The sequence below is a fragment of the Plasmodium falciparum genome, assembly GCF_000002765.6.
Source record: "Plasmodium falciparum 3D7 genome assembly, chromosome: 2".
Classification (NCBI taxonomy): Eukaryota; Apicomplexa; class Aconoidasida; order Haemosporida; family Plasmodiidae; genus Plasmodium; species Plasmodium falciparum.
In genome coordinates this window covers 1,488-145,666 of record NC_037280.1, presented here as the reverse complement: position 1 = coordinate 145,666, position 144,179 = coordinate 1,488, and the positions used below count along the sequence as shown (strand labels likewise).

General features: G+C 21.3%; 28 protein-coding genes and 2 pseudogenes across 29 annotated transcripts in view, besides 2 other annotated features; 21 read left to right on the top strand and 9 right to left on the bottom strand.

The window, feature by feature from the left end:
* The window catches only part of PF3D7_0203000 (repetitive organellar protein, putative), a gene marked incomplete at both ends in the record, with an annotated part of 5,940 nt that extends 1,898 nt beyond the window's left edge, over positions 1 to 4,042 (top strand). Inside the window, one exon of the mRNA XM_001349507.1 lies at positions 1 to 4,042. This exon is cut by the window's left edge and continues 1,898 nt beyond it. Coding sequence (XP_001349543.1) covers positions 1 to 4,042 — 4,042 coding nt within the window.
* Positions 4,043 to 4,474: 432 nt separating this feature from the next.
* PF3D7_0202900 (palmitoyltransferase DHHC12, putative) lies at positions 4,475 to 6,740 on the bottom strand (the record flags this gene model as incomplete). Its single annotated transcript, XM_024473259.1, has 10 exons — positions 4,475 to 4,548; positions 4,756 to 4,948; positions 5,072 to 5,133; positions 5,323 to 5,370; positions 5,514 to 5,674; positions 5,891 to 5,993; positions 6,085 to 6,152; positions 6,252 to 6,294; positions 6,495 to 6,546; positions 6,681 to 6,740. The coding sequence occupies 10 exons, from the start codon at positions 6,738 to 6,740 to the stop codon at positions 4,475 to 4,477; spliced, it is 864 nt and encodes a 287-aa protein (XP_024329071.1).
* A 537-nt stretch (positions 6,741 to 7,277) lies between these two features.
* PF3D7_0202800 (conserved Plasmodium protein, unknown function) lies at positions 7,278 to 8,110 on the top strand (the record flags this gene model as incomplete). The annotated part of the gene is made up of 4 exons (XM_002585338.1): positions 7,278 to 7,314; positions 7,537 to 7,617; positions 7,758 to 7,983; positions 8,092 to 8,110. The coding sequence occupies 4 exons, from the start codon at positions 7,278 to 7,280 to the stop codon at positions 8,108 to 8,110; spliced, it is 363 nt and encodes a 120-aa protein (XP_002585384.1).
* Positions 8,111 to 8,527: 417 nt separating this feature from the next.
* Positions 8,528 to 10,144, bottom strand: PF3D7_0202700 (octaprenyl pyrophosphate synthase; the record flags this gene model as incomplete). The annotated part of the gene is made up of 1 exon (XM_001349505.1): positions 8,528 to 10,144. The coding sequence occupies one exon, from the start codon at positions 10,142 to 10,144 to the stop codon at positions 8,528 to 8,530; it is 1,617 nt and encodes a 538-aa protein (XP_001349541.1).
* A 1,959-nt stretch (positions 10,145 to 12,103) lies between these two features.
* Positions 12,104 to 16,325, top strand: PF3D7_0202600.1 (nucleic acid binding protein, putative; the record flags this gene model as incomplete). 2 transcript variants are annotated; one of them, XM_024473258.1, is made up of 3 exons in its annotated part: positions 12,104 to 15,863; positions 15,980 to 16,062; positions 16,146 to 16,325. In XM_024473258.1, the coding sequence occupies 3 exons, from the start codon at positions 12,104 to 12,106 to the stop codon at positions 16,323 to 16,325; spliced, it is 4,023 nt and encodes a 1,340-aa protein (XP_024329070.1). The 2 variants fall into 2 exon arrangements, with proteins under 2 accessions (XP_024329070.1, XP_001349540.2); XM_001349504.2 differs by having other exon boundaries at positions 15,977 to 16,062.
* Positions 16,326 to 17,352: 1,027 nt separating this feature from the next.
* On the bottom strand, positions 17,353 to 17,673 carry PF3D7_0202500 (early transcribed membrane protein 2; the record flags this gene model as incomplete). Its single annotated transcript, XM_001349503.1, has 1 exon — positions 17,353 to 17,673. The coding sequence occupies one exon, from the start codon at positions 17,671 to 17,673 to the stop codon at positions 17,353 to 17,355; it is 321 nt and encodes a 106-aa protein (XP_001349539.1).
* A 3,891-nt stretch (positions 17,674 to 21,564) lies between these two features.
* On the bottom strand, positions 21,565 to 25,143 carry PF3D7_0202400 (translation-enhancing factor; the record flags this gene model as incomplete). The annotated part of the gene is made up of 1 exon (XM_001349502.1): positions 21,565 to 25,143. One exon carries the CDS (start codon positions 25,141 to 25,143, stop codon positions 21,565 to 21,567), a length of 3,579 nt encoding a protein of 1,192 aa, XP_001349538.1.
* A 2,288-nt stretch (positions 25,144 to 27,431) lies between these two features.
* PF3D7_0202300 (Plasmodium exported protein (hyp11), unknown function) lies at positions 27,432 to 28,442 on the bottom strand (the record flags this gene model as incomplete). The annotated part of the gene is made up of 2 exons (XM_001349501.1): positions 27,432 to 28,014; positions 28,222 to 28,442. The coding sequence occupies 2 exons, from the start codon at positions 28,440 to 28,442 to the stop codon at positions 27,432 to 27,434; spliced, it is 804 nt and encodes a 267-aa protein (XP_001349537.1).
* Positions 28,443 to 31,984: 3,542 nt separating this feature from the next.
* On the top strand, positions 31,985 to 33,120 carry PF3D7_0202200 (EMP1-trafficking protein; the record flags this gene model as incomplete). Its single annotated transcript, XM_001349500.1, has 2 exons — positions 31,985 to 32,215; positions 32,479 to 33,120. 2 exons carry the CDS (start codon positions 31,985 to 31,987, stop codon positions 33,118 to 33,120), a joined length of 873 nt encoding a protein of 290 aa, XP_001349536.1.
* Positions 33,121 to 35,086: 1,966 nt separating this feature from the next.
* On the top strand, positions 35,087 to 36,103 carry PF3D7_0202100 (liver stage associated protein 2; the record flags this gene model as incomplete). Its single annotated transcript, XM_001349499.1, has 2 exons — positions 35,087 to 35,275; positions 35,384 to 36,103. 2 exons carry the CDS (start codon positions 35,087 to 35,089, stop codon positions 36,101 to 36,103), a joined length of 909 nt encoding a protein of 302 aa, XP_001349535.1.
* A 3,767-nt stretch (positions 36,104 to 39,870) lies between these two features.
* Positions 39,871 to 42,282, top strand: PF3D7_0202000 (knob-associated histidine-rich protein; the record flags this gene model as incomplete). Its single annotated transcript, XM_001349498.3, has 2 exons — positions 39,871 to 39,981; positions 40,429 to 42,282. 2 exons carry the CDS (start codon positions 39,871 to 39,873, stop codon positions 42,280 to 42,282), a joined length of 1,965 nt encoding a protein of 654 aa, XP_001349534.1.
* A 4,546-nt stretch (positions 42,283 to 46,828) lies between these two features.
* On the top strand, positions 46,829 to 54,349 carry PF3D7_0201900 (erythrocyte membrane protein 3; the record flags this gene model as incomplete). Its single annotated transcript, XM_001349497.1, has 2 exons — positions 46,829 to 46,939; positions 47,135 to 54,349. The coding sequence occupies 2 exons, from the start codon at positions 46,829 to 46,831 to the stop codon at positions 54,347 to 54,349; spliced, it is 7,326 nt and encodes a 2,441-aa protein (XP_001349533.1).
* Positions 54,350 to 56,875: 2,526 nt separating this feature from the next.
* On the top strand, positions 56,876 to 58,835 carry PF3D7_0201800 (knob associated heat shock protein 40; the record flags this gene model as incomplete). The annotated part of the gene is made up of 4 exons (XM_001349496.2): positions 56,876 to 56,986; positions 57,133 to 57,282; positions 57,557 to 57,992; positions 58,267 to 58,835. The coding sequence occupies 4 exons, from the start codon at positions 56,876 to 56,878 to the stop codon at positions 58,833 to 58,835; spliced, it is 1,266 nt and encodes a 421-aa protein (XP_001349532.2).
* A 2,666-nt stretch (positions 58,836 to 61,501) lies between these two features.
* PF3D7_0201700 (DnaJ protein, putative) lies at positions 61,502 to 64,376 on the top strand (the record flags this gene model as incomplete). The annotated part of the gene is made up of 2 exons (XM_001349495.1): positions 61,502 to 61,594; positions 61,767 to 64,376. 2 exons carry the CDS (start codon positions 61,502 to 61,504, stop codon positions 64,374 to 64,376), a joined length of 2,703 nt encoding a protein of 900 aa, XP_001349531.1.
* A 2,482-nt stretch (positions 64,377 to 66,858) lies between these two features.
* On the top strand, positions 66,859 to 68,416 carry PF3D7_0201600 (PHISTb domain-containing RESA-like protein 1; the record flags this gene model as incomplete). The annotated part of the gene is made up of 2 exons (XM_001349494.1): positions 66,859 to 67,062; positions 67,163 to 68,416. 2 exons carry the CDS (start codon positions 66,859 to 66,861, stop codon positions 68,414 to 68,416), a joined length of 1,458 nt encoding a protein of 485 aa, XP_001349530.1.
* Positions 68,417 to 71,270: 2,854 nt separating this feature from the next.
* PF3D7_0201500 (Plasmodium exported protein (hyp9), unknown function) lies at positions 71,271 to 72,226 on the top strand (the record flags this gene model as incomplete). Its single annotated transcript, XM_001349493.1, has 2 exons — positions 71,271 to 71,381; positions 71,573 to 72,226. 2 exons carry the CDS (start codon positions 71,271 to 71,273, stop codon positions 72,224 to 72,226), a joined length of 765 nt encoding a protein of 254 aa, XP_001349529.1.
* Positions 72,227 to 75,895: 3,669 nt separating this feature from the next.
* On the bottom strand, positions 75,896 to 76,579 carry PF3D7_0201400 (Plasmodium exported protein (hyp10), unknown function; the record flags this gene model as incomplete). The annotated part of the gene is made up of 2 exons (XM_001349492.1): positions 75,896 to 76,297; positions 76,511 to 76,579. The coding sequence occupies 2 exons, from the start codon at positions 76,577 to 76,579 to the stop codon at positions 75,896 to 75,898; spliced, it is 471 nt and encodes a 156-aa protein (XP_001349528.1).
* A 1,542-nt stretch (positions 76,580 to 78,121) lies between these two features.
* On the bottom strand, positions 78,122 to 79,138 carry PF3D7_0201300 (stevor; the record flags this gene model as incomplete). Its single annotated transcript, XM_001349491.2, has 2 exons — positions 78,122 to 78,970; positions 79,070 to 79,138. The coding sequence occupies 2 exons, from the start codon at positions 79,136 to 79,138 to the stop codon at positions 78,122 to 78,124; spliced, it is 918 nt and encodes a 305-aa protein (XP_001349527.2).
* A 2,152-nt stretch (positions 79,139 to 81,290) lies between these two features.
* On the bottom strand, positions 81,291 to 82,510 carry PF3D7_0201200 (rifin; the record flags this gene model as incomplete). Its single annotated transcript, XM_001349490.2, has 2 exons — positions 81,291 to 82,307; positions 82,457 to 82,510. The coding sequence occupies 2 exons, from the start codon at positions 82,508 to 82,510 to the stop codon at positions 81,291 to 81,293; spliced, it is 1,071 nt and encodes a 356-aa protein (XP_001349526.2).
* A 2,837-nt stretch (positions 82,511 to 85,347) lies between these two features.
* On the top strand, positions 85,348 to 85,560 carry PF3D7_0201100 (Plasmodium exported protein, unknown function, fragment; the record flags this gene model as incomplete). The annotated part of the gene is made up of 1 exon (XM_001349489.1): positions 85,348 to 85,560. The coding sequence occupies one exon, from the start codon at positions 85,348 to 85,350 to the stop codon at positions 85,558 to 85,560; it is 213 nt and encodes a 70-aa protein (XP_001349525.1).
* Positions 85,561 to 87,245: 1,685 nt separating this feature from the next.
* PF3D7_0201000 (rifin) lies at positions 87,246 to 88,323 on the top strand (the record flags this gene model as incomplete). Its single annotated transcript, XM_001349488.1, has 2 exons — positions 87,246 to 87,299; positions 87,439 to 88,323. The coding sequence occupies 2 exons, from the start codon at positions 87,246 to 87,248 to the stop codon at positions 88,321 to 88,323; spliced, it is 939 nt and encodes a 312-aa protein (XP_001349524.1).
* Positions 88,324 to 90,411: 2,088 nt separating this feature from the next.
* Positions 90,412 to 91,413, top strand: PF3D7_0200900 (annotated as a pseudogene).
* Positions 90,412 to 91,413: a sequence feature (stevor, pseudogene).
* Positions 91,414 to 92,611: 1,198 nt separating this feature from the next.
* On the top strand, positions 92,612 to 93,825 carry PF3D7_0200800 (annotated as a pseudogene).
* Positions 92,612 to 93,825: a sequence feature (erythrocyte membrane protein 1 (PfEMP1), exon 2, pseudogene).
* A 1,694-nt stretch (positions 93,826 to 95,519) lies between these two features.
* On the top strand, positions 95,520 to 96,744 carry PF3D7_0200700 (rifin; the record flags this gene model as incomplete). The annotated part of the gene is made up of 2 exons (XM_001349485.1): positions 95,520 to 95,573; positions 95,806 to 96,744. The coding sequence occupies 2 exons, from the start codon at positions 95,520 to 95,522 to the stop codon at positions 96,742 to 96,744; spliced, it is 993 nt and encodes a 330-aa protein (XP_001349521.1).
* Positions 96,745 to 99,108: 2,364 nt separating this feature from the next.
* PF3D7_0200600 (rifin) lies at positions 99,109 to 100,381 on the top strand (the record flags this gene model as incomplete). Its single annotated transcript, XM_001349484.2, has 2 exons — positions 99,109 to 99,177; positions 99,323 to 100,381. The coding sequence occupies 2 exons, from the start codon at positions 99,109 to 99,111 to the stop codon at positions 100,379 to 100,381; spliced, it is 1,128 nt and encodes a 375-aa protein (XP_001349520.2).
* Positions 100,382 to 102,808: 2,427 nt separating this feature from the next.
* On the top strand, positions 102,809 to 104,152 carry PF3D7_0200500 (rifin; the record flags this gene model as incomplete). The annotated part of the gene is made up of 2 exons (XM_001349483.1): positions 102,809 to 102,862; positions 103,094 to 104,152. 2 exons carry the CDS (start codon positions 102,809 to 102,811, stop codon positions 104,150 to 104,152), a joined length of 1,113 nt encoding a protein of 370 aa, XP_001349519.1.
* Positions 104,153 to 106,363: 2,211 nt separating this feature from the next.
* PF3D7_0200400 (stevor) lies at positions 106,364 to 107,380 on the top strand (the record flags this gene model as incomplete). Its single annotated transcript, XM_001349482.1, has 2 exons — positions 106,364 to 106,432; positions 106,535 to 107,380. The coding sequence occupies 2 exons, from the start codon at positions 106,364 to 106,366 to the stop codon at positions 107,378 to 107,380; spliced, it is 915 nt and encodes a 304-aa protein (XP_001349518.1).
* A 1,037-nt stretch (positions 107,381 to 108,417) lies between these two features.
* Positions 108,418 to 109,740, top strand: PF3D7_0200300 (erythrocyte membrane protein 1 (PfEMP1), exon 2; the record flags this gene model as incomplete). Its single annotated transcript, XM_001349481.1, has 1 exon — positions 108,418 to 109,740. The coding sequence occupies one exon, from the start codon at positions 108,418 to 108,420 to the stop codon at positions 109,738 to 109,740; it is 1,323 nt and encodes a 440-aa protein (XP_001349517.1).
* A 1,667-nt stretch (positions 109,741 to 111,407) lies between these two features.
* Positions 111,408 to 112,637, top strand: PF3D7_0200200 (rifin; the record flags this gene model as incomplete). Its single annotated transcript, XM_001349480.1, has 2 exons — positions 111,408 to 111,476; positions 111,702 to 112,637. The coding sequence occupies 2 exons, from the start codon at positions 111,408 to 111,410 to the stop codon at positions 112,635 to 112,637; spliced, it is 1,005 nt and encodes a 334-aa protein (XP_001349516.1).
* A 1,861-nt stretch (positions 112,638 to 114,498) lies between these two features.
* Positions 114,499 to 120,435, bottom strand: PF3D7_0200100 (erythrocyte membrane protein 1, PfEMP1; the record flags this gene model as incomplete). Its single annotated transcript, XM_001349479.1, has 2 exons — positions 114,499 to 115,830; positions 116,632 to 120,435. 2 exons carry the CDS (start codon positions 120,433 to 120,435, stop codon positions 114,499 to 114,501), a joined length of 5,136 nt encoding a protein of 1,711 aa, XP_001349515.1.
* Positions 120,436 to 144,179: the final 23,744 nt, after the last annotated feature.

Here is a 144,179-nt window from a genome sequence, read left to right as displayed (position 1 = left end):
AGATTTAAGTAATCAAATTGATTTGTTAACAAGAAAAATGGAAGAGAAGGAAAATAAAATGTTGGAACAGGAGAATAAGTATAAACAAGAGATGGAACTCTTAAGGGGGAATATAAAAAGTTCTGAGAATATTTTAAACAATGACGAAGAGGTGTGTGATTTAAAAAGGAAATTAAGTTTGAAGGAAAGTGAAATGAAAATGATGAAGGAGGAACATGATAAGAAGTTGGCTGAGTTGAAAGATGATTGTGATGTGAGGATACGGGAGATGAATGAAAAGAATGAAGATAAAATTAATATGTTAAAGGAAGAATATGAAGATAAAATTAATACGTTGAAGGAACAAAATGAAGATAAAATTAATACGTTAAAGGAACAAAATGAAGATAAAATTAATACATTGAAAGAAGAGTATGAACATAAAATTAATACGATGAAGGAAGAATATGAACATAAAATTAATACGTTGAATGAACAAAATGAACATAAAATTAATACGTTGAATGAACAAAATGAACATAAAATTAATACGATGAAGGAAGAATATGAAGATAAAATGAACACGTTGAATGAACAAAATGAAGATAAAATGAATTCGTTGAAGGAAGAGTATGAAAATAAGATAAATCAAATTAATAGTAATAATGAAATAAAAATAAAAGATGTAGTGAATGAATATATTGAAGAAGTGGACAAATTAAAAGTTACTTTGGATGAAAAAAAAAAACAATTTGATAAAGAAATAAATTACGCACATATCAAAGCTCATGAAAAGGAGCAAATATTATTAACAGAAATGGAAGAATTAAAATGTCAGAGGGATAATAAATATTCAGATTTATATGAGAAATATATTAAACTAATAAAAAGTATTTGTATGATAATTAACATTGAATGTTGTGATGATATAGAAAATGAAGATATTATAAGAAGAATTGAAGAATATATAAATAATAACAAAGGCTTGAAAAAAGAAGTAGAAGAAAAAGAACATAAAAGACATTCCTCCTTTAATATTTTAAAAAGTAAAGAAAAGTTTTTTAAAAATAGCATAGAAGATAAAAGTCATGAATTAAAAAAAAAACATGAAAAAGATTTATTATCAAAAGATAAAGAAATTGAAGAAAAGAATAAAAAAATAAAAGAACTGAATAATGATATAAAAAAGTTACAAGATGAAATATTAGTATATAAAAAACAAAGTAATGCACAACAAGTAGATCATAAAAAGAAAAGTTGGATTCTTCTTAAAGATAAATCTAAAGAGAAAATAAAAGATAAAGAAAATCAAATAAATGTAGAAAAAAATGAAGAAAAGGATTTAAAAAAAAAAGATGATGAAATAAGAATTTTAAATGAAGAACTTGTAAAATATAAAACAATTTTATATAATTTAAAAAAAGATCCATTATTACAAAATCAAGATTTATTATCAAAAATTGACATAAATTCTTTAACAATAAATGAAGGAATGTGTGTAGATAAAATAGAAGAGCACATTTTGGATTATGATGAAGAAATAAATAAAAGCAGATCTAATTTGTTTCAACTAAAAAATGAAATATGTTCTTTAACAACTGAGGTTATGGAACTTAATAATAAGAAAAATGAATTAATTGAAGAAAATAATAAATTAAATTTAGTAGATCAAGGAAAGAAGAAATTAAAAAAGGATGTGGAAAAACAAAAAAAAGAAATAGAGAAATTAAATAAACAATTAACAAAATGTAATAAACAAATAGATGAATTAAATGAAGAAGTGGAAAAATTAAATAATGAAAATATTGAATTAATTACATATTCAAATGATTTAAATAACAAATTTGATATGAAAGAAAATAATCTTATGATGAAATTAGATGAAAATGAAGATAATATAAAGAAAATGAAAAGTAAAATTGATGATATGGAAAAAGAAATAAAATATAGAGAAGATGAAAAAAAAAGAAATTTAAATGAAATTAATAATTTAAAGAAAAAGAATGAAGATATGTGTATTAAATATAATGAAATGAATATTAAGTATGGAGATATTTGTGTAAAATATGAAGAAATGTCTCTTACGTATAAAGAAACATCTCTTAAATATGAGCAAATTAAAGTGAAATATGATGAAAAGTGTTCTCAATATGACGAAATACGTTTTCAATATGATGAGAAATGTTTTCAATATGATGAGATAAATAAGAAATATGGTGCTTTATTAAATATAAATATTACTAATAAAATGGTTGATTCAAAAGTGGATAGAAATAATAATGAAATAATTTCAGTAGATAATAAAGTAGAAGGAATTGCGAATTATTTAAAACAAATATTTGAATTAAATGAAGAGATCATACGATTAAAAGGAGAAATAAATAAAATTAGCTTATTATATAGTAATGAATTAAATGAGAAAAATAGTTATGATATAAACATGAAACATATACAAGAACAATTACTTTTTTTGGAAAAGACAAATAAAGAAAATGAAGAAAAAATAATTAATTTGACTAGCCAATATTCTGATGCATACAAGAAGAAGAGTGATGAATCTAAATTATGTGGTGCACAGTTTGTTGATGATGTTAATATATATGGAAATATATCAAATAATAATATAAGAACAAATGAATATAAATATGAAGAGATGTTTGATACGAATATAGAAGAGAAGAATGGTATGCATTTATCTAAGTATATTCATCTATTAGAAGAAAATAAATTTCGATGTATGAAAATAATTTATGAAAATGAAAATATAAAAAGTAGTAATAAAATAATTGGATTGTATAATTATTCAAGGTATTATGGGTTAAGAGAAGATTTGTGTAAAGAAGAAATCGTTCCTTCAAAAATAGGAAATATATCTAATAAAAATGAAAATAATAATAAGAAGAACAACACTTGTGATGGTTATGATGAGAAGGTTACAATAGTTTTATGCATTATATTAAATGAAATAATAAAATTTTTATTTTTAAATGACGAATATGTATTATTATTTGAAAAGATTCATAAAAATGTTTGGAAACGAATGTATATCCCAGAAGAAATAAAATTTTTTATCCTAAAATATATTACGCTGTTAAATAACTTGAGAGATTATATAATAAGTGTACATAATAATATGAAAAATGAGAAATATGATGAATGTTGGTTTTTATTTCAACATTATTTTGAAAGATCGAGTGATGTAAGAAAAGAGATGGTTCATTTCTTATTAGAAAGAAAGAGTCAAGAAAATTTAATATCTTTTAAAAGTAAATTAAAAAGTAAAAAAGAAAAAATATTAACAATGGACATATTGAATTTTAGTAAAGAACATATGCAATTAAAAACCATAGCTCATCTAAGAAAAGAAATAAATTATGAAAAACTTTCTAAGGATACCTTAAATAGAGATTATAATTTATTATTATATAAATATCAAGAATGTGTAAGTAAATTAAAAAGGGTAAAAAATTTAATGAAAGAAATAAATCAAAATGTATTTATAGAAAAATATGATGATATAAGTAAAGAATTAGATAATTTTTCAGATGGATATAATGAACAAAATGAACAACATGTAATGGATCCTATTTTATTAAATAATAATAAAAACAAAAATAACAAATTGATAACTGAACATAATAATCCTATAATTAATAGGCTAACTAATTTTACACAAAACAGAGATTCAAAATATAAAAATAAAATAATGGATGATGTAAAACAAAGAAAAATAAATAGTACAATGAATAATACAAATAAAAATGGTATTAATATTATATATAATCATTATGAAAATTTAAATAAACCAAACTATAATGATAATATAAATAGATTAAATTCATATCATCAAAATATACATATTGCTAATTCAATTCATCCTAATAGAAATCAAAATAAAAGTTTTCTTACGAATCAAGCAAATAGTACATATAGTGTTATGAAAAATTATATAAATTCAGATAAACCAAATTTAAATGGAAAAAAGAGTGTAAGAAATATTTTTAATGAAATTGTCGATGAAAATGTAAATAAAACGTTTGTTCATAAAAGTGTATTTTTTTAATTATAGCATCAAATTAAAAATGTGAAATAAATTATGAAGCCTGGAAAAGGTAAAATAAGGGAAATTATATGTAACTATTTGGAAATACATAAATATAAATAAATAAATAAATAAATAAATAAATAAATATATATATATATATATATATATATATATATATATATATATAACGTTTTGTCGAATTTTTTAATTTTTTTAATTTTTTTTATATTTTTTATTTTTTTTAATTATTTTTATTTTTTTGATTCTTTTGATTTTTTTTATTTTTTTGATTCTTTTGATTTCTTTTATTTTTTTTATTTTTTTGATTTTTTGATTTTTCTCATTTTTTTCATTTGTTTCTTTTTTTTTTTTTTTTTTTTTTTTGAATTGGAAAAACTATAAATTTCTTATTTTTCATTAAATAGGGATTTTTTGATATTCATACATATGTTATAATTTCTTTTTAATAAAGTTTTTAATATTTTTTTTGTAAAAAAGTAAGTCCTTCACATTTTTTATAAAACCTATATAATGGAACATAATAAGAATAAAAAAAAAAAAAAAAAAAATTAACACATTAGAATTGTGTGACATATGTATGTATATAATAAATATTGCATATATGTATGTGTGTATGTATGTATGTGTGTATGTATGTATGTGTGTATGTATGTATGTATGTATGTATTTATGTATATATGTGTATATTCATATAAATTTACGATGGTCACCTTTATTGTAAAACTCGGTGTTTATTTGACCAGAATTATTTTCCAGTTTTCTATATTTGGTTAATTCATTTTGTGTGATATTATTGAAAAGACTGAAATATATAATATGCAAAAAATAGAAAAATAAACAGAAAAATGAAAAAATGGATATGACGAATAGGGAGAAGGTACCACTACATTTGTAAAAGAGATACTATACAAAGAAGGAAAGAAAAACAGAAATAAATATACAATATATTAATATGTAGTATTTATTATAAATATAAATATATATATATATATATTGATTGATTTATTTATTCTTTCATATTTTTACATTAACAATGGTAAGGTATGAGAAAGGTATAATCTCGTTGTTTTCTTTGTTTATAAAAGTTGCTGAATTGGAAAAAATAATATATATATATATATATATATATATATATATATATATATATATATGCATATATGTTTACATATATTTATGTGTGCATATAATTTGTTCATATATAATTAAAAGAAAATAATAATGGTATTTCCAATTTTCTTTCTTTCATTTTATTAATATAGTTCTCTTTCCATTTTTACCTTCTAAAAGATGTTCATATATTATTATACTATATAATGTAAGGAAAGCTATAAAAAAAAAAAAAAAAAAAAAAAATAAAATCAGTCTATTGGACATTATAATTTTAATATAAAGTTCTGCTTTCTTATGTTCTTTTATGTTATGTTGTTTTTTTATTTTATTTTAATTTTTTGTGTGTGTGTATATTTACTTATATATGTTGAATAAAAGGTTATAATAATATGTATATGAAGAAAAACTAAATAATACATATTATTGTAACCTCCTATACAATTATTCAATAAGAAACAATGATGATCATATCTGGATATACAAGAAGAACAGTATGAACAGTGCTTACTTCTAGCAGGTCTTATAGGGTTAAAAGAAAAATATAAAAAAGGGAACATAAATGAATTATATAATATTATATTATTATAAATATATATATATATATATATATATGTTTGAGAGTAAGGTTGATATATCGAAATTAAGTAGTATAAATAATAATATTTATGTAAGATTTTATTTATTAACTTATTTATTTTATTTTATTTAATTATTTATTTTTTTTTTCTCTCTTACTTTATAATATTACACGTTTTACATTTAGTGTTGGTGTAAAATATTATTTCGTCGTATGAATAATATTCCAAGTGTTTATCTAGACCATTCAAAGAGATTTTTCCTGTAATTAATTATTTTTTTTTTTGAATATTATAACAATTAATTATTAAAAATAAAAAGAATAAATAAAATATGTGAGTAAAAGGATTTACCTGGGTCACTTAATGAACATAAAAAGAAAGATGTTATTCCAAAAATAAAAAGGAATATACAAAAAAATCTAAAATTTAAATGATAGACATATATGTATGTTAATATAATATATCATACGAGAAAATGATACTAGTTTATAAATGTATTTAAAAAAAGAGAGTCATACCTTATATATGGGATTCTATAATATTGATCTAATATGAAATGGGCTACGAAGGAAAAAAGAGTAAAATAAGAAGTAAACAAATATGTATGCATAAATATAAGTGAATAAATAAATAAATAAATATATATATATATATATATATATATATATATTTATATAGTAAATATTTTTTTTGTTATTTATTTTTTAAAATTGTAAATGCCAAAATATCTTTGCTTTGGACAATGGCTTCTTTTTATTTACTTTCAAAATATATTATAAGACAACCACTAAATAGATAGAAGAAATAAAAAATCTACATTTAAAAATGAAATAATAATGATTATTATAATTGTATGCGTGAATTTATAAATATATTATACATATTTATCTTTATTTTTATCTCTATCTCTATCTTCATTTTTATTTTTTTATTTTTTTCTTGTTTACTTGAATGAAATGAGAAAATTTGTAAAAAATCCAATGTTTACCTTCTTTTAGCATGTTCATATTTATATCATGATAAATTAAATAAATAAATAAATAAATAAATATATATATATATATATATTAATATATACATATTTTTATTTTTCTTAATTTAATTTTTTCATTGTTTTGATTTTATATAATTATCTCTAAAACGATGATAATTAATTTATTTTTTTTGCTTTCTTATGGTAAGATATATATATATATATATATATATATATGTAATTCAAAATTTTGGATGTATATTTTTTTTTTCAAAAAAAGAAAGAAAAAAAAAATTACAAGTAATCCATTATTTCTCTTTTAATATTTAACCAAATTAAAGTGTTTATAATTATGTTAAATCTTGTATAGCAAGAAAAATAATTTTTTTTTTTTTTTTCATTTTCTTGTTATATATGTAATTCTGTTGTGTGTATATAATTTTTATACTACAGTTACTTATTATTGGAAATTCAAAGAGAGTAACATATTTTCTCTTATATATATATATATATATATATATATATATATATATATGTATGATTGTAAAATATAATAGTTGATATTTCTTAAATGGGAGGTGATATATTTCGTTTATTGCCAACCGAAGGTATGTGTAAATAGGAATAATTCATTTATGCTATAAAATTAAAGTTAAACCGGAAGAAAATTTAGGAGAGTAAATTTTTTTTCTGAAGAGTATATATTTGTCTTATAAAATTAAATATCTGTATTATATAAAAATGAACAGGGAATTTTTAAAAAATGTATAATATGTAAAATTTATTTTTATTATAATATTTAAATTTTTTTTTTTTTTATATTTTTTTAGCTACAGGTTGTTTAATAAGAATAAAAAATATATCCTGTTTTGACAAAAAAAGTGAAGTAATAAATTTCGTGGGTCATTTAGGTATGAATATTATAATATATATATGTTCATTAATTATATTATTATTATTTTTTAAAATATATTAACATGTATACATATACATATATATATATATATATATATATATATATATATATATATTTATTTATATTAATGTACAGTTGAGATATGTTTGATACATGTAGATTTCTTAAAGAATGAAGCTTATGTTTTATTACATTCAAGGGAAGAGGTTTTACATTTTATGAAACTATATTATGTAATTTGTAACAATATGCATTTTATTGATAAAACCAAGAGAAATATAGAAATAGAAATATATAATGAAGAGGAGGAAAATGTATTTTGGAAAGAGAGTAAAAGGAATTGTACTAAATTTAATATTTGGTAAAAAAAAAAAAAAAAATATATTTTTATTTAAAAAAAAAAGAATTTTTTTTTTTTTTTTTTTTTTCTTTAGTATTTATTTATTTGTTTATATTTATTTTATTATAGTTGTAAGGGGCACAAATAATACATGAGATAAATAAAATTTAAAAAAGATAAAAGGAATGTGGGGTGTATATGAAATAATGGAAATTTTTTTTATACAAATAATATGAAAAGTGTTAAAAAGACAAAAAAATAATATATATAACAAATATGTAGTAACAATAAATTAATGAAACATATAAATAAATGGATTAAATATTATAAATTGTTTTTTATTTTTTTCAAACTAATTAACAAAAATATATATATATATAAAATATATGTATATATTATTAAGTTTTTTAAATAATACAATATTGAAGATGTTTAATAATATTATAATATATATGTTTGATATTGTATATGTTATTGAATAAAAATTAAAATAATCTTTTATATTAATTATTAATATATATATATATATATATATATATATATATGTGTTTTATTTATTCTTTTATCATTTGACGTTTCTTGATAACACGTTTAAGATTAAATTAATTAATGCCTCGCTACTTTGTTTTATATCATCATGTTTGGTATTGTTTTTATTTGTACTAGGTTTATTACAATGAGATATTAAGGAGTATAGAATATCAGATGCCTTTTTTATATGTAATAATGAACACAATTCATTTTTTTTCATACTATTAGAATGTTGGATATAATATAAAATATTTTCAATATCATTATTTGTATATGAATTTTTATTAATTAATTGTAAGATAACTTGAGGGTTATAATTATAGGAAAATAATAAGGGAGCTGTTTTAATATTATTTTTTAAATCATTTAATATAGGTTTGTTTGTATTGTCATCGATTTTATAATCTAGATAATCATCATATAATTGAAAAGCCATACCTATGTGTAATCCTAAATTAAAACATAATTGTATAATAGTATCATTTTTAAATGATAGAATGGCTATACATGCAAATAAATGAGAAAAAAGAGAAGCTGTTTTATGATATGATTTAATTAAATACATTTTGAGTGCTTCTTCAACATTATTAAATTTTAAATTTCTTTGTAAGAATTCTCCTTTTATTAAACTTTCGACAACATAAGAGAAACTTCTACAAATTTTTGGTGAACCCGTACCAGCAAAAATAGAACTAGCACGTGCTAAGAGATAATCCCCTGATAATATTGAAATTTTATTTCCAAATTTTTTATGTAATGCTATGACACCTCTTCTTTTATTTGAATCATCTATGACATCATCATGTAAAAGAGAACCCATATGTATAATTTCTGAAGCAGCTATAATTTTACATTGATTATCTAAGACTGTTTTTTCACATATGTTTTTTTTTTGTGTTATTTTCAAGTTGTATAGTTTTAATTTATTTGATAAATAATTTGACGTGAGTTTATTTGATTTGAAAAATTTTCTTTGGATATTTCTATTTTTAAAATTTGTTTTAATTTTTGAAACATTATCTATATGATGTAATATATTTTTTAATAGGATACTTAAGATAACTCTAAATCTTTTTCCTTTATATAAATAAATATATGTAATAAATTCATCAATGTTTTTATAATTGGTTTTAATAATATTATATATATATTCATCAATATTTTTTATTTTACTTTCACATAAGGTATAAGGATCAATATTTGTTCTTTCTTTATTAAAATAAGAATGTAATAAATGTAATTCACGATTTACTTTATCTTCTTCATATTGTAAAACATCCATACATAGTAAAACTTCTTTATGCATATTTTCTGTATGAAATACATTATGTTTTTCTTCATATTGTTGTTTTTTTTTTTTGTTTGTATCATGATAAATATTATGATTATTATTGTGACTACTATTATTAATAATATTATTATGGTTATTTATTTCTTCGTTTATTTTTTGTCCTCTAAATTTTATAAAGGATGATTTTAATATTTCTATAAAAACATTCGACTCCTTTCTACTATACAAGTTGTTATTTTTTAAAATACTGGTTTCTTTTATTATGTCTTCATTTTTATTAATTAGTAAAGGGTTCAAATATTTCGCTTTGCAATAATTTAAAAAGCTTTTAATATTATTTCTTTTACTTAGGTGAACCATTTTGTAGAATCCGAAAGACGATTAATATGGAATAATACGCGTACACACATATATATATTAATATATATATATATATATATATATATATTGTGTATATTTAAATGAATTAATTAAAAAAAAATATACACCTTTTTATTTTTCAAAAGATAAATAGCATATATACATATATATGTGTACACTATTACATATTTTCAAAATATTGTTACCAACATATATAAATATATATATATATATGTATACTATTTATTTATTTTTTCCCTATATAAATATGTTAGTACATTTGTTTTACATGTTTTTAATTTACATTATATACTAAAATATATTTTTTATAATATATAAAGGCAAATGAAATATTAAAGAAATAAAATAAAAGAGGTACATTAAAAATTTCAAAAAAAATTTAAGGTAATATTAAAGATTATAGTCTCTTACATATTTATTCATTTAAATATATAACTTGAGTTTAATATAATAAGAATGTATTTACATAAATTAAATAATATTGTATACATATTCATATGTTTCCATTATATTATATAAGATTGCCATTTTTTATTTTATATTTTTTGGAATTAATAAGTTTTTGATTTATATATATATATATATATATATTTTTCTTAGTCTTCTTTATTTGTTATATATGTTTTTTTCTTCATAAAAGTTTGTGTTGTATGGCTTAGTACAATATGTGTATGCATTAATAATATATATCAATCCATATCATTTTGTTAAAAAAAAAAAAAAAGAAAAGGAAAATGTATGAATTGGTGTGAAATTGTATACATAAAAAAAAATAAATAAATGTATATATATATATATATATATATATATATCTTTTCATTATATTTTAATTAAAATCACAAATAAGCTTTTAAGCTTTACAGCTTACATTTTTTTTTATTTTTTTTAAAAAATTTCCACGCATAAATATATATATATATATATACATATATATATATTTAGGAATAATTGGAAAAATATTCTTCACATAATATGTGATATGAATAAAATATTACATAAGTAGGAAATTTTGTTTTGGGTTCTCTTAAGTATATATTATATATACGTATATAAAATATATATATTATAATATAACCTTTTAGGGTTAATATAATTATACATATATATATATATATATATATATATATATATATATATATATAATTTTATTACGATCTACCAAAAAAAAAAATGAAAAAAGGAAATGTAATATAATTTTCTGAACACTTATTAAATGAACAAAATTTTTTAAATGTAAATAAAATGATTTTTCAAAATTGGACGTTTTTTTTGTTTATTTATTTCAGAACATTTATATTATAAAATATGTGATAATTACGTGTTTTAAAAAGTTGTCAATTTTTATACATAATATATTATATATATATATATATATATATGAATTATTTGTTTAAGATGAGGATTATAATATAAAAATATTCTCTTTATTATTATATTTTTATTTTATTTTTTCTTATTTATTTGTTTATTTATAAAATTCTAAAAAGTTGATATCCTTTACAGATTATTATTGTTAAATTGCATATTGAAAGTGAATGAAAAAAATATCTGTGTATTATTATTGTAATAAAATATAAATATAAATATATATATATATATATATATATAAATATATATATATATATTTATTTATTTATATTTATGTTTATTTTTTTTTTGTTTTTTTTTTATAATGATGTAATGACGTGAAAAGAAAGGAAAGAAATGTAATGTAATGCTTTAATAATATCTTCCATATCTACATATACACATGTTCTTATAACAATATTAATTGTATTATTTTAATTTGTTTTTAAGAAATCGAACAAGTAATTAATATGTTAAGAGAATAATGTTTGGTGAGAGCAATTTTATGTAGAAATATTTGAACATATATATTTGCACATATATATATGTCAACACATATATTTATTATAATTATTTAATTGTAGAAGGAATATGTTTTTTTTGTATAATAAACTGACTGGTTCGTCAAGAAAATTTGATGATATATTAAAGGAGAAAAATGCAGATGTGGAAAAAAAGGATGTGACGTTAAATTTAGATGAAAAGAAAAACGTTGAAGAATATAAAAAGAATAAGGACGTTTTTAAAAATGAGGAGGATAATTTTTTCTTTGTATTTGATGATAAAGAGATAAATAAATTGAATAAAATAAAAGAAGAACAATGTAATATGAAAGAAAATGAATTTATAAATGAAAAAGGATATATATTGAATGATGAAAATGTTTCTACGATTAATAATATAACTTCATTAAATAATGATATCCTTCATTCTAGTGATAAAAATGTTTGTACAAGTTATAATATTTATCCATCAAATGGTAATAATAATAATAATAATAATAATAATAATGTAATACATTCTAACAATAGTAACATTTTTGTAAATGATTCACATATGGAACATTTTGATGATATTACAGATGAATTTTTTAAAATAGATCAAACTAATTTTAGCTTCTTTCAATTTAACACATCTTTTGAAAATAAGAAAAACGTAAATGAAGAAGAGTTAATGAAACATACAGATAATATTAACATATGTGATAAAATAATAGATAAAAAAAAAAATTGTAATACATTAAGTGATTTAATACATGATGATAATTTATTTAACGATAATTTGAATATTTATGAAGATAATAATAATAAAGATGATGTAATATCAACTGATTTGTTCATGTTGAAAAATAATTATAATAAAAATTTTGAGAAAAATGAAATTGATGTAGTAGTAGATACATCTACTACATTTGAAAATATAAATAATGATAACAATGAGAAGAATTTATATAATTTAAATAATCAAATGAGTGATAAGGAATTGTTAAATAATAATAAGGATGATACATTTTATATAAATAATAAGTTCCTTATAAGTGAAAATAATATATTGTTAGAAGATAAAGACATATCCTTTATAGATAGGAAAATAGAAAGTAATAAGTGTGAAGATTATTGTGTTAATAATAATAATAATAATAATGAAAGGAATAACCTTTCGGATATATTAGAAAATGCTTATTCAAAGGATTGTGAAAGTAGAACAATAAATGAGGATAGAATATATAACAATTTTGAGGATATGGATAAAATTAGTCATGATGCATTTGATTTTATTATACCTAGTTCATTTAATAAGGAAGAAGATAATGGAAATGAAAAATATCAGAATGTATTCGATAGTAATAAAGACAACCTCGAAAATATAAATGTTGAGGATCCTCCTTTCTCGAATTTTTCAGAAGAAAAACAGAATTTTTTTCAAAATTGTGATATGTCAGAAAATATTTGGTTAAATAAAAAATTTGATGAGCATAATGTTTTTGAAAAGAACGAAATATATGAACCTAAGAATGTATATGAAAATGAAAATTATGATCAGAAAGATGTGGACGAATCAAGTAAATTTTTTGAAAATAATGTTTTTTTTTGGGATGACAAAAATAAAAATGTGGATGAAATTATTGACAGTGGGGTAGAAGGAAATTGTGATGTAGAAGAAAAGCTTGATAAAGAAGAAGAAAAGACATATTTTGTGGAGACAGGGATAAACTATGGTGATGAACTACCACGAAGAAATTTTGAAGAAATAGATGAAAACTATAAAGAAGTGGTAGAAGAAAAATTTGATGAAAAAATGGGAGAAAATTTTTTTGAAGAGGTTGAAGAAAAATATGATGAAAAAGTGGGAAAAAATATTTTTGAAGAGGTTGAAGAAAAATTTGATGAAAAAATGAGAGAAAATATTTTTGCAGAGATAGAAGAAGAAAAATATGATGAAAAAATGGGAGAAAATATTTTTGAAGAGGTAGAAGAAAATTTTGGTGAAAAAGTGGGAAAAAATATTTTTGAAGAGGTAGAAGAAAAATTTGATGAAAAAATGGGAGAATTTTTTTTTGACGAGGTAGAAGAAAAATTTGATGAAAAAATGGGAGAATTTTTTTTTGACGAGGTAGAAGAAAAATTTGATGAAAAAATGGGAGAAAATATTTTTGAAGAAATACCAAAAAAAGATGACGTAGAAATAGAAGAAACATATAGTGAAAAAATGTGGGAAATACATGACGAAAAAATAAAAGATAAGTATGATGAACCATATGAAAAGATACATGATGAGAAAAAGGAAGTAGAGGAGTTCTTTTTAATTGCTGATAAAAAAAAAGAAGAGAATGAAGATTCCAATGTTGAAATACTCAACATTGATAAGAACAATTTTTATTTTGAAAATAAGGAAACTTTTGAAATTGATGAGAAAGTATCAAAAATGAATGAAGAAGATTTTGTTTATGAAAATAATGAAACCTTTGAATGTGAAGACATATTTTTGAAGAGAGAAGATAACGATGATTCTGAAAATGAAAAAGAAATAGATGAAATAGGGGAGGTAATTAATATTGGTAAATATCATTTGAATAATAAAAATAATTCATATGATGATGTGCATATATTAACACATGATTTTAAAAATGAGTTACTTATTGAAAAATATAATGTTGATAATATATGTAGTGATGATAATATATATGATGGTGATAATATATGTGGTGATGATAATATATATGATGGTGATAATATATATAGTGGTGATAATATATATGGTGGTGATAATATATATAGTGGTGATAATATATATAGTGGTGATAATATATATAGTGGTGATAATATACATAGTGGTGATAATATATATAGTGGTGATAATATAGATGATGATAATATATATGATGGTGATAACATAAATAGTGGTGATAATGTTGAAAATTTATTGAAAGAACACAAAATAGCTGTTAATGAAAGTGAAGAAATAGCACAAGATATAAAAGAAAAATACGAAAAAAGAGATAATGAATTTACTGATTATGTTGAAGAAAATAGTGATATAAGATTTTATGATAAAGGAAAGGGGGAAATGGTGAATGAATTAATTGGAGAATATTCAGAAAAATATATGGATAATAATATTGAAGACAATGAACTGGTTATATGGAGTGCTAGTGTAAAAAATGATAAAGAAAGATTAAATGATGATAATATTGATTTAAATAATAATATTTCAAATGATTATATAAAGAATAATAATGAGGATATAAAAAATGTACATGATTCATTTTCTATAAGTAATAAAAGTGAATTACATGATATTAATGGTATATTAGAAAAGAGTATAAGTAGTAATGATATTAAATCTATTGAGGTATGTGTAAAGAAGGAAAACGAAATACATCATAAAAATATGATGAAAAAGAAGAAGGAATTAAATAATGATAATAATTTAAATGATGAAATGTATATGTGTGATATTTCGAATGATATATTTAAAAATAATGAGTATACAAAACATGTAGATGATGTATATACTTTTGATGAAAACAATAGTAATAATTTAATTATAGGAGAAGATGAACATTGTGTAAGTTCAATGAATTTTGAATATCCTTTTAATATAAGTAAAATGAATACTGAAAGTAATAATATTTTATATGAACAAAATGATAAAAAAAAAACAAATATAAATTCCGTTAAACATCCTATGACATATATAAAAGGTTTTGAATATGCATCAGATAGTATAAATTTTTTAAAAGCTTTAAAAGGGTTACCACCTTTACCATTTTTAAAATGTAAAGATATGAAACCTTATATGAGGCTTTTTAATATTGTTCTGAAGGTAATCGAGTCAAATGATTATAATGGTAAGAGAAAAATAAAAGTAACCAAAATGTTTATATGTTTAAAACTTAAATTTTTTGATATGATATATGTATTTATTATATATTTTATATTATATATTTTTTTATTTTTTAAGTAGATAATTTTGTGTATGTTTTAATGGGTGATGAAACTGGGTGTGTGTATGTGAAATTGTGTATGAAGTATAAGGAATATTCTCAAGTAAGTTATAAAAAAGAAAAGTAAAATAAAAATAAATGTAAGTAAATATATATATATATATGTTTATTTGTTTATATATTTAGGTTGACAATACCATTATGTTAGCTAACTGTCACGTTATCTTTGAAAACGGTCATATTGTTTTATCAATGAATGAATACAGTAATATATTTTTATTAAAATATGATAGTATAAAATATGTAAAGAAAAATATAAATTATTCTGAATCAAAATTTGTTGTATTATCTGAATATGGGATTTAAAAATAATAAAATAATAACGTTGTAATAAAAATATTTTTATAAATAATTTGAATAATTAATTAAATATATATTTATTATTATTTTTTTTGTTAATCATATATATATATATATATATATATATATTTATGTACATGTTTATTTTTTCTTATATTTCTTTTGTTTTTATACGACTATATTACGTATAATCATAATATATTTTTTTTTTTTTTTTTTTTTTTTTTAATGTTCATTTGTCTTTTTAACATATATTTTTTTTTTCATAATTGAAAAAAAATTAAAACTATTCATAATAAAACGCATCATATATCTTCTAAAATGTTTTGTTCTTTCAAAAGACACCCCAGGGAGGAAAATAAATAGGTACAGGTATATGTATTATATATATATATATATATATATATATTATTTACGGTGGGATCTTTAAGTATATATATTATTTTTTTTTTCCCACATTAAATATTATGATTCCGTTTTAAAAGTAAAACATATTTTAATATACTTTTATAATTAAAGGAAAAAAAAATACTTAAGGATTACAGAAAAGGTTCAGTTTACTATTATAATTTAAAAAAAAAAGAGTTTTTTTCTATGAAATAAAATAAAATATGCAGGTAAATAAATAATGATAAAAACACATACATATATACATACATATATATATATATATATATATATATATATATATATGTATAATATTATGGTATTCATCTTCAATATATACTTTCATTCAACTTATATTTTTTTTCTTTCGTTACAAAGAAAAATGGAATTATTCCATTTTCATATCTCAAAGTTATACTACGCGTCGACAATATAAAAAATAAATGTAAAAAAAAAAAAAAAAAAGAAAAAAAGAAACTAAATACATATCTGAAAAATATAGAATAAAACGTTCTTATGCTATATATTTGATATTAAACAAATTAATTTTTTTTTTTTTTTTTTTTTTTTTTTTTTCTCTCTCTCTTTATATATATATCCATTTAATATATATATGTGTATATTTAGTTTTGTTCTGTTATATTATTTAGGCTCTGTACATGGTACTTGATATTGATGGGTTTACTGCTTTGTTATCATTTTTTTTTGCTCCTGGAGTACCTTTCTTGTTGTCTCCCTTGTTATTTTTATGTAAATGAATACCTAAACCTACTGCACCTCCAATAAGTAAAGCAACAGCAGAGGCTATAGAACTGTATATCATTATATTTTGATTTCTCTTTTTCCTTTCTGCTGGTGTTAATTTTTTGGCTGGCTTTGCTTCTACCATGCTATTGTAATCTCTTGGGGCAATGAAGTTGAGAGCTAAGAGGGCTGCGAAGAAATATAAGATTTTGGAGAGTTTCATTTTGAATAATATAGAATAAAATTAAATAAATTATTGATATATAAATCAAAGGTGGGAGATATGATAAGATTGGTATTAATAAAAATCCAATAAAAACTAAGATAGAATAATAAAGATTATTTATTTTTACAAAAACAAGTAAATATATCTTTTATTAAAAAGGTATATATAAAAAATTATATATATATTAAAAATTATTAAAGAAAAATTCTTTACTAAATTTTAAAAAAAATAAAAATTTTAAAAATTAATTTTTTTTTTTAATTTTAAAAAAATAAAAAATAAAAATAAAAATTATTTTAAAAAAAATAAAAAATAAAAATAAAAATTATTTTAAAAAAAATAAAATAAAATAAAATTTTTTAAAATTTTAAAAACTGAAAAACAAAAACAAAAACAAAAATTATTATTAAAAAAGTTTAGTAATATTATTATATATAATATATATTATATAATTTTATATTTGTTTTAGAAAAAAATAACTGTTTCTTCTTTTTTTTATTCTTTTTTATAGAGTTGTTGTATATTATATTTTAATACAAATGTAAAAACAACACAAAATAAAATAGGTGGATAAAGTAATATAAATAAAAATAATGTACTAATTATTATTTATTTATTTATTTTTTTTGTTATTTTTTTATATGATTTTATATTTATTATTTTAATATATCATAATAATTTTCTTATAGAAATATATTTTTTTTTCGGTTTATTCATAAAAAAAAAGGTATAAAAAATATATAAGAATTATATAAAAAGGTGATATAATTTAAAAATAAACATTGGTTAGTTTTTAACTATTATTCTTTTTTTAAATAATATAGATATTTATAAATAAAATACCTTTTTGTAATAACATTTTTTTGAGGTACCTCTATTTTATATTACATATATAGATATATTATATAATATATAACTAAAAAAAATAAAAAAAAGAAAGAAAAAAATGGATATATTTTTTATTCAGTAGAACAATATTTATTTTCTTCTTAAAAATGAAATATATATATATATATATATATTATTTTTTACATATTTTTTATGGTCATTGATCATTATTTTTTGCATGCTTTTTAAAAAATATAATAAAAAAATGCCTTTAAAAAGTAGCCAAAAAAATTCAATGATTTAAATTGTAAATAATAAAATGTTATATATAATATGTAATAATATAATATATATAAATAATACTTATTAAATATATTTTTATAATAATAATATTATAATATAAAATTTACTATTATCTCATGTCAAATTATATACATATATATATTATGTAATATTATATATTTAAATAATGGATGGATTATTAATACCATAAAATATTAAAAAAAAAAAAAAAAAAAAAAAAAAAAAAGGTGCCAAATGCATCTTTAAAATTAAAGAACATAATATCAAGATAATAGAAAAAATAAAATTTATCTCATTATTTCGTCATAGTATATAGAAATTATATTTATATATAATATAATATAATATAATATAATATAGCAGCGATTATTTTTTTATTAATAAAGTTTTTATATTACCTTTATATTTTTTTTTAGAACTGTTCTTTTTAAATACAAGTGACATATAAATAAGATGGAAGGTGAAAGCGTACTTATTATAGTAATATAGCATATATATATATATTATTAATATATAATATAAATATATAGTATAAATATGTTTTATACATTTTGAGGTCTTATAATTTTTTGTGTATTTATAAATAAATATAATAATAAGGAACTAACTTAAAAGAGTATCAAAAATTTATAAAAATTTTCATATAATTTCTGCATTAATTATTATATTATCTAATATATAAAAATCGCAGGTTCTTCTTCTTTTTTTTTTTTTCTTTTTTTTATTATATTTATAATTAAAATATAATTTTATATCTACTTAATATATTTAAAGAGGATTCTATGAATAAAATATATAATATTATATATAAATATAACATTTTAGATGGTTTTAATTTTATGCAAATGTATTTTTTTTGTTTTTATAAAAAAAATGTAGAGATTCAAGTATTGTGTTTTCTAAAAATAAATAGTTATATATATATATATATATATTATGTATGTTTAAATATATGGTATCTTCAGAACACATTTTTTTTTTTTTTTTTTTTTTTTTTGTGTTTTTCGTTTTTTTTATACCTTTGCTTAAATATAAAATTGGCTAATTTTATAAGTATATAAATGAAAAAAAATATTATAGAATTAACAAAAGAAAGCTATTCAAGTATATTTACGTCATACTTTGAATAATATGAACAAAATAGAATAAATTACAGTACTATAAAATAAATTAATTTAAGAGGCTCACATTTTATTGGAAAGTGTTCTTTATGTGTGCCTTATTCTAAATGAAAGATAATAAATAAATAAATAAATAAATAAATAAATAAACAAATATATATATATATATATATATATATATATACATATATATTTATAACCATATAATAGTCAACATATTTTAAGGGTTAAATATATAGAATAAATTATATTTGTTGTTTTTAAAAAAAGAAAATTTCTTTTTTTTCTAAATAAAATCATTTTAGTTTATATGAACCTTTTTTTTATTATCAAATGAAGCAATAAGTAATTTAATAAATTCATAAGAAAAAGGTTTAACGCTTTAAATTATGATGATGAAAATATAATAAAAAAAAAAAAAAAAAAAAAGAAAGAAGAATACAAGTTTATATATATATTTTTTTTTTTTAATGTATGCTCTATATTAAAAGTATTTTAGTCTATTAAAAATAACCTTTGAAAATATTAAATATTTAATATATATAGTTATCCTTAAATAATGATTATATATATATGATTATATATATATATATATTTATTTGTTTATTTATTATTATATAAGGTAGGTTTATAGACTTAATTATAATAAGAAATATATTTTCTTTTGATATTGGTTATTCATTAATTTTAGATTATTTGTGTGTATTATCAAATTATGTATTGTGATTTTGACTATGTAAATATTGAATTTAATATATTTAAAATCTATAATTTAACTAGATGTTAAAATTAAATTATATTATAGATGAAATATATATAATATATATATATATATATATAATATATTTTATTATTTGATTATATAAATTATAATAATAATGTTTACATAAAAAAGTTACATGTAAAAAAATGTTAACAATAATAATATTATGGAATTATAAAAGTTCCAAAAAAGAAAAACATATGTAGGCACAAAATAAAAATTATACATAGAATTAAATAAAGAGATAAATTTTATATTTAATTACAAATCATAATTATATAAATTAAAGAAAAAAAAAAATATATGTGTGTAACAACAAATATACAAAATATGAATATATATATATATATATATATATATATATATATATATATATATACAATATATTACATAAATTAAAAGAAAAGAAAAAAAAGGAGTCAAACACAATTATATTCATATATATATATATATATATATATATATATATATATGTAAAATACGATATTACACTATTGAACTATAAAATTTCCAAAAATATAAAAAATAAAAATGAGGGATGTAATGTAAAAATATATATATAAGCTATAACTCACATGCTTATTATTACATATAATAAATATAATAAATTATATATATTAAAGGGAATTAAAAAAGAAAAGACATAAATTTATATACATACATATATATATATATATATAATATAGACTTAATATAGTTATACTTTTTTTTTTTTCTTTTTTTTTGTACATATAATATTTATGTTAATGTACAAAAAAACAAAACAAAATTTTGATTAGGATTAAAAAATGAAAATAATAATATTGTTTCACAAAATTTTGTTCATTAGAATATTTTGCATACTTTTGATAATTTTGTATAATTTTGTATTCATTATAATGCTTTGTTTGCATTTGATTGTGGAAGTAAAAAAATTAAATCATTAACTAAGTTGGATATACGATATATAGCTGTAGGTATTTTATCTTTGGGTATGCTAATAAAATTTTTATTAATTTGTGATTCATAGTATAATTTTATTGAATCTAAATTATTAACCAAACGTTTTTTATCACTAAACGTTTTTTGACATTTTACATAATAATAATAATTTTTTGCTGCCTCTGTTTCTAATTTAAATATATCTTTTAATTTTTTTATATAATAAGCTGTTAAATCTTTATCAAAAACAAAGGCACGTAAACGTTCACTTATACGAAGAGCCATTGATACTTTAATTTCTAATGGTAATTTTAAAGAAAACAATTCATTTTGAGTTTTAGTTATTTCTTTTAATATGGCTTCATTATCATTTAAAGAATTATGTTTTAATTTGTCGTTATTAATTATTTTCATTAAATAGTTATTTGTAGAATTAAATTCCAGTTCACAAATGTTGTTGATAATTGTAAACAAATCTTTATCTCTTTTTAACATATCTTCATATTTATAATATACAGGATCATGTCGATCTTGTATATTAACATTATATTTATGACTATTTTGTTTTTCTAATGAAATATTATTTGTATGTCTTGCAGGTTTTTCAGGAGAATTATTATATACATGTTCAATTTGTTTTTCAGGAGAATTATTATATACATGTTCAATTTGTTTTTCAGGAGAATTATTATATACATGTTCAATTTGTTTTTCAGGAGAATTATTATATACATGTTCAATTTGTTTTTCAGGAGACTTATTATATACATGTTCAATTTGTTTTTCAGGAGACTTATTATATACATGTTCAATTTGTTTTTCTGATGAATTATTATATATATGACTTGCTGGTTGTTTTACATCGGTTGTATTTTTAAAATTCTTATGTTCTTTTGTATTGTTATGCATATCATCAACATGTGGTTCTTGTCCCTTTACAACACCCTGTTTAATATTAGGTTGATCTTCTTTTACATGGTTATGAGTTTTGGGTTCAAGCCCCTTTTTTAAGATATAAGGAACATTATTATATGGTTGTTCCTTTGGTATACCTTGTGGGTGATGTTTTTCTTGCTCTTGTAAAATATGATGTGGATTATGATTTTGCTGTTGTTTTATAATATGATGTGGGTGATAATTTTGCTGTTGTTTTATAATATGATGTAGTTGATAATTCTGTTGTTCTAATGGATTATAGTATGGGAAATATTGTTGTTGTCCAAATGTCATATTATGTGGATAATAATTTTTCGTTTTCAAACTTTCATCATAGTCATCATCTTTCATTTTCTTTTTTATTCTTCTTACATGTTTATCATGTTTTTCTTTGTCATCTTCTTTGTCTTTTTCTTTGTTATCTTCTTTGTCTTTTTCTTTGTTATCTTCTTTGTCTTTTTCTTTGTCATCTTCTTTGTCTTTTTCTTTGTCATCTTCTTTGTCTTTTTCTTTGTTATCTTCTTTGTCTTTTTCTTTGTTATCTTCTTTGTCTTTTTCTTTGTCATCTTCTTTGTCATCTTCTTTGTCATCTTCTTTGTATTTTTCTTTGTCATCTTCTTTGTCTTTTTCTTTGTCATCTTCTTTGTCATCTTCTTTGTCTTTTTCTTTGTCGTCTTCTTTATCTTCTTCTCCGTCTTCTTCTTGGTCGTCTAGGTCTGTTTCTTCTACTTTGTCTTCTTCATCATCTGTTCCCTCTTCGTTTTCTTCTTTGTCTTCTGCGTCTGTTTCTTCTACTTCTGTTTCTACATCTTTGTCTGAATCATCTGTATCTTCTTCATAATCTGTTCCCTCTTCGTCTTTTTCTGTTTTCTTTTTTTCTACTTCTGTTTCTTTTTCGTCTTCTTCAGTTTCTTCTTCGTCTCTTTCTGTTTTCTTTTCTTCTACTTTTGTTTCTTCATCTTTGTCTGAATCATCTGTATCTTCTTCATAATCTGTTCCCTCTTCGTCTTTTTCTGTTTTCTTTTCTTCTACTTTTGTTTCTTCGTCGTCTTCTTCTTTTTCTTTGTCTTCTTCATCATCTGTTCCCTCTCCATATTCTCCCTTTTCTTTTTTTTCATCTACATCTGTTTCTTTTTTGTATACTTCCGTTCCTTTTTCGTCTTCAGTTTTTTCTTCATCTTCTTCAGTTTTTTCTTTGTCTTTTTCTGATTCTTCTTTATCTTTTTCTGATTCTTCTTTATCTTTTTCTGATTCTTCTTTGTCTTTTTCTGATTCTTCTTTGTCTTCTTCTAATTCTTCTTCGGCTTTTTCTGTTTTTTTTTCGTCTACTTCTGTTTCTTCTTTGTTTTCTTGATCACCTGTAGTTTCTTCATCACTTGTATCTTCTTCATCATCTGTATCTTCTTCATCATCTGTATCTTCTTCATCATCTGTATCTTCTTCATCATCTGTTCCTTCTTTGTCTTCTTTTTCGTCGTCTTTCGTTTCTTCTCCAACTTTTATTAATTGTACATCTTTTACTAGCTGTTGAATGTTTTTTTCTTTTTCATCTTTTGTTTCTCTTTCTTCTTTTTTTATTTTTATATCTGCTATATTAGTAGTATCAGTTTTTTCTATTCCCCCCTTTTCTTCTTTAATATTTTTGTGGGATTTCAATTCTTTTCCATTATCATCTAATATTTCAATTCGTTCTTGTTTATATTTACTTTGAGGTATATGATTTTCTATATTTTGGTTTTCCTTCTTATATTTATAATTTTGTTTTGTTTTCCTTTTTTTAGAATGTTTCTTATCTCTGTTCTTTTTGTTTTTTTCCATAGTGTTTGTAGTTTTTTTTCCTTTGTTATTATCAATTTGTGTATTCTGATATTTCATTTTATTCATAAAATCACTATATCCTAATATACTTCCTATATAATAATCTGTTTCATCAATATCATGTTCTATTCCTCTATAACCATAATTTAGTTGATCTTCTAAATCATCACTACTATAATCCGTTTCATCCATAAGTTCATCTATGGGTCCAAAATTTGCTTCAAAGAATTCTGGATAACTACGAGGAAATTGATTGCTTTGTTTTTTGACACAATTCTCTGGTTTTTGTATTGATTTTGGAATAGAATTATTCTGTTGTTCATTGTTTCCCGATAATTTGTTACTTACTATATTTTTTTTATCCTTGTTTTGTTTATTTTGTTCATCTTCTTTATTTTGTTTATTTTGTTCATCTTCTTTATTTTGTTCATCTTTTTTATTTTCTTTATTTTGTTCATCTTCTTTATTTTCTTTATTGGTTAATTGAATTTTATGAGGAAATTTCTCATTTAAGGTACTTGGAAAATTATTCGTTTTTTTTATTATTGTATTTTTTGTTTCTTTATTTATATCTTTATTTTCTTGTGATTGTGTTTTAGGGGTATTTATAGTTGATGCCCCCAATTGTAAATTATCCCCATACGTATATTTTTTTTCTTCAAAAGAATCTTTGTTTTGTGATAAAAAGGGCTCAGGAACAGACACTACATTATTATTTTTAGTTATGAAATTTAGAATTACACCGATATATATTAATATAATATATTTCTTTAACATTCTCTTCTTATTATTATTATTTAAATTAATAAAAATAAAATTAATTTTATTTAACAAATTGTATATTCATGTATATATCTATCTATCTATCTATATATATATATATATATATATATATATATTTATATTAAATGTATGTGATTACTTATATAAAAATAGAACCATCTTATATAAATATAATAATTAAATTCTACCACATAAAGATTGAGAATACATATGTTTTTAAACATATATATAATATATATATTTCATTATTACATAATAAGAAAAGATAACGAGAACAGAAAAAAACATTAAAATTACACATATACATATATATACTACATATATATATATTATATATATATATACTTTTTTTTTTTTTTTTTTTCTTCTTATTTTTTTTTAGGTAGTATTAAATAATACTTTTTTATTTGCTCCATTTTGATTATTTATATTTTTTTTTTAAGTACTATATGATATTTTATATATAAATACGAAACATTTATCTTTCTTAAAACTTATATTAAAAAAAAAAAAACTCAAAAAATTTAAGGATAACACAGATATATTATGTATACATTAATTTACGCACTTTTAAAAGTTGTTATTTATAATATATAATAAAATTCATATATAAATATATTTAATATTAAAATATATATTTCTAATATAAGAATTTTATATAAATTGCATGTTTAAATAACTAAATCTATTTTATTCCTAATATATAATATATATATATATCATAACTGATACTTTTTATAAATGGAATGGTTATGCTTTTTCTCTTTAAGGTGTACAATAATACAGTAACCAAAAAAAATTATTCTTTGTGCAATATATTTTTAATCATAAGTACCATATCTACCTATATAGATAAATAAAACAAAATATAATAAAAAAAAAAATCAATTAATTTAATAAATAAATAAATAAAAAATATATATATATATATAATATATTAGGGATACATTTTTTCTTTGGATTAATATATAAAATTATCGGGAAATTAATATAAATCGGATAAACAGAAATATATATATATAATATATATAATATATATATTGTATACATATTACATTTGATCTTTTTTTTGCATACTATAAATTATATGTGTATATATATATATATTACAGAAGTGTTTTATTACATATATTAATAACTAATATATGTTTTATATTATATTATTATTTAAAGTATCATTTTTTGTATTTATATACATACCCTTTTATTAAAAATGGAAAAAAAAAATTGAGTTTTTCTATTAAGAAAAAATTTAATATTTATATTAATCAATTCTTTTATTTCATTTTATTTGTTTTTATTTTATTTTATTTTATTTTTTTTAATTTTTTTGTTAATATGCTTTTTAATGAATTTAAAATGTATATATGTTAAAATTTATTAATATAAAAATGTATTAATTTTTTGAAACAAATATATTATATATATGGTATTACATAAATGGTTTATTTATAAAATTTATTATTAAAAACAAACAAAATGGTAATAAATAAACAAACATACAAAGAAAAGGAAGAAACAAATAAATAAAAATACAAGAAAATAAAGAAATAAGAAAAAATAAAAAGGAACAAATGTGATATAATAAAACTGTATGAAATATTATATAAAAAATGGTGATTATTTATGTATTAATATAATAATTATTTTTATATTTTTGAAATAATGAAACAAGAGTAAAAAAAAAAAAAAAAAAAAAAAAAATTTATTATATATATATAAAATATTACAATTGGTATTTTTTTATTTTGTGTAAAGTTCTTTGTGATTGTAATAAAATATTTTATATTCCGGAATTATGGAGTGTAAGTATTTTGTAAAATAATATATAATATTTTGATTTTAAAATATTTATAAAATTTATGTGTACAAGAAGAATAATATGTTTATCAAATTGAGTAGATGTGTTGTTATACGTTCATAATTTTTCTAATATAATTTTTGCTTAAAAGAATATATATTTCTGTTTTTCTGTTGCATTGTAATATAAATAAATAAATAAATAAATATATATATATATATATATATATATATATATATATATATATATATTTATATTTATATATTTTTTTTTTTTTTTTGTGAATGTGTATATTTTTCTTTTTGGTCCTCATTTCATATGGTATGTATAAGAAATGGCATATTTTACCTTTCTCGAATTATGATTTATATATATTAAATATAATAATTACTTAAAAAAAAAAGAAAAGATTATTTATTAAGTTAATTATATGAATTATTATTTATATTTTTTATAAGAAACTATCCAATTTTTGATATATTTATTTCCTTTTGAAAAATTTGAGAATTCTTTTTTTGAAGAAATTATCTTCTGAAGGATATTTTTTACCTTCATATTGTTCACACACACTTTTTACTTTATGTTTCCATCTTTCAAAAACAAAATTTAAAAAATAATTATAATCATGAGAAGTATTAATAAACCATTTCTGAATAAAAGTTTCCTTTTCAACTATAGATACATGTGGTTCATTTAATTTATCATTAATAAATTTATAAACGTTTTCTAAATAAAGTGCCCATTTACTTTCCCACATAAAATCTCTCCATTTATGATTCATATTATCTGTTTTAATCAAATATTTAACTTCCATTTGTTCTAATAATAGTTTCCATATTTCTGTTACCCTTGTAGTTAAATTATGAACTTTTTCGATTTCTTCTGAACATGTAGAATATGGTATTTGCTTTTCAGTAGGTAAATTTAATCTCTCATAACTTTTTTCGTTTAAGGTTATTTTGAAATCTTGTTTCCATATAACATCTTCTCTTTCAACAATTATTCTTTGATACATATATTTTTTTTCTCTTGTAATGTTTTTTATACTTTTCTTCACATAAAAGCTGCAAAGGAATAGGTAACATAATACTATATATGTTATAATTATTATGGTATATATTTTATTTGTATGAATAAATAAAGTTACCAATATGTTCATATTAAATATATATATATATATATATATATATATTTATTTATTTATCATAGGTATAAATTTTCATGAGAATTTAATAAACATCATTTAATCATTTTTTATTTATTCAGTTTACTTATCACTGTAGGAATAATTATTTCTCCATAATAAAATTAATAAAAGTATAGAATAAATATAATCTTTAAATATATTTTTTTTCTTATCTATATCATCTACATTCAATGTTATAATATATAAAAATGGTGTAAAAAAAAAAAAGATATTACACAATTGTTTTTTACATTTTGTTTTTCTACATATATCATTATGAAAACACATATTTAATAAAATATGCATTTTTTCTTTTTTTTTCCTTAATAAATCATAAACGTTTTTTAGATATATACATATATATATATATATATATATATATATATATATAAAATATATATATATATATATGTGGTTCGAATACACAAAAAGTATATTTAATGAATCATTATAATATGACAATAAATTTATTCTTTTATTATTATTTTTTAATTCAACTATTAAAAAGAAAAGTTAACTTGTATAAAATAAATCAGCGATGTTATAGTTTAACAATACAAAAAAAAAAAAAAAAAAAAAAAAAAAAAGGGGGAGGAGGAAAATATAATAGGTATTAGATGTATAGATAGGTTTAACTATGTTAATATATGGATTCTAATTACTGCTATATATTTTTGTATATATATTAATATATAATTAAATTATTTATATTGTTTATAATAATATATATTTTTTTTTTTTTTATTAGAACTAATTTAAGTAATTATCAATTTTAGAATTATTTAATTTTAAACGTTACTATAACAACACATAATTATTTTACTTTATATATATATATATATATATATATATATATATATATGTATATGTATATATGATGAACACATTTTTATAAAATGATTACATTAATGTTTAAACATTTATGATTCATTATATTTTTTAAGTATAAATGTAAAGTACGAAGATAAAAGTTATCTATATATATATATATATATATATATATATATATACATTTATTTATTTATATACATAGAAGAATATTAAATAATATATTAAAGTTGTTATATATTTAATATTTTTATATTAAAATGTACTGATTATATTTTTTTCTCTTTATCTTTAGTGGAGAGGTAAAACATTTTATTATTTAATCCTGAAAATAGGTTGATAATAATGTTACTAATAATATTACGTATACAATAGTAATATAATAATAATAATAAATAAAATTACTGGGTATATGAATATTTATCATGGGGTACCTTAAAAAAGGGAAAAAAAGAGAAACAGACAAAATATAATTAGCAAAAATGGACTCGTAAATATAATTTAAATAGTGTTCAGTATACAAGTTACATTTTTTCAATATTTATTTCATTATTTTTACTTCATTTTTACTTTATTTTATATTTTATTAGTAAAAAAGAAAAATACAATATTTTCTCAATTAAAATTTATACATATATATATATATATATATATATATATATATATATATATATATTATTTTAATTAAATGAATATTTTTTTTTATCTCATAAAATGATAAATGTTTTTGTATTTTATTAATAAAAATGTAGTTAATACCGCACAACTAATAAATCACGATTTTATTATTTTTTTCATATATTATTATAATTTTATTTTTTATTTTTTTTTAATAATTATAATATGGTCTTTATTTACATAATATGTATTATATAAAAAAATTTATATTTACTGTTTATATTTTACTGATGGTATTATTTTTTTCTAATGTGGTAACAAATTTTTAAAAATAAAAAATAGCACAATTCTATATTAATAAAATACATATTTTTTAAATAATATTATAGGATTGGTTGTACCCCAAAAAAAGAGAAAAGAAAAAAAATAATCCATTATATATATATATATATATATTATGCCTTTTATTTCGTTTTATATTTGTTTCTTTGTACCCCTTTTTATTATTTTATATTTTTTCCTTTAATTTGGTTGGAATATGTTGATTTATTATTATATCTTTTAGAGTAATGAAAATTTTATTAATAAAGAAAAAAAATTGTATCAAGAATAACACGTTATGTTTATTTTTAATATTATTTATATTATTATATATATATATATATATAGATAATTTTATATATTTCCATATATATAAAATTATACAATTTTTATTTTATTAATTTTTTTTATTATTTTTATTTTTTTTATTTTTTTTATTTTTTTAAATTTTTATCGGACTTAAAAAATATTATATGATCGTTATTATATATATATAATATATATATATATTTATATATATAATTGATATTTTTCTAATATACAACATTTTTATTTTTAACTTTATGAAGAAAAGAAAATATGCATGTAGGGTAGGTTATTTTACTATATCTGATAATTGTATTTTTTTTTTTTTTTTTTTTTTAATTATTTCTTTATTTTTGATACATTAAAAAAAAAATATTAATAATATTATTTATATTGTTTTTTTCTATTAATTTTTTGTTTTAATCCATTTTTAACAATTTTTCTTTTATTTTTTTATCATTTATTTATTTATGGAAAAATTATATAAATAAAAGAAAAAAAAAGGGAATACAGAAAAGAAAAAAAAATTGTATATTTATATATAATTATTTTATTGATATATAATATATGGTTATATAATATAAATTTTTAAAAATATATCATTATATATATATATATATTTTATATATAATACATATGTAATATATATTAAAAGAATATTATTTTAGAAAAAATAAATAATTTCTTTTTTTGTCCTTAATTCTAAAAAAAAAAAAAAAAAAATAGGGAATACTCAAAAAAATACATATTTTTATAATAATTTATATTTATATACTACTAAATAATATAAAAAAATATATATTTATTTTGAAAAATAAAAAAATTATTATTTCCTTTATTATTATTTTTTTATATTTTATATAACAAATAAATATATAAATAAATATAATATACTACATAATATTATATGTCAATAGAAAATTAGAAAAATATTTAATTCAATTTATTTTTATTTTATATTTTTATTTTTTTAACTAAATTCCTTTGTTTTGGTTCTACTTGTTTATTAAAAAAAAATATATATATATATATTATATATTATCATATATAATTTATTTATATTAATTATTATGAAAAATACATTAATTAAAAAATGAAAAAAATGTATTATTTTATAATTTGAAAAAAAATATATATACATATATATATATTTATACTTATATATAATAGAAAATAAATAAATAATATAATAATATTTTCACAATATAATATATTTATATTATATGAAAATATTTGATTTGTTCTTTGAAAAATGTTATAAATGTAATATTTACATTTTATATTAAATTAAATATATAAGATGACATGTTTTTTTTATTATACATTCATATATTTATATATTTTGTATTTTTCCGTATTGTAGAATAACATATAAAAAATATGTATTCTGTATATTTATTATATATATAAATATATTTAAAAGTTTAATTTGAATTCATTGTAAATATAAGTATATCTTACATAAAAAGACGAAATATCTAATTTTGTTTAACCGAATAATATATATATATATATATATATATATATATATATATATATATATTTAACATTTTTGATTCAATTATTTATGTTAGTATTACTTTGTTTTGTTTTAGTTTTTAATAATATTTTTATTTTTTTATTTTATAATTTTTATTTTTTCTTTTAAGAACTTGTTATTAAATATATCATTAGATATAATATATATATATATATATATATATATATGGTTGATTTTTATGTAGTATCATTATTATTTTTATATATATTTTTTAATTAAATTATTAAACTAGAAGATGGTGAATAAAGATAATAGGAAAATTCATAAGGCACATATTAGTAGATATGTAGGATATAGGAAACGAGAAATGAATAATACTTTTTTTAGCAAATCCTATAAGTTGTTTTTTTCAAATAATAAATATGAATATTCAAAAGATGAAGAAAAAAAAAATATATATCCTTTATCATTAAAACTTTTAATATTAACAGTTTTTATATGTATATTGCAATTTTCTAATAATAATGTAAGACATTTGTACATAAAAAAATAAATAGAGGACTTTTATCATCATATTAATTATTATAAATATGTACATTTTTTTACATATATTTATGGAATTATATGTTTAAACTTTTCTTTGTGTTTATATATTTTTATAGTCTTATATATTTATATGTTTATATAATTATATGATTACATATTTATAAGTTTAGACAATTTATATGTTTATTATTTTTTATTTTTTTTTTTTTATTTTTTATATATTTTTTTATTTTAAATTTTTAGGGATATTTCGAAAAGTATGTTAATAAAAATTCAGGAAATGACAATGAGTATTATTTTAATATAAAATATAATAGATCCTTAGCAGAATTAAAAAAAAGAATTGGCGCTATAAGAGAAATGATAAATAACGATTCCTTTGGTACCGTTTTTAAAAATCATTTACCATTACCTGCAAGTATAACTAAAGGAGATTCTGAAGCAGAAGCAGGTGGTAATGATTCACGTAATACATCAGAAAAAGCTGTAAGTTCTTCAAATGATGATAATAATACAAATGATGAAGGAAAAGATAAACGTAAATTAAAAGGAATTTGTAAAGTTAAAAAATTAATGGGATTATCAAAAATATGTGGGAATAAATCAGGTAAATCGAATTTACAATTACAAAAAGCTTTGGATATATTAGAAATAATTTTTGAACAAGTTTCAAAAGCATTACCTTTTATATTACCTTTCGTTCCTCCATTTATGGTTTATAAATATGGATATGCAAAAACGTATGTAATGTTATATACATTTAATTTAATTCATGCTATGTTTAAATGGGCTATTTTATTGAGAAATATGTTAATGAAAAGTAAACAACGCAGAAATGAAGCACTTAGGGAACAAGATGACAATTTAAATATACAAAACCAATAAGTGTTTCTCATTTTTAACATATATATAAATATATATATATATATATATATATATATATATATATATTTGTACCATTTGTTTATAAATATGTAATGTTTTATGTATTTTTCCCAGCACTTTCCTTTTTTGTTGAATTCATTAAAACGTCTACACATTTAATAAAATAAAATTATTCATAATTAAATTAAATTTGTTTAAAAAGTTGTTTATATATATATATTTATATTTATTTAATTTTTTTGGATATATTTTATAATTGTTATATCTATTTTATTTTATTTTTTATTTATTCATTTAATTAATTTTTTTTATACGTTTTTAAGATGTTTCATTTTTGATATGATATATATAGTTATATATATATATATATTTATATATATATATAATATTTGTATTTATTAATTTTTTTTTTATTTGAAAAAGTAGTTTTTCTTTTTTATATTTTTCATTAATCATTTTATATTTAGGTTTACTTTTGTTTTTTTATTTTTCCTTTACATACTCTTTTAACTCATATTTTCACATGTTTTTTACTTTAGTAGATAAAACTTTATATGACCCATTTTAAATTGTTTTAAGAAAAAATAATAATATAAATAAATTCAAAGATAAATGATTATATATATATATATATATATATATATATATATATATATATATATATATTTATATATTTATATATTATGAATACATAAATTCTAAAATGGACACAATATTTATAAATTCAATATTAATAAACATATGTTGAAAAATAACAACAGTAGAAAAATAAAACCACATAAATATATATATATATATATATATATATATTTTATACGCATGTAATTATTATGTGGTCTTAAAAATATGTTTTAAAACAAAATGAGATGAAAATTTTATAAAGTATAACTTATATTAAAATATGAGTATTAATCTGAAATAAAAGAAAAAAAAAAAAAAAAGAAAAAAAAACTAAAACTTTTGCTCTTATTTATGGTTTTTCACATATCAGAAGTATAAATAAAATGGTTTCATTTTATTTTCATATGAAGCATTGAATTTTATTTTAAGTTTTTTTTTAATATAATTTTTTGTAATATTATAAAATTCTGAAAGCTTTATAATTTATAAAATAAAATTAAAAAAAAATATTTATAATTGTCAATAGGTAAATATATTTTTATAAAATTTATTTTATTTGGTTGTATAAAAATAAATAAATAAATATATATATATATATATATATATATATATATATATATATTTTATACGCATGTAATTATTATGTGGTCTTAAAAATATGTTTTAAAACAAAATGAGATGAAAATTTTATAAAGTATAGCTTATATTAAAATATGAGTATTAATCTGAAATAAAAGAAAAAAAAAAAAAAAAGAAAAAAAAACTAAAACTTTTGCTCTTATTTATGGTTTTTCACATATCAGAAGTATAAATAAAATGGTTTCATTTTATTTTCATATGAAGCATTGAATTTTATTTTAAGTTTTTTTTTAATATAATTTTTTGTAATATTATAAAATTCTGAAAGCTTTATAATTTATAAAATAAAATTAAAAAAAAATATTTATAATTGTCAATAGGTAAATATATTTTTATAAAATTTATTTTATTTGGTTGTATAAAAATAAATAAATAAATAAATAAATAAATATATATATATATATATATATATATATATATATATATTTAAAAAAAAAATTGATCTTTCATATATAGAACATTAATCATGTAAAGTAATTTTTTATTTTTTAATTATAATTTCTTATGTAAAAAAAAAAAAAAAAAAAAAGAAGAAAAAGACAGTAAAAAAACAATAAAACGGAAAAAAAAAATGCATGTTTTTAAATAAATATAAGAATACATATGGGATATATGTATATATATATATATATATATATATATTTATCTATTAATTTCATGTTCTTCTTATTAATATATATAATTTATATAGCAAGTGAATATAATTATGTGGTTATGCAAAAGGGGACTGAGTGTTAATGATACAACTAAATGTGATGTTCCATGTAAAGATTTTTACATGTTATTTTTAAGTAATAAAAAAGAGAAAATTAAATGTGGAACATTTTTTGGTTATATCTTTTTAAGTAAATTTATGAAATTGTCAATTTCTCTTCTTTTACTTGCATTAATTCAGGTATGTTAAAAAAAAAAAAAAAAAGATGATAATATATATATATATATATATATGTATATATGTGCATTGATTTATACTTATTAATTATATATTTTATGATATTTATAGAATATACTATTAAGCAATGTTTCTTTAATTTCTGGATCACACTTATATAAGAGAAATTCAAGAAAATTTGCTGAGGGATATATGAAGGGATCTGGATCAGAAAAAAATGTATATCTTTCAAATAAAAATAAAGAAATTAATATGAACCAACAATCAGATAATAAAATGTGTGATGAATGTGATGATATGAATCAACCAGGAGATGTAAATAAAAATGACAAAACATCAAATGATCAAGCAAATTCAAGTGATTCTGATTGTGAGCCCTTACCATTTGGATTAAAACCTTCAGATTTAAATAGAAAAGTTACAGAAGAAGATTTAGAAAGAATGATAATAGAATTACCAGGAAAATTAGAAAGGAAAGATATGTATTTAATATGGCATTATAGTCATTCTCTTTTGAGAGATAAATTTAATAAAATGAAAAGTTCGTTATGGAGTATTTGTGGGAAATTAGCTCATGAACATAAGTTACCATTCAAAATTAAAATGAAGAAATGGTGGAAATGTTGTGGTCATGTTACAGATGAATTATTAATAAAAGAGCATGATGATTATAATTCTATATATAATTATATTAATAATGAATCATCAAGTCGTGAACAATTTCTTATATTTCTTAATATGATAAAGCATTCATGGACAACATTTACTATGGAGACTTTTATTAAATGTAAGATTTCTTTAGAAAATAACATGAGAAATGTTACAAATTAAATATATAAATACATATATATATATATATATATATATATATATATATATATATATATATATATATAACTTAATTAAATATGTTTCATTGTTAATATTTCTAAAAAAAAAAAAAAAAAAATTTTGTAAATTCGTGATTTTTATGGTTTTCTAAAATCTTTTTTTTTTTTTTTTTTTAAATTCGTTTAAGTAGAAAAGTTATATACATAAATTTATTATTAAATATACATGTGAATATGCTAAATTCGTTGCTTTATTATTCTTCTTCATTTTGATTTTTCAAAAAATCTAGAGATTATTTTAATATATTTTCTGCACGCTTAGAAATTTGTATATTCGTTTTGTTATAATTATATATGTATGTTTAAATATAAATATTTGTAATATATATATTATATATATATAATGTTTTAATTTGTGAAATTTCATTATGTAATTTAAAATTTTTTTTTAAATGTTTATTCGAAATGGTAGGCCTCATATATATATTAGTCTTATGAGTGTAGTATAATTTTTTCCTTAATATATATTATATATAAATATATATATATATATATATATATTACATATAATCGTTTGTAAATATGAATAATAAAACTATATTTAAATAATTTTTTTTTTTTTTTTTTTGGAGAAAATATAAAAAAATCCTTTATTTTTTTAATTAAAAAAATATAAATATAAATATATATATATATATATATATTACATTTTTTCTAAAAAAAGTTGTACATCTTATTTATATTATTTTATATATCTAATATATATAGCATTGTTTAATCAAAAAAAAAAAAAAAATAGTAATGATTTAAAAAGGCATTTGATACCTAATTTTTAAAATGCTCAAGGAATAAGGTACAAGTATATTAATTATTAATTATAATTTTGAAAATATTGATGTATGTATTATTTCTGTTTTTATTAAAAAGTCCAAGAAAAAGAATTTACATAGTTATAAAAATTTATACTTTTTAATTAATGAAATTTTTTTTTTTTTTTTTTTTTTAAGAAATAGTATTATTAAACATGATATTATTATATAAAATATATTTTTTATTTTATATTTTTATTTTTTTTTTTGTGTTTTTTATATCTGTATATTTTTAATTTTTTTTATTTTTCTTATTTGTATTTATTCTTTTTTTTTATTTTTTATTAGAAATGTTTACCATATATATGACATATATTTTTGAATGTAATGTGTGTGTTTAAAAAAAATTAAAAAGTTTAAAGCGTATTAAATTAGAACACCATAATTTTATAAAAAAAACAAGGAAAACTATTTAGAATACAATCTTAGCATCTTTAATAATATTATATAAAGATAATTATAAAAATTAAATAGTAAACTTATTTTATAAATAATAAAAAACTATATATTATTTATTATTCATAATATTTAATAAATATTATGTATATATGTAAATATTATATATATATATATATATATATATATATATATATATATATATATATATATATATATATATATATATATATAATATATATATATATAATATATATATTTATTTATTTAAATTTGTATTAAATTAAGTAAAATTTCATGTTATATAAATATATAAATATATATATATATATATATATATATATATATATATATATACTATATATATATATATATTTATATATTTATATAAAATTAGTATAAATTTTTCTCTAAATATATTTTATAAATAATAACTACACAATATAATTACTTGGGTTAAACTAAAATAGTATATTAATAAGGCATTTTGTTCTTTTTTATATATATTAGTAAAATTACTAATTGTATCATTTTATTAAAAATAGGATATAGGTACATTTTCATTATAAAAAGATATTATTTTTTAATATTCTAAATTATTCTATAAATAAATTATTCTATAAAAATTATGTATTTTATTATTCCTTTAAAATTAAATGACTCCTATCTATTTTAAGTATTTATAAAAATATAAATAATACGAAATATATAATATATATGTATACATATACTATATATATATATATATTTATATATTTATATAAAATTAGTATAAATTTTTCTCTAAATATATTTTATAAATAATAACTACACAATATAATTACTTGGGTTAAACTAAAATAGTATATTAATAAGGCATTTTGTTCTTTTTTATATATATTAGTAAAATTACTAATTGTATCATTTTATTAAAAATAGGATATAGGTACATTTTCATTATAAAAAGATATTATTTTTTAATATTCTAAATTATTCTATAAATAAATTATTCTATAAAAATTATGTATTTTATTATTCCTTTAAAATTAAATGACTCCTATCTATTTTAAGTATTTATAAAAATATAAATAATACGAAATATATAATATATATGTATACATATAATATATATATATATATAACAATATTAACCATTCTAATATAAAGAGGAGAAAAAAAAAAAAGTATACTTAAAAAATTTTCTATATGTTATTTAGTTGTATTTAAATATAGTATTTTAATTTTTTGTATTTTTTTTTTTTTAAATATAATTATTTTACTATAGGAACTCATTAATATGTATGATTTTTTTTTTCTTATATTTTTTTTTTTGAAGAATACATGCATATTTTTTATATTCTTTATATATATTAATTCTCCGTTTGTATCTTTCTTGTTATTTTTTTTCTTTTATCTTTTTGCCTTAACATGTTTATGAATAATCGTTAAAGTAATATATGTTTTTTTGTTTTAGTGTACCTAAAACTGCATGTAGTGTAGTAATATTTTACATTAACTTTATTCTTCATACTAGAGTAAATATACATCATAGTATATACTATAGGTAAATTATAATAAATAAATGAGAAAAAACGACAAAACATAACTACTAAATAATTAAAAAAAAAAATAATAATATTATATTATTTCCATGAAATAATAATTATTTCTTTTTATTCTAATAATTTAAAACAAGAAATATAAAACATATCATCATATAAATATATATTTATATATATTTGTTTTATTTCACTTAATTTGTTATTAATTATGTAATTTATAAATAAATATTATTAGGATACTATGAAAAATTTTTTATTTGATTTTTTAATTATTTTATTATTGTTTTTTGTTTTTTTTATTTACCTTGATTTCCTATTTTTATATAAATAATATATATATATATTTTTTTTTAATTTTTTATAGAAATTTTCCTTTTTTTTATAATATTCTAATATATACATAATATATATTTATTATAGATATTTATACATAATGTAATTTATTGTAATTATATATATTAATCTTTTTTTTATTTTTTTATTATATATATAAAAAAAATATTTTATATGATATTTTTTGCTGAAAAAAAAGATTGAAAAATAGAAAATTTTATATAATGAGAAAAAATTAGAATTCACTTAAGAATTATTTATAAATTATTTTTTTTATATAAATTTTTTTTTTTTTTTTTTAATTTATATTATTGTTTTAAAATACATTTTTTGTATAAAAATTTTTTCATATATATATACATATTTTGTTTTATTATAATTTTTTTATAATTATACAATATATATATTTATTATTTTTATATGTTTATTAACACATTTTTTTTTATATTTCATTATTATATTATATTGGTTTTTTTTTTTTTTTTTTTTTATAAATATATAACATATATTAGTTATTTTTTACACCTAAAGAAAAATATAATTATTTTTTAAAGGAAAAGTATTATAAAAGAAACAATATATATTATATATTTTACAAAATTTATATATTCGTACATAATTATTAGAGAATGAAAAGTTTTAAGAACAAAAATACTTTGAGGAGAAAGAAGGCTTTCCCTGTTTTTACTAAAATTCTTTTAGTCTCTTTTTTAGTATGGGTTTTGAAGTGCTCTAATAACGTAAGTTCATAAATAATATATATATATATATATATATATATATATAATTATGTGTATTTTATAACTTTGACATATGTGTATATTCTTTATTTTTTTTACCTAATATTTTATATATATATTTATATATTAGTTTATTTGAACAATATTTACTCCATATATTTATTTCATATATATATATATATATATATATATATGTGATGTTTAAAAAATATGAAATATATATTTATATATTATTATTTTCTTATTTTATTTTTATTTTATTTTATTTTATTTTAATTTTATTTTATTTTATTTTAATTTTATTTTAATTTTATTTTAATTTTATTTTAATTTTATTTTAATTTTATTTTATTTTAATTTTATTTTATTTTATTTTAATTTTATTTTATTTTATTTTAATTTTATTTTATTTTATTTTAATTTAATTTTATTTTTTTTTTCATATAGTGCAATAATGGAAACGGATCCGGTGACTCCTTCGATTTCAGAAATAAGAGAACTTTAGCACAAAAGCAACATGAACACCATCACCACCATCACCATCAACATCAACACCAACACCAAGCTCCACACCAAGCACACCACCATCATCATCATGGAGAAGTAAATCACCAAGCACCACAGGTTCACCAACAAGTACATGGTCAAGACCAAGCACACCATCACCATCATCACCACCATCATCAATTACAACCTCAACAACCCCAGGGAACAGTTGCTAATCCTCCTAGTAATGAACCAGTTGTAAAAACCCAAGTATTCAGGGAAGCAAGACCAGGTGGAGGTTTCAAAGCATATGAAGAAAAATACGAATCAAAACACTATAAATTAAAGGAAAATGTTGTCGATGGTAAAAAAGATTGTGATGAAAAATACGAAGCTGCCAATTATGCTTTCTCCGAAGAGTGCCCATACACCGTAAACGATTATAGCCAAGAAAATGGTCCAAATATATTTGCCTTAAGAAAAAGATTCCCTCTTGGAATGAATGATGAAGATGAAGAAGGTAAAGAAGCATTAGCAATAAAAGATAAATTACCAGGTGGTTTAGATGAATACCAAAACCAATTATATGGAATATGTAATGAGACATGTACCACATGTGGACCTGCCGCTATAGATTATGTTCCAGCAGATGCACCAAATGGCTATGCTTATGGAGGAAGTGCACACGATGGTTCTCACGGTAATTTAAGAGGACACGATAATAAAGGTTCAGAAGGTTATGGATATGAAGCTCCATATAACCCAGGATTTAATGGTGCTCCTGGAAGTAATGGTATGCAAAATTATGTCCCACCCCATGGTGCAGGCTATTCAGCTCCATACGGAGTTCCACATGGTGCAGCCCATGGTTCAAGATATAGTTCATTCAGTTCCGTAAATAAATATGGAAAACACGGTGATGAAAAACACCATTCCTCTAAAAAGCATGAAGGAAATGACGGTGAAGGAGAAAAAAAGAAAAAATCAAAAAAACACAAAGACCACGATGGAGAAAAGAAAAAATCAAAAAAACACAAAGACAATGAAGATGCAGAAAGCGTAAAATCAAAAAAACACAAAAGCCACGATTGTGAAAAGAAAAAATCAAAAAAACACAAAGACAATGAAGATGCAGAAAGCGTAAAATCAAAAAAAAGTGTTAAAGAAAAGGGAGAAAAGCATAATGGAAAAAAACCATGCAGCAAAAAAACTAACGAAGAAAATAAAAATAAAGAAAAAACCAATAATTCAAAATCAGATGGATCAAAAGCTCATGAAAAAAAAGAAAATGAAACAAAAAACACCGCTGGAGAAAATAAAAAAGTAGATTCTACTTCAGCTGATAATAAATCAACAAATGCTGCTACACCAGGCGCAAAAGATAAAACTCAAGGAGGAAAAACTGACAAAACAGGAGCAAGTACTAATGCCGCAACAAATAAAGGACAATGTGCTGCTGAAGGAGCAACTAAGGGAGCAACTAAAGAAGCAAGTACTTCTAAAGAAGCAACAAAAGAAGCAAGTACTTCTAAAGAAGCAACAAAAGAAGCAAGTACTTCTAAAGAAGCAACAAAAGAAGCAAGTACTTCTAAAGGAGCAACTAAAGAAGCAAGTACTACTGAAGGAGCAACTAAAGGAGCAAGTACTACTGCAGGTTCAACTACAGGAGCAACTACAGGAGCTAATGCAGTACAATCTAAAGATGAAACTGCCGATAAAAATGCTGCAAATAATGGTGAACAAGTAATGTCAAGAGGACAAGCACAATTACAAGAAGCAGGAAAGAAAAAGAAGAAAAGAGGATGCTGTGGTTAAATAATCTCTGCAGTTGATTCATAAAATATAATTACTTTTTGAATTAGAAAGATATACCAATAAATATATATTTTTTTAAAATATACTTCGAAGGTATAGATAATATATTATATGAATAGAGAAAATCAAATAAAATCTTAATATAAAAAAGAAACATTAATATAAATGAAAATTATATTGAAAGAATGTAGAATAAAAATATGTTAATTAAATATAAGATTTTGATTACAATCATTTTAACATATTTTATTTTTTTTTATTAAGACGTATTTAAGCATAAATATAAGGAAAACAAGTATATGCATATATATATATATATATATATATATATATTATGTGTATAAAATTATAATTATAAATAAAATTAGGATTTTAAAGATAATTAAATTTAATTTGACGTTTATACAGAAAAGAGTTATTCTGAAATATATTAATTTTTTTTTTTAAACATGAATCATAGAGAAAAATATACTTTTCAATATTTTTAATTAAATTATCATATATTATAAAAAATAATTATTCTAATTAAAACATATAAGAAAATATAAAAAAAAAGAAAAAAAAAAAAAGGAATGAATTTTCAGTATATAATAAAAGACTATATATATATATATATATATATATATATACATACATACATATATTTATATTTGCTATATATATTTTTTTTTTTGATGTTTTTTAGAATTTTGGTAACCTTTTTATTTTTTTTTTTTCTCTTAAAATATTTTATATTTTTGTTGCATATCTTTTTAAGTTTTTTCCTAAAATAAATATGTATATATATTATATATGTGTAAATTATTTAATCTGTTATTTTTTTCTTTTATCTATATTTTTAAATTAGAACTGTTTATATATTAACTATATATATTTTTGATTTTGAGAGTTTTTGTTTGAACGTTTTGTTATAAAACCTATTTTTTTTTTTTTTTTTTCATATTTCATATGTTTATTCATTTATATATATAATCTATATATGTATTTATGTGTATTTTAATAATATTGTAAAAAGAACTTTTAATGTGTTTTATAATATATTTTTATTTTTAATTTTATAAGTATTTTTGTGATTAATATCATTAAGAATAATATACAATATATAATGAAGGATTTTTTTTTTTTTTTTTTTTCATAAATATTATGAATTAAGAAAATCCGTATATAATATTTAGAAAGGGTTTTATAAAAATGATATTTCTTTTTGGTACAAATAAAAAAAAATTAATTGTATTTATATGATATTATTTATTATGGTTAAATATTTCTATAAGAAAAAATATGTACAATGTAAAAAAATCTATAAATATAATAAATAAATAAATAAATAAATATCTATATATATGTTTAATAAGACACTGTTTATGTTTGTTTAAATGTATGTATTCGATAAAAATTATTATATTCATTATTATTTATTTCATATGTATTTACTAATAATTTTTTTTGCAAGTTATTTAATAAGATCTATTTTATTATGAACATATGGAAGTAATATCTATATATATATATATATATATATATATATATTAAAAAACTGTTGTGTATAAAAGTTTATTAAAAGATATTCCTACAAGAATACTATGGATATATATATTATATGAGTTTTATGTTAATATTAAATATTTTATTATTATAATATATATATATATATATATATATATATATACATTTCTGATTGCTCCTATTTTAAAACGTTAAGTTCAATCAAAATATATAATGTATTTAAGATTACGTTATAATATTTAAAAGTATATATATATATATATATATATATATATATATATATATATGATATTATTCTTTAACACCTAGTTTGTAGTAAAAAGTTTTTTTTTTTTTTTTTTTTTTTTCTAGAAGAAACAGAAACACATGTCACGACGATACAATAAGCATATTGTTTTTTTTATATGATTTCTCGAATATATATTCATATATATATGTTTATTATTTATCTTTCTATATAGATTAATATATATAAAAATATATTGTAATTCATATTTTTATAATAATTACTTTTAAATATACAATATAAATAAAAATTACATACGTATATATATATATATATATATATATATATATATAATAATGTGGAAAACTGTTCTTATTTATAATTAAGAATTAAATAAAAATGAAAAAGAAGGATAATAAGAAGTAATTTCATAATTAAATATATGTAAAACCTTTCAAAATATTAGTGTGTTTCATATAAATTTTCCTAAAACATAATATCATATGTTATTATATAAGAAAGTAAAAAATAATATAATTTTTTAATATTTTAATATTACGAAAATATGTGATAATATATGTTATGTTATTCATAGGGATACATTATTAATAGTAATATTTTTATAAATGATATAATACGATATTTTTGGTGACACACATATATATATATATATATATATACTATATTTATTTTATATTAAATTCATAAAATATATGAAATATTCATTTCAAATATTAATAACTTATAAAGAAAAATTTTTTTAAAATTATTATGGATTAATTAAAAAAAAAAAAAAAAAAATTGATGTAATATAATGATTTTTATTTTTTTTTTTTCTTTGAAAAAAATACTATTAATAAATATATATAATAAATATATATTAATAAACATATATTAATAAATATATATATATATAAATATATTGTTCACAATTATTTTTACTTATTTATAATAAACATATTTTTAATAAAAGAAAAATATATCTTTAAATAGAAGTATATTATTTTAAATATTAAGCTTCTTAGTATATAGTATAAATATCAAGAAAAAAAAAAAAAAAAAAATTATGTGTTCATTATTAAAATTATTTACTATATTTATAGTTATATTGCTATATTCTTAGGAAATGTGGTATATATATAAATATATTAAATAAATATACTTAATTATAATATAATACACAAAAGAAAAGAATAATAAATAATTTGAATATGTTTCATCGATAAAGGGAGAAGTTATACGACAATTAAATTTTAAATAATATTAAGAATTTCATAAAATGAAATTTTCAATATATAAATAATAGTATGTATTATTTCATTATGTTTTTATTAATATAAATATATATATATGTCATATGCATTTGGGATTTACTTTAGTATTGTAAAAATAATTCTATATTTATTATTTCTATATTAGAAAATAAAATAATTTTTAAATTAATAATTTATAATTAATTCAAAATATATATATATATATACACTTATATAATATATTTATATGTATTCATTTATATTAATTTATGTAAATTTTATTATTTATATATTTCTCCTACCCGTATATTATTTCCTTATTTTTTATGGAAATAATAACTGCATGTAAATAAAAATTTATATTATACAGTAAAAACATTTTAACTACAACTGACATGTTCATTATAATATATAATATGTATGAATAATATTGGTACATTAGGATAATAATATTATAAATAGTTTAATTATTTTCATAATTTACTTATTTGTATATAAAAAATTCATATAATAAAAAATTAAAAAACCAAGAAGAAGAAAGAAAGAAAGAAAGAAAGAAAGAAAAATATAATAAATTTAATAAAATATTAGTTTTTATTAATTATTTAATACTTATATTTAAAATGTGCATTATTTTATATATTATAGCCTTTTTAAATTTAATATATATATAAAAAGGATATATTGTAACTATATTATTTCCCCAAATATACAATTTTAAATATCTAAACAATAAAATACACAAAAGGAAAATTAAAAGGAAATTTTTTTTATTATATTTTATCCTCTATTTTTTAATAAAAAATATATATATGGTTTATATATATAAATATATATATATGTATTTTATGTATATTGGAATTTTTATATATATTATTATATTAGAAATTTTTTTTAAAGATCTAATTATATATAAATAAATATTCTATTTATTATTATTTTATTTTATTATTATATTATATTATATTGTATTTATTATTATTATTTTTTTTTATTTATTTATTTTTTGCTTATATTCTTTGAATCATAAAATTCTTTTCTTTTTCATTTTCTGTTTGTTTTAGAAGGGAAAATAAAGAAAAACCAAGGGGAAATGATAAAACATTTATTTATATATTCTATTATTAGTTTATAATAATTATTTATTTATTTATTTATTTTCATAAATGTTTGTGTGAAAAGAAAAAATTATTTATAATAAAAAGCATATATGTATATTTATTTATTTATTTATTTATTAATTTAATTTAATTTTTTTTTTTTTTTTAATTATTTTTGTAGATTAGTAATTGTTATATTAATTTCCATTTTTAAATATTCTAAGGTTTTGTATATATAGTATTAAAAAAATAATATTATAAAAATTTGTAATCTTTTTTTCATTTTTTATTTTTATTTTTTTATTTATATATATATATATATATATAAATTAAAAAGAAAATAAAAAAAATTTGTATTTAGAAAATATATCAAATATTTAAAGATATTATATCAATATATAAAATTAATTTTTATTTAATGCAAATGCCAATTTGTTAATAAATATTTTACAACAAGACATATGGCAACAATAAAAAAATACCATATAAGAGGAAGGAAAAATATTTTAATTTTTTTACTTAAAATATTTTTGTTTTCTCCTTTAATATGGATACTAATTTATTCTGAATATGTAAGTAAAGAAAAAAAAAAAAAAAAAAAAATTTTAATTTAGCATTATCTACATTTTAATACATTTTATTTATTTATTTATTTTATTATTATTTATTTTTTTTTAATAAGAAATTTTATTATATATATATATTTATATGTATAGTTATTTATGTGTTTATAATTAAATTTTTTTTTTTTTTTTTTTTCTTTTTAGTTTACGGTTGTTAAGAATTATAATAAAATTGACAATGTGTATAATATATTTGAAATAAGACTTAAAAGATCATTAGCCCAGGTTTTGGGGAATACAAGGTTAAGCAGTCGTGGAGTAAGGGATCCTAGAACTAAGGAGGCATTAAAAGAAAAGCAGTTCAGGGATCATAAAAGAAAAGAGGCTTTAAAACAGAAAACTGAAAAAAATGAAAAAGCAAGAAATGCTTTAAAGGAAAAGAAGTTAAAAGAACAAAAAAAGAATGACGCGCAGAAAGCAAAAGATTTAACAAAAAAGGAAAGCCAAGACTCTTCAAGTGAAAAATCACTAAAGGAAAAAGTAAATGGAGAAGCATTAAAGGAAAAAGAAAATAAAGAAACATTAAAAAAAAAAGAGTTAGAAAATCAGAAGGAAAAAGAAGAAAAAAATAAAATAAAAGATAATAATGATGAAGCATTAAAGAATAAAGGAAATGATAAAGATGATAAAAAAATAGTTCCCAAAAAACCAGAATCCGTAGAAAAGGATTTGAAAGAAATGGAATTGAAAGAGAAGGAATTTATAAAACAACATTTAAAGGATTATGAGGAGAGAAAGGAAAAAAGAAGAAATTGGATACTAAGAAGTTTAAGAAGAGATAAATTAAGAGAAATTGAACAATTAGAAAAGTTAAATGCTCAATTAGAAAGTGCTATAAATGAACTAAAAGAAAGGAGAGCTTCAAGAAGACCTATGATGGTTAAAATGCAACGTGGAATGAAAGATGAAGTTGATGAATGGATTAAAAAATATGATGATGAACAAGCAGAAAAGAATGGTACGAAAGATGAAGAAATTAAAGATAAAGGTGATGGTTATGAAGAAATTGTTGAAACCAAATTTTATGGTATGAGAGAAAATGCACTTGGAGAATTAGATGAATATGAAGAAAGATATGAAAAAAAACGTTATTATTTAAAAGAAGATGGAGAGGGTGATTTAAAAGATGTTGAAGAAAAATTAGAAGAAACTGGTTATGGTTTTAGGGAAAAATTTCCTACAACCAGGATATTGGTTAAAAGAAAGAGAAATAAAGAACAAAAAAAACTTAAGGAAGACAAAGAAAAAAAATTAATTGCTGCTGAAGAACCAGACGATGAGAAAAAAATTAAATTAAAAGATTCTGATGATAAAGTTGTGGTTCCCGTGAATAAAAATAAATCATCGTTTCCTGATAAATTTAGAGCTCCAGATAAAAAGAGAACGATGTTTTATAGACTAAGTGAATTGTTTCCTATTGTACCAAGAAAAGATAATGAGCTTGCTGTGTCTGGTGATTGTATGGATTCAAAGGTAAATGGAAAAAAATTGAAATCAACTTTCAATCCGTTTAAAAGAAGACGTAATAAACTAAAGGAGAGAAAAATGCAGGAATTACACAAGTTTAAAAAAAATTATAAAAAATATCAAAAGTTGTTAGAAAGGGAAAAGAGAGAAAATCCAGATGGTGAACCTTTGAATACACCAGAAATACATGTTATAAGGCCTTCAGATTTAATGGATAAAGGAGAAAATAAATCAGCAGGTCATCCATTTAAATATCAACCAACAAAAGGATTAAAGGAATACGAAGAAAGTCATGTCGCTAAAGATTATCAATTAGAACATGAACCACCAACCAAATTACCTGAATACGAAAAAGGTCATGTGTCTAGGGAATATCAACTTGATAATGAAGTACGAGATGAATTACCTGAATATGAAAAGGGTCATGTATCTAGAGAATATCAACTTGATAATGAAGTACGAGATGAATTACCTGAATATGAAAAGGGTCATGTATCTAGAGAATATCAACTTGATAATGAAGGTCCATCTACATTAAAGGAATATGATCAAACAGAATTAGCAAAAGGTAAAGATATAACTAACAAACCACATGAATCCGTTGATGAATATGATCAATCAGAATTAGCAAAAGGTAAAGATATAACTAACAAACCACATGAATCCGTTGATGAATATGATCAAACAGAATTAGCAAAAGGTAAGGAAGTAACTAATAAACCACACGAAAATCTGGAAGAATACAATGAAACTGATTTAGCAAAAGGTAAGGAGGTAACTAACAAACCACATGAATCCGTTGATGAATATGATCAATCAGAATTAGCAAAAGGTAAAGATATAACTAACAAACCACACGAATCCGTTGATGAATATGATCAAACAGAATTAGCCAAAGGTAAGGAAGTAACTAATAAACCACACGAAAATCTGGAAGAATATAATGAAACCGATTTAGCAAAAGGTAAGGAAGTAACTAATAAAGCGCATGAAAATCTGGAAGAATATAATGAAACCGATTTAGCAAAAGGTAAGGAAGTAACTAATAAAGCGCATGAAAATCTGGAAGAATATAATGAAACCGATTTAGCAAAAGGTAAGGAAGTAACTAATAAAGCGCATGAAAATCTAGAAGAATATAATGAAACTGATTTAGCAAAAGGTAAGGAAGTAACTAATAAAGCACGCGAAAATCTAGAAGAATATAATGAAACTGATTTAGCAAAAGGTAAGGAAGTAACTAATAAAGCACGCGAAAATCTAGAAGAATATAATGAAACTGATTTAGCAAAAGGTAAGGAAGTAACTAATAAAGCGCATGAAAATCTGGAAGAATATAATGAAACCGATTTAGCAAAAGGTAAGGAAGTAACTAATAAAGCGCATGAAAATCTAGAAGAATATAATGAAACTGATTTAGCAAAAGGTAAGGAAGTAACTAATAAAGCACATGAAAATCTAGAAGAATATAATGAAACTGATTTAGCAAAAGGTAAGGAAGTAACTAATAAAGCACGCGAAAATCTAGAAGAATATAATGAAACTGATTTAGCAAAAGGTAAGGAAGTAACTAATAAAGCACGCGAAAATCTAGAAGAATATAATGAAACTGATTTAGCAAAAGGTAAGGAAGTAACTAATAAAGCACGCGAAAATCTAGAAGAATATAATGAAACTGATTTAGCAAAAGGTAAGGAAGTAACTAATAAAGCACGCGAAAATCTAGAAGAATATGAAGAAAAAGATTATATGAAAAATAATGAATTACAAAATAAAGGATCTGATGGATTAAAAGAAAATGCAGAGCTAAAAAATAAAGAATTACGAAATAAAGGATCTGATGGATTAAAAGAAAATGCAGAGCTAAAAAATAAAGAATTACGAAATAAAGGATCTGATGGATTAAAAGAAAATGCAGAATTAAAAAATAAAGAGTTACAAAATAAAGGATCGGAAGGATTAAAAGAAAATGCAGAATTAAAAAATAAAGAGTTACAAAATAAAGGATCGGAAGGATTAAAAGAAAATGCAGAATTAAAAAATAAAGAATTACGAAATAAAGGATCTGAAGGATTAAAAGAAAATGCAGAGCTAAAAAATAAAGAATTACAAAATAAAGGATCTGAAGGATTAAAAGAAAATGCAGAATTAAAAAATAAAGAGTTACAAAATAAAGGATCGGAAGGATTAAAAGAAAATGCAGAATTAAAAAATAAAGAGTTACAAAATAAAGGATCGGAAGGATTAAAAGAAAATGCAGAATTAAAAAATAAAGAATTACGAAATAAAGGATCTGAAGGATTAAAAGAAAATGTATATACAAATAATGATTTAAAGAATAACGATATTCAAAATAAAGATTTATCTAATAAAGACATGAAAAATAAAGAACTATTAAACAAAGATATTTCTAATAAAGACATGAAGAATAAAGAACTATTAAATAAAGACTTGTCCAATGAAGACATGAAGAATAAAGAACTATTAAATAAAGACATAAGGAATAAGGACTTGAAAAGTATAGGAAACATGGAACAACAAAATACTGGTTTAAAGAATACACCTAGTAAAGGACAACAAAATACTGGTTTAAAGAATACACCTAATGAAAGACAACAAAATACTGGTTTAAAGAATACACCTAGTGAAGGACAACAAAATACGGGTTTAAAGAATACACCTAGTGAAGGACAACAAAATACTGGTTTAAAGAATACACCTAATGAAAGACAACAAAATACTGGTTTAAAGAATACACCTAGTGAAGGACAACAAAATACGGGTTTAAAGAATACACCTATTGAAGGACAACAAAATACTGGTTTAAAGAATACACCTAGTGAAGGACAACAAAATACTGGTTTAAAGAATACACCTAATGAAAGACAACAAAATACTGGTTTAAAGAATGCGGCTAATAAAGGACAACAAAATACTGGTTTAAAGAATACACCTAGTAAAGGACAACAAAATACAGGTTTAAAGAATACACCTAATGAAAGACAACAAAATACTGGTTTAAAGAATACACCTAATGAAAGACAACAAAATACTGGTTTAAAGAATACACCTAGTGAAGGACAACAAAATAATGATTTAAAGAATACACCTAATGAAAGACAACAAAATACTGGTTTAAAGAATACAGCTAGTAAAGGACAACAAAATACTGGTTTAAAGAATGCACCTAATGAAAGACAACAAAATACTGGTTTAAAGAATACACCTAGTGAAGGACAACAAAATACTGGTTTAAAGAATACACCTAGTGAAGGACAACAAAATACGGGTTTAAAGAATACACCTAATGAAAGACAACAAAATACTGGTTTAAAGAATACAGCTAGTAAAGGACAACAAAATACTGGTTTAAAGAATGCACCTAATGAAAGACAACAAAATACTGGTTTAAAGAATACACCTAGTGAAGGACAACAAAATACTGGTTTAAAGAATTCAGCTAGTAAAGGACAACAAAATACTGGTTTAAAGAATACACCTAGTGAAGGACAACAAAATAATGATTTAAAGAATGCACCTAATGAAAGACAACAAAATACGGGTTTAAAGAATACACCTAGTGAAGGACAACAAAATACGGGTTTAAAGAATACACCTAGTGAAGGACAACAAAATACTGGTTTAAAGAATACACCTAGTGGAGGACAACAAAATACTGGTTTAAAGAATACACCTAATGAAAGACAACAAAATACTGGTTTAAAGAATACACCTAGTGAAGGACAACAAAATACTGGTTTAAAGAATACACCTAATGAAAGACAACAAAATACTGGTTTAAAGAATGCGGCTAATAAAGGACAACAAAATACTGGTTTAAAGAATACACCTAATGAAGGACAACAAAATACTGGTTTAAAGAATACACCTAGTGAAGGACAACAAAATACGGGTTTAAAGAATACACCTAGTGAAGGACAACAAAATACTGGTTTAAAGAATACACCTAGTGAAGGACAACAAAATACTGGTTTAAAGAATACACCTAATGAAAGACAACAAAATACTGGTTTAAAGAATGCGGCTAATAAAGGACAACAAAATACTGGTTTAAAGAATACACCTAATGAAGGACAACAAAATACTGGTTTAAAGAATACACCTAGTGAAGGACAACAAAATACTGGTTTAAAGAATACACCTAGTGAAGGACAACAAAATACTGGTTTAAAGAATACACCTAGTGAAGGACAACAAAATACTGGTTTAAAGAATGCGGCTAATAAAGGACAACAAAATACTGGTTTAAAGAATACACCTAGTGGAGGACAACAAAATACTGGTTTAAAGAATACACCTAATGAAGGACAACAAAATACTGGTTTAAAGAATACACCTAGTGAAGGACAACAAAATACTGGTTTAAAGAATACACCTAGTGAAGGACAACAAAATACTGGTTTAAAGAATACACCTAATGAAAGACAACAAAATACTGGTTTAAAGAATACACCTAGTGAAGGACAACAAAATACTGGTTTAAAGAATACACCTAGTGAAGGACAACCAAATACGGGTTTAAAGAATACACCTAATGAAGGACAACAAAATACTGGTTTAAAGAATACACCTAGTGAAGGACAACAAAATACTGGTTTAAAGAATGCGGCTAATAAAGGACAACAAAATACTGGTTTAAAGAATACACCTAATGAAGGACAACAAAATACTGGTTTAAAGAATACACCTAGTGAAGGACAACAAAATACTGGTTTAAAGAATACACCTAGTGAAGGACAACAAAATACTGGTTTAAAGAATACACCTAGTGAAGGACAACAAAATACTGGTTTAAAGAATGCGGCTAATAAAGGACAACAAAATACTGGTTTAAAGAATACACCTAATGAAAGACAACAAAATACTGGTTTAAAGAATACACCTAATGAAGGACAACAAAATACTGGTTTAAAGAATACACCTAGTGAAGGACAACAAAATACTGGTTTAAAGAATACACCTAGTGAAGGACAACAAAATACTGGTTTAAAGAATACACCTAGTGAAGGACAACAAAATACTGGTTTAAAGAATACACCTAGTGAAGGACAACCAAATACGGGTTTAAAGAATACACCTAATGAAGGACAACAAAATACTGGTTTAAAGAATACACCTAGTGAAGGACAACAAAATACTGGTTTAAAGAATGCGGCTAATAAAGGACAACAAAATACTGGTTTAAAGAATACACCTAGTGAAGGACAACAAAATACTGGTTTAAAGAATACACCTAGTGAAGGACAACAAAATACTGGTTTAAAGAATGCGGCTAATAAAGGACAACAAAATACTGGTTTAAAGAATACACCTAGTGAAGGACAACAAAATACTGGTTTAAAGAATACACCTAGTGAAGGACAACAAAATACTGGTTTAAAGAATGCGGCTAATAAAGGACAACAAAATACTGGTTTAAAGAATACACCTAGTGAAGGACAACCAAATACGGGTTTAAAGAATACACCTAATGAAGGACAACAAAATACTGGTTTAAAGAATACACCTAGTGAAGGACAACAAAATACTGGTTTAAAGAATACACCTAATGAAGGACAACAAAATACTGGTTTAAAGAATACACCTAGTGAAGGACAACAAAATACTGGTTTAAAGAATACACCTAATGAAGGACAACAAAATAATGATTTAAAGAATAAAGCTAGTAAAGGACAACAAAATAATGATTTAGAAAACGATGGCTTAAAACACAAACCAAACCAGGGACAAAAACATACCGAATTGAATAATAAAAATTTAAAAAATAAGCCTACAGATGGATTAAAAAATGTTAAAGATGACGAATTATCAGATAATGAATCGTCTGATAATGAAAAATCCAAAAAAAATTTGAGAGGAAAAAAAAATTAAATAAATAAATATTATTATATGTAATACAATATATATATATATATATATATATATATATATAGTAGAATAAAAATTACAAGACTTAAATATATTAAATATAAAATATATATTTTTATGGATATTAGGGCTAATGGTAATATTTGAATACGAAAAAAGGAAAAATTGTGAATAATAATATTGTATATATATATATATATTAGAACGTTAATTTTATATTAGTACGTTAACATTATATAAAAGCTTTCTACGTTATTTGTAACATAAATATTGAATATATATTAAGCGTTGAAAAATATACATACTTATAAATTAATTTGTGTGGGAAAATAAATAAAAAGAGGACTAAAAAAAGGAAAAGAAAAGCAAAAAATTAAATTTTATATATTTCTAATACATATTATAATATATAGAAGATAGTATATTTATATTTCTTTTCATATTGTAGAATTAATCTATAAAAGGAGTTTTCTTATTAGGAAATTAAAAAGTCTTTTGTTGTTTTTCCTTTTTTTTATTTTTTATAAATTATGCCTTTAATATGAGTAATAATATCCAATATTGTATTTATGTATACCTTGCTTTTAGAAAATATTTGTTTATATTTATATTGTTGGGAAATTTTGATTTTTAGCTTCAAAAAAAATTATGTGATCTTTTTATATTTCTTAATATGTATTTTTTTTTTTTTTTTCCATTTGTAAAATAAATAAATATATATATATATATATTTATTTATTTATTCATATTTATATTTATATTTATATATTTATGTGCAATTTTGTAGTTAGAAATTAATGAATTTTTTAATTTTTAATTTTTTACTTTTTTTCTTAATTAAAATTTTTTTTTTTATGTTTTTGTTTTTGTATTTGTATTCATATCAATTTATTTATATGCCGTATTTCATAATTAACTTTTAATAAGACAAATCTTTTTATAAAAATTTTAAGAATATATAACTCTTAAAAAATATATTATTAAGATGAATGGTTCTTTAAAGGAATTCCAACTTATGTTTTATATGATATATATATATATATATATATATTAAAACGTAATTTTCTTTTTCCTTTTCGTATGTAACACATTTATAAAATATTAACATAGGATAAAATAAAATTACACTATTTAAAATATTTTTTTTTTTTTTTTTTTGTTCTTTTTTGTAGTAATATTAAAAAGGAATAAAACTATAAATTATAAATAGATAATATATATAAAAAAAATAAAATAAAATATAATAAAATGTGAAACTATAAACTTTTAATTTTTTTATTTTTTTTTTACGAAAAATGCATAATTTTATTATATAAATTTTTTTTAATATGTAAAATGATATATTTTTAATTTTTCAATTTTTAGTTTTATTATTTTTTTTTATTTATTTCAATTTTCTTTGTTAACCTAATAAACATAATAATTATCATGAATATAACATTATATATATATATATATATAATATATATTAATTATATAGATAATTAAATAATATATATATTTTTTATTATAAATTATTATTAGGCTTGAGAAATAATATAAAATATATTATGATAGTGTTAAATTAGATAGAGGAAGAATTATTACATATAATTTTAATAAGAAAAACGAATATATATAAGATGTTTAAAAAGTGAACCTATTATTTATTAAATATTATATATCTATATAATGTTGCAAAATGATAAGCCATAAAAGAATTCATATTATATAAATTAAGATGTATTTGATATATATTAAAATATATTAGAAAAATATTATATATATATTAAGAAATTTAATATAATAATTATTATATAATGTGATGTATGTATCCTTTTTTTTTTTTTTTTTTTTTTTTTTTTATAATTTTTCCTATATTTTTATTATTTAAAAAACCATAAAAAAAAGAAGGAAAAAACTGTTTAAGCATTTATTTAATTAATTGTTGTTTATTATTCTTTGTAGATTAAATTATATATATATGTATATATATTTATATTTTAAGTTTATTTTTTTGGAATATAAGAACATTATATCAATAGTTATTTTTTATATATATATAAAGAAAAAAAATTGCATTAAATATAGAAATACTATATTTTATAGGATTTAATTTTTTTTGAATTAATTATATTTTTTAAATTATAATTTTAATTTTATCTTCTTTGCTTTATATTTTTTAAGGAAATTCTTTTTTTTTTATTTTTAAATTTTGAATTATTAATAGATTCTTTTATGTTTAAGGTAAAATTTATAATTACTGGAGAATTTTAATTTTTTTTTATATAATAATAAAAATTAATAATATCGTAAACCCATATATAAATTATTTATTTAGTAATTTTTTATTTTTTTTTGAAATAAAATATAATATAGAATATTTAAAGTGTTATAAAATATACTAAATAAAATATTAATATATATATATGTTTATGTATGAATATTTTTTTTGATAATTAATATTTATAATTTATACATTTGTAGGAATATGTACCAGTAGTTTTCACGGAAATGTACTAAAGAAAAATTAAAATAATATAATAATAAATGGCAATTTTTAAAAAATATCGTTTCAGAGAAAATAAAATAATTTTTTTATTCTTTATTAAAATATTTTTATTTTCTCTTTTCATATGGGAATTATGTTGTTTTAATAAGGTAATATAGGAATAATATAAAAAAGAAGAAGAAGAATGAATATAAATATGAAAGATAAATATAGAATTGATTGTAATATATATATATATATATTAATTGTTAATATAAAATTGTATGTTAATTTGTATCGTTTATTATAATTTTAGGAAAAGTTCCAAGATCAAATTCAGACGAGTTATTATAATAAGAACAATACTTCAGGAAATGTTTCTAATTTAATAATTAAGAGAAATCTAGCACAGACTCAAAGAAATTTCAAATCAAAAAATGGAAAGGCATCTACTAAGAAAAATGAAGTAAGATATTATAAAAGAAAAGAATAAGATTATATTTTTTATATACAAAAGTTTCAATATAAAATATAGTATTAGTAGAAAAAAAAAAAAAAAAAAAAAAAAAAAGGATTATATTTCTATTGTTTTATTATTAAAAATGTTATATTTATGTAATATAAATAATATGATATAATGTTATGTATTAATTTTTTTTTATTGGTTATTATTTATTTTTATTATTGTTTGTTTTTTTTTTTTATTATTGTTTGTTTTTTTTTTTTTTTTTGCTCTTTAGGATTATTATTCCATATTAGGTGTTAGTAGAGATTGTACGAATGAAGACATAAAGAAAGCATATAAAAAATTAGCTATGAAGTGGCACCCTGATAAACACTTAAATGCAGCATCAAAAAAAGAAGCTGATAATATGTTTAAAAGTATTTCTGAAGCTTACGAAGTTTTATCAGATGAAGAAAAGAGAGATATATATGATAAGTATGGTGAAGAAGGATTAGATAAATATGGTTCTAATAATGGACATTCCAAAGGTTTTAAAAGGACTGATCCAAATGACGTTTTTAGTAAATTTTTTAAAACAGAAACAAAATTTTATTCTAATTCACCTTCATCACCAAATGGAAATGTACTCTTTGAAGGTTCATTATTTGGAGGATCATCTCCGTTTAGTGGTATAAACCCAAGAAGTGGTTCAGGATATACTACTTCAAAAAGTAAGAACATATAAAAATAAATGTAGATTTAAATAAATAGTTTATTATGTAATAAAAGAGTGTTATAATATTCCTTATTAATATTTATTTTAATGAAGAAATTAATATTTTTAGGAATTAAGGGAATACACATATATATATATATATATATATATATATATATTCCATATATATATTTTATATGTGTGTTTTATATATGTATTTTTTTATATGTGTATTTATATTGTCTTTAATCTTTCCTTTTATTTTTCTTTTTTTTTTTTTTCTGTTTTAGGTTTTAGTAGCATGGACAAAGTCGAAGAATATGTTGTACCACTTTACGTAACACTAGAAGATTTATATAATGGAACTCAGAAAAAATTAAAAGTAACAAGAAAAAGATGTCAAGGAGTAACAACATATGATGATGAATTTTTTGTAACTGTTGATATAAAATCTGGATGGTGTGATGGTACGACAATTACGTATAAAGGAGAAGGTGACCAAACAAGTCCTATGTCAAATCCAGGAGATTTAGTTTTTACGATAAAAACAGTAGATCATGATCGTTTTGTAAGAAGTTATAATGATTTGATATATAGGTGTCCTATAACTTTAGAACAAGCTTTAACAGGTCATAAATTTACAATTATAACCTTAGATAATAGAGATATTGATATTCAAGTAGATGAAATTGTTACGCCTCTTACTACAAGAGTTATTACTAGTGAAGGAATGCCATATATGGAAAATCCAAAAATGAAAGGAAATTTGATTATTGAATTTGATATAATATTTCCAAAAAAGCTAAGTGATGAACAGAAAGAACTTATAAAAGAAGCATTAGGAGGAAATGGTTTTTAAAAATAATATGTCTATGTGTATATAGATATAGACATATATATTTATTTATATATATATATATATATTTTACAATACCGATTTTTTAATATTTATCAAATTAAAAAAGAAATTATTTTAATTTATTCTTATTATTTTGTTTGTTTGTTATTTATTTTATTTTTTTTGTTATTTTTGATTATATGCTTCATAGCCTGAAAAAATTAAAAGGAAAAACCTAAATTATAGTAATATATATAGTCATAATAATTAATATATTATTTACATATTTATATAATAAATAATTTAATTTTTTCATTTTACGGTTTATACATTTAATTATATATATATATTTTTCTTACATAATAAGAGATATTTTTATTTTAATAACTCTTATTTGGTTTTTGTTTTTTTATATATCTTGTAATTCATAATTTTTACAAAATTTTTATATTTTTTTCTGTTACGTATTTTAATATTTACACACTTATTTTTTATATAATATGGATTGTCTATTTATTGATGATATAAGTATTAAGCAGAATAAACTTTAAATTAAAAAAAAAAACAAGATATCTACATGTCTATCTATATATATAATAAAAAATATTTTAAAATTAATGTTGTATGATAAAATATTATAAATGATAATACATCAAATGCTATAATAAAAATAATAATATTATTATAAAATTTAATAAAGAGACATATGTATAATATTAATATATAGTTATATATATATATATGAAACTTTCATATATATTTATTTATAAAACAAAAAGTTATTGTACTTCATATATATTATTATGGTTTGTGGTCCTTTGTGTAACTAATATTATATAAAAACGGTTAAAATGAAAAAAAAAATATATTATATAAAATATTGTTCTATTCTTCAATAACATATTTATAATAGTGGGGTGACATCTATATATATAGATATATTATTAATAATTTGGAATAGATTCATTATAAAAATTTAAATATATTGATTGTAATTCCTATTAATTTATAACACATTTAATCATATGATTAATTTCTATCATTATATAAAAAGTAATATTTTATTACAGATATATGTTAATGTTTTATGGAATAGTAATATATATATATAATAAAATTAGTTGATATGTTACTACGCCATAGACAATTTTAAATTAATTATTATATATTATATATTAAATAAAAAAAATAAATTACATATATAATCTGAATATATTTTAATTATAAATTCTTTTTTGTTCATACATAAAATAATATGCTTATATATATATAATATATATATAATATATATATATAATATATATATATATTTTTTTTTTGAACTATATTTGATATATTATTATATATATGTATACATATTATATTTTTATATATATTCCTTATAAATGAACACCAATATATATATAAATTTTTTTATAAAATATAATGGAAGGAAGGAAATGGAATAACAAATTTGATAATAATTATATAATATTTTATTATACATGCAAATTATTATATATATATATATATATATATATATATTTCATTATGCATGCATTTATATATATTTTAATGATATAGTCCTTTTCTTTCTTATGTATTCTTTACATAATATAAAGGGATATATATTTTAAAATATTTTTATTTATTTTATTTATATATATGTATAGAGAATAATGTTGTTATATTTTTATATTTTTATTTTTTTTGTTATAAATGTAAATTCAAAATAATCACATATAATTTTATATTTTTTAAAGAGAATTTTAAATTATATTTTATTTTTGTAAATAATGAATTATAATGTATTTATTGGTAATTATTTTGGTTGTACTCAAATATATAATATTACAAAAAGAACAAATTTAATAATATTATCTTTTAAAACAATGAATTTTTTTTTTTTTTTTTTTTTTTATATATATTCAAGATTATTATATTATATATTTATATATTTATATAATATTACTATTTTTATATATTATTTATATGATAGATAATATTATACATATAATTTTTTTATTTAAAAAACAATTTGTATATGAAATTTGGTTGTTTCTATTTTTTATACTAAATGTATATTTTTCTAAATGATAAAAAAGGTTTAAGGAATAAAAAAAGAAATAATATATATATGTTTCTTAATAATTAAAATAAATAAATTTTTATATCCATTACTTAAAAAATATATGTATATATATATATATATATATATTATTTTATATTATATAAAACATATAAAATTATAGTTATTGATTAAAAAAATACAATTAAAAATATAGATTAAATTACATTTATTTAAAATATTTAAAAAAGTTGTTATATGCCACTAATAAAATTTTATTTTTGTGATTTTATATATATATTCAAAATAAATATATGGTCCTTTTTATTGTAAAAGCATATTTTTTTTTTTTTTTTTTTTTTTTTCTAATATAAATTTTTTTAATTATTATTTTTGCTACCTGGGTTTTGTAATTATAAAACTAATAAATTGATATATATATATATATATATATATATATATATATATATATAATTATATTGTTACTAAAAATTAATATATCTTTAAATAGTATAAAAATTTTATCATATTTTCAATGTGTATTGATAGATAATTTTTATAGAAAAGGTTTTAATTAATAAAATAATAATTTAAAGTCTTTTGGAATATATAGATATGTATAATCATAGATTTATACAATATGAAATGTAAAAGAAATGTTTTTTTTTCTAAATCATTAAAATTTGGACACATTTCCGTATTTATATTTGGAATTCTATATGGTGTAATAAATGTAAGTTAAATATATTAATATTAAATATGTATTTATATTGCACTAAGTTACATAATTTTATTTAATATATAAATAAAAAAACATTATGTATATAATATATATATATATATATAATATATATGTTTAAATTTATATAACGTATTAATTTTTTTTTTTTTTTTTTTTTTTAAAGAAATTATTTATAAGTGATGTAAATTCCTGTTATTCAGTTAGTAATAGTATAATATATGAAAGACAATTAAGCGAAAAAGACAACTTATCAAATTCACTTGAACAAAATGGGGAACCTGTAGTTATAGGACAATTTTTTTCATTACCAAATGGAAAATCGATTTCTATTTCAGATGATATATTTATTGATGAGGAACAATCAATTGTGAATTTTATTGATAATATAATTGAAGGTTTAGAACAATATATGCTATGGAATAATTACATGGTAATTCCGCATATGAAACAGTATCCCCCTGTTTTCAATAATGATAAAGATATAGAATTAAATAATAAAGTTGATAATTTAGAAAGAAATAGAGAAGATATTATAATTGAAACGGAAAAATTGTGGTTAGAAATAATGAAAAATGAAAAAAATAAATTTGCTTCATTAAAGTGTAAACTATTTAATCAATATAATAAATTTAAAAATAAACATAATATACCAAAAGAACAATATGAAAAAGGATGTAATCTATGCAAAAAACTTATTGAAATTGGAGAAAAGTATCTTGAATTGAAATTAAATAGTGTATTTTATGAATGGTATGATAAAAAAGTTATCTGTGTTGAAGATTTTAAAAGAAAAATTGAGAGATGTCGAATAGCTTGGAAAGCTTTATCTAACAAAATTCAATATTTATGCAATAAAATTATAATTAATTGTTTAGATAAAATTAAATATATGAATGAAATGAAAATAATGAAAGCAAAAAAAAAAGCTGTAAAAGTGGTAGAAAAACCAGAACCTAAAAAGAAACAAGAAGAAAATCTTTCTATGGTGGAAGGTTTGAATTGTTTTGAAGAGAATCATAAAATAATTTGCATCAAGAATAATGATTTAATTAGTGGGTGTGAAAATGTAGATACCCAAGGATGTCCTTCAGTAAATGAAATTATTAATAGTTCGTCTATAAATTATTATGAAAAAATGAGGGATGGTCTATATCATGACGATGAAGAATATGATGCGCTTGTTACAGATGATGACTTGATATTTGAAATGTTTGATGAAAATAAAGAAGATGATATAATAGAAGAGTCTGAAAATAATGAATCAGATGAAGATGATTTGTTAGTGGAAGAATCTGAAAGTAATGAATCAGATGAAGATGATTTGTTAGTGGAAGAATATGAAAATAATGAATCAGATGAAGATGAATCTATAATAGAAGAATATGGAGAAGCACAAGAAGAAGTTGCAATAAGTTCCTCTGAGGTAGTTGATGATGAATTTACAACAAACGAAGATATAGAATCAGAAGAAAGGTATTCTTTGGATAAGGAAGCAAATAGATTATTATTTAAAAATGACATATATAACATTTGGTTTTCTGATTTATCAAATATATATGTCGATACAACATACTATGATATATTAAACGTATATCCTACTTCTGAATTGAGTGAAATTAAAAGTAATTATTATAATTTAGCTTTAAAATATAATCCAGAAAGTAATTTAGGTAATGCTGAAGCATTAACAAAATTTAGGGATATAAATGAAGCATATCAAATATTATCTTTAGACCAAAGAAGGATGAATTATAATAAATATGGATTAAATGCTACAAAAGATATGTTTTTAATAGATCCTTCTATATTTTATGTGAAAATGTTAAGTATAGAAAAGTTTTATGATTATATTGGAACTACGCAAATAGAATCATTTCTAAAAGTATTATCTGAAAAAAATATAGCTTTGCATGAATTAGAACATAGACTTGAAGACATTATGAATTTGATGTATGAGCAACAAGAAGTACGACAAGTTAAAATAGCCTTATATTTAAGAAATAAATTACAGCCATATGTAGATGGAGATGACCAATGGAAAAAACATATGGAAGAAGAAGTGAAAAAATTAAATAAATCCATATTTGGTACTTTTTTTTTAAAATCCATAGGATGGATATATACAAATCTTACTCAATGTTATCGGGAAGATAATGGACATTCGTTTGGAGTAAACTTAAAATTGGCTAACATGGAATTCGAAAACAGGAATAAAAAAAATCAACTAAAAGTATCAAAATCTATGAGGAACTTGTTGTCTATAATTAAGGAATATATACCTAGGAATGAAAACATAACTGGTCTTGTTAAAAAGATAGAATATTTGAAGAGCGAAAATGATATTGAAAATAATATAAGCAATGTTAATGAAAAATCTTCTAGTAATGATAATTCAAGTGATGATGAAAATCAAAATGAAAATGAAAATGAAAATCAAAATGAAAATGAAAATGAGAATGAAAATCGTAAAGATCTTAAGCTACTAAGCGATAACGAAAAGAGAAAAGTTTTACATTTTATGATAAAGAATATAAAAAATGTAGTTCAGGGTGATATTGAACTAACAATTAGATATGCTGCTGAAAAAGTTTTATTTGATGAAGGTGTAGATAAGGAAACACAATTAAAAAGAGTTGAGGCATTGGAAATTTTAGGAAATATAATGAAAACGTGTTCAAAAGAAAATAAAAATTGGGAAAAGGATCAGGAAGCTGATATTGAAAATATTATTGAAAAAGTAATAAATGTTTCAAAAATGGTTAATAATGAATGAATTAAAAAAAAAAAATATATAAAATAAAATATAAAAAAAAAAAAGAATAATAAAATAATATACTATATAATATTATTTTGAAAAATAAAATAGTATGTATAAAAATTAACAAAAGGAAATATAAATTATGAAATATAAAATATTTATGTAATAAATTATTAATTTACGCAATTATATTTAATTTGACTACAAAAAAAAAAAAAAAAAAAAAAAAAAAAAATATTAAAATTAGATCTTTTAATATATAAATATTATATTATATATGTTGTAATATTTTTTAATTTGTTTATAATTAAAATGACGTATTTTTTATAAAAAAAAATTCCCTTTTTTTAAGTATTTATAATTTTTATATAAATATATTTATTTCTTACCATCATAATTTTATATAAAAAAAATGAAATGACAATTTTTTTAATTAATTAATTATTTGTTTTTTTTTTTTTTTTTTTTTTTTTTATTAATTATTATTTAAAAATATTTTATTAAATTAGATATAATTGTTTAAATATTTTAAACCTATACGATAATAATGGACATGATTATATATATAAAGATTAACAGGTTATCATTATAATTTTTGTATTTCATGAATTTTTGCTTATAATATTACTAAAAAGGTTTATACTGTACTGTAAAATTTTTGTCGTTTATTATATTTTATAAAAAATTTTAATGTTTTATTTTCTTTAATAATTTTAAAGTAATATATAAATGAGAAATGTGTCTAATAATGATATATGATTATAATATATATATAATATATATATATATATATATATATATATATATTTATATGAGACATAAAAATAATTATGCCATAAGATTATGGAATATAATTTGTTTTTATAATTATATATAATATTTGAAAAAACACAATTTTAAATATTTTATAAAATTTTCATATTATTATGAGTACAAAAAATAATTATATAATAAAGATCATTATTTTAATATATTTATAAATATATGGAAATTTAATAATAATAATAATAATAATTATTATTATTAGGAAGATCCTTTATTATAGCATTTGTCATATAGAATATATTTAATAAAATGCCATATTAAATATAAAAATGATATAGAAATATATTAATATACCATTATTATAGGTAGTATTATATATAATATATATATATAATATTTTGAAAAAAATTAAATGTTCATATTTAATTATTTTAGCTTTACGGAAATTCCTTTAATAAATAAAAATCTCATATTTGACCAAATAATTAATAATAAATACTAATTTTATTTAATGTGTTTAAAAGTGTTTTTTTTTGAATAAAAATTATTATATCATGTAAGGAGAAAAAAGTAAAAAACTAAAGGATTTCATCATATTTTTAATTTTATATAAAAATTATTATATTATAAAATATTATAATATTATAATATTCTAATATTTTAAGATTAATTTCTTAATTACAATATATAAAAAAGAATATTTCCATTAATACATTTTATGGAGTAACTAATTTTAGAAAGAACAACAAATTTTAGTAACCTAATATTATAACTGTGATTGTATACATAAGTATTGTATAAATAAAAGAATATTAAATATATATATATATATAAAATAAATAATTTCATTAAATCAAATTGGAAATAATAGAATATATTAATAATAAGTGTACATATATATATATTTTTATATATATATTTTAAATAAATATATTATTGATGGAAAAATAAAAAATTATAAATAACATAAAATTATATTTTTTTACAATTTTAAATTTATAAAAATTATATTATTTATTATTTTACAAGTGTAATTACTTTTTTATAATTCTTTATTTTTTGTATCACTTGAAATTATAAAATATTCTAGGGTTTTAATACTAAAATAAGAAATTTTCTTATTATCTATATTTATATTAACATCACCGTTCAATAAATATATATAGTTGTTAGAATTAATATATAAATTATATGTTAAATGAAATAATATTGGTATAAAAAATTCTTCATATTAATCATAATAAATGTAATTAATAAGTTTTTTATCTTTTTTATATTTTTTCATATTTTTCTTATTTCCCCTTTAGAGAAAAGGAATAATATATACATTAAAAAGAAATAATAATAATCCTAAAATAGGAATAATATTTATAATTCATATAATTACTATATAATATATATATATATATATATATATATATATATATTTTATTATATGTATATTTAAAGTATAAAAGTTTTAATTAATTAATAAAATATTTTTATGTATATATTTTTAATTTGTATACCCATTAGTATTTTTATGTATTTTTTGTTATTTCTATATTAAAAGTAACTATATATTATTATTTAACAATAATATATATAATATTATATTGTGTAATGAAAAAAAAAAAAAAAATGAGATAATAATATATATTTTTTTATATATATATTTTATATTTATATATTTTTGATATAATCATAAATAAATATTTAATTATTAAAAGAAAAACTTAAGAATTAATTATATATGAAGACCTATAATAGGAATAATAATTGTTTATCTCAAAATATATTAGATAATAAAAATATAATAAATTGTGTTAATCCAATGACCATGTGTTCAGATAATAAATATGAAGAAGATGAAAAACGAAAGGGAATTTCTTTAAATATATCAAAATGTAGATATTTTCTATTGCCTATTGTTGGGATATTATATATAATCCTATTGGTAAGTTTTAAAATTATTTAATATATTTTATTTTATTTATTTTTATATTTTTTAAAATAATATATATATATATATATTTATTCTTTATGGTATATTGTAGAATATATTAGCATTTGAGGGAAACTTATCCACGAATATACAGTTCAAAAATACATTCAAAAGAAATTTAAGTTCGAAAGAACCTTCCCTTGACGATTTTTTTAAATTTTATAAAAAGAATTCATACAAATTAAGTGAGAGTTTTATGGACACAAAAAATATGTTAACAAAGAAAATGAAAATTGAAAAAAGTGCATTTAATAAGTATTCACATTTATTCACTAGTTTATTCAACTATGATTTATGGGAACGATTTGAAATAAGTTATTATATGTTATCAGGAAATAGTGAATATACAAATGATTTAGATCTTGAAATAAATAAGAAACTTGTGTTATTGAATAATGAGACTAATAGTGAGCTTAGAATACATACTATTTGGCATAATGTAATGAAGAGTGAGAAAGAAAAATTTAATTCATGGTATATGTATTTTAATAATAATTTTTATCTTTTAAGAAAAAAATATAAAACACCTTTTAATTATGCAAAACCAACGTGTAATCAATGTAATGAATTTTTTGCATTATCGAAAAAATATATTGAAAATTCATTTAATAAGGTTTTTAATAAATGGTTCAAAAATAATGTATATTTAGATGTAAACGAATTTAGGGTTATTGTAATGGCCTGTAGATTGTTATGGAGAAAAACATTGGCAACATTAAAAGAAGAGGGTATGCTTTATCTCCAGAAACCGTTTGAAGCTTTGCATCATGAAAGAAAAAAAATTCATAAAAGGGGTGGACGTGCTTTGAAATTTAAGGCTGAAGAGTTCTATGAAAAAAATCCCGATTTAGTTACTTACAAAGGATGCCATTTTTTGAATTCACTTAAAAACGTAAATTTAGAAGAAAAATATGATGATGATGATGAAGCAGAAAATGAAAAAAAAAAACAAGAGAAAATCAAAGACAATAAAAAAGAGGAGGAAGATGCATATGAAGATAATGAAGACAATGAAGATTATGACGATTATGACGATTATGATGATTATGATGAAGAACAATATGACAAAAATGGGGAAGTTATTGTTGGAGCAAATGAGGATCCATCATATGAATATAATTATCATTATGAAGAACCATTTATATTAACCCCTGAACTCATTGAAGCAATTGAAAGGGCAGTCGAAAGAGATGTTGAAAGAGAAGTTGAGAAAAGATCTGAGAAATTAATTGATGATAAATGGAAAAAAAGACTTGCAAAAGAAATAAGAGATAAACCAATAAAAAAAGTAAGATTTAATTTATAAGTATATATGTGGATTTATATATGCGAAAAAAGGAAAACAAAGAAAATACATGTACAAAAAATATTAACGAAAATGTGAAATGCTTTAATAGGTATATATTTATTTAATTTTTTTAATTAATTTTTTGTAATGGATTTTTTTTTTTTTTTTTTATTATATATATATATATATATATATACATATGTGCATATTATATCAAAAAATAAATGAATATCAGGTTTTTATATAATTGAATGAGAAAAAAAAAAAAAAAAAAGTACCATAATAACAAAAAAAGAAGGCACGATGTTTTTAAAATAATTTGTTAATATAATGTTGTATATATATATATTATATTTATGGATGACTTCAAATATTTTTAAATTAAATATTCCATGTGTATTGTTTAAAAATGAAAAAAAAAACATTTATAATTTATATAATTTTTATACTTTATTTTTATTATTTATTTTTTTTTTTTTTGTGTATAATTTGATAATTATTACTTTTTGTATTATATGATGTTTATTTATTAGATAACCAAAAAAAAAAAAAAAAAAAAAAAATATATATATATATATATATATATATAATTGAATATTATAATAAATTTATTTATTTTATTTATTCTTTTAACTTGATTTTTTTTATTTTATTATTATTATATATATATATATATATATATATATATATATTATAAAAAATATAATATAATTAAAAATTTTATTAAATTAGTATTATATATTTTTATGTATTTACAATTTATACTATGATTTGTTTTGTATAAGAATTAATTAAAAGTTGGAAATTATTTATTATATAATTTCTTTTTAAAATGAGTAAATTATATGAAAATGATATATTCTGATAAATTGTTTTTATAGTAGTGTATTAATGAATTTAAAACTATTAATATGTAAATATATTAACTAAATTGTATATATATTTATATTTACGTATAATAATAAATTTATTTAACTATTAAAAAAAACCGTAGTAAATTGTTTTACGTCAACTAATTAACATTCACATATATATATTATATATATATATATATATATATAATATTGAATGATTTTTTTGTTATAACCTAAATTATTAAAAAATATTTATTAAAATAATAGAAAATATGACAATGAATACATGTATTACGTTATTTATTTAAAAATTGTACGTAGGATTATACACTTTATATTTTATAACTTTTTGTAATTTATAAAGAATTCATTTACTAATATAAAAATACATAATAATATGTATATATATAAATATTTTTATTAAATACTTAACAACATATATATATGATTTCCAATATATATGTGTTTATTAACTACACATGTATTTAATCATTTTTATTAAGACGATTCCTATTTCTATTCAATAGTAATATGAAAAATAATATATATATATATATATATTTATATATTAATTATATATTATTTTATATGTATTAATATTTCTCATTTATATGAAATATATATTCATATTATATATAATATATATGAGAAAAAAAAAAAATTCTTTTTATAATGTAGTTATATGAAATAAAAAAAAATTTTATCTGTGTCTTCTGGTAATTATATTTAATATTTATAAAAGTAAATATTTATTTATTACAGTAAATTTCGAGCACAGTATTATAAATAAATTTAATATTTTATTATATTATATTTTAAAATTATATATATATATATATATATATATAATATATATATTTATAAAAAAATTATAAGTGATTATAATTATTTTTATGATATAAATTAATTAGAAATATTATATATATATAGTTAAATTAAAAAGTAATGTACTTTTTTTATTTATATACAATTTTTTTTACATATTTATAAATGTTTCATTTAAATAAAAAAAAAAAAAAAATGTGGTCATTCTGTAAATAATATAATAGTACGCATATTTTTATTGAATATATAATAAAAAAGCTATATGAAAGGTAATTAAAATAAATAAGTACGAAAATAATTTATTTATGTATATATAGTACAAAATAATATTAGCTATATGGATTATAATTATATTAATTCAAAATATATTTATTAGAATAATTGTATTTGGTATTATAAATATTATACTCCCGAGTAATTTATGATAGAATTATAATGTATGTTCATAATTTTTATATATAATGTTATAATATATATATTTATTTTTATAATATGAACTTTGTGAATATTTGCTTAAATAATATATTCGTTCATATATTATTTTTAATAAATAACGTTTTAATATTATAGCAGTATAAAATAGAGATAATGTAAGAAGCAATAAAATGAATATATTATTATTTGTTATTCTCTGATATATGATAAGTAATTTCCATACACAAATTAACTAATTTTGTAAAATAAATTTAAAATTATAACATGAATATGAGAAATATGTTATAATATTTATATAATTTGTGTAATATATATGATTTATATAAATTTTTCTATAACCATATATATGCTAAAATTAATATATTTAAATAAAAAAAAAAAAAAAAAAAAAAAAATACATATACATATACATATATATACATATAATATATATATATATATATACATATTATTTATTAATTTAAATATCATTTTAATATAAATATATTATTTTTAAGAATTTTGTGTTTTTTTTTTTTAATTTTCCAAAGTATTTTCCCACATGTTTTTTAATATTTACTTTAAAAATATCATAATTTTTAATATATTATAAAAAAGGAAAAAAAACATAAAAAGAAAATATGCTATGATATAAACAAAGAGCTTGAAAAATAAAATAATAAAAAAAAAAAATCAATAGATTAAAAAAATTAAAATAAGTAATTGTATAAATTTTTTTTTACTCCGAATGTACATTTAAAAGGTTTGATAATGAAAATATGAGAAGTTTAAAGTCTTGCTTTTTTAAACATAATTGGAACATATGTTTATTATGGATAAGAGTGATTTTAAGTAGTTCCCTTTTAATATCTTTAATATTTTATAACAATGTAATAACAAATAAATATTCTATAATTATAATGAATATATGTATATACATATATATTATTAAAATATATAGTATAATGTGATTTATTTATTTAAAATTATTACTTATTATTTAATTTTTTTTTTTTTTTTTTTTTTTTTTTTTTTATTTTTATTTTATTTTATTTTACTTCATTTTTTTTTTTTTTTTTAGGTTTTTAATTGTAAAATTAAATATGGAAAAAGTCATACAGAAGATTCTTTCAATTTAATAAAACTGAGAAGCTTATCTGAATATAATAAAAATTACGATGGAGAATATTATGATATATTAAAATTAAATATAGATAATGATAAGTTAAAACAATGTGCAATGAGGATTCATCCTGAAGTTGAATTGATTGGAAAGGAGTCTGAATGTTTTGGGGAAAACATGAATGAAGTATATATAAAACTTATAACTGATTTAAAACCTGATTTGATTAATGTAAATGCAACAAGTAAAAAGGAATTGCTAAATGAATGGGATTTTATTATGAATAATTTTAATGGAAAGAATGTTGAAAAAATCGTTGAAATAAAGGATGAAACAAATGATGAAACAGACAATGAAACAAATGATGAAACAGACAATGAAACAAATGATGAAAAAAGTATAAAAAAGAAGAAAAAAAAAAGAAAGGGAAAACCTAGGATAAGATATATTGCAGAGATGGTTGGATATGGTACTATATGCATAGCTGGTGCTCCTGTTATATTAACTCTCATTATTGTTGGAGGTTTCATATGGGGTGTTAAAGGTACAAAATATGCAAGAAAATATTTTAATATTATAAAAAAATTGCTTTTTACAAAAGTACCATTTTAAATATTTTAATAGATTCTAATACTATGGAAATAAAAATATATTAATGAAAGATAATTTTAAATAAAATAATAATAATTATTTGATTGTATATATATATATATATATATATATGGTTATAATTATAACACATTGTTTAAAATTATTATTTGAAAGGCAAGAAAGAAAAATAAGCAGTTAATGATTAATTAAAGAAAAAAATATAGAATGAAAAACTATAGGATTGTATATAGAAATATATATTATTTACAAAATTTTAGGAAAAATTTATAATAATATTTTAATATATATATATATATATATATATATATATATGTTTATATTAATTAATATACAATGATATACCTAATAATATAGTATGCACATATTTTTGTTTTAGTTATATATAATGAGGTTTTGATAAATACAAAAATTATATATATAAATTATATTATATTGAATTCTATTAATATAAATAGCTTATAATATTATTATTTAGTCTCGAAATATCACTAGAGAAAAAACAAAAAAGGGGAATATAATATTTTATATATAAATAATATGAAAGGCATATGAAGAATTCAAAAATATAATGTATATAATAAGTACATCCATTAGAAAAAGGAAGGAAAAAAAGAAAGAAAAAAATATGAAAAAAAGGAAAAAGTTATTTTCCGGACTTTATTTTAAAATTAAATTATTTTTATTATAACAAATAATATAAAACAAGGAAAAAACAATTTGAAATTATACTAAATATATAAATTAGACATTTTTTTGGTTTATTAAAAGTTAAAATTATATATCTTGTTGTTTAATTATTATTATTATTTTTTAATTGTTTATATATATATACATATATATTTTTTTTTTTTTTTTTTTTTGTATTGTTTTTTCTCTATTTTTACGTAGAAAGTGTTGAAAAGGTTTCTACACATATTTTTGATCTCATTTTGAAATATTATTTATATTTAGTATTTATGTTATTTATTTGTATATTTTATATTATTTATTTATTTATTTATTCATTTATTCATTCATTCATTCATTCATTCATTTATTTATTCACTTTATTATTTTGTTTTTATTTTTGAATAAAATAAATCTTTTAATATAAATTTTATGATTATAATGTTTTAATAAAAATTGTATTAATAATTATAGAATAAACGTTGGTAATTTGGAATATAAAATTAAAAATCGATAGATTATGATAATATCAAAAGTACAATGAAATTATACATAAAAAAATGAGTTTACCACGTTCATTTTCTTAATAGAATGTATGATATATTCCTTAATAGTTTTTAATCGAATAAAATACAAAAATGTACAAATATAATGTACATAATTATATATATATATATATATATATATATATATTAAGAATTACATATATAAGTTTGTTCTAATTCATTTCCTCCCTTTTTTATAGAATCTTTAATAATATCAAATATAAGGAAAATTATATAGATTGTTTCTTAGGTATGAGATTTACCATAATATTATAAGAATATAAGGATATGACTTTTTTTTTATTATTATTTTTGAATAAATTTATATTGAGCTTTAATGATGATATAAAAAAAAAAAAAAGGGAGATTTGATGATATAGGAAAATGAATGTAAAATAATTTATACAAGTTCAATTCCTACATGTGATAGGATGAATAAAGTTAACGTTTTTATGAAAACATCTGAATAACCTGATTTGTTAAAAATATATGTAACACATGAATTAGTTAGTGTAAATGAATGAAGTTATTTAATTATAGTTGAATTAACGAAGACAGTAATAAAAAAAAAAAAAGATGAAAATGAAAAAATCAATAATATATGTTATGGAGGCATTTTGATATATTATACTGAATGTTTTAGTTATATATGTATTTGTTGTGGTTCCACTTATGTAATTATTTGTGTTAATTACAATGCAACATATAAGGGTATAGAACTTCTTACGAAAAACATAAAATTTATTTTTTCATATGGATTAACCCCCTTTATTATAATGTTTAAATATTAATTTGTTAGGATTTTCACAAAAATTGAGATACAAAAAAATATCCTTTATATTTTATATTTTTTTTTTTTATTTAATATTTTAAACACTTTGTATGAATTGTTTAAAAATATGGCTACCACTTCATAATAAAAGAATTTGTAAAATTAGAATATATATGTATTATAAATTTTATTTTTCTGTTCAAATATTATACTATTTATATATAATATTTTAATATAATTAAAAGGATATATTTTAACATGAAGTATTTTTATTTCTAAACAAAAGGTTATTTTTTAAAAAAGAATATATATATATATATATATATAATTTTATGTAAAATGAGGTATCTACTCTGAAAGCTGAATGAAATATATATTACATGTCTATTTCATGAATATATATGTTTATTACGTCCTTAGGGATATGTGTTTGGTTCAGATTTTTATATGAACATATATGATATTATAAAATTTATTTAATTTAAAATTTATATAATAAAATATTATTTTAATTATTTGAAGAAAAATTTATATGTATTTAATAGTAATACATATCACAAGATTTAATCAAATGATAATATAATAAAGAAGAAGAAAATATAATATATATATATATATATATAAGATTTAAAAAATGAAATTCAATATATTTTAAATTTATACATAAATTATTGAGAGCTAGATTAATTAGGAGTTTATAATAAATTTTGAGTTAAACATAATGGATGAAAAATTATTCATTAAAATTTATGGGTCAATATTATATATATATATGTATATGTTTTATTAAAATATATATTTTATAAAACATATTCATCATAAAATGTATTAATAATTTATATAAAATTATATGAAGACAAATAAAGTATATATTAAATCAACACACTTAAATTATACATTGTCCTTAACTCTTTTGATTTGTTACATAAATATATATATATTTATATATATATCTTTAAGATATGTTATATTTATTCATAATTGATTCTTATATTTTTAAATAATTTATTTCTTGTTTACACATACATATATAAATATTTATTTGTAAGAATTATTAGAATTATAATGCAGTTACTAAAAAAAATAAAAAGAAAGAAAAATAAAATAATGAAAACGAAACAATTATTAATTTTATTTGTATATAATAAAATAAATAAAATACTTAATTATATATGAAAAACATATGGTACATTTTACAGTAATATAATTTGATTACATCACAAAAACAGAAATAGATATATTTTAATATAGGCATTAAAGTTATAAAAAATAAAAAAAATTATATATCTTAATGACAATACAATTTACTAATATACATTATAATTGTGTTTAAATGTATAGGAATTTAATAAAACTAAAACATAAATAAAAATGGAATTTAAGACGATATATAAAATGATATAAATAAATAACTACTATATATATATATAATTATTTATAATTGTCGTTAAATATACATTATAAACATTATATGGATATTTTTTTCTGAATTGTTGTATACGATACATATATGTTAAAAATATTATTTAAAACTTAGTGGAAGAGGATATATCTATTATTATTTGTATGAATATAATATAAGTTTTTCTTTTTCTTTTTTTTTTCTTTTTTTTTTTTATTTTCATTAATGCTGTCTATATTTTTATCTGATATATAGATTTGATCTCTATTCATCATTTTTTCTTTCTATTTATGTATGTAATATTTGATATAAAGCATCGGAAGAACTGGGAATTCCATCATAGATAAAGCTGTTATAAAAATTATTTTAATATTTCTGTAATGTGATTTCTTACGTAATTTCTGTAACAATAATTTATTATTTTTTTCATTTTCCCATTTTATTTGTTCTGATTCATAATTATGATTTTGTGGATATTCCTCATTTAATCTGAATGAAGATGATGTTTTATGATATTCTGTAATATTTTCATGTGATTTATTATCTATTGGTTGTGTCGATGAATTTTCTCCCGAATGTGTCTTAAATATATATTCGTCTTCTGATTCGGATAGTAATCTCTTATGTCTTGCATTTAAAATATCAACCGTATTTCTTTTATTATGAGGTATTTTTTCAAGACATAACTATAAAATAAAGAAAATAATAAATAAATATATAAATATATATATTATTGAATTTATATATATATATATATTATTAATTATATATGTACATTGATTTTATTTTATTTGAATTGATTTTATTTTATTTGAATTGATTTTATTTTATTTGAATTGATTTTATTTTATTTGAATTGATTTTATTATTATTATTATTTTTTTTTTTTTTTTTCTAACCTTATGTGTAATTATAAAAATACATAGTACAATAGAGAACAAAGATAATTTGATATAATTACAAGACATTTTATCTTTTTTATTTTAATATATTAATTTTATATTTTGTTTTTGTGTAGGAATATATATTTTACACTATAAGTTTAATATTTTTATTACAAAAATTTAATTATGACTTTTTTTTTTATATTATGAAAACAACTAAATATATTAATAAATGTTATATTAGAATAATATCAAACATAAATAAATTTATTTAATAACATTATAATTTATTATATATTATTGTAATATTAATTAAATGTTTTTTTTTTTTTTTTTTTTTTTTTTTTTTTAGAAAATAAGAAAATTAAAATATTATTAAGGATGTTATAATTTTTTTAACATTATCATGGATTTAATTTATTCATTATATATATATATATTTCCATTTTTATATAATTAATATATCCTTTTTATATCAGATGAATAATAGTAAAAAAGTTAACTTTCATTGTTTTTTTGTATAAAAATTATTTTAAGTAACTAGATATTATAAAAAACAAAAATATAATTATAATCACATTATATAGTGCACCTCTTTTAAAGAAGAAATATATATTTAGTTTGATTTTAATTTTACAAAAAAGCATTTATTATCCATTGATAGATAAAATTACTTTTTACACAAATCTAATTATCCTTATATACCTAAATTGTAAAATATTTCTTCTCTAATCTAGAATTATATGTATAAGTATATATAGAAATATGTTTATATACATTAATGTTATACATAATTATAATGAAATGTAATAAATATAAATTTAAAGTTTGTGTATAAATATAATTTCACTTAAAATGAAATTAAAAGGAATTTTATTTTATAATAATAATAATATAATTTTTCTTTCATAATGTATAACTTAATTCTTTTAAAATTATTGTTACTTTATTATTATATAATTAAAATGAACGTTTGTTTTTCACTTATAAATTAAGAAAAATATTATCATATAACAATAAATCATTTTATTACTTTAAACGTGAAAATAAATTATAAATATATTATATATTTAGTGATATATATATATATATATGAAATTATATATATGATATATAAGAAGGTAATAAAAAATATATTGTAGAATATATTTTGTTGAAATAATAAAATGAAAAAAAAAAAAACAATTATCACTTCTTATAATTTATCATTGAAAAATATTAATTTATGAATATATGAATAAAAAATTTTTTATTATTTTTTTTTTTCATAATTATATACTTGTAAAAATTTTTTTAAGCAAAAATAAATTTAATTAAGCAAGAGACGTTTATAACCAATAATTGAAAAAATAAATATTCTTATATTTCATATTTAAAAATATGAATGTTATTAATATAAAAGATAAAAAATTGAAATAAAGTCTTTTATTATATAAAATCATCATAAAAAGAACAAATATCTCTTATAAAAGTTAGGGATTAATATTATAATATATGAATGATAAAAGATATGAAATAAAATTTTTAATTTATATAATTGTATATCATGTGTAAAGAAATCAATTATTATAAAATATAATATATAAACAATGGAGATGTAAAATTCTTAATTTTTTTAAAAATATATTATCTACATAAATGTTTCTTGCATTCATGTTTCCATGAATTTTTTCTCCTTCTATACAACCATATATATAATATTATAAGTGCAACAGCTAATATAAGTAGAACCAAGGCCGCAATACCATAAGGGGGAAATGCGGCGCTAGCAAGCGTTGAAACAGTTCCTGCTATATCAGGAGCACCATTTGCACAGGTTCCACCAACTGTTTTAAGAGCTGAAAGCATAGTTGAATTCTGAAATAAATTATATATTGCAACAGAGGATATACAAGTTTTAGTGCTTTCTGAAGAAGCAAAGGCAGTAAGGGCAGCAGATTTTGCAAATGCACAACCTAAAATTGTAAGGAACGCACTACCAACGGAGCAAGAACATATTCCACCTATACATCTGTGTTTTAAGTGTTTTAAATACTTATCTTTTCCTTTTGTTTTTTCTAATTTCGTATTATTAACATCAGTACATTCACATGAAGATGAATCATCTGATTTGTCATCATCATTTGGGTACCTACCCGATTTTAACATAACATGATTTTTGTCACCAAAAACGTCTTCATATGTTTCCAATAATTCTTTTTCTATCGTTGACATAGGTTCAGAAACATGTCCACCTACATGTTTTGTTCCATTTTTTTCTACTACATCTTTCAATTGTTCATATGGATCATGAGTTTGTTGGTATTTTTTTATTGCTTCCTCGTTCAATTTGTCAATTATTTCTTTTAGTTCTGGGTCATTATGATAATGTGGATTTTTATTTTGTGTTTGTGCTAATAATCGTGAATTTATCGTTGTTCTTTGTGTGTTGTTTTGTATGAGGCTTACATTATAATGGTTATTTTTATGATTTTCCTAAAAAACAAAAACGATAAATGAATATACATTGGAAATGCAATAATTATTTTATTATATATTTATGTTATTCTAGCATATATGTATTTTTTTACATACATAATGTGGTAACACTAATGTATTTATTAAAAAGGTAAACAATAACATTTTAAGATAATACATCTTCATTTTTAATTTAAAAAAATAATATTTTATATTTCAAATTGTATTAATTTAATTTATATTAAATTATGTATTTTATTTTCAAATATATAATTTAAATAATAAATTGATAAGAGAAAATATTCTTATATTTTCATGATATAATAACCTTATAGTTTCGTCATTCTTATAATTTATTTTATGAGAATATTCATCTAATATTTAAAAAAATAGAAATATGATATAAAATAAATAAAAAATATATTTTTTATTTTATATTATTTTTTATGTCATTTTTTTTTTTTTTTGTTTTTCTTAAAGTAATTCTGTTTTATATAAATATAGGAATTATGATAAATTAACGTTCAAGTATTTTTTATAAAATTTTGTTTATATATATTATAGATTGTTACTATAAAAATAAATGTGTAGAACAATAGTTATTATGGGTTTAATTCACATATATATAATAATAGCCCTTATTAGTTTTATCAAATAAATAACCTAAAATATATTCTAATATAATTATAATTGTGGAACTAACAATAAATTTCCTTGTAATTAATAAAACATAATATTATCTTTTAAAATGAATGGTATAATATCCTTTTTATGTGTATATTAATATTTATATTTTTTCTTTTTGGTTTATTTCATTTTTGTTTCTAAGCGTTATTCTGTGTTAGAAAATTCTCTCTATTGTATCTATTATTTTATGTTATTTAATTATGCTATTATATTTTATAAATAATATCATATAAATATATACATAATATAATATTTAAAGCAATTACATATTAGTTAATAATAATATAAAATTCTTGAAAAAAATTAGAAATATATTATTATTACAATAATACAATTTAAAAGATTTTCCAAAGATACGACACAGTGACATAGTGAATTTTATATTGCTGTGTATAAATATAAATATAAATAATATAATTATATTTTATTTATAATTTATGTGTTGTAAAATATTATATATTTATCTATTGTATTTATATAATACGAAATATCATATATTATTTGTACAAAATATAAAAAAATAATAGTACGATTACCCTATAATAAAAGTTTTCTTAAAATTGTACTTTTCAAAAATAATCTTATATTAATTGTTACTATTATGTAAATGAAACAATGAAAAAACTAAAAATAATAATAGTAATATTAATAAATTCTTTATAATCATATATATATAAATAGAAAAAATAAATTATATATATATTTGTTTTTAATATTTTACACGTTATTAATATTTATATACTGTTTTAGATTTCCTATTATATTAATTATATATATTAGAATAGTAAAGAAAGAAAAAAACATTTACATTTGAATATATATATATATATATATATATATATATTTATTTATTTATTTTAAAGGAAATATATTTATTTCATAAAACACGGTGGAGTTTTCAAAGTTATACATAAGGAAAAATTATGTGAACATTTATTATTCTATTATAAATATACCGAGATATATTTATTTTTTGCTCAGTATATACAATATATTTTTCTTGTCGTCTGTTTTTAGTAATTATGTACATATATCATATTTTAATAGGATTTAACGTGAAATAATGATATATCCCTTTATTTTATTAGATGGTGAAATAAAAAGTATAAATAATAATACTACTTTATATTGCACATTATCTTAAAATAAAATATATATTATATATTATAATAAAAATAAAAATAAAAGAATTTTTATATTATAGGAATACCTTTTCAGTTTACATTTTATATTATTTTTATGTTTTATTAATATTTATTATATATATATATATATATATATATATATATATATATAATTGTAATGTAGAGAATATATTCGTATAATATGAATAATAAAAAAATTTATATTATATAGAATATTTCACTATATAAAATTACGTATGAGAAAATTGATAATTATATAGTTAGTTAAGGTTTTATCTAATATATTAAAATTAAACATATATATATTTATATATGTAATATCATGATGTAAAAAAAAAAAATATGTAAAATTATAATAATTGAATAATCATATAATATTAAAAAAATATAAGAAAATAAGATACAAAAATCTAATATTTAATAAAAATTATTATTAGAAGATCAATGTATATTAAATACTAAATACATAATACATGAAATTAGTTTTAATAGCTGGACACTATTATTTATTCTTTTAATAATTTTAAATATTGGAGTTTTTTCTTCATTTTCCTTTTTCTTCGATATCGTAAAATTAAATAAATAATTAAAAGTATAAGAACTATAATTACTAGTACAATAAAGCTAATAACTATAGGATTAGAAAAAATAGCTGATGTACTTGTTGCCTCAGCAGTCTTCTTCAGTGTAAGAGCTTCAGTAGTTTGAGTAGTCATTTTGGTAGCTGCTTTACCAGCATCTTTTGCAATATCATTTGAGTTTGCTAATATGAATTTCATAATCTTATCGGGATTATTTTCACAGCTTTCTTCAATAAAAGAAAAAAGACCATAAGAGTTAACCATATCAGATTTTTTCCATGAAACATATTCCGCCATGATTTCACCATAAAAAAAAGAAGGATTCTGAAAATTATTTGCATTAATAACTGCTTGTAATTCTTTACCATTTAAAGTGTATAATAAGAATTTTTTTGGTACTCCTTGAATGGCTACCTTAATACCTTCAGCAATACCGGCTTCAGCACCTTCAGCTATAGCCGCTTTCTTAGCAGCATCCATAGCAACTTGTACCATACTATTTACAGCATAAGCTCCTAAAACCCCCAATCCTGGAATACCACCACCTAATATTCCTCCGCATTTCAAACAATTTTTCCCCACTTTGTCTTCTACGGACTTTTTGCAAACACAAGCGGGTATATCCTCCGTAGTTATATCAACTTCTAATGCCTCCAATTGTTTTGTTAATTCTTTTTCAATTTTATCTTTTAAAATAATTTTCTGAATATCTTTATCACATTGATCTTTACATTTTTGTCTGTTTTTTATCAAACGTTCGTCATATTCGCGTAATCGTTGTGAGGTTTGTTGATCGAAATCTTGCATTACTTTTTTCATTTCCGGATCGTTATCATAAATGGACGTATATATTTCGCATTCGCATAATGATCTATGGTATTTTGAGGATTTTGTGCTTGATATAGGATGTTTAGTGCTACTATAGTGCCCTTGACCATTTACCTATAAAAGAGTATATATGTATGTAATGTTTAGTTATAATTTATGATTATATATATTTGTAATAAATATGTATATAGTATATTTACATAAATAATAAAACAATATATATACATTTATTAATAATTGATTAATACATGATATAATGTTACCAATATATTTAATGGAAGTGTAAACAATAATATATTAATATAATGGACTTTCATTTTTATTGTTATATTTATAATAATTTACGCTTAAAATTATAAAAAATAATTCATATATAATAACTTATTTTATTTTGTAAATAAATTAAATATATTTAACCTAAAATATTATTATAATTTATTCAATATAATTAATAATTATTTTCCCATTATACCAATATACTTTTTTTCTGGAACCATGTTTGCTTTTTTATTTAAAACAAAAAAAAAAAAAAAAAATTATATTAAAATAAAAATAATGAAAAAATAATATAAGAAAATATATCACATTTTTTATAATTTTAATTTTTAATAAAATTTAATTTTATATCATACGATAAATTACAATTATAATGTTTTTTTATATTTTCAAAAATACGTTGCCATATAGTAACAATACAACTTATATTTTTTTTGTTGTAATATATGTACATATGTGTAAACTAATAGTTGTTGAAGGTGTATATCACATATAATATACAATTTGGTAGAACATGCATAAGAAATTAATATTGCAACATATATGTTAAGAATATTGATATAATATAAGTATTATTGTATATCATAATATTTGTTATTAAACGTAAAACAAACAAAATATACATTTTAATAGTAATTAAAACAAATACATTTTAATAATTTTATTTTTATGTAATTCTTCTAAAATTTATCGCATGTTATACCTTTCTCTCTAATGTATCTAAAATTATGTAAATATAAATAAATATATAAATAAATATATTTTTAAAATTATATTCTATTAAAAAAATATTTATATTTAATATTAAAAAGAAATTTAAGAAAAAAGAAAGTATTAACATAATAAAATACTATTGTATAGTTCTGTTTAGTTTTATATGTTATACAAATATTCTATTGACAATATAGAAATTATTGCACCATTTTGTTAATATATGTATTATATTAAATATTAAAATGGTAAATATACTATTTTAGAATATATTGATATAATAATTGTAGGATTAGTTGTAACAATATAGATATATAAATTTAAATTAAAAAATTATATTAATTGTTATTATATATATATTGAAAAGAAATATACCACTTTATATAATATAATAATAAATACAATAAAAAAAAAAATATTTTTTTGTTATGTTCAATTACTAATAATAAATATATAAAGTTCGCACATTGTTTCTAAAATGGTAGCTATTTCTTATAATAATTATAGTATGTATAATAAAAAAAAATATATAAATAAAAACATATATAAATATATAATGTAAAAAATATATTATAAATAATGATAAAAAAAAATATATTGGTTTATATAAGAAAGGATCTTTCTTTAACATTATATATAATAAACAAAACATCCTTACATATTTTAAATGAATAATTTTGTTAACACATCTTAATTTTAATTTTATTTATATATAGCATGGAATAATTACATATATATAATATTAAATGTTAATATAATAATATATTATATTATGATTATATATAGTTCTATAACAATTATAAAGCACCAAATAAATATATATACTCTAAATTCTAACTTATAGTATTTGTTATAATAATAATAATAATAATAATAATAATAAATATTAATATATATATATATATATATATACAATTTTTCGTCCAATTAGTTTATACTTTTATGTCAATTTTACATATATATAATAATAATGGTAATGAAAAAATACCTAAGTATATAAAAATTCCGTATTTTTCCAGTGATAAATGGTGCCATATATTTAGAGTAAACTTATTTTAAAATCTAATCATTTATAGTTTTACCTTTTAATGTCTTTTCATAAATTATAGATTATATATATATTTTATTAAAAAACAAAATAACCATTTTAACGAAACATAAATATCGAAATGCCTGTCTATAAACTATCGAATATATATTTTACTAAAATATGAAAAAATTTATATCACAATTAAAAATAATTTATAATTGCATTGAAATCATTTATATAGTGATGCATGTATTGTTAACATGGTGGTAGCACCATTGATATTATAAATGTTTATTGATATGATATAGTTAATTATTAATCTATATATGTATAGTAACAAGTATCAAATAATAAGACAATAAAATATTATAATAGGTTTTTCGAATATGTCTAAATGAAAATTCGTTTGAAAATTTTATATGAAGGTAAAACTGTCATAATAAAACGATGATAATTATTATGATAATGATTATTATAATTATAGCAATTATATTATTTTATAATTCATAATATACAACTACTTATTAACAATACGTCAATTTTATAAAACGTGAATAAATAAAACAGGAAGGTATAAATAATACTAACCACAAAAGATATAAATGGATTTTTCTAAAATATTTTTTGTTAAATTTTTTTATGATTTTATCGTAATATATATATATATATAATAACGCACATATATATATGTATTATGTAAATAAAAATTATATAAAATATGTAAAACGAAATTCATAGCATAATAATAGTTATTTAGTTGTGATGGTTATTAGATACGCTTTAATTTTTATTTAAAATATAACTTATTTCTATAAAACAATATATAATAATCATATTAATATTTGTAGTATCAATTTTTGTAAATAACACATATGTATATTAAGTATATATTTTTTGTATTTTATTTGAATACATAAATTATTATATATTAATACGACATTCATTTTACTTTTTATATTAATTATATTTTTTTTTTCTTCAGAGTATAATCATATATGATAAAAGTGAAAAAAAGGATGAAGGAATTTATCATATTATATAGAAGATTATTTACTTATAAATATAAATGTTATCACCATTTTAGGGGGTAAAAAACCTATATGTTGAAATATTAAATAATCTACATTGTATACATCAATGCATGATATTGGAGTGGCACTATTATCTACAGATATTGAACATACACTTAATTTTTATAAATTAGTTAAACATGGAAAATCAATTGATGAAATGATAAATTGTATTTATGTTTTTATAAAGTATTATGATACATTACCAAATGATTTATTTAATGAACATAAGACAATATTTACAGAAAGGATAAAAAATACACAAAGATTAGATATGTAAACTAAATATATATGAATGTCAATTATACTGTTATATGGGAAAATATATATATATATATATATATATGTATAGTATTACTCTATTTTATAAAAACTTAATATAACATATATTTATTAAATGCTTTATATTAGTTCGTATATAAAGTAATAACTAATAACACAAATATAAAATATATTATAATATATAATTATTCGTGAGTATTCTTCAACAATTTCAAAATTAAATTTTAATAGTATTAATGTATCTATTAATTTATGAAATTCATTCATCGGTTATTTATTACACATATTGCTAAAAAGTGTTTTTAAAAAATATATATATATATATACGTATAAGATTCATGCTATTGTAGCAATATTTTAATGTTTTATATTTTCCTTGTTCTTTTTTTGTTCTTACTTACTCATTTTGTTCTAGTTATTAATTTTTTTTTTTTTTTTTTTTTTTTTGTACTCATATGTACTATCATCATCATAGGAAATAATTTTATTTTTAGAAATATTAAGAATTTTTTTTTTTATAATTATAAATTATGTATAAATTAAAAATAAATAACTCGTTTTTTTTTTTTTTTTTGGTAATATGTATAACATTGTGTTACTTATTTAATATATAATAATAATATAATTATTAAAATATATAGTAATTAATAATTTTGATGCTACATGTAATAATACAATTAATGTATGATAAATTGTAATATACTATGATTATTTTAAGAAATATATATATATATATATATATATATATATAATAATTATTATTATTATAAATAGAATATATATGTATAAGATAAAACACGACCTAAAACAATACAATGTATTGTGTAATGGTATATATAATTTCTCATTTCGTTAAGGGTTTTTTTTTTTTTTCCTTTTTTTGAATTTTCTTTTCTAATAATAATAAATATTAAAAATATTTTTTTGTGATAATTATATAATTAAATAATTTAATAATTAATATTTTTTTAAAATAAGTTCAAATATTTTAATAAAAATAATAATATTAACCTTTGCAACTACGTAGATAAATTAGAGAGAAAGTTATAACATGCAACAATTTTTAGAAGAACAAAAAAAAATAATAACAAAACCTAAAAGAAATACAATTACTATTAGTTTGAAAAATACTTATTTCTTATATTATGATACAAAATGTTTATTCTATAATTGTTTTATAAAATTGAAATAATGCCAATTTTATGTTGTAATAAGTTCTTATATACTTATTGTATACCTTTAAAAATTAATACTCTACACATTTTTATTTTATTTACATCGAAAAACTATTTATTTGTAACTATAGTTTTATTTATTATATACATATATATTAAAATAAAATTAATATTATAATTTATCGTATGATATAAAATTAGGTTTTGTTAGAAATTAAGATGGGAATTTATAAAAAATATGGAAATATTTTTACTATATTATTTATTTTTTTCTTCCTATTTATTATTTTTTATTTTTTTTTTTTTGTTGTGAATAAATGGGAAAAATATGGTTGCAGTAAAAAAATATATTTTTATATAATGGGAAAAATAATTATGTATTATAGTAAACGTCTATAATAATATTGTGCATTAAATATATGTAATTCTTTTAATAAAACAAAATTAAGTATATTATGTGATTTAGTTATAATTTTAATCATAAAATAATATAAGTATCACATTAAATATGAAACTGAACTACACTAAAATATTATTATTTTTCTTTCCATTAAATATATTAGTAACATCATCATATATATGAATAAAGAAAATTATTATTATTGTATATATATATGTAAAGTTTTATTATTTATATAAATATACAATATACCAATTTATAACAAATATATATATATATATATATATTACCTTCTTTATAGGCAAATAATAATAAAAATAAACCATCCATCACACAACGTCATACACCAAGATATACATCACGAGTATTAAGCGAATGTGACATCCGATCGTCAATTTATGATAATGATGCGGAGATGAAATCAGTGAAGGAAACTTTCGATCGACAAACATCACAACGTTTTGAAGAATACGAAGAACGTATGAAAGGTAAACGCCAAAAACGTAAAGAACAACGTGACAAAAATATACAAGAAATTATTGAAAAAGATAGAATGGACAAATCATTAGCAGAAAAAGTAGAAAAAGTTTGTCTTAGGTGTGGGTTTGGGTTAGGAGGTGTTGCAGCAGGTGTTGGAATATTTGGTGCAATTGCTGTAAATGAATGGACAAAAGCTGCTTTGGTTGCTGCAGCTCAAAAGGGTATTGATGCAGGTATCAAATCAGCCCTTAAAGGATTAGAAAAAATATATGAACTAAGTGATTTTTCTTATTTAAAATGGTCTGCAATGGTTACTCCAACAACTTATGATCAACCCATGGATCTTATTGCTATTGTAACTAAAGCATATAATATGTGTGATGACGTTGAGGCTGCTAAGGGATCTTTATTTTGTCAGGCCATGGAAGGTATAGCTAATGAACCTGATGGATGTCCTGTTAAAACCTTTTCTCAAATGGCTGTAGACGCTGCAGAAGCAGCTGGTAAAGTTTCTAAAACTACCGAAGAAGCTGGAATAGCCTTAGCAAATAATACAAGTTACAATTCGTACATTGCAATTGCTTACTCCGTGACTGCTATACTGATTATAGTTTTAATTATGTTAATTATTTATTTAATTTTACGTTATCGTAGAAAAAAAAAAATGAATAAAAAACTACAATACACAAAATTATTAAATCAATAAATATATGGTTTCTTGATATTAAATTCAATTTAATATTTCGTGAATTTTATTCATATAAAGCAAGGATGTCATGATAATTAAATTTTTATAACATTATATTTTTTCTCTCTATAATTTTTTTTTGTTTATTCTTATGTGGTTATTTAATTATTTAATTTATATTTAATAATTTTTTTTTTTAGTGAAAGAGTGTAAATTAAATAATTTTTTAATAAAGATTTTATATAAATATATATTGTTAGTATATATCCATACATATATATTTATTTATTATACACTCTTTAAGAACACCTTGTAACATATATTTTCAAAATTTTTTATATAAAATAATATGTAATGTTATATATTATATAATAAATATATTATATTGTTATTCTTGTATTGATATATTATTTTTAATATAATTACAATAATATATAAACTAATATAAACAAATATAAATTTAATTATTAACATTCATCTTTATCATTTTATTTTTATAATATCTATAATACATATTTATTATTATTTTATATTACAATGTCATGTGAAATATAAGATATTATGTTAGTTATTTTTTATCTTCTTTCTTTTTATAATTTCCCTTTTAATAAAACAAAATATGTGTATTATTACAGAACAAATATATATATATATATATATATATATATTATTTGTATAATATACAAAATACAAAATAATTTTCAAAACGACATATCGATATATCGAATTATCAACACATTATAATATAATAAAAATGAATTAAACTAATTGTACAATAAATATTATTATAAAATAGTAACTATATATTATATATTATAATTATAATTGTATTATAATAATTATATTTACATGATATTCTTTATATTATCCTATTTTAATACATATAATTAATATAATAGGTAATTTAAAACAATATATGAATATTAATAATTTATAGAATATTAAAAATAAATATATATATAGTTTATTTATTCTATTAATATAATATTATTAATACATTATTAATATTATTATTATTATTATTATTATTGCTTTTATTATATAATAGTAACAATTACTATATGTTTATTTTTAAAAAGTACATATTTAAAAAACTTCTATTATAATGTAATCCTACAATTAATTTCTTATGTATTGTACAAATAATGTATGATATTTGATATTATATAAATATAATATATATATTTAATATTTTACAACATAAAAATTAAAAATATATTATAATTATATTATTTAGATTTATACACAGAAATTTAAATTACAGTATCTCACTATCTGGCATGTTTGGAAAATCTTTATATTGTATTCGTGCAATAGTAGTACACTTAAAAATTATTCAAAATTTATAATTTATTATTTTTTAATAAATAATTCATTTAAATATACTATTAAATATATATATATATTAATATATTATTATTTATAAATTATTATAATATAATTAACATAAAAAATAGTAGATACAATAGAGAGTTATTTCTATTGGTGAATACGTATTAGAAGAAAAATTAAATAAATTAAAAAGATAAAATATAAATAATAAAATACACTTGAAAATTATTTTATTATATTAGTTTTAAGATTAATATTATATTTTATAAATTACAAGAAAATTTGTAATTATTTCAATAATAGTAATTATATTATAATATATTTTAGGATGTTTATTTGATAAAAATCATGAGAGCTATCATTATATATATGTGGTTTACACGCATAACAACTATTGTTCTACACATTAATATGTGTATTTGAAGGAAAAGATATTGTCATTTATTAAAAATTTATAATATATATATGAGAGAATTATTTTAAGAAAAATTAAAAAAAAAATAAATAAAATAAAAATAATATAATATAAAATAAAAAAAAATTATTTATTTTATATCATATTTAAATTTGCTTTTTTAAATATTAAATGAATATAGTCATAAATTAAATTATACATACGATGAAACTATAATGTTCTTATATAATAAAATTACAACAAAATTTCTGCTTATCAATATATTATATAAAATATATATTAGAAAATAAAACAGATCATTTTTTATAAATTAGATTAATACAATTTGAAATATAAAATATTATTTTTTTGAATTAAAAATGAATATATATCACGTTAAAAAGTTAATATTTACCTTTTTAATAAATATTTTAGTATCACCTCATAATGTATGTAAAAAAAATACATAATTATTAGAATAACATAAATATATAATAAAAGAATTATTACATTTTCAGTACATATTCATTAATCCTCTTTATTATTTTTTTAGGAGAATTATCTAAATAACCATTATAATGTAAGTCTCATTCAAAATAACACCAAAAGAACAACGATACATTCAAGATTATTAGCACAAACGAAAAACCATAATCCACATTATCATAATGATCCAGAACTCAAAGAAATAATTGATAAATGAACGAGGAAGCAATCAAAAAATACCAACAAACTCATGATCCATATGAACAATTGAAAGATGTAGTAGAAAAAAATGGAAGAAAATATACAAGTGGAAATGGTGCAGAACCCATGTCAACGATAGAAAAAGATTTATTGGAAACATATGAAGAAATGTTTGGTGACGAAAGTAATACGTTGAAGTCAGGCATGAGTCCAAATGTTGATGAAAAATCTTCAGCATGTGAATGTGCTGATATTAATAATATAAAACTAGGAAAAACAAAAGGAAGAGATAAGTATTTAAAACACTTAAAAGGGAGATGTACGCGTGGTATATATATTTCTTCACTTACTACTGTAATCTTAACAACGATCGCTTTGTATGCTGCAAGAGCTGCTGCCATTGCTACCTTTAGAGAACCTTATAGTGCGTGTGCAGCCTTTGTTTCTATATTTAACATGCTTAGTAGGGAAACTGTGATCGAGCTATTCAAACAGGCACTGGAATATGTGCATCTGGTGCTGCTGATTTAGGCGGAACTGTTGCAACCGCTGCTTTGGGCGCAATATACCCCTGTGGTATTGCAGCTTTGGTTCTGCTTATATTAACTGTTCTACTTATAATATTATATATATGGTTATATAGAAGAAGAAAAAGATCATGGAAACATGAATGCAAGAAACATTTATGTAAGTAATGTATTTTTAAATATATGAATTATGTAATTTGTGAATCGCATATACATTATATTTTATAATAATTATTTTTTACAGAAGTAATATTTTTAGAATTATTTGTTTTTAAAGAAAATATATATATTTATTTATAAATAAATAAACAAAAGTATTAAAAGTCTTATATTATATTGTGTTATAATATATCTGTTGATCAATTTACATATTTTATTTTTATTACATTTCTAACCAAATGTATATTTTTCTCTGTTAAAATAATAACTATTATAATATATAATTCATTTTATAATTTTTATTTATTGATGTATTTATATAAAATTTATTTTATACTTTCCTATTATATTTTTATATTAAATTAATATTATATAATGAACATACAAAAATTAATCTCCTAATTAAATAATTATTAATGATCATTTATGTATATATAATTGAAAAATAGTATATACATATTTCTATTGTACATAAACTAAATCTTCAACGTTTTTTAACTAATAAAACTATAGTATTATTTAATATATTAAATCTTATAATATTATGTTTACTATCTGTTTTTTCTTATACTTTATTTAAGAAAAATGTACAGGTTCATTTCATAATTCGCACAACGAATATTTCAAACCTTATATAAAAATATATGTTGTATCGAAAAATATAGTAAATATTTGGAAATCAAATAAAAAGAATATATTAAAGCATTTTTATATTTATCAAATAAATAATTTCTAATAAAATATTTGCGTAATATTAAAATATTTAATAATTTAAATATCTAATATTTATATTTGTTATTTTAGTTATTTAAATGTTTTTTTTTTTTTGTTATAAAATATATTTTTTACAATACATAAATATTTTTTTGAAATATGATTTTATGAGAGTTAAGAATAATAAAAAATCCCCTGAAAATTTTATAATTTATATCACACACATATATATATAGTAATCTTTTTTGTTATATAAAAAATTAAAACATTTGAGTATGTAAAAAATAAATATGAAAAATGTTTTATAAATAAATTTTAAAAAATAAATACAGTTTTGTTTAAAAATATGAAACGCAAAAAAAAAAAAAAAAATATACATGTATATACATATATATTGCATTTATATATACCTATATATCCATATATGCACAAACCTACTTGTATACATACTTACATATATACCAATACATATATATTAATATTTATATATAGGAAAAAACCCAATATTACGTCTGGACGTACAAATCTTTTTCGTGTCATTGATATACCTCAAAATGATTATGACATACCTACAACAAAATCATCAAATAGGTATGTCCCATATGAAAGTGACCGTTATGTTGGCAAAACATATATTTACGTGGAAGGAGAAGAAACGGACGATTACAGTTATATTCGTGATATATATTCCTCTGATATTACTTCTTCATCAGAAAGTGAGTATGAAGAGATAGATTTAAATGATATATATGTATCGGGTAGTCCAAAATATAAAATGTTTATCGAAGTAGTACTAGAACCATTAAATAGGGATACATTTAATTTATCAAGTGGTAACACATCTACCAATAAACTTACAGATAATGAATGGAATCAATGGAAACAGGATTTTATTGAACAATATTTAACTCATATAGGATCTGCTGTACCATTATACATGAGTTACAAACTGATAATATGTATATGTATACCCAAACTAATATTTTACATGTTATTATGGATGAAAAACCTTTTATTACATCAATATAAGATAGATTTCTTGGTAGTGGTCATCAATAAGTTACTTATAATATTGATTGGAATATTCGAATAAACACTTATATATCTTTTAACATTACCCATGCTCCTAAGGATAATAGTTTATATTCTGGAATTTATTGAATTAATGATTCTTTAAGTCGTAACCGTAATATTGATATATATGATGAAATGCCCAAAAGAAAAGAAAAAGAATTATTTGGAACCAAACATACAAAAAATATAACGTTTAATCGTGTCGCTACACAAACATATAGTGATCCTATAGATAGTTAGTTAGATTTGTTCCATAAATGGTTAGATAGACATAGAGATATGTGAGATAAGTGGAAAAACAAGTAGGATATATTACATAAATTGAATGAAGAATGGACTATAGAACATAATGAAGATCTGTTGGATATACCATCATCAAGTCATGATGATATTCTTAAAATTAAGGATGAAACATATAATATCATTAGTACAAACAATTTATATAGTTATGAAAATAATGATATAACCCCACACCAACTCGGATTGCCAAATATCATACCTAGTGGTATTATTAAGCACCAAGATAATGGACTGCGCACAAATATATCTATGGATATACCTTTTGATGAACAAAATAATAATTTGGAAAACAGCAATATAACATATGAAGATGATGAGGTGCAAAATTCGTAGAATTTTTGACGATATAGGAAATAATTATCCTGAAGCATATAAGGAAATGAAAATAATTTAGGTGATGATTTATATATATATATATATATATATATATATATATATACAAATCAATAACTTATAAGAATTAAAACCAATTTGAATGATGAAAAACAACAAAATATATATAATATATGGAATATATAAAAATATAGGGAAAATATATAAATTTGTAAAAACCATGTGTTTTTATTTTATTATAAATGTGGGATAAATTATCTTATAACATATTGGAATATATTTAAATTCATTCACATATATATATATAGTAGAAAAAATTACAAAACATTTAATATGAATTACAAATTATTTACTTATATAATTATTATAAATTTATTTTTATTTTTTTTGATATTCATACACCTAATTATCATTATATAGTATTGAAAACATTTTATATAAAAATTAAGTTTTCCATTTATAATTACTAATTATAAATAATATTAAATTATATTATTCCTTATATTAATTACTATATATAATATCTTGTTACATCTTACATATATATTATTATCCTAACAATTATTATAATTATTAAAATTTATGTTTTTAAATACATCCCTAGAACATTTAATAATACAATTAATATATCAATAAATGCTGAAATAGTATATCTACCATTTTAATATTTTATATAATATATATGTAAAAATAGTATATTGTCAAAATATTACAATCGTTAAATTATCAATATAATATATTAGGATAACATACAAAAGTACATAAAACTAAAAAAACATAGCATTTTATTATATGTATAAGTTTTCACATCCATAATTTTTGTTTTTGTTTTTTGTTACTTAATAATAAATATAAATATATATTTATCTTAATAATATGATTTATTACATTAAGAATAAATAAATATTTTAAATGTTTTTAAATATTTTTATAAGAATAATATTATTAAACTTAAGAAGAACGTAGATAAATTAGAGGGAATGGTATAACATACAACAAGCTTTAGAACAAAACAAAATAACAAAAAATAGAGGATACCAAATTAATTTATAAATATGTATATTTACTATTAGTTTCAAAAGACATCGTATTATTTATTATAATGCACAATTTTTGTTGTTAAATTGTTTTATAATAACAATATTAGAAACATATATGTTAGAATAACTATATCATATGTATTTCATATATATGTTCTAAAATAGTATTATATATATAATTCATAGAGAATTCCCAAAACTATAGTTTTACACATTTGTAAATAATTTATAACACAAGAATACGTTGTATTATTACTATATCATAAAGTGTTATGAAAATTATGAGAAAAAAAAAAAATTACCATTATAATTTATTGTGTAATATAAAATAAAATTTTATTAAAAATTAAAAAAAAAAAAAAAAAAAAAAAATTAATAAAAAATGTAAAATGTTTTCTTAAATTTTTTTTAAAATTAATTTTTTTTATTCTTTTTTTTTGTTTTAAATAAATGAGCAAATATGGTTCCACTGTAAAAAAAAAATATATATATTTACATAATGGGAAAATAATTGTTAATTATATTAAATAAATTATAATAATATATTAGGTTAAACATATTTAATTTATTTATAAAATAAAATAAAATATTTTGTGTGATTTTTTTAGTTATAATTTTTATCATTAAATAATATACGTATCACAATTAAAAAAAATGAAAGACCATTATATTAATATATTATTGTTTGCTCTTCCATTAAATATATTGGTAATTCCATGTTACATATGTATTAAATATTTATTAATGTTATAAAATATATATATATTTATTACGATACCATTTATATAATTGTTGTATCTATATATCCATATATAATATATATATAGTCAAAATATACATATTTATAAACCAAAAAATTATACATATTTATTACAAATATATAAAATAATAAACTACAACTAAACATTACATATTTATATATGTCACCATTTCTTTATAGGTATATAATCAAAGGAGCTATTACATTACACCACGTCATACAGAAACCAACAGATCTTTATGTGAATGTGAATTATATTCACCTACGAACTATGATAGTGATCCAGAAATGAAAAGGGTGATGCAACAATTTGAGGATCGTACATCACAAAGATTTCACGAATATGAAGAACGTATGCAAAGTAAACGAATGCAATGTAAAGAACAGTGTGATAAAGAAATACAAAAAATTATATTAAAAGATAAATTAGAAAAAGAATTAATGGACAAATTTGACACACTACACACAGATATACAAAGTGATGCTATTCCAACATGTGTTTGCGAAAAATCCTTAGCAGATAAAGTGGAAAAAGGTTGTTTACGATGTGGGTATGGTCTAGGAACTGTTGCACCAACGGTTGGATTAATTGGTGCAATAGCTGTAAATGAGTGGACAAAAGCTGCTACTGCAGCGGCAACTCAAAAGGGTATTGAGGCAGGTATTAATGTAGTAATAGATACATTAAAAAGATTATTCAACATAGAGGTAGTAACAGATCTTAAATGGAAAACACTCATTACTGCACAAAATTATACTGATAAGATTCTTGTTGGTGATGTTATTAGGAAATTAGGTAATACACTTTGCGGGGGTTCTGAAGATACAGCAGGTGGATTTTGTCTTTTCACAGTTAAAGCCAATACCCTTCCTCAAGCAATAAATGGACATGTTACAAAAGCTATTTCGGAAGGTACTGCAGAAGTTGTAAAAGTTACGGAAGCAGAGATGGGGAAGGTAACAACATCAGCTGGTGCTTATTCTACTGGTATAATAGTCTCAGTTGTTGCAATAGTGGTCATAGTTTTAATTATGATAATAATATATTTGATTTTACGTTATCGACGAAAAAGAAAAATGACAAAAAAAATGCAATTTATGAAATTATTAAACGAATAGATATATTTTGTTATGTAGTTGTTGGTAGGATGTTTGGTACATGCATAATATTTAATTTGATGTACCATTTTGATCATTATTAATAATCATATTTTTATATGTATTACGTTTATACATATAATATATTTTATTACAGAATTATTTTCTAATTATTTATTGTATTAACTATTTAATGATTATGATAAAATATTTCAAAACTTTTATTCTTTAACGCATCATATATATTTTTTAATATATATTATATACTTCAATTATATGTGGAATTACATTTAATTTTTTAAGAACATAATGTGGTATATATTTATATAATAACTCATATTAAATGTCTTATAATGAAATATATAATATAAAAAAATATATATATTATAATAATAGTTATTAATTATAGGAAATACATTATTTAAAAAAAACAAATTAGTCCATATTTATATATTAAAAAATTAATATATATAAACATATTATTTTAATTGAAAATAATATTCCATAAAAGCCTATAATATTATATATATGAAAATATATATATTCATTTATTTTTCTTTATTTTTTTTGTTGTATACTTAATATATTATTAAAAATAGCAGAATAAAATAAATATAGAAAGTGGATAAAATATAAAGAATACATAAAATACATTAAAAAACTAACAAAAATATGACAGCATAATAAAAACATGAAATAAATAAAAACATAAACTTAATAAAAGAGAATAATAAAAAATCAAAAATAAATAAATAATAAAACAATTCTTATTAATATAAAAATAAGAATTGTTTCTTTTGTAATTTCTATTTTGATGTTGATTATATATATATATATATATATATTAATAAATTAATTAATAAATAATATATTATATTTTTTAAAACCAAAATAGTAAAATAGTAAAAAACTTATATGTATATATATATATATATATATATAATTTTTTTTAATATACTAATCACAAAAATGTTTTCAACACCATATATAAAAATATCAACACATTATAATATAATAATAATGCATTAACCTAATCTTACAATAAGTATTATTACAATATACTAACAATATATTATATATAATAATTATAATTCTATTAGAATAAAAATATTTATATGATATACTTTTTATTTGCCTATTCTAATACATATAATTTATATGATAGGAAATTTAAAACAAGTTATAAATATTAATAATTTGTAAAATATTAAAAATAGATATATATATAATTTATTATTTTTATATTTATATATGATTAGAATGAATTTATTATTATTATTGTTTTTATTATAGAATTGTTACCATTACTATAAGTTTATTTTAGAAAAGTGCAGCTTTAATAATACTTCTATTTTAATATAATGATACTGTTAATTTTTTATATATTGTACAAATAATATATGATGTTTGGTATTATGTAAATACAATAGATATATGTAATGTTTTACTGTATACAAATTATAAATATATTATAATTATATTTTTTATATTTATACACATAAATATAAATTATAGTATCACACTATGTAGCATGTTTGGAAAATATTTATATTGTATTTTTGTAATAATAGTATATTTCTAAATTATTCAAAATATATAATTTATTATTTTTTAATATACAATTCAATTGTATATCCTATTAATTATATATATATTTTTATTTAAAAATTATTATAATATAATTAAGTAAAAAATAAAAAAATAAAATAAGAGATACAATAGAGAGCATTTTATAGCATAGGAAAACGCTCCGGAAGAAAAATTAAATAAAATAAATATTAAAATATAAATAAAAAATATTTTATTATTTTTAATATTAATATTATATTTTATTAATTACAAGAAAATTTGTTATTTCAAAAATAGTAATTATATTATAATATATTTTAGGATATTTTTTCGAAAAAAAACACAAGAGCTATCATTATATATATGTGGTTTGCACCCATAACAACTATTTTTCTACACATTTTTATGTTATTTACAAAAACATAAAACAAGTTGTTTGTAACTATAGTTTTACTTGTTATATAAATGTTTAAGAACAAAAAGAAATTAATATTACAATTTATCGTATGATATAAAATTATATTTTATTAGAAATTAAAATGCAAAATTATAAAAAAAATGTAAATGCATTATTATGTTGTTTTTAAAAATATTAATTAATGTTTTTTTTTTATTTGTTTCGAATGAAAGGGAAAAATATGATTGCAGTAAAAAATATTTTTATAATGGGAAAATAATTGTGCATTATATTATGGAACTATAATAATATTATAGATTAAGAATATGTAATTCATTTAATACAAAATAATATATTTTTATATATTAATTATTTAGTTATAATTTTAATCATAAAATAATATAAGTGTCACAATAAATATGAAACTGTACTACTCTAAAATATTATTATTTTCCCTTATATTAAATATTTTGGTGCCATCATCATATGTATAAATAAAAAAAACGATTATTGTATATAATATATAAGGTTTTATTATTTACGTCAATATTACATATACAAATTTATTACAAATATATATAAAATAATAAACAACTAATTATAACATACATATATATATTACATTCTTTATAGGCACATAATAAAAATAAACAATACATCTCAGCACGTACACCAACTATTACATCACGAATGTTAAGTGAATGTGACATAAATACGTCAATTTATGATGATGATACTGAAATGAAATTTGTGAAGGAAAATTTCGATAGACAAACGTCGCAACGTTTTGAAGAATACAATGAACGCTTGCTCGAAAACAAACAAAAATGTAAAGAAAAATGCGATAAAGAAATTCAAAAAATTATTTTAAAAGACAAATTAGAAAAAGAATTAATGGACAAATTTGCTACATTACAAACAGATATACAAAATGATGCTATTCCCACATGTGTTTGCGAAAAGTCGTTAGCAGATAAAACAGAAAAATTTTGTCTGAACTGTGGGGTGCAACTAGGAGGTGGTGTGTTGCAAGCTTCCGGTTTATTAGGAGGAATTGGTGCAGTTGCTGTAAATGCCTGGAAAGATGCGGCACTTGAGGCCGCCATTGATTTTGCTACTGAAGCGGGTGCTGCGGCCGGTGTAGCTGCTGGTGAAGCTGCAGGTAAGGCCGTAGTTATTAAATCATTAAAATATTTTCGTGTAGATGTTTTCTTTCCTAAAATATTTAATTCCATTGGTAATGCGATACCTTATTATGATGCCAAAACGATTGGTGCTGCTATTGCTGAAAAACATGCTCAGAACTGTGCGCTGGTGTCCACTAATGAGGGTGCTATGTGCTATCCATTTGAAGTTAATTTAGGTATACGTGAGGCAATAACTTTTACACAAACTGGTCCTCCAGCGAAATACGCTATACCAGACACGGTAAGCGAAATTGTTGAAGGAGCTGAACAAGCTGCTAAAGCAGCCGCTAAGGCTGCTGAAAAAGGTGTTACTGCTGCAATAAAAGCTAAAGAGACCCGTTTGTTAGAAGCTGGATTTAATAGTTCCATTAGTTCTATAAATGCTTCTATTATTGCAATAGTCGTAATAATTTTAATTATGGTAATCATATATTTAATTTTACGTTATAGAAGAAAAAAAAGAATGAAGAAAAAACACCAATATATAAAACTATTAGAAGAATAGATATGATGTGTTTGTTATATTGATGTTGACAGGCCTTTTGGTACACGTACTGTTTTTCTTTGAATGTACCATGTTTTTTTTTCCATTATAAGTAACTATATATTTTTATATGTATTACGTTTTTATATATATATTATATTTTGTTATGTGTCAATTTTTTCATTATTTATTGTATTAAATATTTTATTTATTATGTTAATTTTTTTATTATATTAATTTTTTTTTTTTTTAAGACTTTTATTCTTTAATAAATCATATATTTATTAATATATATATTAAATACTAAACTCATAAGTGTAGGTATATGTAATTGTTTAGGAAAATAAAATATGGCATGTATATATATATATATATATATATATATATTTTTATATAATACTTCATATTAAATTTTATATAACCAAATATATAATATAATAAATAGATATATGTGTTAATAATAATTATTATTAATTGTAGGAAGGAAATTTAAAAAATAAAAGCGAATTAGTCCATATTTATATAATAAAAAATTAATAGAAATAAACAATTTTATTTTGACAAATATATTACATACAAAAACCTATCATATTATACATATATATTAAAATATATATATATGTATTAATTTATATATTTCATTTGTCGTTATATACTTTTTAAATATTATAAAAATGCCAGAACACAATAAATGCAAAAAGTAGACAAAATATAAAAAATACATAATATATATATATATATAAACACTAACAAAAATACTACATTAGAACAATTACATTAAATAAATAAAAAGCTAAGAGAGGATTGCCAACATAAGAAAAAAAAAACAAATCAAAATAAAAATAAAATCATTTTTATCAATATAAAAAATAATTCTTTTTTCCTGTGTGATTTCTATTTTGATTATATATATATTTATATATCACATCATATATTAATTAATATATTACATGTTATAAATATAAATCCATTAAGCATTAAATTAGTATAAAACGTATGTTTTATATATATATATATATATATATATATAGTAACAACAAAAATGTTTTGAACACGATATATCTATATATCAACCCTATATAATATAATAATAATGAATTAACCTAATCTTAAAATAAGTATTATTATAAAATAGTAAGAATATAATATATCATATATAATAATTGTATTGGAATAACAATATTTATATGATATACTTTTTTTTTTTTTTTTTTTGTATTCATACGTACTATGATCATGATTATTGGAAATAACTTCATTTTAAGAAATATGAAGAATTTTTTTTTTTTAAGGTTTCTAATTACGTATAAAATAAAAATAAATGATTCCTTGTTTTTTCATAATATACATAATGTCGCGTTATTTGTTTATTGTATAATAATATATTTATTAAAATATATAGTAATTAATTATTTTGTTACAACATGTAATAATACAATTAATGTATCATAAGTTGTAAAATAACATAACTTCTATTTTAGGAAATATATATATAATAACGCACGTTATGCATATTGTATATTTGAATAACATTAAACAATAAATATAATAATAGTATGTATAATTTCTTATTTTGTTATTTGTTTTTTTTTTAATAATTATAAATATTAATATTTTTTGCGATAATTATATAATTTAATGCTTTAATAATAAAGGAACGTTTTAAATTATTTGTAATATTTTTATAAAAATAAAAACAATAATATTAAACTTAGTAATAATATAGATAAATTAGAGAGAATTGTATAGCATACAAAAAATTTTAGAACAAAACAAATAACATAATACATGGAAATTGGTTTATTAAAATATATATATACTATTAATTTAAAAATATTTTATATCATTTATTATGACATAAAATGTTTGTTGTTAATTGTTTTTATAACAATATTGTTACGAAATTTTATGTTTTAATAACAATTTCATATGTATTTCATATATATATGTTCGAAAATGTTATTATATATATATATTTGTCATACATAATTTCCAAAAGTATGGTTTTACACATTTATAAATAATTTACAACAAAACAATACATTGTATTAATACTATATTGTAACATGTTATTAAAAAATACGAAAAAAATAAAAATATATGAACATTATAATTTATTGTGTTGATATAATATTAAATTTCATAAAAAATTAAAAAAAAAATTATAAAAAATGTAAAATGTTTTGATAAATTCTTTTAATAATAATTTTTTCACATTTTTTTTTTTTTTTTTTTTTTTTGTAATAAATAAAATGTAAATGTGGTTCCACTATAAAAAAAAAAATTATATTTACATAATGGAAAGTTAATTGTTAATTATATTTATTAAATTATAATAATATTTTAGGTTAAACATAATTAATTTATTTATAATACAAAATAAAATATTTTATGTGATTTTTTTAGTTATAACTTTTATCATAAAATAATAAAAGTGTCACAATAAATATGAAAGTCCATTATATTAATATATTATTGTTTGCTCTTCCATTAAATATATTGGTAATACCATGTTATATATGTATTAAATATTAATTAATATTATTATATTATATTATAATATAATATATATATTTATATATAAATATATTGCGATATCGTATATATAATTGTTATATATATATAGTCGAAATATACATATATATAAACATAAAAATATACATATCTATAACAAATACATATAAGCATAAACAACTAATTATAACATACATATATATATTGAATTCTTTATAGGAACATAATAAAAATGAACCACACACCACACCACATCATCCACCAAATACCAGGCTATTATGCGAATGTGAATTATATTCACCTGCCAACTATGATAGTGATCCCGAAATGAAAAGGGTAATGCAACAATTTGTGGATCGTACAACACAACGATTTCACGAATATGATGAAAGGATGAAAACTACACGCCAAAAATGTAAGGATAAATGTGACAAAGAAATTCAAAATATTATATTAAAAGATAAATTAGAAAAACAAATGGAACAACAATTAACCACATTAGAAACAAAGATAGATACCAATGATATACCCACATGTGTTTGCGAAAAGTCGTTAGCAGATAAAACAGAAAAATTTTGTCTGAACTGTGGGGTGCAACTAGGAGGTGGTGTGTTGCAAGCTTCGGGTTTATTAGGAGGAATTGGTCAACTTGGGCTAGATGCATGGAAAGCAGCCGCGTTGGTAACTGCTAAGGAACTTGCCGAAAAAGCCGGTGCAGCTAAGGGTTTGGCTGAAGGTAATGCCCATGGTATGAAAATAGTTATTCATCATTTAAAAGAATTGCATATAGATAAATTAGTTCCTGGAATATGCGAAAAAATTTCTAGTACAGGCCATTATGCTAATATTACAAATTTTGCTAATACTATTATTCAACAACGTGGGACGATGTGTGGGGCGTCGGGGAAAAATCTTGGTAAGGATATGTGCACAAAAATTAGTATTAAGTTAGGTACACTTAAACCAGATGGTATTAGACCAGGTCTTCCAGACAAGGATGCTGTAACAAAAGTGTTAAACGGACTTGTTGAACAAGCTGATAAAGCTGCTGCTCACGTTACCAAGACTACTAGTGAAAGTGTTACTGCTGCAATAAAAGCTCGAGAGACCGCTTTGATAGAAGGTAGATTTGAAAGTTCCATTACTTCTATAAATGCTTCGATTATTGCAATTATAGTAATAGTTTTAATTATGGTAATTATTTATTTAATTTTACGTTATAGACGAAAAAAAAAAATGAAGAAAAAACTCCAATATATCAAATTATTAGAAGAATAGATGTGATGTATTTGGTATTTTTCGATGTTGGTAGGAAGTTTGGTACTTGTATTGTTTCTCTTTGATTTTACCATGTTTTTCATTATTAATAATTATATTTTTATATGTATTACGTTTATATATATATATCGTATTTTGATATCTGTTTTTTTTTTTTTTTTTTTTTATTATTTATTGCATTGTTTATTTATTGATTATGTTAATTTGTTTTTAAGATATTTATTATTAAATAAATCATATATTTTTTAAAATATATTAAATATCATATAATGAAATATATAATATAACAAATATATATGATAAAAATAATAATTATTAATTGTAGAAAACAAATTATTCAAAAAAAAAAAATAAAGAAAAAAAAAAAAAAATGAAAATTTAGTGTATATTTATATAAGAAATAATTAATAGAAATAAGCATTTTCATTTTAATTGACAATAATATTCAATAAAAGACTATAGTATTAAATATATGTATTCATTTATTTTTATTTAATTTATTGTTGTATACATAATATATTATTAAAAATATCAGAATACAATGAATAAACAAAGTGGATAATATATAAATAATACATAAAATACATAAATAAACTAACAAAAATACGGAAGCAGAACTATTACATGAAATAAATAAAAACATAAACCTAAAAAAAGAGACCAATAGTAAATCAAAAATAAATAAGTAATAAAATAATTTTTATTAATATAAAAATAATATTGTTTTTGTTTTATAATTTTCATTTTGATGTGGTTTATATATATATATATATATATAATTTTTTTTTAATATACTAACCAAAAAAATGTTTCTAACATCATATATCGATATATCAACACATTATAATATAAGAATAACGAATTAACCTAATAGTACAATACGTATTATTATAAAATAGTAAAAATACATTATATAAAATAATTATAATTGTATTAACGTAATCATATTTATATGATATACACTTTATTTGCCTATTCTAATGCATATAATTAATATGATAGGAAATCTAAAACATTATATAAATATTAATAACTTGAAAAATATTATAAATAAATATATATATAATTTATTTTTTCTATTAATATAATATTATTAATATATTATTATTATTATTATTATTATTGTTGTTTTTATTATAGAATTGTAGCAATTACTATAAGATTATTTTTAAAAAGTACATCTTTAAAAAACTTCTATTATAATGTAATCATATTATTAATGTTTTATCCACTGTAAAAATATTATATGATATTTCGTGTTATATAAATGCAATATATATATTTAATGTTTTAAAACACAAAAATTATAAATATATTAAAATTATATTATATATATTTTTACACAGCAATATAAAATACATTATGTCACTATGTTGTATCTTTTGAAAAGCTTTTAAATTGTATTCTTGTAATAATAATATATTTCTAATTTATTAAATTATATTTTATAATAAGCTAATATATAATTGATTTAAATATCCTATTAATTATTCATATATATTTATATATTATTATTTATGTATTAAAATAACATAATTAAATAACATAAATTAATAGATACAATAGAGAGTATTTTTTAACATAGAATAAAACTTAGCAAAAAAAATGAAATAAACAAAAATGAAAAATGTAAATATTAAAATACATATAAAACTATTTTATTATATTATTTTCAATATAAATATTATATTTTATTAATTACAAGAAAATTTGTTGTTAGTTTCACCATAGTAATTATATTAGAATATATTTTAGGATATTTATTGGATAAAAATCATGAGAGCTATTATTATATATATATGGTTTACACCCATAACAACTATTGTTATACACATTTATATGTGTATTTTAAGGAAAATATATTGTTATTTATTAAACATTTATAATATATATATATATATATATATATGAGAGAATTATTTTAAGAAAAATTAAAAAAAATAAATAAATAAAATAAAAATAATATAAAATAAAAAAAAATTATTTATTTTATATAATATTTAAATTTTTTTTTTAAATATTAAAAGAATATAGTCATAAATTAAATTATACATATGATGAAACTATAATATTATTATATCATAAAGTTACAACAAAATTTACGCTTATGAATATATTATATAAAATATATATTAGAAAACAAAAGAGATCATTTTTTGTGAATTAGATTAATACAATTTGAAATATAACATATTATTGTTTGAATTAAAAATGAAAATGTATTATCTTAAAATGTTATTGTTTACCTTTTTAATAAATACATTAGTAGCACGACATTATGTATGTAAAAAAATACATAATTATTACAATGACATAAATATGTAATAAAACAATTATTACATTTCCAGTACATATTCATTAATTCTCTTTATTTTTTTTTAGGAAAATTTTGTAAATAACCATTATAATGTAAGTCTCATTCAAAACAAGACCAAAAGAGTAACTATAAAATCAAGACTTTTAGCACAAACCCAAATCCACAATCCGCATTATCATAATGATCCAGAACTCAAAGAGATAATTGATAAAATGAACGAGGAAGCAATCAAAAAATACCAACAAACTCATGATCCATATAAACAATTGAAAGAAGTAGTAGAAAAGAATGGATCACAAAATAGAAGTGGACATGTTGCAGAACCTATGTCGACGCTAGAAAAAGAATTATTGGAAACATATGTAGAAACATTTGGTGAAGAAAGTAATATTATGTTAAAATCAGGTAGGTACCAAAATGGTGATGACGTATCAGATGATTCATCTTCATGTGACTGTACTGATATTAATAATGCGAAACTAGAAAAAACAAAAGGAAGAGATAAGTATTTAAAACATTTGAAAGGGAGATGTACCCGTGGTATATATTTTTGTTCAGCTGGTAGTGCACTCCTAACATTGATAGCTCTGATAGCTGCAAAAAAAGCTGCCCTAAGTGCTGTTGCTTCATATGCAGGATTTAAAAATTGTATGTCCTCTATTGCAACATTTAAACTACTTGATAGTTCAACTTTACTTTCATCTTTTCTATCAATGAAAGCATGTGTTGTTGGTGCTACTGATATGGCAGGAACTATTGCAACACCTGCTATGGCCGCATTTTACCCTTATGGTATTGCTGCCTTGGTTCTACTTATATTAGCTGTTGTACTTATAATCTTATATATATGGTTGTATAGAAGAAGGAAACATTCGTGGAAACATGAATGCAAGAAACATTTATGTAAGTAATATATTTATATATATATGAATTATGTAACTTCTGAATCGCATATAAATTATATTTATAATAATACTTTTTTAAATAAGTAATATTTTTAGAATTATTTGTTTTTAAAGAATATATATATATTTATTTATAAATAAATAAACAAAAGTATTAAAAGTCTTATATTATATTGTGTTATAATATATCTGTTGATCAATTTACATATTTTATTTTCATTACATATGTAGCAAAATGTATATATTTTTCTCTGTTAAAATAATAACTATTATAATATATAATTCATTTTATAATTTTTATTTATATATATATTTAAATAAAATTTATTTTGTGCTTTCCTATTATATATTTATATAAAATAAATATTATACAACGAACATACAAAAATTAAATTTCTAATTAAATACATATTCATGACCATTTATTTATATATAATTGAAAAATACTAAATATATTTCTATTATACATAAACTAAATCTCCAAAGTTTTTAACTAATAAAACTATTGTATTATTTAATATATTAAATCTTATAATATTATGTTTACCATCTGTTTTTTTATCTTTTATTATTAAAAAAAATACAGATTTATTTCCCAATACACAAAATTAATAATTGAAAATTGTATATAAAAATATATGTTGTATGAAAAAAATATGGTAATATATTTAAAAAAAAATGTTGGAACATTCTTATATTTCTGGAATAAATGATTTCTAATAAAATATTTGCGTAATATTAAGATATTTAATAATTTAAATATCTAATATTTATATTTGTTATTTTAGTTATTTAAATGTTTTTTTTTTTTGTTATAAAATATATTTTTTACAATACATAAATATTTTTTTGAAATATGATTTTATGAGAGTTAAGAATAATAAAAAATCCCCTGAAAATTTTATAATTTATATCACACACATATATATATAGTAATCTTTTTTGTTATATAAAAAATTAAAGCATTTAAATATGTAGAAAATAAATAGTAAAAATGTTTTATAAATAAATTTTAAAAAATAAATACAGTTTTGTTTAAAAATATGAAACGCAAAAAAAAAAAAAAAAATATACATGTATATACATATATATTGCATTTATATATACCTATATATCCATATATGCACAAACCTACTTGTATACCTACTTACATATATACCAATACATATATATTAATATTTATATATAGGAAAAAACCCAATATTACGTCTGGACGTACAAATCTTTTTCGTGTCATTGATATACCTCAAAACGATTATGACATGTCTACAACGAAATCATCAAATAGGTATGTCCCGTATGAAAGTCACAAATATAAAGGAAAAACATATATTTACATGGAAGGAGAAGAAACGGACGATTACAGTTATATTCGTGACATATCTTCCTCTGATATTACATCTTCGTCAGAGAGCGAATATGAAGAATTGGATATCAATGATATATATGTACCAAGTCTTTCAAAATATAAAACGTTGATTGAATTAGTACTAGAACCTTCAAAAAGGGATACATTTAATACACCAAGTGGTGACACATTCACCAATAAATTTAGAGATGATGAATGGAACCAACTGAAACAGGATTTTATTGAACAATATTTACAAAACATACAAAAGGATTTTATTTTACATGATAGTATGGATGAAAAACCTTTTATTACTCAAATCCAGGATAGATTTCTTGATAGTAGTCATGAAGAAGTTATTTATAATATTGATTGGAATGTTCCTGAAAATATTAATAGAATTAATAATATCATGCATGATACAAAATACTGCTCAAATAATTTATATACTGGTACAGATTTAATTAATGATTCATTAAATGGTAACCAATATATTGATATATATGATGAGATGCTGAAACGAAAAGAAAACGAATTATTTGGAACATATCATACAAAATATACAACCTTTAACAGTGTTTCTAAACAAACACCTAGTGACCCGATAATTAACCAACTATATTTATATCATAAATGGATAGACAAGCATAGAGATATTTGCGAACAGTGGAAAACCAAAGAGGATATGTTATATAAATCGAATGAAGTGTGGAATATGGAACGTAAGGAATATCTATTGGATATACAACCATCAACTCTGGATGATATTCATAAAATTAATGATGAAACATATAATATTATTAGTACAAATAATATATATGATCATCCCTCACAGGAAACCCCCCTCCAACTACTTGGATCAACAAATATTATACCCAGTTATATTACCACGGAACAAAATAATGGATTGCGCACAAATATATCTATGTATACATATATTGATGAAACAAATAATAATAATGTGGTAGCCACTAGTATAATAGGTGACGATCAGATGGAAAATTCGTACAATTGTTGATGATATAGAAAATAAATATCGTGAAAAATATAAGGAAATGAAACTAATTTAGGTGATGATTTATATGTGTATATATAAATCAATAAAATATAAGTATTACAAATAATTTAAATGATGTAGTACATATAAATATATCTAATAAATGCAATGCATAAAATATATGGAAAGTATATAAATATGTAAAAACTATGTTTTTTATATTATTATTATAAATGTGGGACAAACTATCTTATAACTTATTGGAATATATTTAAATTTATTCATTTATATATATAGAAGAAACAAATAATAATAAATTTAATGTACATTAAAAATTATTTAAGTATAAAATTATTATAAATTGATTTTTATTTTTTTTTGATATTTATACTTGTAATTATCATTATATAGTATTGAAAACATTTTATATAAATATTATGTTTTTCATTTATAATTACTAATTATAAATAATATTAAATTATATTATTCCTTATATTAATTACTATATGTAATATCTTGTTACATCTTACATATATATTATTATCATAAAAATTAATGTAATTATTGAAATTTATGTTTTTGATTAGATGCTTAAACTAATACTCATATAATTAATATATGAATAAATAATGAAATAGTATATGTACCATATTAATATTTAATATAATATATATATAATATGTTTCAGAATATTTGAATCAGTAATTTTTAAATATAATATATTAGTATAACATACAACACTATATAAAACTATATAATGTACTATTTTATTATATGTATAATTTCTCATATAGGTAACTTCTTTTTTGTTTTTGTTGTTACTTAATAATAATAATAAATATAAATATATATTTTTTATCATAATAATATGTTTTATTAGTTTAATAATGAATAAAAATTTTAAATGCTCTTAAATATATTTCTATAAAATGAAAATAACAATAATATTAATATTAGTAATAATATAGATAAATTAGAGAGAATGGTTTAACATACAACAATATTTAGAACAAAATAAAATCATAAGAAATATAATATACCAAATTAATTAAAAAATATATATATATTATTAGTTTAAAATATATTATATCATTTATTATGATAAAGAATGTTTGTTGTTAATTGTTTTTATAACAGAAAAATTACGAACATATATGTTTTAATAACTATTTCATATATACTTCATATATATGTTTTAAAATGTTATTATATATATATATATATATGTCATGTACAATTTTCAAAAAGTTGGTTTTACACATTTGTAAATAATTTACAACACAAAAATATGTTGTATTATTACTATATTGTAACATGTTATTAAAAAATATGAAATAAAAAAAAAAATGACCATTATAATTTAATGTGTGATATAAAATTAAATTTCATTAAAAATTAAAAAAAAAAAGAAAAAAAATTGTAAAAAATGTAAAAGTTTTGTTATATGTTTTAATATTATTTTTCTTTTTTTTTTTTTATGTTATAAATAAAAGAGCAAATGTGGTTCCACTAAAAAAAAAAATATATTTACATAATGGGAAAATAATTGTGTATTATATTATTAAAAATATAATAATATTATAAATTATTCATATGTATTTCAGTTAATTAAATAAAATATATTATTATATATTAATTATTTAGTTTTTATCTTAATCAAATAATATATTATAACTATAACAATAAAAATGATGTTGAATTACACTAATATATTGTTATTTTACCTTTCATTAAATATATTGTCATCATCATCAGAAGTATGCATTAAATAATAATTATAATAATATAAAATTATATATATGTTTTTTATCAATCATTATATATTATAATTATACCTATATATCCATATATGTTGTATATAAAAATTACCTTTATATCAATATTGATTATATATTATAATTGTGATAAATAAATATAATAATAAATTACAATTAAACATAACATATATATATATATATATATATATATATACTTTTTTATAGGTATATAATCAAAGGAACCATTACATCACACGTACACCAAAAGCAACCACTAGGACATTATGCGAATGTGAATTGTATGCACCATCAAACTATGATAATGACCCAGAAATGCAAAAAGTAATGGAAAATTACAATCGACAAACGTCACAGCGTTTTGAAGAATACAATGAACGTGTGATCAAAAACAGACAAAAATGTAAGGAACAATGCGATAAAGAAATACAAAAAATTATATTAAAAGATAAATTAGAAAAAGAATTAATGAACAAATTTGCCACATTACAAACTGATATACAAAGCGATGCTATTCCCACATGTGTTTGCGAAAAATCAGTCGCAGATAAAGTTGAAAAAACCTGTTTAAAATGTGGAGGTGTGTTGGGAAGTGGTATTGCGCCAAGCGTTGGTTTGTTAGGTACGGTTGCCATAGATCAGTGGACAAATGCTGCCTTGCTTGATGCAGCTCAAAAGGGTATTCAGGCAGGTATTGATACTGTTGTTGCGGAATTAGAATATGTGGCGGAGAGATTTGATGATATTGGTATTAATATAGTAGGAATGATAAATAAAGAAACTTACCGTTGTCCGCAAGCTTTGATTGAATCTATTTATGCAGCAAAACAAAAAGTGTGTGATAATGTTGGAAATCCAGCACCAACTTGCCATAGAGTAGGACAAGACGGCACCTCAATTTGGTTTCGTCCAGAAGTATTAAAGGCTACGCAAGATGGTATTGACGCTGCTGAAACTGTTGAAAAAGCTGAAATAGTCTTGATAAATGAAGAAAGTGCACATTTGTACAGTGCAATTGGTTACTCCGTCCTTGCCATATTAATTATAGTTTTGGTTATGTTAATTATTTATTTAATTTTACGTTATCGACGAAAAAAGAAAATGAAGAAAAAACTCCAATACATAAAACTATTAGAAGAATAGATATGTGACGTTTGGTATTTTTCGATGTTGGTAGGAAGTTTGGTACTTGTATTGTTTTTCTTTGGATGTACCGTGTGTTTTTTTTTTTTTTTTCTCCATTATAAATAACTATATATTTTTATATGTATTGCGCTTTTATATATAATTTATTTTTCTATAATTTTATTTATTTATTTATTTATTTATTTATTTATTTTCTAAAACTCTTTTAATTAATAAACAATGTAATTTTTAATTTATATAAAATACTTATACGTATTATAATATATTATTTTTTTAAAACATAATGTAACGTATATTTTTTAAATACCTCATATGTTTTTCAAAGGAATATATATCAAAAAAAACAATAAAACTTATGATTATTATAATTATGATTATTATGATTACTATTATTATAAATATTTTAAGAAACATATTATTCAAAATATTATATCTATATTTATATAATTTAAATTAAAACCAATAAGTATATTATTTCAATTCAGAATTATCATCCTTAAAAAACCTATCATATTATATATTATGTTATTTATATTTATTTCATAATATATTTTATTATTTTAATTATTTTTTATTAGAAATACTACTAATACAATGAATTCAAAAAATATTCAACATATAACAAAATATAATAATTATACGTAATATAACAAATAGATACAATACATAAAAAACCAATAAAAACACAAAAAACAAATCAAATTAATAAAAATAAAACACAATAAAAAAAAGAATAATGTATATTTTTTATTTTAATATAATAATACACTTTTTCTTTATTTTGCTTTGTAATTTTTATTATGTTGTTTTATTTAGTATAATATGTAAATATTTTTTGTTTTTATATATATATATTTATTTGATAATATGTATATATTTATGAGATATAATTTCATATATATTTCATAATTTATATTGTTCTTTTTAATTTTTTTTTAAGTGTTATTTGTTTCTATATTACGGTATGCATTGATTTATTATCATTATATTTTTATATATATTAAGTGGCAAAAAAAGAAAAAAAAAAAAAAAAATTTGTTTATTAAATATTTTTTCTTCTGTAAAATGTTTTCCATTTTTGTTTATATTTATATATTTTTTTTTTTTTTTTTTTTTTTTTGTTATTTTTTATATATATGAAATTTGTATGATATATTTAAAATTTTTTTTTTTTTTTTTTTTTTGTTATTTTTTATATATATGAAATTTGTATGATATATTTCAAATTTTTCTTTTTTTTTTTTTTTTTTTTTATTATTTTATATGTAAACACATTTAGGAAAAAAAAATTATAATAATAATTTTTATATATATATATATTTTTTTTTTTTTTTTTTTAATATAATAAAAAGTAAAAATTATAAAATAAAAAATAAAAATATTAAATTTTTAAAGTACTGTTATCACTAATAAAATTAATAGTTATACTGTTAATTACTACTTCTAATAATATTACTATTAATAGTAGTATTAATAACAATAATACAAATAGTAATATATTATTATATTCAATGCGTTTCCAATAGTTTATGTTTTTTAATTTAAATAATTTTAACTATTATTGTTATCATATTAAATATATATATATAATACAATATAATTATGATATATATATGTACATATATATAATATAATTTGTAACACTAAAAATTAAATACAAAAAAAAAAAAAAATACACAAACAAAAAATATAATATAACATGAACAATTAAAAAATATAACATAATACACAAATATAAAATATAATATAATACACAAATCAAATATAATATAACATCAACAAATAAAAAATTTAATATAATGCACACATAAAAAAAAAAAAAAAAAAATTCAAACAAATATACATTCATACGTATATATTATATATCCCACACATCCGATATAGGATATTTTTCTTTCACCAATTTAGTATTTATATCCATTTCAATTTGTACTTTACTAGGTACATCCATAGCATTACTACCCGCAGTTGATACATCATGATCATGTACATCATAATAAATATCATCTTGTACATCATAATAAGGTTCATTATATTTTTCCAGATCCTCCAATATAGTATCCATATTAGTAAATTGATTTATAGGTTTAGGATTATCCATATGTATTTGTATAGAAACATCAGTATTCAACGTTTTGTTACTACTAGGTATGTTGTTATCACTAGGTGTATCACTTAGTTTACCACTAGGTATGTCACTAGTTGGTGGAGTATTACCACTAGGGTTAATATTACCACTAGGGTTAATATTACCACTATTGTTATCTTTATTCCATTCTTCTTTTAATTTATCTAATACTTCCTCTTTATTATTCCACTTCTCACACATATCTCTATGTCTATCTAACCATTTATGTAACAAATCTAATTGGTTCATAATTGGATCACCACATAATTCTTTTGCAACACTATTGGTTGATGTATTTTTTTTCGTATGATTTGTCCCAAATAATTCATTTTCTTTTCGTTTCAATACTTCATCATAAATATCAACATTATTACTATTCAACGAATCATTAATTAAATCTATACCACTATAGGTACCATTTTTACCACTTATTGGAATATCATTATTAGTATTAACCATATTAACATTATAACTATATTCTTCTCCACTATATAAATCCCTATCATGTATAGATGTAATAAAAGGTTTTTCATCAGGATTATCAAAATATAAAGTATTGGGTTGTGTGTTTAAAGGAATATCTCCACTACTATAATCATTTGGTACATCATTTGGTTGTTCACTTTGTAGATATTGTGATATAAATTCATCTTTCAATGTATTCCACTCATTATCTGTAATTTTACTACTAGGTATACCATCATTTTGTATATCATTTTGTGTATCACTAGGTGTGTTGTTACCACTAGCTGTTGTGTTGTTACCACTAGGTTCTAGTACTACTTCTATCAATGTTTTATATTTAGGAGCACGTGGTGCATATATATCATTAATATCCAATTCTTCATACTCACTTTCGGAAGATGAAGTAATATCACTATAATGATCGGTGTAACCACTATCAGTTCCACTATCTCCTTCAAGGTAAATGTACCGTTTGCCTCTGTATTTACCACTAGTATAAGGTATATATCTATTGGGTGAAAGTTTTGTCGGTATATCATAATCACTTTTGGGGATATTAATGACACGCAAAAGATCAATAGTAGATTTGGTTTTTTTCTAAAAAAAAAAATGAACATATATATGTGTATGTATATATTTATGTATGTATGTATGTATGTAGTTATGGGTATATATATATATAATATATATATATGTATGTGTATATGTGAATGTAGTTATGGGTATATATATATATATATATATATATATGTATGCGTATATGTATATGTGCATGTATTAAATTTTATTTTATTTTTTTTATTTAATTAAATTTTTTTATTTATTATTTTTTTTTATTTAATTCAATTTTTTAATTTTTTTTTTATTTTATTTAATTAAATTTTTTTATTTTTTTGTTATTTAATTAAAATTTTTTATTTTTTTTAATTTTAATTTTTTTAATTTTATTTTATTTTATTTTTTTTTTAACATTTTTTCCCTTTTCTTTTTATTTTATGATATATATTTTTTTTTTAATGTTTTTTTTTTCTTTTTTTTTTTTTTATTTAATAAATTTTTTTTTATTTTATTTCTAATAAATTTTTTTTATAATCATTTTTTTTATTAATATAATTTTTTCTTAATTTTTTTTGATAAAATTTTTCATTTTTTATTTTATCAAAATTTATATTTTTATTTTAATTTTTATTATTTTTAAAATATTTTTCTCCTTTTTTTTTTTTTTTTTTTATTTTAATTAATTTTTTTTTATATTTCTTTTTTAATATAAATACATATATATAAAATATATATAAAACACATACAAGTACATCCATATATATATATCCAAATATACCCACACATACATATACACAAAACGCATATATATCCACATATATACATATATATATATAATACCTTTAGATAAAAATAAGTGAATGTAGCAAAACCGATGCCAATACTCCACATGATGGTTGAAGATAACATGGCATTTTTTAATGCGGGGGTTGGGAAATCTCGTTCTTTTGGTTGTCGTTTTGGGAGTTTTGGTGGTTTTGGTAGTACTTTTGGTTCTGGAACTTTTTTCTCCGGTATTACTTCTCCTGGTGAAGGGTCCTTACACGTACATCCCTCTTCAATTTCTATAGGTGGGTATTTTAACGATTCAGGAATATTATCATTATTACTACTATCAGTGGTTGATGTTCCTTCCATGCAATTGCAATAAGCAATATCTGTACCACTAGTGCATATAATATTTTTTAATATTTTCCTTAAATATCCATGGGCATACTTTGATTCTTTTACGTCAGAATCTTCTTTATATGGAGATGTTCCTTTAACCTCAGTATATCTTTGATTTTGTTTTTTATAATTATCTTGCCAATTCGTAAGCCATTCTTTATAATATGTACACGCTTCTGTACATTTTTCTTTCTTATCATCCTTACCTTTATCACCATTATACTGATATACCATACATCTTTCCTTCAAAATTTGCAACTGTGTTATCCTTTCTCTACAAAATTGATCTCCCCATTCAGTCATCCATCGTAAAAATGAGGGTCTAGAAGCAAACTCATTCAATTTAGTACCAGTGAGATGACCATTAAATGTCACGTTGGAGTAGTTGTACGTTTCGGTAAGTGTCTTTTTTCCCCCAGCTTCTTGTAGCGCACATAACATTCCTTTCCAAATATCTTTTCCATATGTTCCCCAAAATTCTTGACGTTGTCTGTCAGTTTTTTGGCCATTAGGAATATGATCACCATTTTGGAAAACAGCAGTTATATTATTATTCACTTTATCCAAATCGTTACCTATATATCTTCCTAAAAACAAATCTCTATAATCTCCAAACGTATAGAACATTTGACGTTTAAAATCTTCAGGGATTTCTCCACCATTTAATTGCGTTTGTGGATCATCTATGTCGAGTTCTGTTGATGCAGTTTCGTTCTGTTTGTCTTCTTTATATTTTTGCCATAACAAGTAAGTTTCTTGTGCTGCAGTTTTAATAAATGCTTCTCTCAAACCTTTTTGTGTTGTGTCACTCAATTCTTTTAAATAATATAAGCATAATTCTTGTGTTCGTGGTGGCACACATATAGCACCGTCTTTTCCACTAGTGGTACCACTAGGTGCGATACACCGCCAGCCGTAGTTTTTACCAGTAACATATTTGAGGGAACATGCAGCATTGAGACTGCCCGTGTCCGCGAGTGCGGTTTTCACTGTGTCGCAAACGTCTACTGTTGGTGTTGTTGTTGGTACCGTCTTTTCTGTGTCTTTTTGTGGTGTCTCTTGTTGTTCTACCACCTCCTTGGACTCCGACTTCTCCTCCCCCTGTTCCGTGCCTTCCGCCGGCGGCTGCTGCTCCTCTTCTTCTTCTTCTTCTTCGTCTTCGTCTGAGGAGTGTTCGCCGTCGTGGTGGGTGATGTCTTCACGTGGTGGGTCGGAGGGGGCGGCACCATCGCCGGGGGCTTTTTGTTTTGGACATTCGTTATCTGGATTTTTTTCTACGCAGTTTTTGGCTTCGTTTAATTCCTTTTCGAGAAAGTCATCAATTGTTTTTTTCGTTTTTAAAGGATCTTGAACTTCCTCATTTTCCTTTCCCAAAATTTCTTTAAATTTTTCTATTACTTTTGGATCTCCATTAGCATTTTTCATATCTTCCAAAAAAATATTTTCCAAATAAAATTCAAGAAGTTCGCCAGCATCCATTCCTGCAATGTCTTTTAGCAAATCTTTTTGCTTGCGAAAAAATTCTTTTATTTTGTCCCATTCGTCTTTTTTTTTTTCAACCCATCGTTTATAACATTCACATGGATTTTTACATCCTTTTCTACATTTTCCTAATTTCGCATCATTTATACAACTCTTAAGTCTTTCTCTCCACTCAATAGATTCGTTTAACATATCAATAATCGAACCATAAAAAAATGAATAATAGGATATAGGGTAATATACGTTTTTAGAAGTTTTCCAATCTCCTTGTATGCAATTATTAATGTCACCATTGCCATCATCTTTATCATTTTTTTCATAATGACATTCCCATTTTTTAATTTGACCACCGTTATTACCATCACTATTTTTACAAAACTTTTCATATTTCTTTAGTATACCTGTCTTTCTTTTTTCAGCGGTAAGTTTTGGGATTTTCGTAGTATTTTCAGGAGGGTATTCTTTGTCAGTAATTTGTTCATCGCATGATTTATCTGGCTTTTTTCTACAGTTATCACTGCTGCAATCAACTCCACACAAAGGACAACGATCGCAGTATTCCGTATGAGAAAAAGTATTACTTTCATTTTCGAAATTACCATAATTTGCTGTTTCTTCTCCTACTTGAATTCTTTCTTTACATATTTTTTCTTTACTTAACAATTGTAAAAAGCTTCTCACATCTTTGCCTTCATTTCGTAGTTCTTCATTAAAATGTTTTTCATATCCTTCATACTCTTTAGTACTATGTGTACTCCGTTTTTGCCTCCTACCACCACCACCTGATATTTCATTTTGATATTTTTGTTTTTGTTTGTCAAATTGTTCTTTTTGGTTATCAATCCATTCCGCAAAAGTCTTACATGCAAGAGAACATTTAGTACAATCAGTATCCAAACGATAAATATATTGCTTTCTAATAGTACCATCACAATTATATCCATCACGATCACAATATTTTTCTTTACCCCTCTGTACCTGACGACAATTTGTTTTAACGTTTGGTATTTTTTTTTTTTTTTTACGACAAAAGTCTTCTGCCCATTCCTCGAACCATCTCAAATATTGTGGGACATAGTCAAAATATGTAGGAACTTCTCCAGCAATACATTGGCATTTACTAAGCGTCACATATGGAATTTCTCCACGACCACATGTTGGTTGAGAATATTGATAACTTCCAGCGTTGCATGTGATAGCTTTCCATACCGTTTCTCGATTAGCGTCCCACCAATCTTCTCGTAATTGATAAAAATCATTATCTTTATCACCTCGGTAGCGTTTTTGTAGCTCCTCCTCCCCATTCGTCTTCCCATTCTTCAATTCATCATATATATGCCCGAAAATCGTTTTTAAATTTTCTTCTAATTTTTTTCTTTTTTTTTTTTCTTTGGTATTACCACCACGATACAGATCTTTTCCTCTTATAATATCACCTATATCTGCAAAACTTCGTGCTAATACAGTACATAGTTGAGATTTAGTATCAGGATTAGTTTCTTGATGTTGTGGATAACGACCTGTTATTGATTCCCCTTCATATTTGGCTGCAAGACACACTTCTACCAATAAATTATGTTTATTATTAATTTTACTATAATCATTGATATTTTCCAAATTTCTAACGCATACATGTAATCGTCTATATGGAGCGCAAGCTCCTTCACTATTATCTTTTATTTTTTTCTTATCACATTGTGCTCCTTCTGTATCAGAAAAACGTTCTACTATGTCCGTTTCACAAGGATACTCTTGACCAAAACCATGAGTAACATTAGTATTATAATCATATTGAAGTTTGCATGGATTATTTTCTGTTGATCCTTCAGGATGTTTATCATTTGGATATGTTGCTTTTGACAAATCACCATGCAATTCAGTAGTATATCGTTTTGCAATCTTTTCTGTTTTTTCGTAAACTTTCTTCCCTATTCTATCAAATAAATCTTTGACACTTTCATCCCGTGAACTATCGCCCCCACTACCAGTCGCCATGGTTGCGACAACATGATGTCATACATGCATACATACGTGGTTTATATCGTGGCATACATGGTTTGGTGGTGTGGTGTGGTGTGGGGTGATTGTATGTATGTTATGGGAGTATTGTGATATGGTAGAATAATAATAATAGTATTGTGTTGGAATATATATATATATATAAGTATTATATATATATTTATATATATATAGTAATTATAATAGTTGTAATATTATAATATATATATAATATATATATATTAATAAATAATATTTCATATGTATATAATAATAATTATTAGTTTTATATATATATTTTTAAAAAAAAAATATATTAATATTTTTATAATAAATTTAAATATTCTAACAAAAAAAAAAACAACAATTACATTTTATGAAAAATATTATATATATTATGTATTCCTTTATTTATGTATTTAATTATATATATTATTTTTTTATGTTTTTTATATTTTCTAAAATTATAAATGAGAAAAAAAAAAAATATGAAAATACATACATACAAAAAAAAAAATACGAAAATACATACATACAAAAAAAAAAATATGAAAATACATACATATAAAAATATACAACATGTTTATATATTTAATAATAAACCTTAATATATTTTTTTTTTTCCGCCTTATATTAATTAATTATATATATATTTTAGAGATAACAACAGAGGCAAATATCTTCTTCCGTTTCTCTCTATCTATATTATCTATCATATATCTACATAAAAAAATATATATGTATAGGTATATATATACTTATATTTTTCATTATATTAAAAATAATACATTATAAATATAATATTTTTTATTCTTATTTTTTTTCATAATGTAATATATAATATATTATATAATATATGACATATCCTGTAGTATAACGTAGAAATGAGATCGAGAACAAGAACAAGAACGTATCGATATAGAAATAAAAAAAATATATATATTTGGTAACAAGAAGATAAAAAAAAATGATTAAATTAATAATTATAATAATTTTTATATTTAGTGTTTTATATAAAATATATAAATATATATATACATATATATATAAGCATACGTATTCTCTCAACATATATATATACATAAAGGCATACGTATTTTCAATAACATTAATATATATATATATATATATACAAAAAGAATACGTATTCTTAAATCAAATATACATATATATATCCATATATATATAATAATTCTCGGTTACTGCATGTGTCCGTGCACGATTTCGATTTTTTGGGTATCTTGCATTTCGATTTTCATATTTTTTGTACTTACATTGCTATGCATTTCGTTACTTCCATATTTTAGTATAGGCTTCTTCTCTTAATTCTACTTTGAATTATTATTTCTTGGTCCTTATGACACTGCAACATGAATATCACATATGTATGAAATTACCTTGATGAACAGATATGTTCTTTAATATTATACTTCCTCATAAATATATATTTATATTTGCATGGCGGATGTATATATCCTTATCACATATAATTAGGTACAATATATAGATCCTCACGTTCTATGAGAATACAGATCTTTATATAGTAGCTATAGATCCTTTACATATATAACAATAAAACCATATAAGATACAAAACATACATAAATATATAAACAAAATATATACCTACTCAACAATTATAGATATAATCCATATATAAACCCTAAGACCTAAAGTTATACCCTTAACCCTAATATATGGGAACCCAGAAAATTTATAAACCCAAAAAAGTATATCCTTAACCCTGATACATGGGAACCCCTAAAATTTTTAAACCCAAAAAAGTATATCCTTAACCCTAATATATGGGAACCCTAAAGACTAGATCCTTTTTTTTTAAGACTAGGTCCTCTTTTTTTAAGACTAGATCCTTTTTTTTAAGACTAGATCCACTATTTTTTTTTTTTTAAGCCGGACCTAGATCCACTTTTTTTAAGACTACATCCACAATTTTTTTTTTTTGAGACAAAAAAATTTTTTTTTTTTTTTTTTTTTTTTTTCTTTTTTTTAAAACGTACATTTGTTTTTCCTATTTTTAAGATTTAAAAAAAATTTTTTTTTTTTTTTTTTTTTTTTTTGAGACAAGACCTAGATCCTAAAATTTTTTTAAAGCGCACCTAGTTGCACCAAAGTAAAAATTCGCACCTCCATGCAGTGTTTATCAAGTCGCACCTAGTTGCACCAAAATATAACTTGCACTTAGTTGCACCAAAGTAAAAATTCGCACCAATATGCACGAAAATAGAAATTCGCACCACTATGCACAATATAATAAGTCGCACCACTATGCACAATATAATAAGTCGCACCACTATGCACAATATAATAAGTCGCACCACTGGGTTTATGGTATATCCACTATTTTTAAACACTTGGTTTTAGGTAAAAGCAACACATGTGACAAAACACCACTTGTGTGGTATCACTATATATGTGGTATAACCACTTGTGTGGTATTACCACGTATGTGTGGTATCACTATATGTGTGGTATAACCACTTGTGTGGTATCACTATATATGTGTGGTATCACCACAACTTGTGTGGTATTACCACAACTTGTGTTGTATCACCACAACTTGTGTGGTATTACCATGAACCAGTGTTTATCCAACACTTGGTTTTAGGTAAAAGCAACACATGTGAGAAAACACCACTTGTGTGGTATAACCAACATGTGTGGTATTACCATGAACCAGTGTATATCCAACACTTCGTTTACAGATACTATTTTTAAAGTGCACCATAGGTGCACTATTTTTGAACACTTGGTTTAGATCCACTATTTTTTTGAAGGTGCACCATAGGTGCACTACTTTTTAAGACGGAATTTAGTAATGCTAAGACCTATATTAGTACATATAGGACCTAACTTAATAAGCTGAGGACCTATATTAGGTATATATTAGGGCCTACGTTAGTTACTTTAAGACCTATATTACCTACATTAGGACCTATATTAGGTATCTCTGGACGTACTTTCATGATCTTAGGACCTATATTAGTTAACATAAGACCTACGTTAGTGATATGAGGACCTAGATTAGTAAGCTTAAGACCTAGGTTAGTTTATTAAGACCTATATTAGTTATGTTAGGACCTACTTTCATGATCTTAGGACCTATATTACCTACATTAGGACCTACATTAAGTATCTCTGGATCTACTTTCATGATATTAGGACCTACATTAGGTAACTCTGGATCTACTTTCATGATCTTAAGACCTATATTAGTATGTTTATGACCTAAATTAGTAAGCTTAGGACCTATGTTAGTTTATTAAGACCTATATTAGTACCTTTATGACCTAAATTAGTAAGTTTAGGATCTATATTACTTATATTAGGACCTATACTAGTAATACTAAGACCTATATTAGTTATATTAGGACCTTTATTAGTACCTTTAAGACCTACATTAGTAAGCGTAGGACCTAGTTTAATTAACTTAAGACCTACTTTTGTGATAAAAGGACCTATATTAGTTATAGTAAGACCTATATTACTTTATTAAGAACTATATTGTACCTTTATGACTTAAATTAGTAAGCTTAGGACATAGCTTAGTTAACTTAAGACCTATACTTGTACCTTTATGACCTTAGTTAGTAAGGTTAGAACCTAGTTTAGTTAACATAAGACCTATGTTTGTGATATTAGGACCTATATTAGTTACGTTAAGACCTATGGTACTGTAGTTAGGTCCTAACTTAGTGATATTAGGACCTATACTAGTTACCTTAAGACCTACGTTTCTGTAGTTAAGATCTATACTAGTTACCTTAGGACCTAAGTTAGTACCTCAATGACTTATATTAGGTACCTTAAGACCTAAGTTTCTGTAGTTAAGATATATATTAGTTACCTTAGGACCTAAGTTAGTACCTTAATGACTTAGGTTAGTAAACTTAAGACCTATATTGTTTATGTTAGAACCTATATTGGTTATGTGAGGACCTAACTTAGTACCTTAATGACTTATGTGAGTAACCTTAAGATCTATATTAGTGAAATTAAGGTCTAAGTTAGATGACTTAAGACCTATATTAGTGAATGTAAGGTCTCAGTTTAGTTAAATCAAGACCTATATTAGTAAAGGTAAGACCTATATCAGTGAAGATAAGACCCAAGTTAGTTAAGTTAAGACCTTAGTTAGTTAACATAAGACCTATATCAGTGAAAGTAAGACCCAAGTTAGTACCTTAATGACTTAGGTTAGTAATTGTATGACCTTAGCTAGTTATGTTGAGACCTATATTAGTTATGTTAAGACCTAAGTTAGTCAACTTAGGACCTATGTTAGTCAAGTTAGGACCTGAGTTAGTCAAGTTAAGACCTAAGTTAGTAAAGGTAAGACCTATGTTAGCTAAGTTAAGACCTAAGTTAGTAATCCTAAGACCTTATGTTAGTCAAGTTTAGACCTAAGTTAGTCATGTTAAGACCTATGTTAGTCAAGTTAAGACCTTAGTTAATCGAAGTATGACCTATGTTAGTAAAAGTAAGACTTAGGTTAGTGAAAGTAAGATCTATGTTAGTCGATGTATGACCTTAGTTAGTAAAAGTAAGACCTAAGTTAGAAGAAGTATGATCTCAGTTAGTGAAAGTAAGACCTAGGTTAGTAACCTTATGACCTATATTAGTTAAATTAGGACCTTAGCTAGTAATCATAAGACTTATATCAGTGAAGGTAAGACCTTAGTTAGTCGAAGTATGACCTTACTTAGTTAAGTTAAGACCTATGTTAGTTAAGATAGGACCTATATGTCTTACGTTAAGACTTATGTTAGTTATGTTAGGACCTAGGTTAGTTAAGTTAGGACCTATGTTAGTTATGTTAGGACCTAAGTTAGTGAAAGTAAGACCTACGTTAGTACCTTAATGACTTAGGTTATTAAACTTATGACGTATATTAGTTAAGTTAGGACCTTAGTTAGTTACCATAAGACCTATATGAATGAAAGTAAGACCTGAGTTAGTTAATGTAAGACCTATGTTAGTCGAAGTATGACCTATGTTAGTGAAAGTAAGACCTTAGTTAGTTGAAATTAAGACCTATGTTAGTGAAAGTAAGACCTATGTTAGTTAAGTTAAGACCCATATTAGTCGAAATATGACCTTAGTTACTCAATTTAAGACCTAAGTTAGTAAAAGTAATACCTAAGTTAGTGAAAGTAAGACCTACATTAGTCGAAATATGACCTCAGTTAGTAATCGTAGAACCACACTTAGTAAAGTTAAGACCTACGTTAGTCGAAGTGTGACCTTAGTTAGTTAAGTTAAGACCTATGTTAGTCAAGTTAAGACCTTAGTTAGTTACCATAAGACCTATATGAATGAAAGTAAGACCTTAGTTAGTTAAAGTAAGACCTACGTTAGTCGAAGTATGACCTTAGTTAGTCAATTTAAGACCTAAGTTAGTTGAAATTAAGACCTATGTTAGTCGATGTATGACCTCAGTTTGTTGAGTTAAGACCTAAGTTAGTAGAAGTAAGACCTAAGTTAGTGAAGTTAGGACCTATATTTGTTACGTTAGGACCAAAGATAGTACCTTAATGACTTAGGTTAGTAATTGTATGACCTTAGTTAGTTACGTTAAGACCTTAGTTACTTACGTTAAGACCTTAGTTAGTTACCATAAGACCTATATGAGTGAAAGTAAGACCTACATTACTAATGTTAGCACCTATGTTAGTTAATGTAAGACCTATGTTAGTCATGTTAGGACCTATGTTAGTCAAGTTAGGACCTATGTTAGTCAAGTTAGGACCTCTATTAGTTACCTTAGGATTTATGTTAGTAATGATAGGACCTATATTACTTATGTTCAGACCTACGTTAGTGTAGTTAGGACCTATATGACTTACCTTAATATCTACGTTAGTTACATTAAGACCTACGCTACTGTAGTTAGGACCTATATTTGTTACATTAAGACCAAAATTAGTACCTTAATGACTTATTTTAGTGACCTTAAGACCTAAGTTAGTAACCATAAGACCTAAATTAGTTACCATATGACCTACGTTAGTGATACTAGGACCTATATTAGTTACCATAAGACCTACATTACTTACCTAAGACCTACATTACTTACATTAAGACCTACGTTACTGTAGTTAGGACCTATATTTGTTAAGTTAAGACCTACATTACTTACCTTAAGACCTAATTTACTGTAGTTAGGACCTATATTACTTATGTTAAGACCTAACTTACTGTAGTTAGGACCTACATCACTTACCTTAAGACCTACGTTAGTGATACAAGGACCTACATTAGTTACCATAAGACCTACATTACTTACCTAAGACCTATATTACTTACCTTAAGACCTACATTACTTAACTTAAGACCTACATTACTTACCTTAAGACCTAGGTTACTTACTTTAAGACCTACGCTACTGTAGCTAGGACCTATATTTGCTAAGTTAAGACCTACGTTAGTTACATTAAGACCTATGTTAGTAATGTTAGGACCTATATTACTTACCTATAGGCCTATGTTGCTGTAGTTAGGACTTATATTAGTTACCTTAAGACCTACGTTTCTGTAGTTAAGACCTATATATTAGTTACCTTAGGACCTAAGTTAGTACCTCAATGACTTATATTAGGTACCTTAATGACCTAAGTTAGTAACCTTATGACCTATATTAGTTAAGTTAGGACCTATATTACTTAAAGTAAGACCTGTGTTAGTGAAAGTAAGACCTCAGTTAGTAAAAGTAAGACCTGTGTTAGTAAAAGTAAGACCTAAGTTAGATGACTTAAGACCTATGTTAGTAATGTTAGGACCTATATTTGTTAAGTTAAGACCAAAATTAGTACCTTAATGACTTATGTTAGTGACCTTAAGACCTAACTTAGTAATCATAAGACCTATATTACTTATAAGACCTATGTTAGTCAAGTTAAGACCTAAGTTAGTCAAGTTAAGACCTATGTTAGTGAAGTTAGGACCTATATTAGTTAAGTTAAGACCAATGTTAGTTAAGTTAAGACCTATGTTAGCTAAGTTAAGACCTATGTTAGCTAAGTTAAGACCTAAGTTAGTCAAGTTAAGACCTAAGTTAGTCAAGTTAAGACCTATATCAGTGAACGCAAAACCTCAGTTAGTCAACGTAAGACCTGTATTAGTTAAGATAAGACCTTAGTTAGTTACCATAAGACCTATATGAATGAAAGTAAGACCTTAGTTAGTAAAAGTAAGACCTAAGTTAGTTAAGTTAAGACCTAAGTTAGTTAACTTAAGGGCTATGTTTGTGAAAGTAAGACCTATATCAGTGAATGTAAGACCTAAGTTAGTACCTTAATGACTTAGCTTAGTAATTTTATGACCTATATCAGTTAAGGTAAGACCTTAGTTAGTTACCATAAGACCTATATGAATGAAAGTAAGACCTAAGTTAGTACCTTAATGACTTATGTGAGTAACCTTAAGACGTATATTAGTTAAGTTAGGACCTAAGTTAGTTAACTTAAGGGCTATGTTTGTGAAAGTAAGACCTATATCAGTGAGAGTAAGACCTATATTAGTTAAGTTAAGACTTGTGTTAGTGAATTTAAGACCTATTCTACTGAACGTAAGACCTATATCAGTGAAGGTAAGACCTTAGTTAGTTACCATAAGACCTATATGAATGAAAGTAAGGCCTACGTTAATCGAAGTATGACCTATGTTAGTAAAAGTAAGACCTAGGTTAGTAAACTTGTGACCTATATTAGTAAGCTTAGGACCTAGGTTAGTTTATTAAGACCTATACTATTTATGTTTGGACCTATGTTAGTTAAGATAGGACCTAGGTTAGTCGAAGTATGACCTCAGTTAGTGAACTTGTGACCTATATTAGTTAAGTTAGGACCTTAGCTAGTAATCATAAGACCTATATCAGTGAAGATAAGACCCAAGTTAGTACCTTAATGATTTAGATTAGTAACCTTAAGACCTATATTAGTGAAAGTAAGACCTAAGTTAGTGAAAGTAAGACCTATGTTAGTCGAAGTATGACCTCAGTTAGTTGAGTTAAGACCTATATTAGTGAAAGTAAGGTCTGAGTTAGTTAAGTTAAGACCTAAGTTAATAAAGGTAAGACCTATATCAGTGAAGATAAGACCCAAGTTAGTTAAGTTAAGACCTAAGTTAGTCAACCTAAGACCTATGTTAGTGAAGGTAAGACCTATGTTAGTGAAGTTAGGACCTAAGTTACTAAACATAAGACCTATATGAGTGAGAGTAAGAACTTAGTTAGTCAAGTTAAGACCTATGTTAGTCAAGTTAAGACCTATGTTAGCTAAGTTAAGACCTATGTTAGTAAAAGTAAGACCTAAGTTAGTAAAGTAAAACTTAGGTTAGTGAAAGTAAGACCTATGTTAGTAAAAGTAAGACCTAAGTTAGTAGAAGTAAGACCTAAGTTAGTAGAAGTAAGACCTATGTTAGTCAAGTTAAGACCTAAGTTAGTTGAAGTTAAGACGTATATCAGTGAAGGTAAGACCTAAGTTAGTAAACGTATGACCTGAGTTAGTAGAAGTAAGACCTTAGTTAGTCAACGTAAGACCTATGTTAGTCAAGTTAAGACCTCAATTAGTGAATGTAAGACCTATGTTAGTAAAAGAAGGACCTCACTTAGTGAAAGTAAGACCTCAGTTAGTTAAGTTAAGGTCTATGTTAGTAAAGGTAAGACCTAAGTTAAAGACGTTAAGAAGTATGTTAGTAAAAGTAAGACTTATATTAGCCCAAGTATGACCTTAGTCACGTTAAGACCTTAGTTAGTTAAGTTAAGACCTAAGTTAGTTGAAATTAAGACCTAAGTTAGTAAAAGTAAGACCTAGGTTAGTTTATTAAGACCTATATTAGCACCATTATGACATAAATTAGTGAGCTTAAGACCTAGTTTAGTTAAGGTAAGACCTAAGTTAGTAAACGTAAGACCTCAGTTAGTTAAGTTAAGACCTCAATTAATGAAAGTAAGACCTGTATTAGTTAAGTTAAGACCTATGTTAGTGAAGCTAGGACCTATGTTAGTCGAAGTATGACCTTACTTAGTTATGTTAAGACCATAGTTAGTTAAGGTAAGACCTATATCAGTGAAGGTAAGACCTTAGTTAGTTACCATAAGACCTATATGAATGAAAGTAAGACCTACATTACTAATGTTAGGACCTATGTTAGTTGAAATTAAGACCTAAGTCAGATGAGTTAAGACCTATATTAGTGAAAGTAAGGTCTGAGTTAGTTAAGTTAAGACCTAAGTTAGTAAAGATAAGACCTATATCAGTGAAGATAAGACCCAAGTTAATACCTTAATGACCTAGGTTACTAACCTTATGACCTATATTAGTTAAGTTAGGACCTTAGTTAGTTGACATAAGACCTTAGTGATTTACCATAAGACCTATATGAGTCAAAGTAAGACCTACATTACTGATGTTAGGATCTATGTTAGTCAAGTTAAGACCTTAGTTAGTAAAAGTAAGACCTAAGTTACTGAGGTTAAGACCTACATTACTAATGTTAGGACATATGTTAGTCAAGTTAAGACCTATGTTAGTAATCGTAGAACCACACTTAGTAAAGTTAAGACCTATATAAGTCGAAGTGTGACCTTAGTTAGTTAACTTAACACCTATGTTAGTTGAAGTATGACCTTTCTTACTTAATTTAAGATCTAAGTTAGTAAAAGTAAGACCTTAGTTAGTTACGTTAAGACCTTAGTTACTCAATTTAAGACCTAAGTTAGTAAATGTAAGACCTGAGTTAGTAAAAGAAGGACCTCACTTAGTGAAAGTAAGACCTATATCAGTGAAGGTAAAACCTTAGTTAGTCGAAGTATGACCTATGTTAGTGCAGGTAAGACCTTAGTTAGTGAAAGTAAGACTTATATCAGTGAAGAAAAGACCTTAGTTAGTTACCATAAGACCTATATGAATGAAAGTAAGGCCTACGTTAGTCGAAGTATGACCTATGTTAGTCAAGATTAGACTTATGTTAGTAGACGTATTACCTAAGTTAGTAAAGGTAAGACCTTAGTTACTCAATTTAAGACCTAAGTTAGTGAAAGTAAGGTCTGACTTAGTTCAGTTGAGACCTAAGTTAGTAAAAGTATGACATGAGCTACTGAATTTAAGACCTATGTTAGTGAAGTTAAGACCTATGTTAGCTAAATTAAGACCTAAGTTAGTTAAGTTAAGACCTATGTTAGTCAAGTTAAGAGCTAAGTTAGTTAAGTTAAGACCTATGTTAGTCAAGTTAAGACCTATGTTAGTGCAGGTAAGACCTATATCAGTGAACGTAAGACCTGTATTAGTTAAGTTAAGACCTAAGTTAGAAGAAGTATGACCTCAGTTAGTGAAAGTAAGACCTTAGTTAAGTTATGTACTATGTTAGTGAAAGTAAGACCTATATCAGTGAAGATAAGACCCAAGTTAGTTAAGTTAAGACCTTAGTTACTGAAGTTAAGACCTAAGTTAGTCAACCTAAAACCTTAGTTAGTTAAGTTAAGACCTAAGTTAGTAAAAGTAAGACCTAAGTTATTTGAAATTAAGACCTAAGTTAGATGACTTAAGACCTATATTAGTGAAAGTAAGGTCTGAGTTAGTTAAGTTAGGACCTAAGTAAGTACCTTAATGACTTAGCTTAGTAATTGTATGACCTTAGTTAGTAACTATAAGACCTATATTAGTTAAGTTAGGACCTAAGTTAGTTAAGTTAAGACCTATGTTAGTCATGTTAAGACATTAGTTAGTCAAGTTAAGACCTATGTTAGTTAAGTTAAGACCTATATGAGTGAAAGTAAGACCTAAGTTAGTACCTTAATGACTTAGGTTAGTAATTGTATGACCTTAGTTACTGAAGTTAAGACCTATGTTAGTGAAAGTAAGACCTACATTACTAATGTTAGGATCTATGTTAGCTAAGTTAAGACCTTAGTTACTGAAGTTAAGACCTAAGTTAGTGAAAGTAAGACCTATGTTAGATAAAGTATGACCTATATGAGTGAAGGTAAGACCTATGTTAGTGAAAGTAAGACCTAAGTTAGTAGAAGTAAGACCTATATTAGTAAAAGTAAGGTCAAAGTTTAGTTAAGTTAGGACCTAAGTTAGTACCTTAATGACTTAGCTTAGTAATTTTATGACCTTAGTTAGTTAAATTAAGAACTAAGTTAGTTAAGTTAAGACCTAAGTTAGTAAAGGTAAGACCTAAGTGAGTAAAAGTAAGACCTAAGTTAGTAATCGCAGAACCAGAGTTAGTAAAGTTAAGACCCATATTAGTCGAAATATGACCTTAGTTACTCAATTTAAGACCTAAGTTAGTAGAAGTAAGACCTAAGTTAGTAAAAGTAAGACCTGAGTTAGTAAAAGTAAGACCTAAGTTAGTAACCATAAAACCTATGTTAGTAATCATAAGACCTATATCAGTGAAGGTAAGACGTTAGTTAGTTACCATAAAAGCTATATGAGTGAAAGTAAGACCTACATTACTAATGTTAGCACCTATGTTAGTTAAGATAGGACCTATATTAGTAAAAGTAAGGTCTAAGTTAGATGACTTAAGACCTATATTAGTGAATGTAAGGTCTCAGTTTAGTTAAATGAAGACCTATGTTAGCTAAGTTAAGACCTAAGTTAGTAATCATAAGACCTTATGTTAGTCAAGTTTAGACCTAAGTTAGATGAATTAAGACCAATAATAGTGAAAGTAAGGTCTGAGTTAGTTACATTAAGACCTAAGTTACTGTAGCTAGGACCTATATTTGCTAAGTTAAGACCAAACTTAGTACCTTAATGACTTATGTTAGTGACCTTAAGACCTATATTACTTACCTTAAGACCTACGTTAGTAACCTTAAGACGAAAGCTAGTAATGTTAGGACCTATATGTCTTACCTTAAAACCTACGTTACTGTAGATAGGACCTATATTGGTTACCTTAAGACTTACGTTACTGTATTGAGGACCTATATTAGTTACCATAAGACCTACATTACTTACCTGAAGACCTACATTACTTACCTTAAGACCTATATGACTTACCTAAGACCTACATTATTTACCTTAAGACGTGTGTTAGTAATATTAAGACCTACACAACTTACCTTAAGACCTAAGTTAGTAATCATAAGACCTATATCAGTGAAATTAAGACCTATATCAGTGAATGTAAGACCTAAGTTAGTTAACTTCAGGCCTACGTTAGTGAAAGTAAGACCTATGTTAGTTAAGATAGGACCTTAGTTAGTCGAAGTATGACCTATGTTAGTAAAAGTAAGACTTAGGTTAGTAATTGTATGACCTTAGCTAGTTATGTTGAGACCTATATTAGTTATGTTAAGACCTAAGTTAGTTAACTTGAGGGCTATGTTAGTGAAAGTAAGACCTAAGTTAGTAATCATGAGATCTATATTTGTTAAATTAAGACCAAACTTAGTACCTTAATGACTTATGTGAGTAACCTTAAGACCTATATTAGTTACATTACGACCTAAGTTAGTACCTTAATGACTTAGGTTAGTAATTGTATGACCTTAGTTAGTTAAGTTAGGACCTAAGTTAGTTAACTTAAGGGCTATGTTTGTGAAAGTAAGACCTATATCAGTGAGAGTAAGACCTATATTAGTTAAGTTAGGACTTAAGTTAGTACCTTAATGACTTATGTGAGTAACCTTAAGACCTATATTAGTTACATTACGACCTAAGTTAGTACCTTAATGACTTAGCTTAGTAATTTTATGACCTATATTAGTTAAGTTAGGACCTTAGTTAGTAATCATAAGACCTATATAAGCCCTTGTCTGACCTTAGTTAGTTAACTTAAGACCTATGTTAGTAAAAGTAAGACTTAGGTTAGTGAAAGTAAGACTTAAGTTAGTGAAAGTAAGACCTACATTAGTCGAAGTATGACCTCAGTTAGTTGAGTTAAGACCTAAGTTAGTAGAAGTATGACCTCAGTTAGTGAACTTAGGACCTATATTAGTGAACGTAAGACCTAAGTTAGTCAACCAAAGACCTATGTTAGTCATGTTCTTACTGATGTTGTTAGTAGTGATGTTAGTAGTCATGTAAGTAGTCTCGTAAGTAATCATGTAGGTAGTCATGTAAGTAGTCATGTTAGTAATCAAGTTAGTATTCATGTAAGTAGTCATGTTAGTGATCATGTTAGTCACCATGTTAGTTATGATGTTAGTTGTGATGATGTTAGTAGTCATATTAGTGATGTTGTTATTTACTATGTTAGAAGTCATGTAAGTAGTCATGTTAGTAGTCATGTTAATAGTTATGTCACTCATGATGTTAGTGATGTTGTTAGTAGTCATGTAAGTAGTCATGTAAGTAATCATGTTAGTTATGATGATGTTAGTAGTCAAGTTAGTAGACATGTAAGTAGTCATGTTAGTAATGTTGTTAGTAGTCATGTTAGTGATGCTGTTAGTACTCATGTTAGTAGTCATGTAAGTAATCATGTAAGTGATGTTGTTAGTAGTCAAGTTAGTAGTCATGTTAGTGATGTTGTTAGTTACTATGTTAGTTATGATGTTAGGAATCATGTTAGTAATCATATTAGTGATCATGTTAGTGATCATGATAGTAGTAATGTTAGTGATGATGTTAGTATTCATGTAAGTAGTAATGTTAGTAGTCATGTAAGTAATCATGTAAGTGATGATGTTAATAGTCATGTTACTGATAATGTTAGGAATCATGTTAGTAGTAATGTTAGTAGTCATGTTAGTGATGTTGTTCGTCGTAATGTTGTTAGTGATGTTGTTCGTCGTAATGTTGTTACTGATGTTGTTAGTGATGATGTTAGTAGTCATATTAGTGATCATGTTAGTAATCATGTAAGTGATGTTGTTAGTAGTCAAGTTAGTAGTCATGTTAGTGATCATGTTAGTTATGATGATGTTAGTAGTCATGTAAGTAATCATGTAAGTGATGATGTTAGTAATGATGTTAGTGATGTTGTTAATGATGATGTTAGTAATGATGTTAGTAATGTTGTTAGTTACTATGTTAGTAGTCATGTAAGTGATGTTGTTAGTAGTCATGTAAGTAGTCATGTTAGTACTGATGTTAGTAATGATGTTAGTTGTGATGATGTTAGTAGTCATGTTAGTGATGTTGTTAGTAGTCATGTTACTGATCATGTTAGTAGTCATGTAAGTAATCATGTAAGTGATGTTGTTAGTAGTGATATTAGTAGTCATGTAAGTAGTCATGTTAGTATTCATGTGAGTGATGATGTTAGTATTCATGTGAGTGATGTTGTTAGTATTCATGTGAGTGATGTTGTTAGTTACTATGTTAGTGATGATGTTAGTATTCATGTAAGTAGTAATGTTAGTAGTCATGTAAGTAGTCATGTTAGTAGTAATGTTAGTAGTCATGTTAGTAATGATGTTTGTAGTCATGTAAGTAGTCATGTTAGTAGTCATGTTAGTACTGATGTTAGTGATCATGTTAGTTATGATGATGTTAGTAGTCATGTTAATGATGATGTTAGTAGTCATGTTAGTAGTCATGTAAGTAGTCATGTTAGTGATCATGTTAGTCACCATGTTAGTTATGATGTTAGTTATGATGTTAGTAGTCATGTGAGTGATGTTGTTAGTAGTCAAGTTAGTAGTTATGTTAGTAGTTATGTCAGTCATCATGTCAGTCAACATCTAAGTTATGACGTTAGTAGTCATGTTAGTAGTAATGTTGGTAGTAATGTTAGTTAGGATGTTAGTTGTGATGATGTTAGTGATGTTGTTAGTAGTCATGTAAGTAGTGATGATAGTGATGTTGTTAGTACTTATGTTAGTTAGGATGTTAGTAGTATTAAGTTAGTAGTAAGTTAGTAGTATTAAGTTAGTAGTAAGTTAGTAATGAAGTAGAAGTAACGTAGTAGTATTAAGTTAGTAGTAAGTTAGTAGTATTAAGTTAGTAGTAAGTTAGTAGTATTAAGTTAGTAGTAAGTTAGTAGTATTAAGTTAGTAGTAAGTTAGTATTAATGAAGCAGTAGTCAGATAGTAGTAACGAAGTAGTTGTAGAAGTAGTAATGATGTCGTAGTAATGTAGCAGTAAGTTAATAGTAGTAAGTTAGTAGTAAGTGTGTGCATCTATGATGATGTAACCTGCATATAGGTGCATAAATGTGTGCAATAAAGGTACATTTGCATGCAATAACAACGATTTTATAGTATAGAAGAGGACATGAAAATGTTGCATGATAAAAAAGACGATTAAAAACACAGCATGCAAAATTAATAACATCACACACACAAAGTGCACTACAAACAATAAAGAATGAAGTACTAACATCGCACCTACCACATTAACATAAATAGTTATGATAGTAGTAATGTAGTAGTAAGTTAGTAGTAATGAAGTTGTACTATGGTAGTAGTAATATACCACTAAGATAGTAGTAGTAAAGTAATAGTAATGAAGTAGTAATATACCACTAAGATAGTAGTAGTAAAGTAATAGTAATGAAGTAGTAAGATGATAGTAATAATGGAAGGCACCTCTGAAACAACATCACATAAACAGGTTCTACCAATATTACAACATGCACACGTCAGTTGCACACATAATGGTACACATAAGTTAACACAACATGGATAAAATGATTGTAGTAAATGTCAAACATTGTTTGAAGAAACATTTGTGTGCATATAAAGATAAATGGTCAGACGTAACCCGACATCATATGACCTCTATGAAACGTGTGTGCAACTGTAATGATGTAACCTGCGTAATGGTGCATGAATGTGTGCAATAAAGGAAAATTTGCATGCAAAAAGAAACAGTTTATAGTGTAAAAGGGGACATAAAAATGGTGCATGATAAAATTAATGATTAAAAACAAAGCATGCAAACTTTATCACAACACATATACAAAGTACACTAGAAACAATGAAGAATGAAGTATTAACATCGTACATATGACATTAACATAAATAGTTATGATAGTAGTAAATGTGTAGAAATGGTAGAAATGATGTCGTTTTTTCGACATAAAATGACCCAACATATCCCATATTAGATGTTATATACAAAGCCACAGGTACTTACTATATGGACAAATATTAGTACTAAGTGCATGGGAAGAAGTACTACCTCTAATGTGCATGCAATTTTGGGTACTAATTTTTGGGTACAAAGGGGACAGAAACATGGGTATATAAAACATAGGTGAGTTGCACCACATACATAGTACTACTTCCATGACACATAAAATTGTCTATAGTTTTTGATCGAACTATAAAAATGGACTATATTATACCACCACTAAATTTTATGTACCAATTTTTGGCCTAGTGGGGTACTTTTATAACCACAATATGGGGTATATAAAACCGTATATGTTTGCACCACTGGCACAACACCATATTAGTTGCACACATTTTTACCTATAGTTTTTGTTTGGTACATAAAAATGTGCAATATGGTGACACCACTAAATTTTTGGCCTAGTGGAATCATGTAACCCCACTATGTGCGGTCGACCACTGTGTATAACCACCACGAATATTTGGACACATGTAAATTTCGGGCCCCAAAAATAGGAATTCCCACAAGGTTGGAAAACCACTTAAAACTATAAGGAAAAGTAAAAAAGGGGAAAAAATATATGGTAAAAACACCAGGCGAGGGGTTTAAGCACCTTCTCAAAAAGGGCCCAAAAAACAAAATTTTCAAAAACAGTGGCGGGAACCCCCTGCACCGCGATGCAGCGGTATTCTGAGTCGAATGAACTAGTCGCTACGGGAATTTTTATTTTTGTTCCAAAAAAATTGGAAAAAATGTCCAAAAAGTGATATACCCCCCCCTATTGAAAATGTGGAAAAGTGGTGATTTTTTACTACGTGAAATGTGGGGTATGTGGGGTATAGTAGGGTATATTACCATATAGTAAGTGACCCACAATTTTGATTGAGATGTTAAAATCGTGTGTGCAACATCATAATCATCAAATGCTTTGAAGTGCATGTGAATTGTGCACCCAAAGTGCTAGGGGAAAATTGGGTACAATCAAAAAAGGGGTTACAAACACGACATGTGTGAGGTAGAACACATATAGTACCACGTAGTATATATAGTTGATCACGGACTATATGATAGACACATCCACGTTTGCGTACCTAGTGGTAGTTATATTGTATAATTTGGGCCAAAAACCCGAATTTCCGGTTTTTTTTCCCCTATAAATTGGATGTCGTTTTTTGACTAATAAAACGGTCTCAAGGGATAGAAAATAGTGGAAACACAAATTCTGGACCATAAACTATGTATATGTGTTACCAGAACAGTGATAAACGTATATGTAAAGGAACAATTGCCCCATGTTTTCCCTGCCCAAAAACGCCCAAAAAATTGAAATTTTCAAAACATAAGCGTAGAAACCCCCGGCACCAAAATGCAGCGTTATTGCGAGTAAAATGGGGTACTTTGTACGTTGTGTCCAAAAAATGGACCAAAAATTTTGATAAAAATTGGAAAAAATTGATATACCCCCCCCTATGAAAATTGTCAAAAAGTGGTGATTTTTTAGTACGACAAATGTGGAGTAAGTGGGTAACACTACACCATTTTGCCACATAGTTTGTGACCCATAATTCATATTTTGATGTTAAAAATGTGTGTGCAAAGTTATACTAATGAAATGCTTTGAAGTGCGTGTCAATTGTGCAACGAAAGTGCTAGGGAAAAATGGACTATGAAGGAAAAAGCAGTTGCACACAAAATATGTGTGACGTAGAAGACATGTGGTAGTATTTAGTATGTATAGTAAATCATGGACTATATGATGGAATAGTAATGAAGTGTGTACCAAATTTTTATTATGTTGTAGAAAATGACCGAAAATCCCGAATTTCACGTACAATTTCCCCCTATAAAAGAAGTACCATTTTGACCACGAAATATTAAGCATGCATGTTATTAATGAGTTGTATGATAAAATATAGAAGCAAAATTTTGTAATGACATGTTCAGATGTGTTGTAAGTAATTTTGTGTCAGAATAGTAAAGAGATGTTTTGGTCGAAAATCAAGGCCAAAATTTGGATGACTAAAAAATCATAATAATAGGAGTCCTTTGCACTTAAATGCAGCAGTATTAGCTTTTGAATGAAGTAGTTGTGGCAATTAAGTGAAAAAATGGACCAAATTTTTGATGGAAAATTGGCCGAAAGAGCAATACCCCCCCCTATGAAAATTGTGGAAAATGGGTAAATTTTTGGTACGACAAATGTGGGATAAGTGGGTAACAATACACCATTTTTCCACATAGTTGGTGACCCAGAATTTATATTTTGATGTGAAAAATGTGTGTGCAAAAGTATAGTAATTGAATGCTTTGAAGTGCATGTCAATTGTGCAACGAAAGTGCAAGGGGAAAATGGACTATGAAGGAAAATTGAAGTGCACACAAAATATAGACATAGTTGCACACATATAGTACCATTTTGTATGTATAGTAAGTCATGCACTATATGATGGAATAGTAATGAAGTGCGTATGAAATTTTTATGATGTTGTAGAAAATGGGTCAAAATCCCGAATTTCCAATTTTTTTTCCCCTATAAAAGAAGTACTTTTTTGACCAAGAAATATTAAGCGTGCATGTTATTAATGAGTTGTAGGACAAAATATCGAACCATAATTTTGTAATGACATGTTCGAATGTTGTCTATACAATTTTGTGTGCGAATAGTAAAGACGTCTTTTGGTCGAAAATCGAGGCCAAAATTTGGGTGACCAAAAAATAGTAATTATAGGAGTCCTTTGCACCTAAATGCAGCAGCATTAGCTTTTGATTGAAGTAGTCGTGGCAATTAAGTGAAAAAATGGACCAAAATTTTGAGGAAAAATTGGCCGAAAGAGCTATACCCCCCCCTATGGAAAATTTCAAAAATGGGTAAATTTTTACTATGGGAAAGTAGTAATGTTAGGGTAAAAATGGACTATTCGACCATATAGTAAGTGACCCAAAATTCATATTTTGATGTTAAAAATGTGTGTGCAAAGTTATAGTAATTAGATGCGAGCAAGTGCATGTCAATTGTGCAAGGAAAGTGCAAGGGGAAAATTAGTCCAAAATGAAAACAATGTCATTTCAATGAATAAACAGAGGATGATTATGTGTTGTATGAGTTAATATGTTAGTAATAGTAGTGTCAAAGTAAGTATGAATTGCACTACCATGCACCATAACACTGAGATTAGGTTAAAATGACAGTGTTTTGGGGGTAATTAGGGAATGGAAATTTTGATGAAAAATGAAAAATGAGATAGAGCTATTTGGAGTTGTTAGGATGAAAGTTGATGTTTCGTAATTGAGGTTGGACGTGTTCCTTAGTTGGTAAGTGACCATAGATGAGCAAAAAATGAGGTTGTTTTAGTAAAAATGTGTGCAAAGGAGACATGAAATAGAATATGGAATAGTAATTTTGGATAAGATTATTATGAGTTCATGAAAAAGAGGAAGATGTTGTTAGGAAGTAGTAAGTATTTCCAGTTAGTAAGTTCATCATTGTTAAATGCAAAGAGGTGCATGTCATAAGTTCTAAGAAAACAATTCATTCCTCCACTTTGCACACATCTTTCTCAGTTTGTTTGACATTTGGAAGCATTTAGTCCAACCAAGGAGAGAATAAAAACAGAAGTAAATTAACTGAATGAAGTCATATGATAGTAAAAATGGCGATGTAAGTAAAAAAATGCACCTCCATGCATATAAAACAACACATAATGCACACAAAAGCATAAAAGTAAATCATAATGTAGATAAAGAACACCTCCATAACATCAATAAAACTAATATGTACCCTGCACACAACATACCATAACAAAAACGACATCATCTACAACATCATCTATGCATGAGGGTGCAGGTAGGTCAAAATTTCGATTTTCAAAAATTTTCATAAAAATTAAAAAAAACCATATCATCATTAAAAGCACATCAAGGAGACATGAATGTGATAGTTAAAAGTCCGAAAAAAAAAAAAAAAAATTTTTCAAAAATTGGTGAACCATGACCACAAATGGGTACAACTAACCCAAATAACAACATGAACACAACTAAAAACACATCCAACAACTACAAAACTAGTGGTACTACCCCTTCACACACACACATATACAACGACATACCACTATATTTACCCCCCCTAAGCTAAAGAAACAGCCCGAGAACCTTGAACCTTAGTGCAACACCACTGTTGAGGTTGAACACAAGGTGGTAAAACAATGTAATATGTTGAAGCTAAACCCGGAATTGGTAATAAATTGGAGGAAGTAGTAAGGTTATATGTGTGTGTAGAAGTAAGAAACAACAAGTTATAGTAAAGCTAAACCCGGAGTCGTAGATATATGGGCATTGTAGTAGTAAGAAACAACAAGTTATAGTAAAGGTAAACCCGGAGTCGTAGATATATGGGCATTCTATAGTAGTAAATGATGTTGTAGTAAGGTAAAAGCAGTAATAATGAACACAAATTGGACATTATTGTGCATGATGGTGCATGAAATGACAAATAGTAGTACAAAATGGAGACTACGTGAGTAGTAGTTGAGTGATGTGAAGTTAGTAGATGAACATAGAGGTACCATAGTGATGAATAATGACACAATAGTAGTAGTAAATGAGTTATGTTGGACATTATTGTGCATCTACGTGCAAGGTAGGACATAAAATTGGTAGTAGTTGGGTAAGATGATGATAGTAATTGACCCAAGAAGTACAATAATGATGATATATGTGAGGATAGTAGTAGTAAATGTGTTATGTTGGACATGATTGTGCATCTAGGTGTAACATTGGACATAGATTTAGTAGTAATTAGGTAAGATGAAGGTAATAATTGAGCCAAGAAGTACAATAATGATGACATAAGTGAGCATAGTAGTAGTAAATGAGTTATGTTAGTAATTATTGTGCATATAAGTGCAACGTAGGACATCAAATTGGTAGTAGTTGGGTAAGATGAAGGTAATACTTGACCCTAGAAGTACAATAATGATGATATAAGTGAGGATAGTAGTAGTAAATGAGTTATATTGGTCATCATTATGCATGTAAGTGCAACATTGGAGGTAGATTTAGTAGTAATTAGGTAAGATGAAGGTAATAGTTGACCCAAGAAGTACAATAATGATGATATAAGTGATGATAGTAGTAATAAATGAGTTATGTTGGACCTTATTGTGCATTAAAGTGCAACATATGACAATAATAAGTAGTAATTGGGTATGGAATTAGTACTTTTTAGGTAAGATGATGTTAGTAGATGACGTTATAAGTGAGATAATGATGAACTAAGTCAACAAAGTAGTAGTAAATGACTCATGTTGGACATTATTGTGCATATAAGTGCTATGTTGGACAAGAAAACAGTAATAGTAAGGTACGATTCAGGTTATAGTTCACTTATGAAGTAGAATAATGATGATATAAGTGATAATAGTAGTAAAAGATGACTTAAAATTGACATAATTATGCATGTAAGTGCTACATTGAACCTGGATTTGGTAATAGTAAGGTAGAATTATGTTAGTAAATGAAGTTAAATGTAGAAGAATGATACCTTATGTGAGAATAGTAGTAGTAGTTGACTTAAATTGGATGTTATTGTGCATGTAAGTGCAATATAGTACATGAAAATAGTAATAGTTAGGTAAAATGAAGGTGATAATTGACCTTAGTAGTACAATAATGATGATATAAGTGATGATAGTAGTAAAAAAGGACTTATGATTGACATGATTATGCAAGTAAGTGCAACATTGGACATGGAATTGGTAATAGTAAGGTAACATAATGATAGTAGATGAAGTTATAAGTAAGAAAGACATGAACTAAGTGAGAATAGTACTAATGAATGACTAATATTGAGCATAATTGTGCACGTAAGTGCAATGAAGGACATAAAAATAGTAATAAAAGGATAAGATGAACACTAAAATTGACCTAAGAAGTACAATAGTCATCATATAAGTCAAGATAGTAGTAAGAAATAAGTAATAATTGACATTATTGTGCATCAAAGTGCACCTGAAGAGACAGAATTAGTAATATTAAGGTATAAAAACGATAGTAGATGAAGTAATGAGTAAGAACATGATCATATAAGTCATCATAGTAGTACTAAATGAGATATATTGGATGATATTATGCATCTAGGTGCACCATATATGATAATAAGACCTACATGAGATGAATCCTTAGTACTAATTAAGTAACATTATAACCCTAAATAGAATATAAGACTTAGAAATAGTAAAACAAGAAGTAAAAAGAATAGATAATGAGCTAAATCCGGAATGTACAATCAATATAGTAACATAAAAGAAGAAAATAGATAGAAAACATAACATCATAAGTCCTAAACAGCAAACATAGAACTAAAATAGTAACAATAATTCAATAGAAACATTAATTTCTTACCCCTTAAGAACTAAAGAACAGCTAAACCTAACCTTAGTGCCCAACCGAGTACTTTATTACCACATAAGTAAGAAGAAAGTAAGTAAAGAAGTAGATCCTAAGTATGTAAGAGCTAAGTAAGATAAAAACAAACACAAAAAAGTTAAGCTAAGTCCGGAATCTGAGAATAAAGAAGTAAGATAAGATAAGTAAAGTAGGATAAGTACCTAGATGTAAGTGAAATAAGAGGTAAGTGAGGTAGTAGTAAGTAAGAAGTAGATCCTAAGTATGTAAGAGCTAAGTAAAGTAAGAATAAAGAAAGAAATATGAAGCTAAGTGCGGATTTTGAGAATAAAGAAGTAAGATAAGAGAAGTAAAGTAGGATAAGTACCTAGATGTAAGTGAAATAAGAGGTAAGTAAGGTAGTAGTAAGTAAGAAGTAGATCCTAAGTATGTAAGAGCTAAGTAAAGTAAGAGTAAAGGAAGAAATATTAAGCTAAGTCCGGATTTGGTGAAGAAGTAGTAGAAGTAAGTATATGAAAGTAAGTTAAGTGAGCATGAATGATGATGAACAGTGATAGATGAAGAACTTAGAAGAGTAAATGAAGACTAAGTAGATTATAATAGGGGATAAAAGTATGACATTAAGAAGAAAGAAGTAAGATCAACAAGTGAAGAGTGAGAATTGATGATTGAAGAATGAAGAGAAGGTATGTAAGAGTAAGAAGATAAGAGTAAGTAAGTAAGAGTAAGAAGATAAGATTAAAGACTTGAAAATGAGGATGTAAGATGAAGAAAGTAAGAATAAGGTTCTAGAAGTAAGAAAGTAAGAGTAGAATTATGAGATGAAGGACCTAGTATTTAAGAAGTAAGACCTTGAACATGATAAAAAGAATATAAGAGTAAGTAAGTAAGAATAAAAAGTTAAGTCTAGAAGTATATGAGTAAGAATATATGATAAAGAAATGAAAAGTAAGGACCTAAGAAGAAGAAAGTAAGCCTAAGAAATGAAAAGTAAGAAAGTAAGAGTAAGAAATTAAGACTAAGAAATGAAAAGTAAGAAGATAAGAGTAAGTAAGTAAGACTAAGAAATGAAAAGTAAGAAGATAAGAGTAAGTAAGTAAGAGTAAGGAATGAAAAGTAAGGAATTAAGACTAAGAAATGAAAAGTAAGAAGATAAGAAGAAGAAAGTAAGAGTAAGTAAGTAAGAGTAAGGAATGAAAAGTAAGAAGATAAGAGTAAGTAAGTAAGAGTAAGAAATGAGAAGTAAGAAGATAAGAGTAAGTAAGTAAGAGTAAGTAAGTAAGAGTAAGTAAGTAAGACTAAG